The sequence below is a fragment of the Periplaneta americana genome, chromosome 6 (assembly GCF_040183065.1).
Source record: "Periplaneta americana isolate PAMFEO1 chromosome 6, P.americana_PAMFEO1_priV1, whole genome shotgun sequence".
NCBI lineage: Eukaryota > Metazoa > Arthropoda > Insecta > Blattodea > Blattidae > Periplaneta > Periplaneta americana.
This window is the reverse complement of record NC_091122.1, coordinates 102,453,995-102,598,173: the sequence shown is the minus strand read 5'-3', so window position 1 is coordinate 102,598,173 and position 144,179 is coordinate 102,453,995. Positions and strand designations below refer to the sequence as shown.

General features: G+C 36.5%; 2 protein-coding genes and 1 non-coding gene across 5 annotated transcripts; 1 reads left to right on the top strand and 2 right to left on the bottom strand.

Moving 5' to 3' along the window:
- Positions 1-42,153: 42,153 nt before the first annotated feature.
- On the bottom strand, positions 42,154-106,875 carry LOC138701583 (uncharacterized). Of its 3 annotated transcripts, none has more exons than XM_069828618.1 (17): positions 106,627-106,875; positions 101,618-101,838; positions 99,397-99,584; positions 97,450-97,721; positions 94,149-94,346; positions 92,481-93,410; positions 88,574-88,667; positions 88,281-88,453; positions 88,065-88,190; positions 75,539-75,829; positions 75,344-75,462; positions 65,093-65,288; positions 63,860-64,077; positions 62,301-62,417; positions 48,467-48,612; positions 47,666-47,809; positions 42,154-46,944 (listed from the first exon to the last, which is right to left on the bottom strand). In XM_069828618.1, exons 2-17 carry the CDS (start codon positions 101,815-101,817, stop codon positions 46,799-46,801), a joined length of 3,558 nt encoding a protein of 1,185 aa, XP_069684719.1. In that variant the 5' UTR covers positions 101,818-101,838; positions 106,627-106,875; the 3' UTR covers positions 42,154-46,798. The 3 variants fall into 3 exon arrangements, with proteins under 3 accessions (XP_069684719.1, XP_069684720.1, XP_069684721.1); XM_069828619.1 differs by having other exon boundaries at positions 106,542-106,645; XM_069828620.1 differs by lacking the exons at positions 42,154-46,944; positions 47,666-47,809; positions 48,467-48,612 and adding an exon at positions 58,418-58,595.
- On the bottom strand, positions 55,306-55,377 carry TRNAY-AUA (transfer RNA tyrosine (anticodon AUA)). The gene has a single exon. It is a non-coding gene; the product is annotated as a tRNA-Tyr (tRNA).
- A 430-nt stretch (positions 106,876-107,305) lies between the features above and the next one.
- On the top strand, positions 107,306-129,397 carry LOC138701576 (uncharacterized). Its single transcript, XM_069828606.1, has 2 exons — positions 107,306-107,431; positions 126,004-129,397. Exon 2 carries the CDS (start codon positions 126,007-126,009, stop codon positions 128,584-128,586), a length of 2,580 nt encoding a protein of 859 aa, XP_069684707.1. The 5' UTR covers positions 107,306-107,431; positions 126,004-126,006; the 3' UTR covers positions 128,587-129,397.
- The last annotated feature ends 14,782 nt before the right edge of the window (positions 129,398-144,179 follow it).

Here is a 144,179-nt window from a genome sequence, read left to right as displayed (position 1 = left end):
GGCTAACACAGCTCTCAGACATAGCGGTAAACTCTGCTACAAGTTTTCCAACATTTGTTATGTTTTTTTTCTTCCGACACTATCTTCATAAAGCGCTACACGTTGCTCATGGCTTCTTGCGACTGCGAATGCAGTACCCGACCTTTCAGTTTGCTTCTAACAGGCAGCATTTTCACAAACAGAACATAGCATAAATACTACATGCTAAACAATACAAAACAGAAGCACTACAACTATTTAAGTAACTAAATGAAATGCACTTAACAAACACACTAAATTGCAATATACTGTACAAGACAGTGGTGGTGTAGTACGTCCTTAGCGTGACTGTACGCCACACTAACACTCCCGAGATGTGACTGCTAAGGCAGGGGAAGACTAAAATGAACACCCCTTTGAACAAACAGTGAACTCGCCCAAACCACTGCGTCGCCAGGCCAGAGCTGTCACCATAAAGTAACTGGCCTGTACAATGTATGATAATGATACAAATAGCAAAGAAATAATTCATCTTCCAGTATGGGTGCTTACTATTCCACACATGCCAGAAATGACACAAAAATTGAAGTTCTTGACTGGCATTGAACACATTAAAATATCAATTCAAAGCTACAAAAGTAACAATTCATTACTTCAATGCTTCAAGTGCCAAGGCCTCGGTCATAAGGCACAACTGTGCGCCTTACCACCTAAATGTGTTAAATGTGGAGTGGGTCATAATACCAGAGACTGCAAGAAACCTAATGAAATTCCGGCTACATGTGCAAATTGTGGAGGAGAGCATCCAGCAAATTTTAGAAACTGCCCAAAAATTTGAAATATGAAAAAAGGCAAGAGAATCGACAGCCTGCACAAAAATCTGTACCACCAACAACTTCATTTCCTAAATTGCGGCCAACAACCTCGTCATAGCAACAATGAAGAAACCACTGCTACAGATTTTGAAGACATTAAACATATCATCCAATATCTTAGAACAGATAAGTTTAAAAATAGTATCAAAAGTTTCAGGACACTAATTACAGATGTTAGATTCCAACCAGATAAGATGTCTAAGATATTTACCTTCTGTGCAGGTTTTATTAATATTGTAGCTATGTAACTAAAATGCCTAGTAATTCGTTTAATATAATTACATATAATACTAATGGCATTTATAGTGATTATCTCCTCTTTACAAACTTGCTTCAACACTATGACATTGATATTGCATTAGTATGTGAAACTCGTCTCCCTCAACAATTTAATTGGTGTATTCCAGGGTATCGCTTATACCACACACCAGACCAACACAAGGTTTTTGGCGATAGTTATCAAATTCACTTTATCTCATATAGAAGTTACTCCTCCAAAATTAAAAAATCTTCAGGCTACAACTATTACTACTACAATCAACAAACAGGAATTTCTTATTGCTGCCATATACCAACCAGCAAGCAAAAAATTACTGTCAGAAGACTTGGACACACTAACATCATTAAAACCTTCGTTCCTTGTAGGAGGGGACAGGAATTCAAAACACAATCAGTGGAAATCACGGATTATAACACCCAATGGCAGAATTTTGCAGAGGCACTCTGATAAATTTCATTATGTGGTTACAGGACCAGACACTCCAACGCATTTCCCTACAAATAGTCATCATGCACCAGATATTATTGATTTTTTCATTCATTCTCCTAAATTAACTGTAAAAGAAATCCAAACTCTTGATGAATTGAATTCAGATCATATTCCAGTACTTCTCCAATTAGATTTTATATTAGAAAAATAAATCATTCGAGCAAGAATTAGGCATGTCATCCGGTGGGATTATTCCCGAAAATATTTATCTGACATCCACATACCAAGACCAAACATTACTACTACAGGGGAACTAGATTTTCACGTGGAATGCCTGACTGAAACATTACAGTCGGCAAAATTTCAAGCTCTTCAACCAATTAAACATAACATGAACAGTACATCACTAGATATTGATGCACTAATCCTATAGAAGAAACAACTTCGAAAAAAAATGGCAACTGTATAGTGATCCTGCAGATAAAACAAAAGTAAATCAAGTTACAAGAACAATTCAAAAACAACTTTTACATATGAGGGCAACAAAGTTTGAAGATGATTTTGATAAATTAACACGGGAGTCCAATATGCTCTGGAAAATAAGTCATAGACTTACTAAACCCGAGGAGTATACTAATTTCCCAATTTCAAGCAGTACCGGCCTTTTATATTCTGATGATGAAAAAGCAGGTGTTATAGCAGATGAACTTGGCAATGTCTTCAAGCCTCATCAGTCTTACCATCACTGTAAAATATACCATCGCTCAATACAAAGATTAGTAAATTATTTCAAACACAAACAGCATGTTATACCGATACAGCCTGCCACTGTTTCAGAAGTTCGTAGATATATTAAGAAATCCAATTCTAACAAGGCTCCTGGCCCAGATGGTATCATGAATCACATGTTACAGAATCTTTCTGGCAATGTAATTGCACATTTAACCATCCTTATAAATACTGCTCTACAATTTCTCTATTTCCCACAAATATGAAAGGAAACAACTAGTATTACTTTTCCTAAGCCTGGAAAATCACCACAACTTGTTACCAATCATCGACCGATTAGCCTACTAAATACCATGGAGAAAATATATGAAAGAATTATATTTAACAGACTCTCTGAACACATCTTATCTCGACACATTATCCCTGATGAACAATTTGGATTTATGCCGAACAGGTGTACAGTACATGAACTGATACGAATAACAGAATATATCACCAGAGGTTTTCACTATCGATATAGTACAATTGCTGCATTTTTAGACATCGAGAAAGTGTACGATACAGTCTAGCACAATGGCCTCATAGCAAAGCTCATCCTTCTACAAATTCCGGACAATCTCATATCCATAATTTCTTCTTTTCTCTCTAATCGTAAATTCAGAGTCAGAGTACTCTACGTAAGGCATACTTTCCAATTAAACATATTTCAGCAGGTGTTCCTCAAGGTTCAGTGATGGCTCCCATGCTCTACAATTTATATACATCAGATATTCCTCATCATAATGCCACACAATTGGCAATGTATGCTGACGACACTGTCATCTTCAGCCGAAAAATAAACATATTATCTGCATACAGAGCTGTACAGCAATATCTTCAATTAATAGGTAAGTGGGCAAAAACCTGGAAGATTAAAATAAACAACATGAAATCAAATGCTATTATCTTTACTAAATGTCGACCAGTGCCACCACCACAGCTAATGCTCCATAAATTTAGAATAGCGTATGTACAGAAAACTAAATATTTGGGCATTCTACTTCACCCACGTCTAAATTGGAAAGATCACATATTAAAAAATAAGTATACAGCACTAAATCGCCTGAAACAACTTATGCCACTTCTATTAAAGTAAATTTATCTTTGAAATGTAAAATGACATTATACAAAGTGTAGCCTACATACATAGCCAAGTGACATTATGCAGCTCCTGCTCCCTGAACTATTATGCATCACTTGCAGGTTGTTCAAAATAAGGCATTACGAATTATCGGTGGATATGATATTTATACAACTCAAGTTCAAATGCATGATGACCTTGAAATATCAACTATACCTGAATATATCAAAATAGTTTCAAAAAAATTTTACCATACTGCTAAGGAAAATGAAAACAAATATATTTCAAATCTTGGAAATTATAATCCAGCAAAGTACCACAAACACAGGACTCCAAAACATATTTTAATGTAAAATAGTACAGCAGTAACTTATATTTGAGTTGCTGTTCATGATGAATGATTATATTATAAGTTACTGCTGTACTATATATTCTGAAAAAAGAATTGTCAAGGCTTAACTTACATGAAGCTGGAACAATAAGAATACTACAAATGAAGGTCGTCGTTATATGAGGCTATCAAATGCAAAACTCGCCTTATCCAGGTAAAGTGATTTGTCAGAAAACAGAAAAAACCTTTATGGATATGGACAGTTTTGCATTTGATAGTAGTTTTCTGAGCTCTATGGAAGAGGAATTAGACAAGATTTGTACAAACCGAATATATCAGTAGATAGAGAGCTGCAAGAAATACAACATCCCATATGTAACTCATTTCTTTTTAATTTTGGATAAGGCGAGTTTTGCACTTGATAGCCTCATATATTTATCCATGGGTGTAGCCTTGTTGCCATGGTAACCATAGCTGAGTGAAACACTAACAGGAGAAAATCGAGCTCACTTCACTAGTGCAGAACTTAAACGTATCGGAGTTTTGTTGGTATGATAACCATAGCAAGTGAAATAGAAATTCGCAATGCAAGAAGTGGATTCACCGGCGCTATGTTCGTTAATTCTTCAGCACGGCGCGATTTGTGTACATTAAACATAAATGTAATAAAATCATTTGCATTGTGATGTACCGTATGGTAAAAGTAAAGTGAATTCTTTAAAATTCTATGGTGAAGTTGTGCTTCACTTGGTTCACATGAAAAGCCGCCTCTGAATCCTAGATCATATTGATCTAGGCCGTAACTAAGAAAGTATAGTATACTACATAAGTCAACATAGCACCTACACACAGCGAAATGAAAACTGTATAATTATCTTTATAACAAAATACAGTTGGCCTACATGGCACAGAAGTCAGTGTAGAAGTTTAAAATGCCATTAACTGACAGTTATGTACAGCAATTACACAATTTTAATTTACAAAATAGTTTTATCTTATTATATTAGGCCATAGACTACACGCAATATATATAGGCCTATAGATTTACGGAATGATTGACCCTCCAGCACTTAAACAACAATTTAATGAACATGTTTTCTTCTTATATGTTGAGCCAGAGTTTTTTAAATTTTAAATCATCATTAACATTCTTTACAAAATGATTAGCCTAATCAATATGTTACTAGCTGTGTGAAGAATATTTCTTTGAATGAGATCTGTTGTATGACTGCGACAATTGCATCCCATAAACATGTCATTTGGCAGAGAGGCCTATTTCATACTTATGCGTAACAGTACATTCAACTGATTGCAAAGCTGTAAAGATTGCATTTAAATTCTGCATCAATTTATTCATGATTATGAAACAGTATGATACGCACTGGATTTGGCGTATACTGGTTAAAGGGTTTGGGCTACCACTGACCCTATTATGACACAAAATATATTTTAAAATCCCTATAATAAAATTCCTTACATATTTATGCGAATTCCAGACGTCTAGATTGGGACGAAAATACATTGATGACTTCGTCATTGAAATTACAGTTGGGCCACTTGCAAAGTTTCTGTAGAAATGACTTTTCAATGGATATTAGTGCCAAGCCGAATAAACGTTCTTGCGTATGAGTTGATCTACAGTAGGAAAATGTTCTTTCTACCGATGCTGACATAGCTGGTATTGTCACAATTAATGTTGCCAATTTAAGGACTTCAGGAATAACTTGGTTCAGCTGGTTTTCATATATGGCAGATAATATTTCATGGATAGGTTTGTTCGAAAAATCAAAGACTTCTGCTCAATATATATTACACTTAATTCATTTTTCAAACGTACTTGATCAAAGTGACTGTTATAGGACTGAAATAATTTGTTTAGTGCCTCATTCGGGAAGTTTTCTCTATAAGCAGAAAATTTTTGAGAATCTAGAAGATGTGTGAACTGAAGCTTTCCATAATCAGAAAATCTGTCAGTAATTTCCATGTGGATACGATCTAGTATGCTGTAGTACAGCTGCCTGTATTTCAATTCATCATCTCCTTTTCTTCGCTTTAATGGTGGTTCCATTGTATTGGCTGAAGAATTTTCATTTTCCATATTACTCCATATGGACGGAAACCCACTACGTCTGAACTCGGATATAGTATTTTTTTAACTTTGATACCTCTTGAAAGTAGTATGCTATGTCTTGACTTTTTGTCTGAAGAATATTGTAGAGCACATCTGTATGTGCGAACACTCTAGCATAGACTTCAAGAAGAAATTTATTCTGAAACTGTGTGAAAAAATTCAAATATCCTTGAGCCTGCACAATTACAGCATCATCCCAGTTTTCTTCAGAGTCATTACAAATGATATTTTTAAAGAAAGCAGTCCGTTTTTCTCTGTATTCCTTTACTGTATTTACAAGCCAAGATGTAAAATTCAATCTACTTGGTGCTACGTTTGGGAGTTTCTTGTTCATATATTTCTTGAGTTTTCTGATCTTTTAGGAGATGATGATAAAAATGCAGCTAAACCCGACATGTTTTGAAAAAAAATGCGGCATTCTGGAATGGATGAAGTAGTTTGTTGCAAAACTAAATTGAGAACATGGCTGTAACAATGGGCAAATAGTGCTTGGGATACTTTTCTTGAACTTTTGTTTTTAAGCCATTAATATTTCCCGCCATAACTGAAGCACCATCGTATGTCTGTGCAATTAACTTATTGCCAACATTGTATTCTGCTATAACACCTTCCACATGCTGAAACCAAGCAGCAGCAGTTTTGCCCGAACTGACATTTGTGAATCCTATAAACCGTTCTTGAACATTCGCAGTACTATCGACGTATCTTAAAACAGTGGACAATTGACTCTGATTAGAGCAGTCACTTGTTTCATCAACAACAATGGCCGCTAAAGGTGCTTCTTTTTCAGATTTTATGTTCTTTATCATAACCCCACTTATAGCAAATATTAAGTCATTCTGAATTGCGGGAGAAGTACCACGAAATACTGTTGAACTCTCAAGATGATTTGCCAGTAAATGGTCAAATTCACTTAAGGAACTTAAATATTCAATATAATTTCCTCTATTGTCTGATTCCACACACTCATTATGATCCCGAAAAGCCAATTCTTGTTTTCCTAGAAAGCAGACTGCGTTAATAAGACGCAGTAAAATCTCCCGATTTTTTTTTTTTCACAAGAGCATTGTGTTGGTTGATGTGTAGAGCTTTTTGCTTATCTAGCTGTAAATCAATTCTTGTCTTCCCAAAGTTTGCAAAGTTCATGCTACTACAAATATGAGCTTTTGATTTGTCGTATTCTAGGACTGCCGTTCGAAGGGAGTTCATATTAAGAAAACCCCTCTTTTGATCACACATTAGTTTCGCGGCTAAATAACAAACATGGCCAGCAAAATAGTTTAGACAGTTTAGAACTACCACACAACCAATTCCACTTACCATATGATGTTGAAGTGAAATGGCGTGTGTAGTCACGCTGTTTTTCTTTTACGTCCATGGACAAATTTAACTCGGGAGTTGGTCTTTCCATTTTCACAATTTCAACTTTCTCGTTATGTACGACGGTTAAAAGACACTTTTAATAAACCTTCTATTACACAGTCATTTTCAACACAAACCTCTCCAGAAACTTGTTCTGCATATTTTTCACAATATTACTTAATTGGGAAATTAAAAACTTAATAATTCACAATTAATATAACTTTTAGACACTCGAACAAATCACAGATTTAAAATAATGCACTGCAAGAATACAATCACGTTCATGAGCTAGCGTACTAAGCGTATTGTTGCTTCGCGCTAGCGAAGAAACCGATCACGAGAGCGGCAACTCGCCCGGTCTACACTGCACGATGGAAACAGAAGGGAGCGGGGGACGTTGTGCGACAGGATAGCGTGCGCGGAACGGTCACAGGCTACCTCACGTAGCAAGCGGTTTCTCCAGCGATGCCGCCTTGACAACTTGTTTCTTTTCGAGAGCAGAGAGCGCATATAAATCTAACAATTACTTTAATTTTAATTACTATGGTAAAACTAATGATACAAAATTATTACATTATGTTATATTATAAACTTTTTCTTTTGTAATTTCCTTGGGCTACCGCCGGTAGCCCCGGTAGTCCGCAAAATACGCCCCTGACTGGAACGTGAATGACCAATGAATGAAGAGGTTATGTTACGTTTGCAAATTATGGTATCCTCATTTTCGGTCCATTTAAGTAGGCCTACCTAATTAGCTCTACAATTCGGCACACTGCACTTTTGAGGCATTATGCCTTCTAATGTGATAGTATTGTACCATTTCAATGCAATTTTACATGCACATTTACTTAAAACATAAAATAATCTCAACTTGAAACACGTGAAAAATGCCAGCTTCCCGCCTGATCTTTAAAAACTATGAACGTATTCCGAATCTCACCGGTGAGCAATCCGATGGCATCACCAGCGAATAGGGATTATAAAGAATGGACACAGCGAATTTTCCTGTGTTTTGTTTCTCTGTGCGCCAGCGGCTAGTTCCACTTTCAAGCGCTAGAGGTAGTGTAATCGAGCATACGCTAAGATAATAATTGAGAATAGAATTAAGATACAGGATCCAAACATCGCCAACCTTATTGCATAAGCCAGTAACGCTTTGCTTCAAATAAATTCAAGTTAACAGCTTTTCCTTATTTCTCAGTGACAAACTAGTTGTAATAATAATATTTTATATTTCAGATATCATAAATTATATTATAAAATAATATAATACATTATAAAATCAAGTATCGAATTCGTTTAATATTTGTATATAATATAATATAGGTATATGGTTTTACTTCTCGTAAGAGTTTTGTTTTTCCATTTTCAGCGCTATCAAATCATTACATATTTTAATTGTTGTTGGGAGTCAACGTCTGAACTCTCATTATAAAGGAACTCTAGAGTCCAGACATTACAGTTAATGAGGATTTATTATTTTATGGATCCAATTTATTTTATTTGAGTACATAATGTACCTAGATGTATTAATTGTATGTGTTATATTTCCGCTGTGTCGACTGCTAGCTGGTGTGATGTCAGCGCCAACTCTAGGGAGAAAGCAGAATCTGACGCTCTAGCTGGCTTGAAGGTCATTGAAATCGGTCCGGCTACATCAAAGGTACCGACGCGAAGTGTCCATTCTTTATAATCCCTATTCGCTGCTTCGCGTCGGTACCTTTGATGTAGCCGGACCGATTTCAATGACCTTCAAGCCAGCTAGAGCGTCAGATTCTGCTTTCTCCCTAGAGTTGGCGCTGACATCACACCAGCTAGCAGTCGACACAGCGGAAATATAACACATACAATTAATACATCTAGGTACATTATGTACTGAAATAAAATAAATTGGATCCATAAAATAATAAATTCTTCATTAACTGTAATGTCTAGACTCTAGAGTTCCTTTATAATGAGAGTTCAGACGTTGACCCCAACAACAATTAAAATATGTAATGATTTGATAGCGCTGAAAATGGAAAAACAAAACTCTTACGAGAAATAAAACCATATACCTATATTATATTATATACATATATTAAACGAATTCGATACTTAATTTTATAATGTATTATATTATTTTATAATATAATTTATGATATCTGAAATATAAAATATTATTATTACAACTAGTTTGTCACTGAGAAATAAGGAAAAGCTGTTAACTTGAATTTATTTGAAGCAAAGCGTTACTGGATTATGCAATAAGGTAGGCGATGTTTGGATCCTGTGCCTTAATTCTATTCTCAATTATTATCTTAGCGTATGCTCGATTACACTACCTCTAGCGCTTGAAAGTGGAACTAGCCGCTGGCGCAAAGAGAAACAAAACACAGGAAAATTCGCTCAGTGTCCATTCTTTATAATCCCTATTCGCTGGCATCACGGTGTTCCGAATTCCACCGATGACGTCATTGATGCTCCACCGGTGTCGCACCGGTGCCATCAACTTGCAGAGGTGGTGGCAGTCTCCATCAGTGAATCTGATTGGTTCTTGTATAGGGCGGGAATTAGCAGACGAATAACATCGTGCACTGTTGTGTCATGGCGGTGTGTTCTGATCATAGACTTACTAAATAACCGCTAGACTGCTCACTGGCGCTAGTGTTATGCTCCCAAATTGAACAGCCGACTGGCGGCCATTTGCTTGGTTGAGATGAATAAGTACAAGTTTAGTTCGTGTGCTATTTTTAATTGCAGCAATGCACACAGATGTAAAGATAAAGAAGGAAGGAATGTTACATTTCACTGATTAGTTAATCTTTAATTTCTACAATATTTTTGGCCCTATTATGTTACAGAAGACAAACTATTGTATTTATACGGTTGTTTGTGCTTCAGATTTCCTCTGAGTAAAGATTCCCTTAACCGAAAATGGATAGGTGCAATCCGCAGAGAGAATTTCTACCCTACAATGAATCATTCAGTGTTTCAACTCATTTCGAAGATAGTTGTTACCTCTCAAACTACGTTATTACCGTAGACATTGTTATTGTCCTTCATCCACTCCATATCCTTCCCTTTCTTCAAACAGCTGTTGCTTCAGTGCATACATGAATAATAAAATTATTCGCCGAATTCGAAGATACAGAATTAATAATAATAATAATAATAATAATAATAATAATAATAATAATAATAATAATAATAATAATAATAATAATCCGTGGTGCTACAGTCCGTAAAGGCCCCTAGACCGACCAGCCGGCTGCTGGCCTCACGCCCACATGCCGAAGCAGAGGTGGACGATCATCCAACCAGAATAGAGGTATCGTGTAGTTAGCACGATGATCCCCCCAGCCTTTACAGCTGGCTTTCGCAACCGGATTTTGCTACCTATCGTAGCTTCCCAAGTGCATCACGATTCTGGATGGGCACCGGTCCCATACACTGACCGAAATTTCATGACAAAATTCCTTCCCCATGAGGACTCGAACCAGCACGCATTTCGTAATGCGTGTCCTAGGCAGTATGCCTTAGACCACCACGCCACGGCGCGGGACGGTAGAAATAGATCTTGTTTAAAAAATATATATAAACAAATTTCAGAGCCTAAAAGCTGAAACATGTTCATTAATACTGCATACACTAACCACTCATTAAGTAATGGCATAACACATTTCAAATTCATCTCCCAGAACAAGTATTAGGCCACATAGCCTGTTAGAGGAAGGAATTTTCACACCATCGTTCCTTTGGACAACTCAACAGAAACTGTATCAACTACAAAAAGTTAATTTTTTAATATCCCTGATTGAAAGTAACTCTTGTCTTAGTTACGGATTAATGAAACAGTTTTTATACTACTGCTACAGCTGCTGCTGCTCCTGCTACTGCTACTACTACTACTACTACTACTACTACTACTACTACTACTACTACTACTACTACTACTACTAATAATAATAATAATAATAATAATAATAATAATAATAATAATAATAATAATAATAATAATAATAAATAATAATGCCTTTTGATTTTATACAACAGTTTAACCTATAGATTAAATTAAAAAGTAGGCATTATTAACCTTGGTTATGAATATTCACATTCGGAGTTCCTATGAAAATGATGCAAGTCTGACAGCCTGGTTGAATCCCGATAAAGCTGATCGAGATTGATAAAAATTCCGATTTGAGGGATAATAGCCTAGAACGCAATTTAAACAAGTTAGTCTGCATTTCCTATTATCCGATATTTTTATTTATATATTGACTCAGATGGTTACATTGTAAACATAGAGGTAACCCGCGGAAATTTAGTAAGTCTGTGAGGTAACCCAGCTGATTGCCGTAAGGTAACTCTACTCGCAAGATAATAGTTTCCCTAGTTCTACCACATTGTTGATTAATCCGTTTCGGTACCTAGTTGCAGTTCTCGCAAGTAATCAACATTGTGTATTTTAGGTGCGTTGAGTGCCAAAAAAAAAAAAAAAAAAAAAAAAGGAAGAGCGTTTTGATATCGTATTTTACACTAATAACAGACACACACAATTGCTGCGTTCTGTAGTGCAGTGAACTATGTTTAAACATGCACTCATCGTCGATGTACTGTTGCAGTACCGGTTCCGAAAAAGAAAAGTTGCAAAGTTAATTTAGTAGCGAATGGTTAAAACATATTCATGGTTAATAAAAGAAAAAACGATTAGCCTGTAGTATTCACTGTAGCCTACTGTGTGTCTTGCGTATTTTAGTGTTTCTCAGGGAGGTGAATATTACATTAAAAGCACGCGAATACTACTTTGCAGAAAACAACTATAAATCTCTTTGATAAAGTGATGATAAATATAATGTCTTAAGTTAGCTTCTGATATCCCGATTTCCCTCGCAGAAAACCTAGCAACTCTGCTGACAGGAGACACACGTTATTAAAGATATATCACAAAGGAAGCATTGTTCCTTTAAACAAAAACATTTAGCTTTCGGATACGCAATACAACACGTATTCAAATAGCGGTTTCGAAATCCCGCGCGTTTTCTAACAAACAAATAGCGGCTTTCTGCTGCTTCAATTTGGGAACATATTTCTCAGTTCTCCGTTACAGCGTGGTAGGGGCTCGGTTCTGCTGTATTGTTTGTAATGAGCACAACGTAAAAACAATATGTTAATGGCTTATGAGCGAACATGTCAACGGACCAGTTATTACTACCGGTTCAAGAAATAAATTGTTTATGCTCTCTTTTCTTTGAACGAGATGGGAGTACGAAAATTTCGCAAAATTTTTACTAGCGTAGCACAGACAACAACTTGTACAGTCGCCATGACAGCCATAGATCCTTCCAGCAGTTTTGTTCCTTATTTCGCTGCAACGTGACGTCATTGATGCCACCGGACCGGTGAGATTCGGAATACGCTGAATAGGCCCAAGCAACATGACGTCACATACTTGTTGCAGGGTAATGAGGCGATAATAGCGATCCTAGTGGTTAGCAACTATCTAGGGATGCATATTCCCTACGTATTGAGCTTCGTGATTGTATACATGTTTCAAATACACATGATTTGACCAATGAAATACAAGCAAATCTGGATAAACTTGGATTGGCAAATATTGAGTCCTCTGATCAAAAACTCCTACGATACAAAGAATTTGACTTCTGGGGCCCGTTTCACAATCCTTACAAATTACAAATTAACAATTTACAAATAACAAGTAAAAGATTACAAATGCTTGTAAATTGTGTTTCACAATGCTATTTTATTAGTTTGTAAAGTCTGACGAACTTTACAAAATCAACTAAAGAAATTTACAAATACGCATTATTGGTTACACAATATCGCCAACGACAGTTTACTAAAATCGCTAAGGAGCAGAGCTAAAATCGCTGTATTTTTACTACTGTCGATAAATAATGTTTATATTGTGTACTAAAATAGATTATTCTAAGCTTGCTGATTCATATTTCAACAACAGAAAATATAAAGTATTGTTAAAAATAATTAAAAGTATTTAGATTTTTATATATTGGCGACAAAGACAATGGAGTTTCATCTTTTTTGTGATTGGTCGAGAATACCAATACGTCTATAGTATTACTTAAATAAGCAAAATTAGCACAAGATTGAGTCAAATAAGTAAATAACAGATTTGGTCCACGTACAAATATGCAATTAATAAAATAATTACGATATCTAATCACAAAATCAGGTTAATTTTTTGTGTTGATCCATCAGTATTTATTAATGTTGCATCCATAACCTCACAAACACTAGTGATCCCATCAGCAGCATAAAAATTCTGTGCTATAGTAAATAACATTTTGGTGATCAAAAACCTGCCCCGAATTTAACTCTTTTAACAACATCAACTACCCTGTGGGCACTTCTGCACACTGATATCTAAGAAATTCCGTGCTTATCTGCTAACCCACGGAACTGACTGCTAGTATGCATCCAATGCAAAACAATACAATTCTCGCTTTGAGGTTAGGGGCTAGGGCATCACTTTTCTCTTTTGGGTGTTGGATATGATGTCCCATATCTTGTAGGAGAGATTCCAGCGAAACAGGACTCGAAACGACTTCAGAATACCGCGTAAGTAATGTCGCTATTGCATTATTGAATTATTTATTTTTGGTGCAGGGAACTTTTTTTATTAAGTGCGAGTATTTATTAAATACAGTCTTCGTATATAAGTATTTACGCGGTATTCTGAAGTATAGAGCGGAACTCATTCGAAACCTTTAATTAAATTTATACAATGATACGAACGTGATATTAATAATTCTTGCCCGGAGAATTTTACGTATACGTCTTCGCTTGATTAGGCCTAAATTCAATATCTTCATCTGAACTCCTTAATAACATCAAAACTGCTTTAGTTTAATTCTTAATATTATCCACTTACTCAAAAATCAATTTAATAAGTATTTATTTATTGTATTTATTATCAAAAACCTGTCTCGAATTTAACACTTTTAACAACATCAATTACCCTATGGGCACTTTTGCACACATAACTTAGAAATTCCGTGCTTATCTACTAACGCACGGAACTGACAGGACTGACAGCTAGTATATTAAACCAATGCAAAATAATAGTCTACAGTTCTCGCTTTGAGGTTAGGGCACCACTTTTCCATGTTGGATGTGATGTCCCATATCTTGGAGGAGAGATTCCAGCGAAACGGGACTCGAAACGACTTCAGTGTCGTAATTGTATTATTGAATGAATTTATTTTTGGTGCAGGGAACTTCTTTTTTAAGTGCGATTATTTATTAAACACAGTCTTCGTATATAAATACTCATGCGGTATTCTGAAGTATAGCGCGGGACTCATTCGAAACCTTTCATTAAATTCATACAATGATACGAACGTATTATTAATTCTTGACCGGGAAATTTTACGTATACGTCTTTGTTTGATTAGGCCTAAATTCAATATCTTCGTCTGAGTCATTAGAACTACTTAATAACATCAAAACTGCTCTAGTTTAATTCTTAATATTACCCAGTTACTCAAAAATTAATTTAGTAAATATATCTTTATTGTATTTATTCTGAATTTGTTACAATATCAAACTTTACACATCTCAGAGCTATTGTAGAAAAATATGCTAACTTTACAAGTAAAGTTGACACGTTTGTAAAATTACCCTTCATTGTGAAACAGAATGCTTGTAAAGTGAGCAAAATTTAATTTGTAAAGATTTGATTTCCTTTGTAAAGTTCAACATTACAAACAAAGATTGTGAAACAGAAGTTTACAGTCTACAAGCAAAGTTTACAAATTACAAAGCTTGTAAACATTGTGAAACAGGCCCCTGGTGTACGTTGTCTCGGAAAGGAAAGGGAGTCATTCTATACAAAGAATACATGCCTGGCTATCTAGACCAAATGGATTGACCAGCAGCGAATGGAAGGACTGCCAATGTATGCCCAGTATGTGCTAAGTCTCAGAATGGAACCCACTGCCGACATTGTTGGAGTGAGAAAGAAACACTTGCTCACATTCTGGGAGCCTGTCCTCATGGAAAACTAGGTACTGAGGAATAGTCGTCACCACAAGATTCGATCCCTCCTAGCATCGACCATATAAGGAAAAAATACCAAGTAGAAGAGGTCCATGGTTTGTCCATAAAATGGGTCTACAAGGCACATTGACATCATCGCTATTCTGACAAGATCAATAATTAATCCAACTGTAAGGATGGAAACACATGAAAATCAACCTACTGAGGTACATCAGGAAAAATGCGACATATACGACCCCACTATACCATATTATAAGGAAAAATATCATTTAATGTCGATCGAAGTTATTGGATTACTGATTGGGGCTAGAGGGTCCATCACAAAAAGATTCGCGCATTTTTGCAAGCAGTTTGGTCTAGGATAAACTCTTGTCACTGAAGTATCTCTGTCTGCAGTGAAGGGATCTAGAAAAATCCCAAGAAACCATCTCTACACTTAAATAGATTGATCTCTTTTCTATGGCGATCTGCTCACTTAAGTTGGGTCCTGCAACTAGTGCTAAATAGACGACTGTGATCACCTGATAGCAAATAGATTTTAGGAAATTTTATGTTTCTTCTGGAATTAATGATGTTTTGTTTAGTCGTCTTCAATTATTTATAATTGTGTTATTTCTTTTTCTTTTCCTTCTCCATTGTTTTTTTTCCATACCTACCATTTATTTAAAAAAAAACAATTTTACGGTAAGCTTTGTCTTGTAGGCAACCTTCACTTGGAGAAAGCTGAATAAAATTTATTTAAAATAAATAGGCTGTGCTATTATTTTGTAGCATTCGAGTTTTCAACATTGCTTTGGCGTATTCAGCAATCTTGTGACATCAAAATCACTCTCCTTTCCCCGTTGACCCCTCGCGAATAAGCTTGATACTAATGCAATCTATGAGAGTTTTAGAAGCCTTTATTTTGTGCCACACAATGATGAAAATTCTGCAATTCATTAATGTGAAGAGGAAAATTGCAGATATTTTCACAGATGTGATTTTGAAAATTCTCAGCAAATATAAATTACGGTAACTGATAAAGTTGTTGCTCTTTCTGCCGATAATACAAACATAAATTTTGACGGAGGTACTGGTAATCGAGGAGTCAGTAATGTTTTCAGCAAAATAACATTAAATTTAAATAGAAAAATTTTAGGTCTAAGTTGTACTGTGCACATTCTTCACAGCAGCATTCAGAGTGTGACTTGTTACCAGTTGACGTAGAATAATTGACTGAAAGATCTTTTTCATATTTTTTTATCTAGTGTAATATGTAGCTAATCGGCGATCTATGCATTGGAGGGGGAAAGGAACTGGCCACCCTACCCCATTATCTCCTGGCCTAGTTGCCTCATAAGTGGTGCCTTCTTGGTATCGTTTGTGAGATTCAGACCTGTCTTCGGACAGTTGACTAAACAACAAAACGACAGTTCACGTGGAGACTCTTAAGAATTCTGCAAATTTGCAGATGTTCAGTACCAATAAATTCTTGGACTTTTTTTCCCCTCTCTTTGTTATTTATAGTCGTTTTAACATCTTTGGTCATATCACGAGTTACTCTTCTGGGTGAAATCCGAAGGCCTGCGTACTATTGTTGAGACTGGTTCTATTGTTGTGAACTAGATGGTGACTGTATATGTACTGTATTACTGATTTGTTATGAATATGATTTCGATGATGAATGAGGCCGGTGATATTCAGGGATGTTGTGGCTCGAATTTCCTGGCATTTGGCTTATGGTTGAGGGAAAACCCTGAAAACCTCAACTAGGAAATTCAACCCGACTGGGAATCGAACCCGGGCCCTCGGCATAAGAGACCAGCATGCTGACCCCTACACCACAAAGGTAGTCTTTTGGATGTTTGAAAACAAGATGACTGTCGCTTTTTCTAGCTGTTGATGGGTTATTTCTATTTTTCCTGGTTTAAAGTCGTATTTCCTCTCCAAAAGTTATGTCCTCAAATCTTAAACTTTTTTTTTGAAAGCTCGACTTCGTTTTATGTCTTCAGCTTATAAGAAATGTTAAATGTTATGTTTTATTTAACGACGCTCGCAACTGCAGAGGTTATATCAGCGTCGCCGGATGTGCCGGAATTTTGTCCCGCAGGAGTTCTTTTACATGCCAATAAATCTACTGACATGAGCCTGTCGCATTTAAGCACACTTAAATGCCATCGACCTGGCCCGGAATCGAACCTGCAACCTTGGGCATAGAAGGCCAGCGCTATACCAACTCACCAACGAGGTCGACTTCAGCTCATAAGTCTCAACTAAAAATGTATAGTAATGTATTAAGAAAATTGAGAGTGAGAAGGTAAAAGGCTACTGAATTTCTTACAATTCTCAATTCACTCACAAATAAAATTCGAGATAGGAAGGCGGAGCACTTTTTAACTTCAGAAACTCAGTCCTTGGTTTATACATTGCAGGAAGAGGGGGGAAATCGATGAACAACAAAATGTTCACTGTCTGTGTGAAGAATTCTGTGATGCGTGTTTAAGATATACTCAAAAATCGGTCATTAATAATCACACTGAGGAAGCGATGTCTTTACATTTGGCATCAAAAGATGTATTTACGTGGACTGTTGCAAAGTCATTACTACTGTTTGTAAAACTTCAGTTACGCATACTGATGAGGAGCAATATTTCGAGCAATACAAGCTAGTTGAAAAGGTTTTAGTTTCAAAATGGTCGATGGCAGAGTGGGGTTCAGCTGAGAATGATAATTTGACAGTTGAGAATAAATGGGTACAAATTTTTAGAACATGTGTGCACTCATAGTTGGGTTCTGTCTTGTCAGTCCATTTGAGTTGTGTGAATATAAAGGGAAGAATTGTGACGGAGTCGTGTATATTTCCTGGGGTAGCTCAGTCGGTAGAGCATTCGTGCACTAAGCCAAGGGTCCTGGGATTGATAACCAGCCCCGGAAAAATTTTTCCCTTGAAATTATTTTTAAAGTGCTCTGTCTAGGCTACTGTTGTAATGATTTATTCATTATGTAAACATACTTATCTATACAACATATACATATGGAAAGGAAAATTTTGCGCAGCAACAAGACGCAAATTTCGGGAAAAAAATTTCCAGAGACAGAAGAAGTTCATGCAGACAGGTTCGGTAAATGATGAGAAACCGAAAATGGAACGCCGTGTTCTGTCGGAAGAGACAGTAGACGAGATTGGTGAAAGATTGGAACACATCCCTCAGACGTTTAGTGCAGTGTGTTGCAGTAAATGGAGAACATTTTGAGCAACGAATGTGAATTTGATAAGTACTGTAACTTTTAAGCATTGTAACAGTAAGTTTGTATAGGCCTAAAAGTGCCAGATATGAGCACGTGTCCCTTGTGGTAACCAACACATTGATAGCCAGGCCAGCTCCAGACGAAAACCCGATATTCAAGAATGGAGAACATTTTTTATATTAATAATGCTCCACACAATATTCTAAACCATCAAAGTATACAAGCCATGCCCCCCATTCGTTTTAGATGCTGGTCTTGTTATTCAGTATTTCCCTTCCCTTTGGTACCGTTAATGGACTTTAATCCTCCTGACAGCCACTTACAAATTAGCACGTGATTTAAAAGCTGCAATGTCCAGTCCTTGTGACTCAATTCTCTATTTTTACATTTCAGACTCTTGTGATTTAGACTTAAAAACCCTATTAATGGATACCACATCCATTTAACTACACTGATGTCATTCTTTGCTGAAGTTCCGGGCTTTTAACATTCCTGTTTCAGTTATCCTGTTGGAAGATGAAGTTCCCTCAATTCTCATGCAGTTGAGTAGTTCAACCTAACAGCATGTTGATGTCACAGATAGCCATCTTAGCTATTATGCTTGCACTAGCATAACAATCCCCGCAATAGTACAAACAGTATGTCTTATTGAAACTTCGAAACTTCTACAGTTCCCCAACCTAACAGCACACAGATTCCTCTTTTTCTGTCATCACAGAACAAACCATTGTAGTTTTATTTATAATCCAATGTTCTGTCCCTTTCTAAAAAAAAATGTATATTTCAGGTGCAAAGGTGCAATAGCTTTGCACATGCCTTGGGTTTAATTTGAGTAGTGTCTGATGAAAAGTTACTTGACACCGTCTGCAATTACAGAGAACATTCGAGAATAGCCTGCTTCTTCTACAAATTCACTGCTTATTCAGTCAGAAAGTAGTAGCCAAGGTGTATGGATGCTCCGAATTCCAGAATCATGCCAGAGAGTGTGTTGAGAACTTTTCGAAATAGATGTAGAGGGTCACATAGAAAAAGCTTATAAAGCTGGCAAGGGAAAATTTCGGCCAATTTTAGTTAAATTACAAAATATAAGGACGAAAGAAATGATTATGAAAAGAGTGAAAAATGCGAGGGGAACAAAATTGCATTTTAAAATGAGCTTAGTTACGAAGTAAAAAGAAGAAGAAAACTGTTGTTACCATATCTGAAAACAGCGAGAAGCAAAATTACATTTTGCAATCACGAATAAGGACAAAATGAAAATTAAAGATAACATTTATGATCTTGAGTACTTGAAAAGAATTGTCACAAATAAGAGTTTTGGATTGAAATCGAGAAAAAGTGAATCTAAGTAACCAGCGGAGAGGTAATGAATGTGAAAATATGCAAAGATCAGCAGAGGGAAGGCAGTATGTTAGGAAGAAAGAAATGCAGACGACTCTAAATTTCAAGCAACTGAGCGCATGTTCGAGAATAATGCAGAAATCAGCATGTAAGCAAAAGATAACAGAAGAATCAAGTAGAATCATTGATTTACCCCAACTACACAGCAACATATGGGCAAAGAGAACAGGTGATAAAAAAAAACTTAAGATCAAATAGCAAACGTGAAAATAAGGTAAGAGCTAAGAGTGAAAGTGAAAGTGATCTTATGAGTGGAAAGGCGTTAGACAAAGAGAAGAAAAAAAGAATGAGAAGATATAGCAGGGGTAGAGAATGGAGAAGATTAAAATCTAGCAACTGTTAAGGATTTTAAGGATGTTATAAGTATAATGAAAAAAAAAGATCCGAGGAGTTATTTAAAACATTAAATGAGTCATTAGGGAAGAGTAAAGGAAGCAAAAAGTATAGGGACAGAACACGTCAGATAGCAAATCACAGTACAAGGAAGACGAGTGAGTGAAAATGTGGAAGAATCCGATATAATAATGTACCTGTTTGTTAGTTGGTGGAACAATGACTAGTGATAAGTATTATTAATAAGCAAAGAGAGACAAATGTAATAAAAATATGAAGGTGACAAATCACAGATTAAAGAAAACAAGTGAGATAAATAAGTGAAAGAAACGAATCAGTGAAATTAGGAAACAGTGGTTTATTGTAAGAAATATATCTAACAAAGAATCTATTTGCACAGGGATAAAGCAATGATTATAGTGATTAGTAGTAAGTAAACTGAGATCGAGATACGCAAAAAAAAAAAAAAAAAAAAAAAAAAAAAAAAAAAAAAAAAAGGACCAAGAAAGGAATAGTGGTAATGACAATTTTGAATAGGTTTAAATAAGTCATTAGTGTTGAAAAAATTAGTTGGGGTTGGATGTAAGAGGTGTAGAAAATAGTGAAGAGAAAAATGAAACTGTTATAGTGCAAAGTAATTAATAATGGGAAGAATTATAGGCATAGATAGTATGAAAATAGTTAAAAATGGAAGAAATAAGTAGAGATATGAATAAGCAGTATAGTAAAATAAACACTAGATGATAATGAAAAATAGAATTGGAAAAATAAATATTACTTAGGAGAGAAATAGGAGATAAGTTCATGATGGGTATACAGCAGTGATTAGGCATAAAAACTATATTTGAAGGGCAGGAGGGAGAACATGAATGTGACGTTTGTGTAAGAAGAAGAATAAAATACAATAGTAGGTATGAAATTTAGGTATAATAGTGCGTCCACAAGGACGTATTTATGTAATGTAACTGTAGGACTGTATGCAAAATTGTGAGGTCCACATTACAATGAATGTAATTGCTGACATGAAATATACGTACATATGAAGAGTACAGAGGAAAACAATCAGTCATAATTCTCATGAAGATGATGTCATTATCTAATTCAGTACGTTACTGCAAAATTTAGTAGTGTTTATCAAAACTGGCAAAGAGAAGAATTATCACCACAGATAGTCACTCTTTCCTACTTTTTCATAAGGGACAGTACTAAATTTTGCAGTAATATACCGAATTACAAGATGACATCACCCTTAAGAGAAATGTGACTGATTGTTTTTCCCCTGTACTCTTTATAAACATACTCTGCTGATTTGTTGGCCACAAATGTCTATGAGGTCATGCTGGGTATGATGGGATGTGTATTTAGCAGTTTCTGATGAAGAAAGGTGTTGCTGTATCACTTCATTGTCAGCTTCAGTATGGAAATGAAACAGATTAGAATATACACCACTGACATTTTCCACGAAGCAGCAGGTGATATGTAGTACAGAATATGATTGTGTATGGCAATGATGTCAATGTAGGACATTATTGCACAGATGGCATGTCGCTACATGCAGTGTGTTGCTAACTATCTAGTAGGCATACTGTTGTCACTGATGTGAGAGCCGTGTTTTGACTGATCCTTTCTCCATGCTTACACTCTCAGTTTCTTCATTCGTTTTAATTTTACTATACCTTTGAAGTCAGGATGACTATTATTAGCAACTGATATACGCAAAATGTTTCTCAGATTATTGTCACTCATCCTCACTCTGTGTTGACTTTTTAGAAGTTTTATAACAGAAAATGCCTGCTCACAGACATACGTACTTCCAAACATGGCTATTATTCTTGCAGCATTTTGCTTCAGCTTTGCTAATTGTGAGTCCGGAAGTGCTCTGTAAAATTCTATTAGATCAGTACTTGAGATATTGATGAAATTTTCAGAAAGCCTATGGTAGCATCTTAGGTCAATCAATTCCATTTGCAATGGTGCGTCCTGAATACTCTTAAAATCTACTGTGAATGGGGTATCAAAACAGAGAACCAGATTCAACTTAGCTATATATTACTTACTTAGAAAATTGTTCTCTCAATCAATTCAGTAGATTAGTCCTTTCTTAATCCTCGACATGAGCATAATCTTTCTTATGCTTGGTATCATAAAGTTTTTGTACATTATATCTTTTTGCTTACAATGCTTGATTATGTAACAAACATTTACTATAGGTGTCAAAATTCTGACATAAGAAACGTTTTTCCCAAGCAGGACCTAAATTTTTAATACCACTTGACGAACATGTTGATGTAGATGCACAAGAAGTCATCGCTTCCACGTAACTAAGCACAGAGTCAACAGAACAAACTGCACATATAACACTCTTGCGCGCGCATACAAGTAGTTCATGTTCAGACCTCGAGTGGTGCTGATAGCTTCATGGCTTGCCATGGAGCCATAGGTGAAGCCACTGCCACAGGTAGAAGAAATTGACATTGCTGGTGTATGGCGATGTTTATTTGTTTTGTGATGATTACAGCCTCCCACTTTCTCGTATCTATGAAATTTTTGGCACACTTGATGTGACCCTTACACGAGATGTAGAAATCCTTGTATCTTGTTATATACTGTCCTTCAATTTCACTTCCTCCTCTCAAGCAGTCTCCATGCAAGACATGATTGTTTCGACTGTCTTATAACACTATTGTTAAATACAGTGTGTTTCTTTTATAAAAAAATTTGTTGCTATACTTTCCTTCTTGCCTTTACAAGGTAACATAATGTATAAACTAAAATATTTATTTAATACAAATATTTGCAAATAGCATCCATAAGAATGTACGAGAGCCATTCCTTTTATAGGTATAATTTGTGACTCACTGATAACGTCTTTTAGGTAATGAATAGAGAGAAAGATTTGTTAAATCACCAGTCCTATCACAAGGATCTGAATAGAGAACAGTTAGGTTTTTTAAGTCGTAAGTTAATTAAAATACCAAAATTTAGAATGTGGGATACAGTTGATGTCAACTGTCATATTGACAAAATTATCTTTCTTGAAAATATAAATGATATTGGATAATGTGTGAAATGAGAGTCCCTAAGAATTTGTAATACGATGTTTTGTATTTGAAAGGCACTGAATTTTAATTGCATTAATAGTTGATAGGTAAACTGTGGACGGGAACCTCTCACTCCAAATAACATACCTCTAATGACAGATAAATTATATTTAGAAGAGAGGAAAGGTAGGCATGGTTCATATATTTGTTTTTCTTTGTTGACTTCGTCTGCTTGTGAGAGAGAGGTTTCTCTCAAACCAGATGGTTGGATCCAATACCATGACCTTATCCCTAAACCTGTCGGTAACGCGATGTCTGCACACCTGTTGGAATCTGCAGTTGAAATACATTGCACCTCTTCATGAATGTCCCAACTAAGGTGCCTTAAGACTTCTGCAATACTTTTCCTCACTTTATGATGTCTGTCATTCCATAGCTGTTTGCTTTTCCTGCAGAATCATAATACGTGACCAACTGTACCTTACATCTTATACAATGCTTTTCAAAAGGATTTCATTAAATTCAACTTTATTTTACTTAAAAAATTGCAATAAATCTGAAACTGTAATTATACGAGAGCACTTACATGGAAGGAAGAGTTTTGACTGGTAATTCCTGATTGCTTCACAAATTTCCGCACTCTTTTATTTTTTTTCAAATTTAATTTATTTTAATTGAAATAGGAACAAGGTATGTATCAATCTCCTGCTGGGGGGTTCACAAACAAAGGGAATTATATTTAAAACCATGCATAAAATTGTACCTCAGCAAGCACATAAGTACCTCAATTACAGACTGACAGACCATCATCTTAGAGTATTGTATATATTCACCTAGCAGTGGCTTCTGCAGCATAGCCTCAGAATCGGTTGTTACAAACATGGTTATAAATTTTATCACAGAGACGTCTTTTCCTCCCAAAGCAATGCATTCTTGACAGCATGTAAATCCTGGCGAGCTTCACAGAAGTGTGTGCAACTCAACCTGTTGTTCATTACTATTTCCATTTCTCTAGACACATCGTCAAAATTTAGAATTTATAAACAAACCGTTATACAGCTATTGAATACAGGACCTTTATCTGAGCTACTCAGGAACTATACCAGAACCTGGCTTAATTATTCCTCTTATATCCACATACCTCAAGTGGGTTGACACGTCAGAGCCCAGTACTGAGTGCACACTTTCTGTGTGACTTAAATTTGTGGTTTTCTGTTAATGAACAGTACCGTGTATTAAATCACACAGAAAATGTACACTCAATAATGGGCTCTGACGTCAACCCACTTGAGGTATGTGGATATAAGGGGAATAATTAAGCCTGGATCTGGTATAGTTCCTGAAGAGCTCAGTCGATAGAGTGTTGGTGTGCTCAGTCAAAGGTCTCAGGTTCGGTAGCCGGCCCTGGAACAATTTTTATCTTGAAATTATTCAAATCAGCTTTACAGGGAGATATACCTGAAAGCCAGATTTATATAAACCGTAATACAATCAAATACAATTTAGTACAATCACTACCTATAAGAAATCAAAAGCATCTGATGAATTCTATGAAACTTTAGCAATGAAATTCTACTAAATAGCATATTTGTTGGATCATAGACTGGTCCATACCTAACAGATGACTAACAATTGCAAGACTTTGAACATCACTGATCACACAACTGACTGTTTCATTCATGTTACAAATTACGTAACTGGCTGTGAATCCTGAGGAATCACAGCTGAAAAAGTTCTATTATCAGTGAAGATTTTTTTATGTGGCTTCCAAAAAAATAATTGTTATGTTTTGTTAATTTAGTTAATGTAATTAAACTCAACACATGAATGAAGCATTCAAATTCTTTTCCAGAATTAGATGGAACTTCTGCAAAGAACTATCACTGTAAAATTTGAATAAATAATATGACTATCGTTTCAGTGCTCACTACAGTTTTCAGAAATGTATCAAAGTTGGAGGTTACAGTTACACAATTTGAATTTGAAGTACTGGTAAATATATTACAACTATTTCCTTTAATGGGTTAAAAAGTATGAAATAATAATGCAACATAATTTATGAACAAGTCTGAAACTAGCCATTTACTACTGCTCTCACAAGATACATTTTTTGGATGGCCAATTTTGATTGCTGCTTTAGATGAAGATAAATAAATTACGTAAAACTAAGTATAGCATAGCAAAATTACCCATACACTAATATTCCCAAGTAGCTGACAATGAAAAGTTGCTATTTGTTTTTTTTTTGGTATTATTTAACTTTCTCTTCTTTGTCAGATGACTATGGTGGCTCAGTGACTAGATGTGAAATCAGTAACAGAGAGTTTCCAAGTTTAAATCCAAATTACCTGTCCATTTTACTTTCTTAATACATAAAATAAAAAGAAAAAGGAACACATGCTGCAAAAATATTATTTCGAGATTTTAGCGAGATAATAATAATGAAAAAATGGTTATCTACTTCCTGGTGTATAACAATTTCCTAAACTACTGAACAAATTCTACAAATTTTGCTAATATTCAATATCTGAGTCAATTCAGCTGGAGAAGGTATACGGAAAACACAACAGGTTTACTAAAAAACTATGTAATATTTAGAAAATATGTGACACTTTATACAATATTGACATGTAACAATTTTTTCATAACTCTTTTCTTACATAAGATTAAATAATAAATAAGATAGTAAGCGCACTTCGTTTCCAAATTACACTGCATTGAAGAAATTATTTATATAATTACTCGTATTTTATCAAAACTCTTCAGAAAAAATGTAGACCTTAAAGATGTTTATATATGCACTGCTTTGCAAAAGTAACACAACCCTAGTTGTTATGGAATTTAATAGCCAATATAGTAGTAGTAGTAGTAGTAGTAGTATCTATTGCCCAAGTACTTGGAAGTTCTCCATTCGCCTTCTAGCTTCCCAGTATAATTTAGTGTCTGAATCCAAAAGATTTGATATCAAAGCTGGACATTTTCGTAAATGTTCTTGACTCATCAAAAAGTCTTTTAGGTTACACAGGATGCATTTTGGTGAACCAAAAATTCCAATTTTAAACAGGTGTTCTGCTAAACACACATGGTCAGTTAGCATCCGAAATTCTGCTACTGCATCGTGTCGAGGAGAATCAGGTACATATTCTTTTTCAGTAAGCAATACTGACCAAGATTTATTATTACCGTTTTCTTGAAATTTCTTTAAAATTCTAATTTGAAATTGTGTTTGTATGAACAATTTGGCACTGTGATAAGACATCTTTTTCAAGGGTACTTGTAATATTTTAGTTCCTTTCTTTGCCAAACAATCTGCAATCTCATTGCCCATAATAAAACAATGGGCAGGGATCCATTGGAGATACAGGTTTTTATTTTGCTATGTGTATGGATGATTGAATTTTTGCGATTTTGGAATTTGTAGGAGTATTGATTGAAGCTATGACTTGAGTTGCAGAAATTGAGTTGCTAAATATAAAAGCATTTTTGAACATATTAATTTGATAAATAAGTTGTGTTAATGCCCTGTTGATTGCTGCAATTTCTCCATCAAAGTAAGTAGAAGGAAACCCTGTAGACAAATAAAAACTGAATAATTTGGAATATATTCCAGCCCCAGCTGGTTTGATATTTGGAGCCGTCTATATAAATGTGTAACCAATCTGTGTCGGGGTACAATGTATTTATAGTTTCAAGAGCAATCTGTTTTAATTCAAGTGTAGATGATTCTTCTCTCTTCAAATCCTTAATTAAATTTGTATTATATTTTATATTGTTGTATTGTAATGGTGATTTAGGTAATAGGAACATTTCTGGTTTAAAATTAAGATTAAAATATCTCTTAGTTTCTGGATTGCCTGTAGAAACTCATTTTGCCTTTTCAGTTTTCTGCATCTGAATTGGTAGCTTGTCCAGTACGTATCATGTGGTAACCTTATCATTCTTTCATATTGCAACAGTGATCTTTTATGGGATAGTTCTTTGTTATTATTTGCATTACTGTTATTGGGTAGATTTGACAGCACCAGTGATTAATCTCATAGCATTATTTTGTGCCACTTCGAATTTGTCAATGGTTTTTGTTGATGCTGTATGTAAATTTTCACACCCATAAAGAATTTGTGGTTTTATGTATGTTTTATAAGTAGTAGGTATTCAATATTGATCTTGAACACTCCCACTTTGTTCTTGCACGTCTTTGCAGGACATTGCATCTTGAGTTGGCTTTATCTATTGTATTTTTAACATATTTTTCCCAATTAAGTTTTTGATCAAAGTATACTCCTAAATATTTTGGATTTTGCTGTTGAGAGACTTTATGTCCATCTCTTAGTAACTGAAAATTGGGCATTTATGATATAAGGAGAAAGTCTGATAAAAGGTTTTATTGATATTAATACTGGTAGTCACTTTATTAATTTCGCACTAAGTAGATAAGGATTTCTGATCATCATTCATATATTGTTAGTTTGTGTTGATTATGGGGACTTGAAATCCATATAACCAGATCAGCAGCATATAATACACATTTAACAAATCTATTTTTACTAGATAATTCATAAGGTAAATCATTAATCATTACATTAAATAATGTTGGGTTGAACAATGAACCCTGGGTAAACCTTTTCTGGACTGTCGAAATTTAGATATAGCTTCTCCATGCTATGTACAATATAATCTTTGATTAATAAAGTTATATATCCATCACAATAATTTACCACCTATACTCATCTTATTTAATTTTTCAAGTAATTTTATTCTCAAAACTGATCCACAAGCATCTTTGAAGTCGACAAAAACAGCTAATGTGGATGTGGGATCTTTGTTATCCATGTTGCTTTTTATATCTTGACTTAGCTTAAGTGTCTGTTGTATAGTAGTGTGATGGACTCGGGAGCTTGCCTGTGCTGATGTTATCAAGTTTTTATTTTCCAAATGCCAGTTAACTCTTGCATGTACCATAACATAACCAATATAACAAGAATAAAGAAGTAAAGAAAATCTCAATGGACAAATGTTCATGGACAGAAAATCTTGTGGGAGAGATGCAAAAAGAAACTTTCTACAATGATCTACAGTATATAAGATAACCAAATTGTTATCCAAGAAATCTTTCACCCAGATAGGTCAATGAGAGATAATTAAGGGAAGTTTAGGTAAATGAAAATGACCAAATGACAGATGGAGAGACCGTTTTAATGAAGTCTTCAACAGAATTACAAATGACTCAGGAAGAGAACAATAACCTGAAGAGCCTCAAAACATCAATGAGAGAAGCCAAATTAAACATTAGGATAGATCCTGTATGTAAACGGAAGTTATCAGAGCAATTATTAAAGAAATGAAAATGGGAGAAGCATTAGGATTTAATAATCCTGAAATGCTGAAAATAAATCTAAATATTGCTGCAGAAATCTTGCACTCATTGTTTAATAAGATATGCCCCAAAGAATGTAAGAGGGGATTATTACTTCAGATCTCTACGAAAGGTTGTCTGTCTGTGATAATTGGAGGAACATTATGCTTCTATCCATGCTAAGAAAGGTTTTCTTACGAATACTATTGCACTGAATGAAAGAGGAACATGAATATAGTTTCAGAAAAGAACAACACTGTTTCAGAACAGGAAGATCATATCAAGGGCATCATATTAGAAGGGCGTTATCAGCAAAACTGCAAGTTTACATTAGAGCCATTTAAATATGGAATGATTTTTCCTATCCTTGTCTACATAACAAGGTACTTTCTTTGATTCTTTCTCATGTCTATTATAAAAAAAATTCTGAAACAATTGTTTTCAAATATAAATAGGTGCCACTAAAATATTTCAATAACGCAAAATTTGTTTATAAGCCTTTGTGACTGATATGTATACCTATTATCAGGCAGTACATCTCACTTGATGTGTGTCAGAGGAAGAAAAATTGTTTTTGTACATCTGAAGTCTCATTAGTGTAATACAGTAAAACCTCGGTAAGATGCGCCCGCTTATTACGCTATCCCATGTAATACGCTTTTTTTGTCCGGTCCCTGCACATTTCATATATAATGCCTTTATAAAATACCCCATTTGTTGCCCTCAAGTCCCGCATAATACGCTGTTTTTGTGGAATATTTTCCAAGTAATTTTCAGCAATGTACTGTAACAGCAATGAAACATCTTGGTCATTGAACTCACTTGTGCCATTAACCTGAAAAGTATTGGTATTCGATCCTTTATCTGCGCATTTAAATCTTCATACTTCATACCTTAGTATACCCCACTCTCTTATTCGACTCCTTATCTGCGTGGTTAAAGCCCACATACAGTTACAATACCTCACCCTTTTGCTAACCCTCTCTCTCAAACAACATTCCTCACTTGACTGTAATAAAATTCTGGAAATTTTTGCTGGGCTATTTGTTGTCCTCTAGTGTATTGAAGTGTCTGTGAATGTGATTACAATGAGTGTTAAACGAAAAGCCCTTTCTATGTCGGAAAAATTGGAAATCTTACGAAAGAACGATGAGAACAGTACTCTTACTCAGAAACAACTCTCTGATTCATTAGAAATCCCATCATCGACATTAAGAACGATAATAAAAAATCGCGACTCAATCACTACAGCTGCGATGTTGGGAGGATGTAATCGCAGAAGCTGAAGTGTGGTAAACATGAGGACTTAGAGAACATGCACACGGCAAACAACTATAAATAGCTTTTTTTTTCTCGAAAGAATTAAGTACAGTACATATTGTAAATGTCTTTGACGTACAGTACAATAATTACATAATGGAATAATACTGTATTACCTTTCATGAATCATGTATTTCAATAAAGAAAAATGCTAATAGATACTCTGTATAAGTCAAAATTAGTATACCCACCTAATAGGCGGTCCCGGTTAATACGCGTTTTACATCCGGTCCCTTGAACAGCATCTTATCAGGGTTTTACTGTATGTTCACCATTGTGGCTGAGGGGTTAGCAAGTCTAACTCCGAACCCAATGGTCCCAGGTTCGATTTCCGGTCAGGACGAGTTGTTTGGGTGAGGTTTTTTCGGGGTTTTTCCCTCACTCCTATGGATGAATATCAGGTAACTTTATCAGGCAATTGGAACCCCACTTATCTTCACCACTTCCTTTCCTCCCCATCCCATTTCTGGTTTTTCAGATCACTCTACAGGCAGCCTCCCGAAGCTACTGGCACTCTCGACCAGCCTCCATGGAATGTCGTTAAGTGACGTTGGATGGCTTCTGCAATGAGCACCCGAGGCAGACCTACTCGGGAGAGGAGTTTCGCCTCGGACCGACAGGGGGACCTTGGGGGAAGTTGCCGAAGAAGGAATGGTATATGGATTTCTGTCGGCTGTAGGGACCGGTCGTTAAGGGAGTCATGTGGTTAGGTCAGTGCGCACAGGGGATCTGTGACACACAACTAATTCCATATCAAGGGTTAGCGCAATAGATCTCAACAGGTCGCAGTGCTGGGCCATCCGTGACCCCCTCAGTTAAATTCCATTCCAATATGTTACTAGTCAGCAATTATGCAATGAAGGGAGAAAGGAACTGGCCACCCTATCCCATTATCTCCTGGCTTAGTTGCCTCATGAGTGATGCCTTATTGATATTAATTACGAGGTTCAAATCTGACTTCGAACAGTGGACTAAACACCAAACCTTTCTGGTATGATATATTATTTCAATGTACCGAAGTACATATGATATTTCCATGCAGATATTCTGCGTCATCATACGATGAAAGAGTAATGGAACAGAGAAAAATTCTCTCCGGCGCCGGGATTTGAACCCAGGTTTTCAGCTCTACGTGCTGATGCTTTATCCACTAAGCCACACCGGATACAACCCCGACGTCGGACAGAATTGTCTCTGATTGAGTTCCAACTCTTGGGTTTCCTCTAGTGGCTGCCCTCTGCACTACATCATAGATGTCTATGAACATAGGACCGAAGTCCACACATGTGCTGAGGTGCACTTGTTATGAGTGACTAGTTGGCCGGGATCCGACAGAATAAGCGCTGTCTTAAATCACTTCGTGATTTACGCATATCATATATTATTTCAATGTACCGAAGTACATATATTTCCATGCAGATATTCTGCGTCATCATACAATGAAAGAGTAATGGAACGGAGAAAAAAGCATCAGCATGTAGAGCTGAAAACCCGGGTTCAAATCCCGGCGCCGGAGAGAATTTTTCTCCGTTCCATTACTCTTTCATCGTATGATGACGCAGAATATCTGCATGGAAATATCATATGTACTTCGGTACATTGAAATAATATATGATATGCGTAAATCACGAAGTGATTTAAGACGGCGCTTATTCCGTCGGATCCCGGCCAACTAGTCACTCATAACAAGTGCACCTCAGCACATGTGTGGACTTCGGTCCTATGTTCATAGACATCTATGACGTAGTGCAGAGGGCGGCCACTAGAGGGAACCCAAGAGTTGGAACTCAATCAGAGACAATTCTGTCCGATGTCGGGGTTGTATCCGGTGTGGCTTAGTGGATAAAGCATCAGCACATAGAGCTGAAAACCCGGGTTTAAATCCCGGCGCCGGAGAGAATTTTTCTCCGTTCCATTACTCTTTCATCATATTTCTGGTATGATGCCCTCGATATATAGAACTAATTGACTCTGTTTAATAATAGGGCAATCACCAAAGTGGAATAGTCCCTTATATTTAACTTCTATTGTTTTTACGAAAGCATTTCACTCATTGAGCTGGGAAATAGTACAGATTTGATTGACTAAGTTAACAGTACCGAAAATTGTAATACTTATCAAGAAGATGCATGAAATTTATATTATATTCTTCATAAAGAAAATACAGTCAACTCTGGATATAATGAACATTTGGCTATAGTGAACGTAAATCGCTGGTCCCAACCCACATATATTAAAAAGTACATTGATATTTCTGTTTATAGTGAATCCTCGCTTCGGTTATAATGAACCTTAAAAATTGAAGTTACAAGAGTTGTGTTCTGAGAACTTCTTATTTGAAGTCACACCTTCTTGTATAAAATTGAAAGAATGTGTTGAGAACAACATTCTAAGTTTCTTACTCCTTTAGTCAAAGGACAAAGGTAGGATTGCTGATTCCTAGACAATGAGCTGTACTGTAAATCCAGGCAATGTGTGATGATCTTGCCTCACTCCACCAGCGAAGGGTTACCATTCTGTTCTGAGGCACACTACTCTACTGTTATTTCTAATCTTCCACCGTCAAAGAGTTACTTTTTGTTCTCAGAAACATTTCCATTATGACGGATAGCGTCGAAACAACAGAAAATGAAATTGCCTTCTTTTATTAAAAGGGAATGGACATTATGTCCAGAGCATAAATGAAGATAAGATTCCTTTCAAACTTCATCAACCCCCTCCCAGTTTCCATTAAGTGACCCAGGAAATTTCATGGCTGAGTATGCAGTCACACCAAGACAGCATTTGTCATTTTTATCTGATCAGTTTGTTTCTAGTGTTTGGACAGTGAATGTACTGTATAAAAATGACGAAACGTAAAGTGTTTTCTTTGGAAGATAAGGCGAATATTGTAAGTGATATTGAATGTGGTCTTTTGCAAGCAGACTTGGGTCGACAGCATAGTTTAAGCAGGACGAATAGAAGAAATAATGTATATACTCTGTGAGTTTACACAGATCCGCCACAACGCGGCGCTGTTATTGCTAAGTGCGGACTCGGAAGGAATTCACAGTACTTATGCTGAATGTAGTCCTTTTTAAAAGCAAATTTCTTCCATTTAACCCGGCTATTTGTAACTTAAGAAATACCTTTATAGATTCTTATTCATAATTAATAGTCTTCTATCAGGTATTACTATTATGAATGTTCGTAACAGAAAATATAATGGCATCTGAAACATTGTGAAAGCAATTATACATTCAGTATTTAAATAATCTTCTCGTAACAAGTTGCGAATTCAGGGACAGAAAAACCTACGAAATGCTAGTAAATAAAGAGTTGAATAATGTTTTACGTGCCTATAAATGAATTAAATTACTCACCATGATTAGTTGCCTGCTACCTTTGAGAGTTTGCGAGGTGACTTGACGGATTTAAGAGCTTGTAAAAATCTTCGGATTTACTTTGTCCTGAAGAAGAATCGGCACTTTAAATAGCGGTAGACTAATTTCGGAATAATATCGATGATGTGTTCTCTGCAACAACCTGCTCCCAAAGACTGGATCGAAAGATCGTCAAGATAGATCTCATCCCACATTGCACTTGCTGAGCTAATCTTTTCTTTAATTTTCAATTCTGTTTGAATAAGTACGTCATATACAGCTTGGGAGGGATGGTTTAAAAAACTGACGTTCCTACCTGATCGGTAGTCTTTGATTTGGGTGAGAGCTGCATAATGTTTAGACCTATTACATTCCTGTTGAAGGGCAAAGAGGGTACACGCAATAAACTTAGAGGAATGATATACTACATAACTGGCCACATAATACACTAAATATGTCAATCAATGCACCAGGAGTGGTATTCACCAACTCGAGCACAGCACTTTCCCAGTATTGACCATGTATTTTTTCATGAATAACATTTTTTTCCCTTTTATACAGGTTTCTACAGACTTCCTAACTATCTTGTTGAGTAATTCCACATTTCACGCTAATGTTCGCATTTGGTTCACAAACGATGTGAGTTCATAATCACTTTTCGTTTCAGAGTTTCCAGCAATATTAAGAAGGATCTGCTTCGTAGTAAATGCATATGGAGGAAATCTATCGTCGAAGGATGGTTATCTGAACTGAGTGAAGACAAAATTCCGAAGTGATGTTCCAAGGGGTCTTGGGCGAGTTTCCCTATTAGGATATATTTGTATCCTTTGCTCAGGAGCCATTCGCTCATTTCTAAGGTACTCTGCAAGGTTACTACTAAACATTGTTGTAGCAGACGGAAATGTGTTGTAGCTGTAAGACACTGAAGAAAATCAGTAAGGAATTAGTGATTAGAAGTCTTTATAAAGAGCCTTAGCAGAAATGTGTGAATTTAATGCGGTGGCAATACAGTTTAAATGCCTTGTAAATTCTTCAGTGCTCTCACTGCCTTCGAAACCCGATGACCCTAATTCTCGATAAAATTTGAGGCCTTTGGCGACACTGTTGCTAAAGAGTTGGAACGTGAGTCTGGTGGCATCCATTCTCTTAAAGGACGAGAGATCTAAATGAGTGGTTGTCAAACTTGGGACAAACCCTACACATTCGCACATCCAGATAAGTCTTCCTTAAAAAGTCTCCTATAAAAACTAAAATTGATATTTTTCTTCTTGCAAAAGAGTTCGATTTTATCATGGAAATAATTTCTTATGCATTTCAGTATGTGCACAAAATCTGAGAATGCCCGTATCTTTCTCTTTGTCATCAAACGGATTAGGAATATAGTATTATGCTGGAAATTTTTTCCATTGATTTCTAAGACTTCCAGGCCTTTCAATTTGTTTGACTGCCATCACAAGTGAAACAGATTACTCTCGTGCCAACTGCTTCTAATTGTAGTATAACTTGTACAAGAATTTTAGCGAGAATGTCACCTGGAGTAGCGTTTCTGCTAGCGTTAATAGCAATTGGTTGAATCCAATCTTGCATAAATACTAATGCATGATTTGCTAATTGTTTCTTTTGGACATCAGACGTGAGATATCCGAAATCAACAAATATGTCCACTTTAAGCGAATAATTATTAAATTGAATTTCTTCTCTCAATTTGACCTCATCGAATGTTAGCACTCCGCAACATTTATTTTCATATATTTCATCATTTCGGTAAATTAGGGAAAATGTGAGGTACAACTCTTGGTTGTAATTTTCAACGCACTTGCGGTACTGCTGTCTTATGACGTTTTATATTAAAACAGTCTGATCAGTTATTTACCGAAAACTGCCTATCTTTCCGCGGAATCGCTCTGGCCCACTTTCCAAACTCATCTTTTTCTTTGGGAGATGAAAAGAAATGTCTTGTTACACTATTTCTACTGTATTCCGATCTACAACCCAGAACAAAACAGTACGGAATTTTTGTAATTATTTTGTAAACCACCACACAATATTCTTTTGTCACTGGTTAATTCAAAGCACAACAAATTGAAGACATCTACATAACCCTGAACAACAAAGCATATTAACAACCCCTAGCAACTTTCATCATTAAACGCGCGAGAAATATATTTTCGAGGTACCTGACTTCAGACAACAGATGGATCCTAGCGATCGAAGCGCCACTAGTTGTCAGGTCCGCCACCGACAATGGGAAAGCATAGAAGTGTGTACACTATTTCTTCTATTCGTCCTGGTTTAAGTAAATCGGCTGTATCCATTCCACAAAGATGAAATATTTTAACTACTGTGTAGTATTTTATTTTCTTGTTCACAATTTCATTCATTCCTGTCATTTAAGGTTAGGGGAGAAACACTTCGGATTTAATGAACCTTGGATATAGTGAACGAAATATGCAAGTCCACAGAGGTTCACTGTATCCGGCCAGAGTTGACTATGTCAAAGCCTTTCTAGTGTTCAAATGATGAAGATAGGGCTGTTTGTTGTTTCCACTATTATTTTAGTCTTAAATGAGATAACGGAAACAGTAACTCGAAATAGACGAAAATGAATGCAGTGGGGAATGAGTTTCTTGATGATGATATTCAGAGAGAACTATGGGATCTATGTGGATGTAAAATTGAGAATTATGAATGCCTTTTCTGTACTATCTCCTTGTGAAGCTCAAAACAAATATCCACCAAGTTGTTTAATACAATTATAAAATCCATATCACTGATGCAAGACACAGAAAGGAACTCAAGCTATAAATAATTAAATCCAAGTATTATAAACAGATGTTTAAGGCATATTTTAGGAATTTGATGGCCTGAAACAGTAACTAACCAGGAGTTGTGTTTTAGAAAAATCAAAACGAGGTCTAGAAAGAGATAAGAAAATGTATAGGGCATACTCAGAGGCAAGATTATTAAAATATAGAAGAAGAAGGAAAAAGCTCTAGATTGGAACCCAAAGGTGCAAGGATAGAGGAAGGCCCACAAATAAATGGAAAAACATGGTGAGGCAAGAAACAGGAGGACAAGGGAAGAATTGGGCAGAGGTCAAGCAGAAAATAGAATATGATGTGCATTCATACGTCGAGGTCCTATGCCCCTACAAGGAATGAAAGAGTAACGGAGAACTAGAGCAAAATAAATAATTTATCTTTATGCAAAAAAAAAAAAAAGTATATACAGAATTGTGCGTCAATTGGATACTTGAGATAATAATTTAGGATCTGAAGGTGCCTACGAGACAAATTAACTTTTGTGTCAACATAACCTAGTGATTACAGAAAGAGGGACAATGAAAAAAAAAAAAAGCAGTTTCCTGGAGGAATTTTATTCTGTGGGCTACAGCTATAATAATACTGTTGAAATCTCTGTTAGCTCGTTATAATTAATTTCAAAGACAGGTAGCAGCATTCACATAACAAAAGACTGAACTTTGAACAGGGGTGTATTTTGCGGACTACCGGGGCTACCGGTGGTAGCCCATGGAAATTACAAAAGAAAAAGTTTATAATATAACATAATGTAATAATTTTGTATTATTAGTTTTACCACAGTAATTAAAATTAAAGTAATTGTTAGATTTATATGTGCTCTCTGCTCTCGAAAAGAAACAAGTTGTCAAGGCAGCATCGCTGGAGAAACCGCTTGCTACATGAGGTAGCCTGTGACCGTACCACACACGCTTTCCTGTAGCACAACTGCCCATCCCCCCCGCTCTCTTCTGTTTCCATCGTGCACTGTAGGCCGGGTGAGTTGCCGCTCTCGTGATCGGTTTCTTCGCAGGCGAGAAGCAACAATACGCTTAGCACGCTAGCTCATGAATGTAATTGTGTTCTTGCAGTGCAGTATTTTAAATCTGTGATTTGTTCGAGTGTCTAAGAGTTATATTAATTGTGAATTATTAAGTTTTTAATTTCCCAATTAAGTGATATTGTGAAAAATATGGCAGAACAAGTTTCTGGAGAGGTTTGTGTTGAAAATGACTGTGTAATAGAAGGTTTATTAAAAGTGCCTTTTAACCGTCGTACATACAACGAGGAAGTTGAAATTGTGAAAATGGAAAGACCAACTCCTGAGTTAAATTTGTCCATGGACGTAAAAGAAAAACAGCGTGACTGCACACGCCATTTCACTTCAACATCATATGGTAAGCGGAATTGGTTGTGTGGTAGTTCTAAACTGTCTAAACTATTTTGCTGGCCATGTTTGTTATTTAGCCGCAAAACTAATATGTGGTCAAAAGAGGGTTTTCTAATATCAACTCCCTTCGAACGGCAGTCCTAAAACACGACAAATCAAAAGCTCATATTTGTAGTAGCATGAACTTTGCAAACTTTGGGAAGACAAGAATTGATTTACAGCTAGATAAGCAAAAAGCTCTACACATCAACCAACACAATGCTCTTGTGAAAAAAAAAATCGGGAGATTTTACTGCGTCTTATTAACGCAGTCTGCTTTCTAGGAAAACAAGAATTGGCTTTTCGGGATCATAATGAGTGTGTGGAATCAGACAATAGAGGAAATTATATTGAATATTTAAGTTCCTTAAGTGAATTTGACCATTTACTGGCAAATCATCTTGAGAGTTCAACAGTATTTCGTGGTACTTCTCCCGCAATTCAGAATGACTTAATATTTGCTATAAGTGGGGTTATGATAAAGAACATAAAATCTGAAATAGAAGAAGCACCTTTAGCGGCCATTGTTGTTGATGAAACAAGTGACTGCTCTAATCAGAGTCAATTGTCCACTGTCTTAAGATACGTCGATAGTACTGCGAATGTTCAAGAACGGTTTATAGGATTCACAAATGTCAGTTCGGGCAAAACTGCTGCTGCTTGGTTTCAGCATGTGGAAGGTGTTATAGCAGAATACAATGTTGGCAATAAGTTAATTGCACAGACATACGATGGTGCTTCAGTTATGGCGGGAAATATTAATGGCTTAAAAACAAAAGTTCAAGGAAAGTATCCTCAAGCACTATTTGTCCATTGTTACAGCCATGTTCTCAATTTAGTTTTGCAACAAACTACTTCATCCATTCCAGAATGCCGCATTTTTTTTCAAAACACTGTCGGGTTTAGCTGCATTTTTCTCATCATCTCCTAAAAGATCAGAAAAACTCAAGAATTTATGAAAAAGAAACTCCCAAAAGTAGCACCAACTAGATGCAATTTTACATCTCGGCTTGTAAATACAGTAAAGGAATACAGAGAACAACTGACTGCTTTCTTTGAAAATATCATTTGTAATGACTCGAAGGAAACTGGGTTGATGATGTAATTGTGCAGGCTCAAGGATATTTGTATTTTTTTTCACAGTTTCAGAATATATTTCTTCTTGAAGTCTATGCTAGACTTCGCACATACAGATGTGCTCTACAATATTCTTCAGACAAAAAGTCTAGATATAGCATACTGCTTGCAAGAGGTATCAAAGTTAAAAAATACTATATTCGAGTTCAGACGTAGTGGGTTTCCGTCCATATGGAGTAATATGGAAAATGAAAATTCTTCAGCCAATACAATGGAACCACCATTAAAGCGAAGAAAAGGAGATGATGAATTGAAATACAGGCAGCTGTACTACAGCATACTAGATCGTATGCACATGGAAATTATTGACAGATTTTCTGATTATGGAAAGCTTCAGTTCACATATCTTCTAGATTCTCAAACATTTTCTGCTTATAGAGAAAACTTCCCGAATGAGGCACTAAACAAATTATTTCAGTCCTATAACAGTCACTTTGATCAAGTACGTTTGAAAAATGAATTAAGTGTAATATATATTGAGCAGAAGTTTTTGATTTTTCGAACAAACCTATCCATGAAATATTATCTGCCATATATGAAAACCAGCTGAACCAAGTTATTCCTGAAGTCCTTAAATTGGCAACATTAATTGTGACAATACCAGCTACGTCAGCATCGGTAGAAAGAACATTTTCTTCGTTGAAGAGAATAAAATCCTACTGTAGATCAACTCATACACAAGAACGTTTATCTGGCTTGGCACTGATGTCCATTGAAAAGTCATTTCTACAGAAACTTTGCAAGTGGCCCAACTGTAATTTCAATGACGAAGTCATCAAAGTATTTTCGTCCCAATCAAGATGTCTGGAATTCATATATAAATAGGTAAGAAATTTTATTATAGGGACTTTAAAATATATTTTGTGTAATAATAGGGTCAGTGGTAGCCCAGGCCCTTAAACCAGTATATGCCACTGGCTTTGAACACACCACTAGTCAGTTGGATGCTAGAAGACGAATGTCCATAATACAATTTTCTTTGAATGGTTTTCTTTCACCATTACTGTATGACTGATTGTCTGTTATTCTCTCTCTCACCTCTATACAAGACTTGTACTCTATCTAGGTCAATAACATGTTGTCAAAAGCTTGCTGCATTAAATAAAGAATAAAGTGATTTGCTTTCATAGTATTGTGCTTGACAATGATATACTGCAAAAGTCTTCTTTATAAAGTCAATTCAATTTCTGAACAAGAAAACTCCAATATATGTGTTAGATCAGCAGTCTCAAACATGAGCTAATCAGGCAGACCTCACTCCTTCTGAAATAACGCTGCCCTCGTATGAGAGCAGCGTATGGGTATGTTCATGGCAGTGAAGTCAAACACCGCATAATATGAACAGATTGACTTGGTCACTTACAGCTACACATTACTTTCGTTAGCGTCTGTAGAGAAATGGTTCTGTCTAAAGTGGCGAGGAAATAAAAAAACTATGCATTACGAGAAAATTTGGAAAAAAAAAAAATTATTTGTTCACAGAGAGTGGAACTAATACGGTTGAGATTAAGGAATTTTTAGACAGTCTTTAAGCAGCCAGTACCAGAGCTTATTGATGAGAAATGGATGCAAGATTTAGCCTTTCTTAGTTATATCACTGCATCTTAGTCAAAAACCTAAAAGGGAAAGATGGCTTAATAACTGACATGTATGATAAAATCAAATCTTCTAACATGAGGCTCACGTTACTGGAAACTCAGGAACGTTAAAGGGTTATCTGGTTTAATACAACAGCAACATCTTAGATACAGTGAAATTTTGAAAGATCTTAGAATATCATTTGAGCATAGATTCAAGGAGTTTCATCTTTTTAAAAAGGATTTTGAATTGTTTACAACTTTATTTTCGGTTACCGTTAAATGGGCAAACTTGGAACAGTGTTTTAACTTGGAACATTATCATAGGGTATTTTCGTTTTGTCACAGTAACACCAAACTGTAATAGAACCAATGTGCTGCACAACAAAGTGAAGATTATGTTGTCACTGTGACAAAACGAAAATACCCTATGATAATGTTCCAAGTTAAAACACTGTTCCAAGTTTGCCCATTTGATGGTATGTGTAATGTGTATAGATTATGTACAGTGTGTATATCTGTGTGTGTGTTCATTTATACAATTTTGTATAGTTGATTAGTTTTTGTCATTTTTAATATTTTAAATTTTTAATTTTAATTTTGAGGTTCTTTAACATGAATGTTAGTATGTACAAGTAAGTTATTTTATCATTCCCAAATATGAATGAACATATATATGGAATATATCCATTCAGAAAGCTTACTTTCATTTTCCTTACGGGCAGAGACCACTCTCAGTGTCACATGCTTCAGATTATGTACATGCCTAACGTGAAATATAATATGTTAATAACATGTTATGAATCAAAGGTGATGTGGGTGTATGTCTTATCACAGAAGTGTTACAATCAGTGCTCTCAAGGTTACATCATTCTACGATCGGGTTCCTTTGATTTCGCAATGACGAACAATGCTTTGCCCAGTGCAGTTTTAACCTTGAGACCGCTGTGTTAGATACTCAACGTAGTGAAAGAAAGGAAGAAGAAAGAAAAGCACACTATTTGGAGCTCAAACTCGGCTCCCTTCTGTTACATCTTTCACCCACTCACGGAGTTTCTAAATGCTGTTTAAGGTAGGTATATTAACTCAAACCTCTACTTCTTTTTATATCATGAGCACCCATTAAATACAGCGCAATCAGAATATATGATCTCAAATGTGTATCACCTCCTTGTCAACAGATGTAATCTATTGCTTATTCTACCTGTAATATGAATGGAATTTCATCCCACAGAAGCAATACTGTTTCCAATTGTTAGCGCACTTATAAAGCAGACTACATTATACAAGGTATTCTTCAGCTGAGAAAATCAACCTGACACTCGCAAATTGACTTCAGTGGGATATCGGAGCCTATTTGCTAGAAGCCTAACAGGACATTTAACTAACGAAAATGGTTTCTTCCTCTAGAAAAGAAAAAGAGATGTGTTCACAGTTAGATAAGCCAGTCAATTTCATCAGTCAGGGAATTCCTTGTATTTAAGTGATGCACAATTCTAAAAATTATAAAGTATTCAGTCAACTGCATTTTCACTTTTTTTTTTTCATTTGTGATGATACTATGTCAGTAAATTTACAGCAATAGATGTATCATGATGTGAGACATAGTTAACAATGAATTACAAATGCCTAGTAATATTCTCAAATAATGCTTCACAGTATCAGGAAGAATCAATCTGTAAATGTACATATCACACAAACTTATTTACTAATACTCATCAGCATCTTATGATTTCTTACTATATCATAAACTAACTTCTAAACTTTGTACATTAGACTTATGGAAGAAATATTTTGCATAACTCCAGCAGTGGTCAACTCCGATCAATAAATGTATAGGATTAAAATCTTTCAAAATCTCTCAATTGTTAGACATTTTACAGCATTGCATGTACGCATCTGAGGCTGTGCTGCTCCACGCCACACAACCACAGCGTGTCGATTTGACACTGTACATTGAATACAGTAAGAAGAACAACTCCTATAAACAGTAACAAGTAAAGCTTTTCACTGGTTCCATACTTCCTACATAGAGAGCAGCAGCAGTCAAGCACATGAATGCAAAAAGGGAAGATGGGACTGGTAAGCATCACTTCACATGATACACCACTTTCTAGAAATGAGAAAATAGTCATCACCATTAGCAAAATAGTCCTCGATTATTGTATTTGGATGTGCCATGTAGAAATATCTCACTAAAATATGCTTCTAATAGTGCTAGCAGGAAAACTGTCTTCATGAAATGTAACTAATTTTTCGAACAAAGTTATGGTGGGAACATACAGTAAAATGTGAAAAGTTAGGTTTTTTTGTGTTTCACACGGAATCCCATAGCCCCACCATGACCCAAAGGAGTTAAAAGAGCCTCTTGTCATAGTAATCATCTATGTTGTCGTCATCATCATCATTACAAGCATCAATCATGAGGAAGTAAATGATTTTTATAGTATTTAATGCTTTACCTAGTAAATTTATGTATAAAATGTCAAATGTAATAAATATTAAGAACGAAAATATGTTCTGGTATGAATATATGAAAGCAATATCATGCAATGAATTCTGTCAAAGTACGTATGAAAACTAAATGACAATAATGTGAACTTTCGCCATTTAAGTTTATTAACGCTTGTAAATTATAGGTTATTAACAGATATAATACGATGAAACAATGATAGAATGATGACAAGGAATGCTGAAGCATTTAGTTAGAGAAAACTTGCACTCCATCTGCTTTATCAACTACAAATCTTAATGGACTTTGCAAGAATCGAACATGGATACATCAATGAGAGACCACCACCATGGCTGACCTAGAATAAACTGAATGGAGCATAATGCTGACTTACAACTCCTAACCATTAATAAAGGTACTAAAAAATTTCATATTGTTATTTTTAATCGATATGTATTAAGGTAACGAGAGTATTCTTAGAATGTGAAATGTACTGGAATTTTAACACACACAGATTCAAAATTTACTAATGAAATACAGTAATTATGAGGCACTGAAAATATTGTGGCAAGTTTAGACACAATACTGAATGTGTGTTCATGAGACTCTACAACTATCAGTGGTATGTCTAGTGAGGATCAGAACCGCATATGAAAGCCAATTCCTTTTTTATAATAGCTGAGAATTACACGCACAGGAATAAAATCTTGCAGTCATAATTGCTGAAACTTCGAAATATCCAATTACATATTAGAAAGTGGTACACAACTCTGCTATTCTAGCAAAAATAGAGATGTTACTAGCACCAAGCTTGCAAATTTGTATTCTTAATAGTTCATAGATTTCAGAAATTACAGTAGAAGCTATACGTCATGTGATTATTGTAGTAAGACTTCAAGCTACCTATAACTAACAATGATATACAATATGTACAATGTACCTGATTCCATCACTACCTCAAGACGATAGTTTCAGTCAAAAGAGTGGGCATTTCCAAGAGCATTATACTTTGTAACAAGGAAACTGAAACTTTATATAGGCAGTTTGACGTTCCAAAATGTATTAATATACTGTATGTTCTCTTAAAAATACAAAAAATGTCGTCATATCCTTCAAGTAATAAACTTCAATGGTCTGTTATGGTCTTCAGCCATCTTTTTAGAGGTCTTTCAAGGCTTCTATGACCTCTGAGTTTATGAGAATATAACAGCAGACAATGTTATACAGAGTGTTCATATAAATTATTTAGAAGATACAACAATCATCTTGTATTAATCATGTGAGGTGTCTTTATTACTTAAAGTGTCCCAGATCACATATGTGTATATTTTTGATTAACTGGAAGAAATTGTTATATTAATGGGAATTTGATGAATATTGTATCATATTTCCTGCATTTGATAGAGTACTATTTAACTGAGAGATGTTTCTGGTGGGGGAGGGGGAACAGTTTTTGTAGTATGCCATCGTTGGAAAGGAATATATAGATGCATTTCGTGCAGTTTTGGAATGTCGTCTTATGACTTTACAGCTTTGGATTGAATTTGTGTGCTTGATTTGAAAATTTATTAAAATGAGAAGAACAAATGAAGAAAATTCGCTCTGATCAAGTATCTCTTGGCATAAAAACGATATACACAAACAGAAATAGCAACGAGGTTAAGTATATCTCAAGCATCAGTAAGTACAGTGAAGAAATCTTTGGATAATGACAGTAAGTACATCTCTTCTCGAGTAAGAAAATGTGGTCGGAAGAGCAAATTCAGCCCAAGAACTGAAATATAACTGAAGAGAAAAATGGAAGAGCCACAGTAAAGACCTAAGGAAGAGTTTGGAACAGCTATAATTTCTATCAATTAGGTTTTAAAGTGGAGAAATATTAAGAAATATTCTTCTTAAATATTTACTATAATGCATCCTACTATTCTAATAATTTTTTTCACCTCTGTACTGTTCAGTTTCATTGTAAATAGCCAAGGTGACTTCTTATATCTTATTTTGATAACAGATTGAAAACAGATGTATTGAAAAATGGCGATTATCACACTTTTCATTATAAGTCAAAATAGGTCCAACACAATTTTCGATCTGATAATCACACCAATTCACCAGCCAAAATGTTAGTGTATATCCCGTACACACAATTTTAGTTTACTGGATCTTCATGCAAAGGGAAATCAACAGGTTATCTACCTCTCTCTATCTGATATAGTAAAAATATGTGTCATACTTTCAACGAAGACCTCAGAAACCTACTATGAGAGCCAAATGAGAATTTGGTATTCCTCAGCAAACAGTGTGGAAGAAAGTCTGTAATTATGTAAGCATGAAACTTCACTATTACAGTTGTTACCAAACACATCACAATTTCGGCATTAAAATACTGCAAGAGAAGACAGTTTTATAATAAACTGATATTCAGTGATGAGGAAATCTTTCACTTGAACAGCAAGAACAAATTCCAGAATGTGCGAATTGAGAAATGTGTAAATATGTTTCCTTTGAGCAAGAGTGTGATTCATTAAAACTCAATAAGTGAAAAGGTTTATGGGTCTTATTTCTTAATTTTCTTTGAACCAACTATGACTGGGATATTCTACCAGGATGTCGCAGTGGCTGATGCCACAACTGATGAAAATTATGACTTCATCTCCCAAAAGGACATTGCTCCATTTGTTTACGGCGAAATGCATCAATATCTCAGTGTTCATCTACAATGGCATCACATACGACATTCAGGAGAGAAATGTGGTCTGTTGGGATGAGTTTTCAGTTTTCTGAATCTGACATTTTACGACTTTTTTTCCGTGGAACTTCATCAAAGCAGCAATGTTTCATCCTGAACACATAATTTGCGTGTTGTGAAGCTGCAAATCAACACTATTGCAATAATGATGGCTGATGAGAAAATATGCAAATATCCAGAATACCATATTGATCAGTGCCAGTATTATTGAGCACCTGTAAAACTTCGAGTCTCTCGTCTATTCTTTTTAACAGATTACATAATTGTATGTGCAATAAAAACACTTAAATACTTTTTAAAAGTAGTGTAAGCCATTTGCAGTAACCCAGGATAATTGACAAAAACCAGACTAAGATTAAGAAACAATGGCAAAATAAGAAAACCAAAATATGTAGAAATTAGACAGTGGAGGAGAATCAAAGGAAGTACATTTTGGTTTCCTTCTCTTTAATAAGAAAATAATAGAAAGGGACAGAAACAGAAATAATACATTTCATACATTGGATAATCACACATTTTGAAATGCACTGCACTATATTTCGAAGTTTAAATAATGTTTAATAAATCTACTTCTTTTACATACTATTAACGAAATGATTTTCAAAGGAAAAGATGGCAGAAACATGAAGCATGACAGTGAATGAGATTTCTTTAATTATAAATTAAAATTCTGTAACTTTTACTATCTCGTTACTGGAAGTATCAGAATCTTGTCAAGTTTTATTACAACGTTCTGATCATACCTAATACAATGAAATTGTTTGATGCCAGGTTCGTGAGAACCAACCTGTAATCCATCAAGAGCCGAAATACAAGAGTGAAAATAAAAATCAATAATGCATTTTCTCAGATAAGAAGCTGTATTTACTTTTGTTTCTTAATGCAAAAATTTCCTTAATAAAGATCAATTATATTAACAGAGTCAACCACTTAAAATAATTTAACTGCTAAAAATTATTTTTAATGCTAGACATACGGTGATCTCTGTAAATAATTCCAAGTTCCAGAAGTAAAGAACAGCAGATATTCCTGCTTGGGTGGAAGTGGATAGCATGCTATTTTTAGAGTGGCAAAGAGGTAATTGGATGATGCAAAAGAAAAAGAAAACAAGTGTGAATTACATTACATGAAAAAACTCTCCCTTCAAGCTGATTCAGTGTCATTGTAAAAAAAGACACTTGAGTAGGAAATTTTAATCTGTGAATATTACAGGAATAAGGGGAGGTCCATGTCTGTTGCTGCCCTCTATAATATAAATGCTACCATTCCCTCGTATCACATGAAGATGAGGTATTCCAGTCATCCAACACTTGCACGCACCACTACAACACTCAAGCTAAATCTCTACTATGCTTCTCAGTGATCCTTAGCTAGCTGAACTGCGAGCCATGTTCTCTTCCTGCCAGTCTTGTTCCACTGACGAATCTAGATCCAAGATCAGCTGTTCAATATTTGGCTTTGGACTCCCTTCACCCATCAGCAACTTTGGGATGCTCAGATCAAATGATACTCCTACAAAATAGAGCATAAACGAAAGTCTTCTCCAGGTCTCTTATATATCTCTTAAATTTTAATTTTTCTGAATGACTAGTTGCCACTGAGACAACTCTCCGAAACAACTACATAGTATTTTTTTTTAAGTTGGTTATTTAAAGACGCTGTATCAACTACGAGGTTATTTAGCGTCGATAAGATTGGTGATAGCGAGATGAGACCGAGGATTCGCCATAGATTACCTGGCATTCACCTTACGGTTGGGAGAAAACCTCAGAAAAAACCCCAACCAGGTAATCAGCCCAAGCGGGGATCGAACCCGCGCCCGAGCGCAACTTCAAACCGGCAGCCAAGCGCCTTAACTGACTGAGCTGGTGGCTACTACACAGTATACTGTATCAGACAAGAAAAACCACTCTTCCTGTTATTGGTTAGCTATGAAGCCTCCATAAGCTGAAGAATTTTTTATTCTGGCTTACAACACCATATCCTCCCTCAAAAGTCCAGTGCAATCACCTTTATGTCCTTGACAAGTATGGGCCACATGGCCTGTTACAATATTATGATTCATCACTTGACAAATCAAGCTACTGATTTTTGAACTCATGTCTTGTAATACATGATTTGGTTTGGAGTCTTTCTCTATTCATTCGACATTATCTTTCCATTTCTATCTCTGTGTTCCTAGCTACAGTATTAAAAAAAAATCTTTATTATTATTTTTTTTTTAAATACTCACCTTGCTTCTGATAGAAAAGAATGTAAGCATTACTGTAATCTTCTTCCTGAGGCTTCTGCTTTGTCACTACATCATCATTAAAGTAATGCCATTCAGCTGTGCGGGGATTCTTTGCATATGAGGTGTAATGGCCTGCTGCAGAACCTAATCCAAAGCACAGTCAAGATCTTATATTTATGAATAATATCCTTAATGAGCAGATATCACATGACTTATTAGAACCAGGATATTTTGTACTATACACAGAATGTATTTAAAAATGCAATTTATATTATTTATGAGCAGTGTTTTCTTACAGTCTCCATGACCGATATTATTTATAAGTGAAGTAATATCAGTAAATTTATTCTTTTATTTTGAGAAGCAGTCCATCCCAGTTACACTGGAGGCCAATGACCTGCTGCCTACCCATATATTTTTTGTTTTCTGCTTTGTCCACCTAATACTTCTGTGATCTTACAAGATTATCTGCAGACATCTGCAGTTTCGATGAAGAAGGTACTCCAGAGACATTTGTCCATAAAGGAGAAAAATTGGCGAGACTAACCAGCAATTTTGCATTAAGTCCTCTCATTCAAGAACAGTTCTTTCACATTTGTAAATCTACTTTCCTTCTGTAGGAAGCCATGCGAAGGAATATTATTAACTCTTTAGTAGTCCACTGTTTGTGGGATTTGAATCAGTGAGCTTCAGATTCCGTGGCAAGAATGGTAATCATTAGACCACCAAGGACAATCAAATTTAATTTTCTGGTGTATAAATATAAGCGAATAGAAATGTGTAACTTGATGCATGACTCACCTCCATAGTGGCATACACATGCATAGAGGTTATATGGATGTGGTGTCCCATGCTGCAGGAGAGAAGGTGGCGTTACACTGAGGCCCATCAGTGGGAAGGTCACTTTATTGTCCAACTTCACGCTCACGCATTCATGGAAAATGAATCTGAAGCATACATAATATCAGGAATTTAACAATTCAATACGCAAGTTTTAAGTTATTCTCAGATAAGTTTCATTTGTTACACAAATTATAAATGAAGTGACATGCTCTGATATCAGGTTTCACAGATTGTTTCAAGACATATGACTGTGAAATCACTGTCCTTAATATAGTCATTGTTTTTGCAATATGACATAACTGTGCTACTGTTGAATGTGTACTGCAGAACTTCTAATATGTCACTGATCTATTCTCACATTGAATAAATTAACGGTAAAAACGTAATACGGCGAATGCTAAGCTCTGCCCATGACCCCTTTCCACTTTTCCCCTACAAGCTCACCACACATTCTACGTGATAGGCTAGTGTTGTGTCGAATGCACATTTCATGTGGGTGGGGATAACTTCCCCTACTGGCGTTCGCCGTATTATGTTTTTGCCAAATTAACAAATGATATAACTTCCTAATTTAACATGTAGGAAAGTAAAATTGTTAGATTCCTTTATTATTTTCACTGTTTCTTGGAGCCATTTCACATAAAATAAAACAGGCCATGATTGTTTGGCCAAACACCTGCATAGAATTGGAATATATCAGTCCCCTCAACTGCCCATTGTGCAACTCAAACCAAGAAATGAATTCGGAACACCTCAAAATCTGTGCTTCAGTGGCTAGCCATGATAATATCTTTGAAAAATATTGGAGTGCAAGAGGTCAAATGACTTTATTATCAAACGCCCGGCATTAGAAAACAACAACAACATAAAATAAAACTACACCAGCACTTGCGTACAGAGTGATTCAGGAGGAATAGTAAATATTTTATGGGCTGGCAGTGTGGATTACTCTGAGTAAAAAATTTCACATCAACAAGTATTCAATTTTCAATGATTGGCTTGAATGTTATGCGTAACAAGCATTACAAATGGCAAGAAAGAAATACAAATGGCTTAATGATTACATTTACTGCTTACTAGCCATACCTGTGCGCTTCACTGCACTTGTTAGAAATAAATATAAAGTAATTTCATAATTAAAGTAGGACATTTGGTTCAGGGAACCTCTGTGTTTGATAGAAGGATAAATCGTTTAATATTTTACTTAATTAAAATTGTATTTAAATAATTAAAATACGATCATTTTGGACCAGAAAGCACTCATTTGGTGCAAGGATAATTCCTTTAACATGTTTCTTAATTGCTAACATATGCAACTAATTAAAATAAGATCATTTGGTTCAAGGAACATCCGTTTTTTGGTGCAAGAATAATTCGTTTAACATTTTTCTACATAATGTTGAATGCATCCTTTAATAAGTCACTCCAAATTAATGTCAATATAACCCTCTGCGGTGGCTGAATGGTCAGACCTTCAAACTGTCACACAGGCGGCCCGGGTTTGATTCCTGGCCAGGTCTGGGATTTCATTGAAAAAATCCATAGCGACACTTGTGGCGGACATGTGTCGCAGGTGGGGTTTTTCCCGGGGTTCTCCCGTTTTTCCCCAAATTAGACATTTACATCATTCTGTCACCATTTCTCCATTTTGTTATCATTCCATAGCATTCCCTGAGCACCAGCTGGCAACACATGGAGAGTACTGGCCTAGGAACGAGTGGGGCTGCCTGCTCGAAACCTGGTCACACAGAGAACCTTAGTGTGGTCAGCTGGTGTGGTTTGGGAATGCGTCACCAGAGGGTCAGCGCAATAGATCTTAACAGGTCGCAGTGCTGGGCCATAGTGTCCCCCTCTGTTAAAATTCAATTCAATAATGTCAATATACAATGGATTGTGTATGAAGATAACTTTTTGTTGGGCTCACTGTGCATATTTTTTTTTTCTTTGTTAAGTTTATTTATACTCACTTTAACATCTGTGGTCATGTCGTGTGTTTAGAAGTGTGAGTATACCAGTAGGGATTTTACACTTGAGTTTCTATTTCTATTGTGTGTATAATGGCTTGTGTTCATGTAACTGATTATAGATTTTGATTAATGTTTATCATATTGGTAATTAAGGCAGTGATGAATCATGGCATATAAATTTTCAATCTGGTATTTGCCTTTATGACTAAGGGAAACCATGAAAAAACTCCAGTTAGATCAGTCTGCCACAGGGTTTGAACCCATGACCTCCCGAATGTAAGTCTCAAACTCTACCGTCTGAGCCAACTCTCCCAGTTGTGCATCATGAAAATGAATGTGGTACATAAATATTATTTTAAGAAACACAGGAAACGAATATGGGTAAATTAAGAGCGCAGAAACACCATTTTGTGACACTTTGTAGAATAACTCAGCTCAACGGTAAAAATACTAATTTTTACTCCATAATATGGATCGCAGAAGGGAGACTCTCTTTGTCCGAAATCCCTCTCGCCCTGTGCAGAAGAGTCGTTTCTGTGCCAGGTGGTGGTGGCTGCGTCCATTCAGATATAGATTGGTATGTGTAGGTTTCCTGTATACGCTGCGACCCAGTGTGCCATCTGGCTTCCTGGAGATGATAATGTCTAAGAAGGGGAGACATCCGTGAAAAAGAAGTGACAAAAGTCGGATGTCTCCCCATCACCTACATAGGACGTTCCAACAGAACAACTTTGGTAACAGGGAAATCGACTTGGCCCTCAAAAGGGCCTTTTCGGACAAACCACCTGCCGAGGAACAAGAGGAGACGAAGGGCATGGCATACATCTCGTTCTATTACCCCATCTCAGGCAAGATTGGCAGACTGCTAAGAAAACACGGGATTAAGACCATCCATAAGCCGCCCACAAAGATCCAGAACTTGCTGAGACCAGTTAAGGACGACCTTGGTCTTAGGACACTGGTGTCTACAAAATACCTTGAGTGTGGGAAATGCTACATCGGGCAGATGGGACGCACCATTATGGAACGCTGCAAGGATCATCAACACAGCAGAAGACTATATTATCTCGATAAATCTGCAGTAGCCCAACACAGCCTAGAAACTGGTCACGAGATAGATTTCGGCACCACCACCATCTTGGACAAGACATAAGGTTACTGGGACTTGGTTATCAAGGAAGCCATCGAAATCCAGCTAGATGGCAATAATTTCAACAGAGACGGGGGTCTACAGCTGAGTACAGCATGGAAACCTGCCATCAATACGCTTAGACCACCAGCACATGGCAGACAGTCAGGACCAGCAAGTAGCTCCTGATTGGCTACTGCTTCCATCAACCAGAATGCGCCTGGCGGTCGGGACTAGGAACTAGCTCCTGATTGGCCCGCAGCGGGAAGCCCTACTATTGCATATATACCGGCTAGACATGGTCCCACATCACTTCATTCCCTGAAGAAGATGGCAGAGCTAGCCGTCAAAAGCTTGGAAGCAAATCTCCAACTCACCTGGCTGAGAACCCAAGAAGAGTTATTTTATTTTTCACCTTAGATAGAGGATCAAAGCGAGAGAGATATTTAGAAAGAATGGAAATTACTTTTAAAAGTGGCTGCTATTCAAAATCTTTACTGTTTGCAAGTTACGGAGAGTTAAAGAAATACGAACTTACATATGCAGAGTGACAACTTAGTCTGTTAGAACTGCAGATTTTCATAGAAATCATCACTCTGATTTCAAATTTGTTTTCAAAATATTTTTATTGCTTAAGGTTTTCGAGTTAATCATGAGCTCTGAAATGTAATTAAAATCTTTCTAGTACATTACTCAGATTAAACACTAGCATGACATACTTTGAAATTGAGAAAAATCAAAAGAATGTCATAGTAGTCTTTAAATTTAACATGGATATTACCGTTACTATTATTATTATTATTATTATCATCATCATCATGACTATTTCATGGAATGAAGCTCTCTTGTTTCACTTTCGTGCCCTAGTAGAAGAGCTAATCCACTTCAAACAGATCAAGATCTGACATTGCTACGCCTGACTTCCTTTTTTAAGATACATTTAATACTTTACTTGGTTTACCGAGTCTTGAGTTCAGAAGAAAGGTAAAAATATATTTATTAATATGGGGATTTATATGCAATAAAAATACGGAAATATGAATACTTTTATTCAGCGACATTAAGAGCTTGTGGCCTTCTCTTCCACTCAACCAGGTGTACAATAAATATAGATACAAAGGTAATAGTAATAATAATAATAATAATAATAATAATAATAATAATAATAATAATAATAATAATGCTGCTAGATAAAATCAAATAAATTAAGTGCTTGTTGCCTTATCTTCCACCGAAACTATTACGGTATTATTATTATTATTATTACTTTTGTACTTCTATTTTTTATAGACCTGGTTGAATGGAAGAAGGCGACAAAGATTTAACGCTGATGAATAAATGCGTTCATATTTCCATATTTTTATTGCATATATATATATATTTTTTATTTTAGTAGGTTATTTTACGACACTTTATCAACATCTTAGGTTATTTAGCATCTGAATGAGATGAAGGTGACAATGCCGGTGAAATGAGTCCGGGGTCCAGCACCGAAAGTTATCCAGCATTTGCTCACATTGGGTTGAGGATAAACCCTGGAAAAAACCTCAACCAGGTAACTTGCCCCGACTGGGAATCTAACCTGGGCCACCTGGTTTCTCGGCCAGACACGCTAACCGTTACTCCACAGGTGTGGACTATATTGCATATAAATTCCCATATTAATAAATATATTTTTACCTTTCATCTAAGCCCAAGACTCAGTAAAATGTTAAACATATCCGAAAAAGTTAAAAAAGTCAGAGATAACAATGTCAACTCTTGATCAGTTTGAAGTGGGTTAGCTCTTATGCTAGGGAGGAATATGAAACAAGAGAACTTCATTCCATGAAATAATCATAATATTGATGGTGATAATGGTTATAATAATAATAATAATAATAATAATAATAATAATAATAATAATAATAATAATAGTGAGAGTAATACCATATAAGCGTCCAATTCCAAAACTGTCTAAATCCATTTTTTTTTAAATTGGGACAATGGCAGTTTTGTCATCTACCTAAATGCCTCTAGCAATTTTCTAATGAATGTTGTGCCTAAATTCCCTCTTTCCTTCCATAAATAAGCTTCAAATATGACGAACACTGCAAACAATTAGGAAAAAAGTTATCAGTTTTTGGCGTTTCCTGAAAATTGTTAAGAATGGATGTAGACAGTTTTGGAATTGGAGCATTAGACTACTAAGACATTCTTTTCATTTTTCTCAATTTCAAAGTACAGTAGCGTGCAAATTAATCCGAACACGACATATTTTTACATTTTCTGTCATTGTTGGCCTCACAGCTGCTCATACCGCTTTAATTGACATCTGTAGTACGTGTAATTCCATTGTTGAAGGTCTGTCGTCATTATTTTTTTTATAATATGTGACATTTTGCCTGTCGTTTTGTACTTATAAGCATTTCAGTTGTGTTGAAGACTTAATACTGCAATCCTGTGTACATTCTGTCGTCTTCACAAATGGATACAACTCCACGAAAACGGTCTAAAATTATAACATTAGCAGAGCATTCTTCTATGACACAGAGGCAAATTGCTGCAGAATGTCACATCGGTTTGGCTACTGTTAATTTGATCATAATACGATACAGGGAGACTGGATCCATCACACCCCAGAAAAAAGGAAACTGTGGCCGGAAAAGGAAGACTTCACCTGCAGATGATCGTTTAATTGTCAGGAAAAGTAAATTAAATCCTAGACTAACTGCTGTCGACTTAACCCGTGAGTTAATGGCTACCACTGAGGCGAATATTCACATCACAACAGTGCGGCGTAGGCTTTTGGAAGCTGGAAGAAGGGCTCGTAAGCCTATTAAGAAGCAACTGCTAACCCCTGTTATGTGCAAAAAACGCTTAATGTGGGCAAAATTACATCAACACTGGACAATGAATGACTGGAAGAATGTACTTTTTTCCGATGAGTCTCATTTCGAGGTCCACGGCCACCGTGTTTCTTACGTACGGAAAGGATCCGAAAAAGTAACAGCAGCTCATCTCCAACAAGCACCCAAATACCCCCCTAAAGTAATGTTTTGGGGTTGTTTTACACATGAAGGGCCTGGAGCATTAATACCTATCAAGGGAATGATGAATTCTGACAAATACAGTATATTCACTTATTGGAAACCAGAATCGTACCTCAGCTGCAAAAATCATTTCCGGATGGCAGAGGTGTGTTCCAACAAGACCTGGCACCATGCCATACGTCTCGAAAAACTACAGAATTCGTCAACAAGAAGAATATTCAGGTACTCCCCTGGCCAGGCAACTCACCTGACGTCAACCCCATTGAGAACTTGTGGTCAATTTGCAAAAGAAGAATGCAAAAAATGGATTGTTCTACAAAGGAGAAGATGATTTCTGCCCTCATTGGTGTATGGTTTCGCGATGAAGAAATGAAGAATATTTGTGGGAAATTAGTGGAATCCATGCCAAATCGTCTCAGAGCTGTTATTAGGAACAAGGGAGGCCACATAGATTACTGAGGTACGTCTTAGATCCTTTTTTTTATCCCGTTTGAGTGTTTTTGCATAAGTAATTACATTGTTCAGATTAATTTGCATGCTACTGTATGTCATGCTAGTGTTTAATCAGCATAGATGTTATTTATGTACTAGAAAGATTTTAATTACATTTCAAAACTCATGTTTAACTCAAAATCTTAATGAAAGAGCGATGGAACGGAGAAAAATTCTCTCCGGCGCCGGGATTTGAACCCGGGTTTTCAGCTCTATGTGCTGATGCTTTATCCACTAAGCCACGCCGGATACAACCCCGACGTCGGTCAGAATCGTCTCAGATTAAGCTCCATCTCTTGGGTTCCCTCTGGTGGCCGCCCTCTGCACTACGTCATAGATGTCTATGAACGCAGGACCGAAGTCCATACATGTGTTGAGGTGCACTCGGATGAGTGACTGATTGGCCGGGATCCGACGGTATGGGCGCCGTCTTAAATCACAAAGTGATTTATTACGCATATCATGTTTATATAAAAATAAATAAATAAATAAATAAATAAATCAAAATCTTAAGCAATGAAAATATTTTCGCACGCACGCACGCACGCACGCACGCACGCACGCACGCACGCACGCACGCACGCACGCACACACACACACACACACACACACACACACACACACAAAAATCATTTCTTTAACTTGCTGTAACTTGCAAACCAGTAAAGATTTTGAATAGCAGCCACTTTTAAAAGAAATATCCATTCTTTCTAAACATTTCTCTTGCTTTGACCCCCTATCTAACGCGAAAAATAAAAAAAATTTGTTGCTTATCATGTCAATGTCTATTTTGGACGGCTCATTTCGAAATTAATAATTTTTTTCTCACTTTCCAGAAAAGATTTTGATTTACAATTTTTTTCTATGCTTTCCTTAGACATTATCTATGAATCTAAAAGTTACAGCGCAATTGATTGACTTTCAAAGGAGCTATGACATGATAATGTTTACCGGTGCGGCAAATAGCATCCTCATGTGCTTTCTGCAAACGCCAATGAAAGAACCAAAATGGCGGACGTTTATATTCAGCCTTAGGAAGTGAATAACATCATTAGCAGTGAATGACATGATGCACATGTTTAAATGTAGCCGACCCGTGGCATGATTGGCTGCCGGAAATAAGAACGACACGACTATAGTATAGATTTACATAGTATCAATACATTTCAACAGTTCAATGAACTTTTCTGCTCTGATAAGAACAGTAAGTTTGCTCTTCTGAGGTTGTCTTGTCAGTCTTTGTAAGGGCAGCTCTTTTCATAATGCAAGCAAACAATTCATCCCTTGTGTTTACTTTGTAATTTTACATTTCGCCTTTCATCCATCCCTACAGACAAAAATAGACAGGAATAAGATCTGAAGACCTTGGTGGCCAATGTGCTTAATCACTAGTAGCTGAGCCATCACTCAGAGAATGTGAGATTTAGAGATTATGTGTCGCCTGACACCTCACATTCAAAAAACTACAACTTGCTCTGTTTCTCTACACCCACTTCGTACAGTGCTACCTTCAGATGATCTCAGAAGAGTAACACGTACAGCTTCTGCGAAAGATCTGAAAGCCACGCGACCATCGAGATTTAAAAGATAGGTACCAATTCTTGGTCAGGCATAAAGTCCATTTGCAAAAATTTGTCAGTCATTTGCTCGCTGATAGGTGTTTGTAGTTAATCTCTTTCGACTCTTCGTGTTACTTTGGAGAAGTTTTATAGATATTCAGTGGATGCATTTATAACTGTGTATGTATTTGAATTGTGTATATAGAGTTTGTTTAAGTGTTTGTAATTTGCAAAATTCTAGTAAGGGAAATGGCTCCAGCAGTTACAAAATTAAGTGGGAAGAAGCTTCATAGTGAAACCAAAGAAATTATAAACAATGTATCGGGTTTATATCTCAAGGAAATGAAATTCCTATACACAAAGTTCAAAAGTGAGCAGTAATGGCTAAAGGCGTGTCCTGCAGCAGTGTGAAAAATATTACAGAAACAAGGAAAATTGAGAGTGGCAACGGTACATCTTTCAAAACACTGTATAAGAAGAGAATAATAATTTAAAACGAGTATCTTCGAACCAGACGCATATGACGAAGGTTGGCTTTAATAGGCCAATATTAGTGTTAGAACTCTGCTAAAATCTGGGATATTGTTGGGAGAAACGAAAAACAAGTAGGTCGCTATTAATTGAAAATTACGATATTAGGCATATTATTACGATACATCACCTGATATTATTTCCAATTACTGAGCTGAAAAAAGAAATATTTTCTATATCACAGTGCCTACTACGAGTAATACAAGTCGGAGGTGAGCTGGGGTTTGATCCTAATGGTCTGCTAATTTCAAAATCTCAGGAGGTATGTATGTATTTATTAACACTGCAATTGGATATATACCTGGTGGCAGTGATCTATAATATACAATGACATTACAATAATTACAAATAATCACAGCAGTAAATAATATACATAAAATAAACACAAAATTAATTCTAATTATTAATAAATAAATGCAATAAACTTAAGACTATAAATGAAGACTATGCCATAAATAACCTCTACTATAAACAAAAGTATACCTAATTTACAGTATTTCTATAAAACCCAACTATTGTCAACTTAATTGCAAGTCACCTTAATTACATATCAACTTAATTAATTACATGTCACAACTTAGATAATTACACTGCATCTACAATTAAAATCTCAGTCTAATCTTTCCAACCTTTCCTTAAATGTGTTGATTTTGAGAGAACTACCCTGAAAGATTGCCGCAGGTAAGCTGTTCTAATCTACTATTGTGTGGTTAATAAAGGAAAATTTTGCTGTGTCTGTTCTTTTTCTGCATTTAAATTTCATAATATGATCAGCCCTGCTGATCCTCTGCTGGGGATTATCACTCTCAAATAATCCAAGTTAATTATGAGAAATGGATTCGAGAGAATTTTATTCCAAATTTGACCTCGAATTCTGTTGTATTTGATATCACTCCTTACCATAATGTTGCTTTAAAAAATTTAACAACTGTAATGAAGGGATGACTTGAAAAGGAGGTCATTGCTTACAGTGATGATTTGTTGACACCAACTCATACAAATGCACAAACCCTCGTCTGTTAAATATTTCGTAAACGCGAATCTTGAAAGTGCCGTCCTATTTGTGAAAATGTTACAACATTTAATATATATATATATATATATATATATATATATATATATATATATAATACAGAGCGCAAGTTATTGTTTGATAACATCACAGACCCCAGTTTCATAAGTCTCGGTGGTATCAGTGATGACGATAATGATGGTTCCAACTGTGATGGTGAAATGGACGGGATAGCAGAACTGGAGGACTTGTACTTGCAGCTCAATGTTTTCAATTCGATGTTTAGCGCGCGCTTATTGCCGTTTTCACTCTCTTCTTCCCACTCTCAAGTGACGTAGACCAGGCTTTCAGATCTTCCGCATGAGCTGTACATACATAGTTAATCATTTGTTGTTCCTTCTTGTTTGTTATACATAATATTTAAACAGCTATATCTTCACATACATTGAAAATTGGACACATGTTTATACGAACTTTTAACTCAGAATAATACAGCTTCCGTGAAAGATTGGAATGCCTCGCAACCATTAAGATTTAAAAGGCAGGTATTCATTCCTGGTCAGGCATAAGTCCACTTGCAAAACATTTCTCTCTTGTCAGTCAGTTGTTCACTCACTCCCTAATAGATCCTTGTAGTGAATCACTTTGTGTTACATTATGGAAGTTTTAAAAATATTCAATGGTAGAATTTAAAAGTGTGTATGCATGTGTATTTAAATTGTGTATACAGTAGCGTGCAAATTAATCTGAACACGACATATTTTTACATTTTCTGTCATTGTTGGCCTCACAGCTGCTCATACCACTTTAATTGACATCTATAATACGTGTAATTCCATTGTTGAAGGTCTGTCGTCATTATTTTTTTTATAATATGTGACATTTTGCCTGTCGTTTAGTACTTATAAGCATTTCAGTTGTGTTGAAGACTTAATACTGCAATCCTGTGTACATTCTGTCGTCTTCACAAATGGATACAACTCCACGAAAACGGTCTAAAATTATAACATTAGCAGAGCATTCTTCTATGACACAGAGGCAAATTGCTGCAGAATGTCACATCGGTTTGGCTACTGTTAATTTGATCATAATACGATACAGGGAGACTGGATCCATCACACCCCAGAAAAAAGGAAACTGTGGCCGGAAAAGGAAGACTTCACCTGCAGATGATCGTTTAATTGTCAGGAAAAGTAAATTAAATCCTAGACTAACTGCTGTCGACTTAACCCGCGAGTTAATGGCTACCACTGGGGCGAATATTCACGTCACAACAGTGCGGCGTAGGCTTTTGGAAGCTTAAGGAAGGGCTCGTAAGCCTATTAAGAAGCAACTGCTAACCCCTGTTATGTGCAAAAAACGCTTAATGTGGGCAAAATTACATCAACACTGGACAGTGAATGACTGGAAGAATGTACTTTTTTCCGATGAGTCTCATTTCGAGGTCCACGGCCACCGTGTTTCTTACATACGGAAAGGATCCAAAAAAGTAACAGCAGCTCATCTCCAACAAGCACCCAAATACCCCCCTAAAATAATGTTTTGGGGTTGTTTTACACATGAAGGGCCTGGAGCATTAATACCTATCAAGGGAATAATGAATTCTGACAAATACAGTATATTCACTTATTGGAAACCAGAATCGTACCCAAGCTGCAAAAATCATTTCCGGATGGCAGAGGTGTGTTCCAACAAGACCTGGCACCATGCCATACATCTCGAAAAACTACAGAATTCGTCAACAAGAAGAATATTCAGGTACTCCACTGGCCAGGCAACTCACCCGACATCAACCCCATTGAGAACTTGTGGTCAATTTGCAAAAGAAGAATGCAAAAAATGGATTGTTCTACAAAGGAGAAGATGATTTCTGCCCTCATTGGTGTATGGTTTCGCGATGAAGAAATGAAGAATATTTGTGGGAAATTAGTGGAATCCATGCCAAATCGTCTCAGAGCTGTTATTAGGAACAAGGGAGGCCACATAGATTACTGAGGTATGTCTTAGATCCTTTTTTTATCCTGTTTGAGTGTTTTACATAAGTAATTACGTTGTTCGGATTAATTGGCACGCTACTGTATATATTATGTAGAGTTAGTTTAAAAGTTTATAAATTACAATTGAAGACATTATTACAAAAACAGGCCTAGCCACTTTTGAGGAAATTGTATTAAGGACATTTTTGCTACTATTTCAAATGTTTATAGACTCCAAAAATGATACATGTGAAGTGCAATAGCCACAAGGATAAACACCAGTTGTACAGAAACAGCTGACATGTGTTCTTCTATTTATTTTTATTGTTCTCTTGAAAAATAGCAATTTTGACAAGGGTTGATTTTGTTATAATGTCTTTCAATTGTTAATGAAATAGCTCCAGTTATTTCAAAATTAAAAGGGAAGAAACTTCATAGTCAAACCAAAAGAAGTTATAAACAATGTATTGGCGTTTATGTCTAAAGATGTTTCTCAAGGAACTGAAATCCCTCTATAGAAAATTCGACAGCAAATGGCAATGGTTACAGGCGTGTCCTATGGTAGTGTCCATGACAAAAATGAGGAAACTAGAGTGTGGTAATGGTATTTCTTTTGAAATGTTGGGTAAGAGAAGAAAATAATTAAAAGGAGTGTCTTGAAACTAAACGCATTTGATGAGAGTGTAGTGGAAGGATAGTGTATGATTTTCATATCACCGAGAAACATGTTCCAACAGTCACTGCATTAAGAATGAAACTGAAAGACGAAATTGGCGTTGAGAGGGGTAATACCAATGGTAGAACTCTGCTAAAAGAACCTGGGATTTTCTTGGAAGAAAATGAAACCAATTAATAGGCCATTATTTGTTTAAAAATACGATATTAGACGAAGGAGGATAAACTCCCTGAGGTGAATTTCTAATTATCGAATGAGGGGAAGAAATATCGTGTATCTCAGTGAGTCACACATTGTCATCCCACCCACACAACAAGTCTTGGAGTGACAACTCAGCAGGACTTCTAGCAAGGAACTTCTAGAAATGATACACGCAGGAGGTGATTAAATGTTTGTCTCAAATGGTGTACTAATTTCGAAAGCTCAGCAGTGATATGGGAATTACTATTCTAAAATAAATCGAATTAGCATTCTCTTTGTGAAAATGTTAAAGAGAAATTGAAAATTATTATATGGAAAGCAAGTTATTTTCCAATGACGTCATAGACCTCATTATCATAAAACTCTGTGGTGTCAGTGACGATGACAATGATGATTTCAGCTGTGACAATGAAATGAACAGGATAACAGAACTGAGGACTCTGACTAGCACCCTATGATAAGAGGTTAATATTTTCAATTGGATGTTTAGAGTGTCCCTTTTGTCATTTTCACTCAGTTTTCTCTCCCATCCAAGTGACGTAATACAGACTTTCAGATCTTCTGCACGAGCTGTACCATCCCCTAAAATATTTACTATTACTCCTGAATCACCCTGTATAAAGGCTATCAGTGATAACTACCATTCAAGTGTCTAAACTATAATTCCTTGAGATCCATGCCTGGCCTGACATTCACAACATTACAGAAACAGTGGAAATGTGACTAACAATGCTCCACAAAATGTGATTTTTCTTTGTTCTGCATGATTGTACTGATGTACTGAAAGAATTTAGATAATAGAATTTAATGGTGGTAAATAGCATATATGGATTGTAAGGAACAATAGCCAAAGATGACTATAATCGAAACATTAAAATATTCACACAAATTTAAATACAATCTATACAAAGAATCATTGACCATCAATATCAGTGATGTATTCTCTACTATTTTAAGGTAGGGCATGAAGACCAAATCTAGCAATCAGTGGTTTTTCACCATATTTTGTATTTCAGTTCTTTGTAGACTAGAACATTTATCTAGAGAAGCAAAATTTTTGGTTAAATGGGTTATATGCTCCTACCCCTCAATATGTCCTTGATCAACAGTTTTCAGTAATTATGGACTGAGTGCCTACTATTTTGTGTTAATACAGTAGTCACATTGCACTTTAACACACATAATAATAAATTACATATTTTATTATTTTCATATACCTTTTAAGATAGACAATGAGGAAGTCCGGATATCTCCATACTGACAAAGTCTTGGTGGCGCATTGATTTTTTTGGCACATGGGACAGTACCAAGGATTATGCTCGTCCAGTTGTTCACTGCCACAAATAAATTCACTGTCAGTTTTATACTATTTCCTGATTGTATGTCATGTAACACCTGATTTATGGTTATAGGTAACGAAATGTTGTAAGATTATATGATAATGATAACCATAACTTCTTGAATATCATAAAGTAGAAGTATTAATGAAAATCTAAAAATTTCACTCTACCAATATAAAGTTCATTCTGCTTAACTAGAGTTGACAGCATTTCGGAAGGTGGTCAGCTGCTATATGCACTGTAGCATTTCTGGTATGTGATGTCACAAGCTTGTACAATAGAACCAATAGGAACCAGTCTGTAACAAGTGCTTTCCGACTTTCTTTGTTCACGTGTGAGTGTTTCAATACATCGAATAAGTAAAACTAACATAATACTGTGTATAAGATAAATAAATGGAAGGAGAGACTGCGCAGGCAGGCAGACACTGGAAATAGTGTTTACAGTGGATAATTATTTTAAAAACATTGACGAATAGAACACTGCTGGCCATCATGATACTGACTGCAATGTTGCCAATGCAGAAGAAACTACTGCAGAAGCTTATGGTGTAGGATTGAGGACCGTGCAAAGAATATTGTTACAGAAGGAAAGAAGGTTTGTTTGGTGTCTTGTTTACAGTAATCAACAGCTAAGTTCATTATTGTCATTTGATAATTTAAATTATCTCCTGCGTTATTTGTATTGCACATGTGTGTGAAGTACGATGTGGCAATGTTGTACGCTGCCTTGCTCTATCTGTCTCTCTTGGCACAAACGCTTGCAGACGACCCCCTTCCAAATTGCTGTCGATTCTAATTTCCAGAAAAAAGTAGGTCAGTAAGCACGTGCACATACCTATGTGTGTGTGTGTGTGTGTGTGTGTGTGTGTGTGTGTGCATGTATCTGTGTGCATCTTATGACTCCAATGTACTGTATGTAAGACAATTTTGGCCAAACCTGACACAAATACAATAGCAATTACGGAGTAAATCTCAATGACATTAAGTTTAGTTCTTTAAATTTAGAAATTAGGCATATGAGAAATTATTAAAGTTGGCTCTTAACAATTATTAAATAGAAGGAAAATATTAAACAATTTTCTCTGATTCAATGACTGAAATGTATAAAATTCTGCTTTAACTTAATTAAGATCAAAGGAAAAAGTCTCTGAATACTGCACTGGTCTTATCCAGTCACTATCAGTAAATGAGATATTTTGCATAATACCATTATCATTTATTGAAATAATGAACCACACTGTTATTCTGCTTTTTAAATTTATGGTTTAATGAATTAATATTTTTGATTATAGTCTCGTCAATCACAACAAATCAGTTATGTTTCTCAATTAAATACATATGTTCACTGGCAGGTGAAGAAGAATAAATATACAATTCAGTGCAATTCATACAGTCTTGATCTGTGATGTTCAGCAACCAACACCCAACACACACCTCTCACTAAATGCCTGCAGACAGTCATAGAGGGACAGAGGGTCTTGGCGCCGCATGAGCTTCATGCTGGGGTGCTCAATGGCAAGATCCATGTGGTCAATAGGCTCTGTGAACCTCACAGCCAGTGTGTCACCAGTCTGCAACAGCAGTTCTCCCTCTGGTGCAACATGGCAGCCTCGGCAATGCACAGTGTACATGCAGCGAGAGCAATGGTAGCCCTGCACATCATTTACAAACATCTTTATCATAACAATCAGTTAAAGCTATAACCCTTGAATCAATAAGGATTACATTTAGTATCCAAAGCTGTGGCCTGTGATAGTTATATCAACTGTCATCTTCAGCCCCAAGCACTTCTTTATAGTATTCTGACTCTTACAGCTTCACAAGTATTCATCTGTGGAGCATCCCTTTCCTTTATTATCCAATATATAAAACACAATTTGGAATCATTAAAGTATTGAAACTCCCAATCTACATACATATTTTGAAAGGCAATCATGTTCAGTTACAAGTCTAAAGGTGAAAACAGTGGCTCTGTAATAAAATTATTAAGGTTTCAATATGTATCATGTAGAAGTTCGTTCCATTCTTGTATATTAGCAGATTTAATTGCAATGTAATTTTCTATTCTGATTGTTGACTTTTGCTCTCTCCCCTGCAAATGTCTCTGGAACCTCTTTTCTATACAATTCACTTCCATAAAAATATGTTACAAACTGTACCAATTTTATAACTTTGCTCTAAGTCACCTGCGTACATATAGAGTAAATTCATTTACAAATTTTGTACATGGTATTCTAAAGAAAACACCATTAGTTATAACAGAAGAAATATATTTTTAGTAACATTTTCATCAGACGTAAATTACAGTATACTCAATATGTTCTGAATGTATTATCATCATTCATTCTTATACCTAATATCTTCTTTGTACTTTTCTATAGTTTTGCAATATCAAGTTTAGAGTCTTTTATGGTGATATACTCGATTAGAAACAGTTAAATGAAATCACTTTGTCTATCGAATAGCTTTAGAAATTACTGTTTATGGTAAAGCTTTAAAGAGTTAAAGAGAATACATATAGCAAAATAAGATATACAAATTACATTAACATTGCTGATCTAGGTAATATAACCTAAGTTTTTCCCTCCATAAAGCCTTTCCCAACTCATCTATAGCACAGTAATCTATCTATTCTATTCACATCATCAAGATTTGTCTGTGAGGTACCTGTCCATCGACCAGCAGGATTGAGTAGGGCACTGAATATGGGACTAGACGGTCCACTGCTGTGTAGAGATCCTGTCCTTGTATGCGATTTGGTAGACGCACCAGGTTTGGATGTCCAAAGAGCTTCATTACTTTCTTATTGTTGTTGCCATCACCTTCACTATCCAATCGGAACACAATAGGAACATTCAGCAACCTGTAACACAAATTTTTCTTGTATCTTTCAACTGTAATACTTGCCTGCAACATTATATTATTCTAAAATATATCATAACTATGGCCCCTTAGAACCTCTGCCACTCAAAAGACGCATTAATCGAGAGCTGATGTTGAAAATCACAGTTGTTGCCAACATAAATTAACGAACATTCGATATACTCCTAATACAAAATTAAAACTAATAAAATATAATATGTCATATTAACTGTGTATTTCAGTAGTCCACTGCTAGTTAGTATGTGTGACTGCGAAATTCGCGGGCCTGGGATCGAATCCTGGTTGGGATAATTTACCTGGTTGAGGTTTTTTCTGGAGCTTCTCCTTTGAGTAAATGCTGGGTAACTTTCGGCATTTGGTCTTTGGGCTCACTTCGTTGGCATTATTGTTATCCAGCAGATATGTAAAGCAACAGTAAACTGCTGTGTGTATCATCCATTTCCCTAATAATCTGGTAGTTGCCAGGTCAACAATACAATTGTTTCGGTCAGGCACAGTCTGGTAGCTATCTGATAGTCAATGATCATTCCGGTCAGGCATTTAAAGAAAAAGTGGTACTCCATTGCAAAATCTATTTTGTGACCTTATTCTTAACCGCCACCTTGGTTGCTTACAATTTTTATCGTTTAACATTTTTTGGTCAGCCCGTTTCTAGCACTCCCAAATGTCATCTAATAAGCTAGTACCGGTATGAGTTCTGTTCCTGAGATAAGATTATATACAAAGTGGAATTTCTTACTCCTGATAAAAGAATGATAGGCAAGGATGATACCTAACAGTGTTCAAGTTTGAGAAATGGCCAATCCCTTATTGCTTTCTTATTCCAGGATACACTTATTTTCTACATGGAGCTCCCAGCTTCTAAAAGATAAATGTACAAATCACCCTTGGACAAGTAAGATACAATGAATATCGAATCTAATGGCAAAGAAGGAAACATATTGATCAATGTACAAGATACTTAAAAGTAATATTATATTTTCTCGTTAATGCATACTCTGTTTTATAAAATAATACAGTATATACGTGGTGTGTCTAAAAAGTTCGGTGAATGGTGTCATATCTGAACGGCAACTTGGCACATGTGCTTGCGCATGCGCATGGTTCTTCAGAGACTTGGGGAGAATCGATACACAGCATGCAATGCATGTGACTGGCAGTGTAAACAGACTGCGACCAGTTGAACGTAGTCAGTGTGAGAGGAAGTGTCACAGCGCAATGGAGCAACGTGTAAACGTCAAGTTTTGCTACAAATTGGGGAAGACTGCAACGGAGACACATGGAATGTTGGTGCAGGTGTATGGAAGGGAAGCCATGAGCAGAAAATGTGTTTACAAATGGTTTAAACGCTTCCATGAAGGGAAGGATGAGTCACGTTCAGGTCGGCCATCGACAAGCAGAACCCCAAAAATGATCGAGAAAGTGCGACAAATGCTGGCACAAGATCGGTGACTGACTCTAAGATTGATTGCGGAGAAATTGGACATTAGCAAGGACACGGTGCACACCATCGTCCGCGATAATTTGGGTAAGCGGAAGATCTGCTCCCGATTTGTGCCGCACAAGCTCACAGACGAGCAGAAAGCAAAACGGATGGAAGCTTCTGGTGATTTCATTTTCATGTGTGACCAGGATCCATTGCTTCTGAAAACCATCGTCACGGGAGATGAGACCTGGTGCTACCAATTCGATCCGGAATCAAAACAGCAATCGATGTCATGGTGTTCACCGACTTCCCCGCGACCAAAAAAAAGCCGTCTGCAAAAATCCAAGGTGAAAACACTGTTGATAGCCTTCTTCGACAACAACGGCATCGCCCACAAGGAATTTGTTCCTACAGGTCAAACCATTAATGCTGCATTTTACCAGTCCGTTTTGAACCGATTGCTACAGCCTATCCGGCGGGTTCGGCTAGAGTTGCACAGGACTGGAAAATGGATGCTGCTCCATGACAATGCCCCTTCACAATGTGCGATCCGTGTGCGCCAATTCCTGGCTCAGAAGATGGTAACTGTTCTTGAACATCCTCCATACTCCCCTCATCTGGCTCCTGCAGACTTCTTCCTGTTTCCCCGCTTGAAGGCGGCCATGAAAGATGAACGTTTTGTGGACGTGAATGCCAACAAAGATCGTGTGACAGCCGTTCTGTGATCGATTCCATGGGAGACCTTTGCTGATAGTTTCCAGAAGCTGTACGAATGTTGTCAAAAGTGTGTTGTAGCGGGTGGCGACTATTTTGAAGGGCAATAAAGAAAATTTGTTTGTATCTTTGTTTTGTTTTCTGATAGCATTCACCGAACTTTTTAGTCTAAAAAAAAACACTTTTGACAACATTCGTACAGCTTCTGGAAACTATCAGCAAAGGCCTCCTGTGGAATCGATCGCAGAACTGCTGTCACACGATCTTTGATGGCATTCACGTCCGCAAAACGTTCATCTTTCATTGCTGCCTTCAAGCGGGGAAACAGGAAGAAGTCGCAGGAGCCAGATCAGGGGAGTATGGAGGATGTTCAAGAACAGTTACCATCTTCTGAGCCAGGAATTGGCGCACACGGATCGCACAGTGTGAAGAGGCATTGTCATGGAGCAGCATCCATTTTCCAGTCCTGTGCAACTCTGGCTGAACCCGCCGGATAGGCTGTAGCAATCGGTTCAAAACGGACTGGTAAAATGCAGCATTAATTGTTTGACCTGCAGGAACAAATTCCTTGTGGGCGATGCCGTTGTTGTCGAAGAAGGCGATCAACAGTGTTTTCACCTTGGATTTTTGCAGACGGCTTTTTTTTGGTCGCGGGGAAGTTGGTGAACACCATGACATCGATTGCTGTTTTGATTCCGGATCAAACTGGTAGCACAAGGTCTCAACTCCCGTGACGATGGTTTTCAGAAGCAATGGATCCTGGTCACACATGGAAATGAAATCACCAGAAGCTTCCATCCGTTTTGCTTTCTGCTCGTCTGTGAGCTTGTGCGGCACAAATCGGGAGCAGATCTTCCGCTTACCCAAATTATCGTGGACGACGGTGTGCACCGTGTCCTTGCTAATGTCCAATTCCTCCACAATCAATTTTAGTCAGTCGCCGATCTTGTGCCAGCATTTGTCGCACTTTCTCGATCATTTCAGGGGTTCTGCTTGTCGATGGCCGACCTGAACGTGGCTCATCCTTCCCTTCACGGAAGCGTTTAAACCATTCGTAAACACATTTTCTGCTCACGGGTTCCCTCCCGTACACCTGCACCAACATTCTATGTGTCTCCGTTGCAGTCTTCCCCAATTTGTAGCAAAACTTGACGTTTACACGTTGACACCATTCACCGAACTTTTTAGACACACCACATATAGCTCATTTATACTGTTCCAATTTTATTCTCATGCCTAATGGTATTTACATAGGTTTAATAACATACAGGTTATAGGCAGTGCTGTCATGGAAGCCTACAATTTTAAAAATGAATTGTATGGAGAAGAGAACATTTTTGCCCATATGGAGTCATATAGCACATGGTTGCGTAAGTTTTGTACCTGGAGTTCTATACTAATCTTAGATCAGCTCTTGCTTTTCCTAATATATATCTTCTTTAATATTCATAAACATAAATGGTTCACCTCTCCAGCTCTGGAATCCAGAACCATATATAAAATAATGATTGAAAAAACACTGTTGCAGATATACGCTCTGAGATTCATCAAGACAAGTGTGCATCAACTGTGAGAGATTTATGGGATGTTGCAAAATAATTTCTTTACCTTTTCTTTAACATAAAAACATCCATTAAGTAAGAGTGGGAGGGATAGAAGACAGTAAAATATTTATTTTATTTAATGCACAGGCACTTGACACATGATCATTCATCTATTCACTTCCCAATACAAATAACCTACTGTCTTAGACTGAAAGTTTTGTAAGACACAGCATTTTGGTATACGGTCCCAGTCCATAATACTACTCTCATCTTTTCACAGAATGCAAACTGACGATGACAGGATGGAAAGTCGATATAGATGAGCTGACAGAAAATCGTGACCAGTGGGAATACGGAATATTGCAACTGATTTGGGATAGCTTTGAATGTTGGTAGTGAATGCCACTTCTTTCCATCACAGACAGTTTTGTGATGCTAAAGAATTTCGTCTTTGAATTTTCTCTTGATGTAGAGCTTAGCCAAGTTAAACAATAGATGTTGTTACTAGTTAAGTTTCTTTTGTAGGCAAGGGATCAACTGCTTCAATTCCAGTAACTCCACAATGTAAAGGAATCCAGTGAAGGCATATTAAGCTTATGGTTATGCGTAATTCTCTCAGGAGACTGCACAGGTAGCTGCTATTCTTGAATCGAGGGGTTGAGATGAGACTATGGCTTGTAAAGTTGCTTGTGAGTCACTCAAGAAAAGTGGATTTTCTATGTATGTATGTATGTATGTATGTATGTATGTATGTATGTATCCAATGCCTACCCACTTCACTTTACGGTATTTTCAAAGTTGTTTAATCTCAAAATTATATGTTCTAGGGCTGAACATATAGTTTCCTTTTCTCCATCGAAGTTTGTATGGAAGTCTTTCAGTGGGCGAAAGAAGCTGAACAGATTGCTGTGTACTCCTACTCCGACTTTACTATTCCTCTCAAGTTGAGATCCATCTGTATATACTATATTTTCTCGAATACTCCACGCACTTTTTTTTTCCAAAATATGCAAATAAAAATACGGTATGCTGCTTATTCGAAATTAAATTAGCAACAATGTACGATTTTCTTCCTGCGCAACTGCTAAGGTTTTAGTGCATGCCATTACCTTCCCACCCACATATTTCAATTGTTAGCATTATAAAATGGCATCTGTATTTCTTTTTTTTTTAATTTATTGAGTATGCCCCAACCATTATAACTCATATGTAGGGGATATACAAGAACACATACTTATGTTATACAATGTAATTGTAAAAGTCATGAAACTATAGTCTGTGAAAAACAAACAATAACACAAGAATTTATGAAAGAAAGAAAGCAAAATAAGAACAAATAGTAAGATAACAAAGTTTTGGGCAGAAAGAAGAAAAGTTTGAAACCATGAAATAAATAAATAAATAAACTGAGAATTAAAATAAATAATCTTCCCAAAAACGTATTTTTTAACAATTTTTAAAACACCGACAATTTGGTAAAAGTCTGTATTCTAAAGGAAGTTGATTAAAAGTTGTTAAAAAACGGTTAAGTCCTTTCGTTCCATAAGTTACTGAGCTATGCTGAGAAAAATATATATTGTCTTTTTGTCTTGTTAAATAAGTATGTATATCTTTATTAAATGAAATGTAATATTACTATGTATTAAATTATTAATAACTTTGTACATGAAAATAGCAGTACCTAATTTGATAATTGATTCAACTGGTAGAACGAAAAAAAATTGATATAGATATTTAACTGGAGTCAAATAATGAAAACCCAATAAATTTCTTAAAGATCTATTTTGAATAATTTGTAAAGGTCTCAAAGCAGTTTTCTTATTATGTCTCCAAATAAATGACATATACATTAAATGAGAATGGATAAAAGCATAATATACATTCAAGAGACAAGATATAGGCAAAGATCTTTTAAGCCTTTTCAAAATACCAGACATTGTAGTAATTTTCTCACAGACAGCCAAAATATGCTTATCCCATGTTAAATGTTTATCAACAATCAAACCTAAAAATTTAACTGATGCAACTTTTTATATTACAAAATCATTAAACTTTAATTCTTTTGGAATAATATAATAAAATGAAGGTTTAGTGAAAATCGTATACATAGTTTTTTTCGAATTCAAAGAAAGCCTATTTGCACTTAACCAGTTTGCAAGAGTAATAATGTCTGCCTCAAACTTTTCAAACAGTTCAATGGAGTCAGTAATATAAAATACACTAGTGTCATCTGTCATAGTAGTACATAAAGTTCAATTGTGATAAGTACATAGTTTGTGCATCTTATATTTTCAGTTCTGAAAATGAATACCACTGAAGGAATGAATATGAGATTGCGATCCTTTACTTGCAGCGAAAAACTTAAAATTATCGAATATGCTGAGGAGCATGGAAATCGTGATGTGTGCTATTACTGTTGCAGAATATCGTGTAAACAGCCAATCAAGCAAGACAACTGACATAATTATGTGCAGTGCGTGTACACGGAATGAGTTTGAAATGCATCCTGTTCCAGGATAAAATTTAACTGAACTCTATTTGTATTTAATTGTTTTTAATTTATCGTGAATACATTTGTTGAAAGTCTTATTTTTATAATTTGTGTTTTTTTTTGGCCTCTAGAATGGGATGTGTGGCTTATTCAAGGACGCGGAGTATTAGAGAAAATAGTGTATGCAGCCAGTTGTCTGGAGGATAAAATTGATCTATAGCTTCTAATGCCAATTATTTGAAAAGAATTATATTACTGTCACTTTTCTTGGCCATTTCTGTGAGGATTAGTTTCAGATGAACATCAGGTTCCTGTAGTGGCAAAGTGGGTGTCAATAGGTTTTCTGCTATGGTTATGGGGAAATACTGTGGTTTTATGTTATCTATATATTGAACAAAACCTTTTTGCATTTTGAGTTGTCTATGTTGACTTTGATGATCAGACTACTAGGAGACAGATGGCAGTCTGATTAGCTTCTCATACTGTATTAATGCGAGTCTCTCTATTTGTATCTTGATTGCAATGTTATTCGTTGCTCTTTGTAGTGCAGGAATTGCACTTCACAGCACCTGTTATCAGTTCTGAAGCATCTGTCTTTGCTGTACCCCTGATCACATATAACAGATTGATCAGTCTTATGGACTTTCAAGGCAGCCACTTTTATCAATTTCACTATGCTGCAAACTAGCTGCTGCAAAAGAAGTCATGTTATAATCCTTATGGAACTACATGGAGCAACTGTACTTCCATCTAGCAGTCATTGTCAAAAAATGCCTTTTCGATGGGGGAGGCTCTGGTGGTTTTTCTCATTTTATGTTGCCTTTCATAACATGGGAATGGCCAATCTGATATATATGTATATTTTTAGTAGAGCCATCGATGTAGCTCAGTCGGCAGACTCGCTGGCCTGCTATCCGGAGCTGCGCTCGGGCTTGGGTTGAATTCCCCGTTTGGTCCCATTGGTTTCTTCCGAGGTTTTCCCCAGCTGTGGGACTGACGCTGGATGGTCTATGGCAAGTCCTCGGCACCACTTCACTTTACCCACTTTGATCTGATTACCTGGTTGGGTTTTTTCCGAGGTTTTCCCCAACCAAAAGGCAAATGCCAGGTAATCTTTTGGCGAATCCTTGGGCCTCATCTCATCTCACTGCATCTCGCCAAAACATTGTAATTGTAATCTTGTAAAATTCTGACTTGTTCCACATCTTAAAGCTTCATTGTTAATGTAAGATCTATGGAATATAATAAATGAAATGAAATGTGATCAGGGCTGTTACTAACAAGGGAACAGTACCTTAGTATACTAGATATCATTGTCACTGGTTGGAGAAATAATGAATGTGTATTGCAGAGAGGAGTATCAGAGATGTTGATCTACGAAATTTAAGGTGCAATGGTCAACAGGTAGACACACTACAGTCATATTCATGAGCACTATGATATTCCTTATACAGGGTCTGGCAGAATGATCTCTTCTCTTTGAATTGGCCATTGCACAGTTGATAGTTGTGCTTGATTGGTATATCTTTGAGCAGCACAAGCCATGCCATTTCAGTTACCATCATGGCATAAACAGGTGAACATCGTGAATTTTTTGTTGAATCAGATTTAAAAAATGGTGATTCTGTGATTGCAATGCAACAGCAATTTCGTACCCATTTTAGAGTAGGTCGACACGAAAAAATTGCTGATCAGAAAACAATACTGTTATGGGTGAGAAATTTCAGACAAAAGGTTCCACTTTCAAATAGAAGTCGTCTGGTAAATGTCACAATGTTCAGACTCTCGAGAATATCACAGCAGTCAGGCACAGTTACCACATCTCGACGACGTTCAGCCATTAAACATGTTCTGGTGCCGAGAATATCTAATCCGAGTGCCAGACGAATCTCACAACTAGACCTCAAGTTCCATCCCTACAAAATTATGGTAGTTCAGGAACTTCAGCAACGTGATTGGCTCAACCGCCAAGATGCTTGTGATCGTATTGGAAAATGTTCCAGGTGACACTGTTGTGCTCAGTAGTGACTAAGCTCATTTTCATTTGTCAGACTGCATCAACAAAAAAAAAACCTTCGATATTGGACCCCTGAAAATCCTCCAGAAAAACAATCAGCGACCTTTCCACAGAGAGTGTGTTACTATTTGTTGAGGTGTTGGACAATTTGGAATAATAGGACCACACTTTTTTTTAGAAAGGACGCACAGTCACTGTTTTAGGAGTGTATAGCTCGTGAGGGCAAGCATTTGGATGATATTATCTCTGAAACAAAGTGATGTCAAAATGGCAAGCATTTTTCTGTAAGATGCTAAAACAAAATTTTGAATGGGATCTATGTTGCTCTTTTTATTTAAGTTTCAAATCGAGGAGATCATTCTGCCAGACTATGTACATATACTATAAGTGTTACATGTCGGTTGTTTTCCTTATCTAGGAACTCGCTGACAAGTAAAAAAACGGTTGTTGACAGGCACAACTTATCTAGAAACGAATATGTATGATCCACACCCATCAGCAATTGAAACTATCACTCCAGCAATAGTAGTGAAACTATTGGCGAATTTCTTCGACCTATCACCACGTCAAATTTATCTTATAAAATTTGAAAAAAATCAACGAAGAATTGTTGGAGGAGGTCCATACACTCATCCATGATAATGCACTATCATCCAATGAGGACATAGACAGCGACCCCAACATATCACAAGGAACAATCGGCACATCACGAGAGGAGCAGTTCCTCCTATGCACAATTACCAAAGAGAGTGCACACCTAATTTCCAGATGGATACAGTGGACAAAGCAACTAAGGGTGAAAAATAGAAATATTGATCCTTCCCAACTGTGCCTTCCAGGCTTGATCATTGACTTATCTCCTCGAATGACCTTCAAGACGGTTATGATCCTAAAGTGAGGATAAAAAACAAAACAGTCTTTCAAAAGTTTGAAGGATTGAAGAGTCCTGCCACTGTGACTAAAACATATCTGATGCATCAGTTAAACAGAAGTGTTTGAATATTTTATGTAAATGCGTGCACAGCATGCTATTATCTATGACCAGACAATTAATCTCTAGAAAATGCAAATAAAGAAGTACATTATTTTCACAATCAATTGCAGTTTAAGGCATCCAAATCCTCGATCACAAAGTTCAAGAGGCGTACTAATAACGCAGAGTGTGGCAAAGCATTTTGCCAAGAATCCACGAAGGCATAAGACTACCAAATATAATTACAGTAAAATCCATTGTAACCAGCAATACTAAAACAACGACACTTTTGGCTGGGCCAAAAAAAAAAAAAAAAAAAAAAAAAAAAAATCAGTCTACCAGATTGCCAATCTGGGCTGTCAGTTTTGCCACATTAGAATGTTCGCACAAACTTTCATTTTCAGTGAATATTCGAACCTAGAATTAGTGTATTATTTGTGTTGTGTGATGTGTTTTAATAAGGAAACTCCACACGGTTTTTATGTTTATTCAGTTATGAGCAAGTGATAGAGAAATAAGCTGCAGTTTCAACATTTGGCACAATGAAATACGAACTTCTTTTTTTTTTTTTTCTTGACCCAGTTTGTGTCAAAAAATTATCTTTGTGTTTGGATATCTCCCTGAGCACGAGTTTTTTACTCCTTCAGGGAAGAACTAAGATTGTATTTTTGTCCATGTTATTTTATTAACAATAAACAATTATTACAAAAAAAGAAATTAGAATTAGAATATACTGGTATTTATTCAATTATCTGACAAAATCCTTTGGTGCCGGTTGAGAGGAATTCTACTGTATTATTATTATTATTATTAGGCCTTTATGTTCCAGAAGATGAAATGCTGGATATCCTGAATGGACAGCATACTCACCTGATAGTGGGCTTATAATCTCCTAATTTGTCAAGAGGGATAAACTCAGTCTCTGGTTTCACTATAATCCCGCATACAGGACATGCAAGCTTGTCTTCACCATAGTGTCTACAGGATGTCTGCAACAGATACATACAGATGAGACGAGATTTGTCTGTACAAATCTGAGCAGTGTTTCAGAATGTAGAAACTCACATCTATGCAGGACTCGCACAGCACACAACTGCAAGATGCATGTCTGCGCAGGTCTGTGTCCATTTCCTCCAGGCAGATGGCGCAGCTCCGCCACCCATCTCCCTTGGCTGAATTGCCTGTCAGTCTCTCATACTCACTTTCTGTGAGTGGACCAATCACTGGCTCCAGAGTCCTGCTGGTGGGATCTCCTGATCCATCATTGCTTGGAATGTCCATCAGGTCTCCTGGCGCCAGATCCAATGGTTCCCCACACTTCTTGCCAGAATCAGGAGAGTCCCCGTGTCCTGCACACTACCACAGCACATCACACATAAATATTCTCTTAATGCACGAAAGAAAAATCTCGTCAAACGAGAATGCATCTGTCAATAATGGCATTTATATACAACGTAGTTTTCTGCTTTCGTTAATGATCATGAAATGATTACTTATGGCAAAATATTTTAGAGATGTAAACTCTTCAAGTATTGTGGAATATGTTTCTAACACAGCAACACAAGATTATTGAAAATCTATTAAATTTTGCAAGTATCCAGAAATTGTAATAAAATTAAAGATACTAATATTTTTGGGATTAAAGCAAAACACACACAAGAGACCCTGAACATTCCTTTTCTCTTGCAGTTATTAATCCCCTTTTTCAACCTAACTTCATCTAATCTAAATACAACTTAGAAGAATCTTTAGCCATGATTTCTGCATCATTCACACTCAATTTGCAATACAAAATTTAGATTTTTATTTCTCTTAAGGGGTTAGGTACAGCTTACAGCAGTGAAATTTTTGGAAATATTTAACTTTTTTTTTTCCTCCCATTACTGTATCTTGTACAATAATGAAAACTGATAGGTGTAAAACACTGTTCTTCTGCCATATGAAAAAAATATTTTTACAAATAAAAAAAAAATTATTTACATATTTTTTTTTTTCAAAATTCAAAATGGTGGCAGTTCACTATGCAGTGATGAAGCGTTTCCCTCATAACTCATAAAATTGTTAACTTTTTCATGTTCTCTCTCTTTTATTTTATTCCTGAAACTCATGTTTACAATATCATGCTCGTTCAACTACATTCCTTCATAAATAATATTTTTTTTTATTTTGTGTTAGAAGAAAATACTGATATTTGACCATTTTTAAAAATGAATTTATTTTTTATCAGACAATCTATTAAAGGTAGAGAAGTGATTTTGCATCATATTGAGTCATTCCACGTCAAATCGCACAGCAATAAAACACGACCTTCTTGGAAATGGTCGAATTTTTTTTCATGAATTCCAGACATCAAATAAGGAGACCCGTATTTTTTTATTTTCACAATTATTAATTATTTGTGTAGTTATGAATATTTGAAGTTACGCAAATTATGCGCGCACTGTTACATAAACTCGCTTGGAACTCTGTGTCTACATATAATTGAGATTTGCGGTTTGGCGCATTTGAAAGACGAAATACAACACTTTTTATTACTTTAGGCCTATCACAAATAAATTTAAAATTTGGCCTATTTTTTTAATCGTTTCTTTTTCAAAGCAAAATTACTATATTAAATAGCCAAGTTAAAAATCTGAAAAAAAAAAAATATATATATATATATATATATATATATAGACTTGTTCGCTGATGTATTATCTGTAAACTACTGCATTTATAAATATGGGATCAGCACCCATACATTTGTAACAATTTATTTTCCGGAGGCATGCACGCGCTCGCGATTCCCAGCTAATGAACTGCTTGCAGCCATAGGCTAGAAGGCTGCCCGTGGAAATTCCCCGTTGCAACTGATGTCACCATACTAATCATCAAATGATTAATACCTTAAGGAACAGTAAATATCTTATCTAAAATTATTTTATTATTGTCAGCTCAGCTAAGAGGGAAAGCCCTTCACAGTGCTGTATGTTTATACAGTAATATAGCCAAGTGTTTGATGATAGCAAGGCTGGGTAAGGCAGTAAACTTTATGGCAGTAAACAGATGGCAGGAGAGAAAAATAATCAGTTTGGGTTTGAATTTCGCGCAGTAACGTGACTTCTATACAACATGAGTGATGGTAAAGATCGCGTAATATATAACAAGTGTTTAAGGGGAGACTGTAGGTGAGTTAGGGTCAAAATCATTGATTTTTTGTTTTTTTAATTTTCTGATAGTTTAGGGTCCGTTTTATCAAGATGTTATGTATTTTTGTCTGAAAATAGACCTAAAAGCACTTTAAAAGGCAATTTAAATTCCCTCTGCATGACATGCCACGCCCCCTTCAAGTTCTCCATCTCTATAGTATTACTTTTCCTGTTTCCTGAGGTTTTAGAAAGAAATTTTGTGTTGTTTTGTTGCTCAGTCTGTTTCACCATGCTCCTTTCAGCTGTTTCCCGCCAGTTTATTGTTAGTGATGTGTGTTTTTCTTGTAAGGGAAGAAAAATGCCTCGCCCTAGGAAAATTTTCTTGAAAAGGAAAGGAGGGTGTGGAAGGAAGAAAAAAAGTGATGTAAATAATGTTGTAAATAATGTAGATAATACTAGTAATATTGTAAATAGTGCAGTTATTGAAATTAATGAGAACAGTGGTGAGGTTAGAAACACCAGGTAGTTCCACTCCAAATTCACAATTCAGCTCTGTAAATAATTGTAGTGCATCACGGAAACAGCTTGTTAGTGATGATACAAGACAGAATGAAACCCCAACAAGTGAAATAGAAGAGACAAGTGATGCAAAAATTACAAATGGGAATGTGATAGTGGATATTGAACTGTTGTCAGCTGCTATTTCTAGTTTTATGAAATGTAAATATTGTAATGCTTGTGATGAAATACTTTGTTATGAAAACTCTGATGCAAGACTAGGACTAGCAAGTTATTTAGTGTTTGAATGTAAATGTTGTAAGAAGAAACTCTCATTTTATTCTAGTAAAAGAACTGACAATGGTTATGAACATAATTTGAGATTTGTATATGGGCTGAGAACAATAGGGAAAGGGGAAACAGCTGGGAAAAGTCTGTGTGCTGTAATGAATCTACCCCAAGGACCTACAAGATTTCAAAATTATAATAAGTGTATTGGTGATGTGGTTAAAACTTGTGCTCTGTCCTCTATGAAGAAGGCTGTGAAAGAATCTGTGAATGATAATGAAGGATGCACAGACATTGCTGTGGCCATTGATGGGAGCTGGCAGCGTAGAGGACATACAAGTCTAAATGGTGTGGTGTCTGCCACCAGTGTAGATAATGGGAAGGTGATAGACGTAGAAATTCTTTCAAAATACTGTCATAAATGTACCATTGAAACAAATGAAGAGAAACTGAAACAACACCAAGAAAGTGAGGAATGCAAAATGAATTACAAAGGTAGCAGTGGCGATATGGAGGTGAAAGGAGCAAATGCTATTTTTTCTCGTTCTTTGGCTCTTCATGGTGTTAGATATACTAAATACTTGGGGGATGGAGACAGCAAAGGGTTCCTTAGTGTTGTGCAATCTAAGCCCTATGGTGATGTTGTGCCAGAAAAACTTGAATGTATTGGGCACGTGCAGAAGAGAATGGGGACACGTCTTCGAAAACTAAGACAACTCAAGAAAGAGCCATTGGACGATGGTAAGCCCATTTCTGGTAGGGGAAGACTGACTGACAAAGAAATTGACAACATACAAAATTATTATGGGCAGGCAATAAGAAGAAACATAGATAGTGAAAAGAAAATGCAGCAAGACATCTGGGCAATATATTTCCACAAACTTTCCACAGACACTTCACCATTTCATCAACTCTGTCCATCGGGATCAACATCTTGGTGCAAATACAACCATGCTCTGGTAACAGGAGAACAGTATAAGCACCAACATTCACTACCAGAAGCAGTATGTTTCACCATCAAGCCAATTTTCCGATCTCTAGCAGACCCAAGTGTTCTTCGCAAATGTCTCCATGGACGAACACAAAATCCTAAAGAGTCCTTCAACAATGTGATATGGACCAAATTGCCAAAAAATGTATTTGTAGGTCATGAAACTTTGTCATTTGGAGTGTATGAGGCAGTCCTAGCTTTTAATGAAGGTAACACTGGAAAGCTAGAGGTTATTAGATTGTTAGGAATGAAGCCAGGAGTAAATGTGGTTAGAATCTGTTCAAAATTAGACAAACTGAGGGTGAAGAAGGCTGACTACGAGGTGGAATTGATTAGGAAAAAGATAAGACAACACTCCAGAGGTCTAAAAAGGGCAAGAGAAGAAGAAGAAAATGAGGATGACCCAGCATACGGAGCAGGAATGTTTTGAGGTCAGTCATAAGATGTTGAAAATTGAATCCAGTTTTTCCGCAAATTTACTTTTGTGACATTAAGGAACAATTTTCTCAGGAGCTATAGGTCATAGAGCCATGAAATATTTAGAGCATGTTTGTGTATCATCTGACAATGTTTTGTCATTTTTTGGAAGCCCTTGAACGCGTAACAGTCCTAACTCAATTTTGATTTTGGGTAAAAATGTTGAAAATATTTGTCTCTTGGAGAAAAATTAATAAAAAATACAATTTATGTTTAAATGAGTAAAAAAATGACAATATATTCAGGAAGGTTGTAAAATACATTGCAGATAATTTGGTTAACATATCACAAATAGTTTGAGAAAATTGTACCTAAACTATGCTGATTTAACATTGCTTGTATAGGACGTACAGTCTCCCCTTAAATCCATTTACCTTCCTAATCACGCTTTTAAAAAAGAAAAGTACACTAAGACGAGTAAGTCACGACTTATTGATAAAGCTCAATTTAAAGGAATCTTTGAGTGTGCAAATATGTGATTTGTTCCGTAAAAATCAATCAATTTCCGCATAGGTCAGGTGAAATTATATGTGAAGCCGGTAGTTCTTGTGATATTAACATGAATCAAATGAAAGTGCGGACAGAGAAAGTGATTATCCCAGTACTTCTTCTAGCAATTCTATGGATACAGTGCTAGAAATCAGTAATATTGAGGAATTAAACAAGAGTTTGATGTCAATAGAATCCCCTATCAAGAAAAGAAAGATACAACAAAACGATACCCCCGTGAAAAGTTTCAAAAGTAAAAGGCTCCCTAGCATGTTAAGTTTTTCATGTAGAAGATGCATCATCATCCATTCAAAAGTCAGCCATATTTTATTTTTGACGGAATGCAAAGAAAGGTACAACCCAGTAGCGGCCGGTGATCAAAATCCTCGGTGAGGCCAGATGCAACTAGTTTAAGTGCTTCCGATAGGAAATGTTTATGATATTAATTATTATTATTATTATATTATTAATATCATTATTACTGTATTATTATTATTATTATTATTATTATTGTTACTATTATTAGTCTATTCGTATTACTATCAATGAAAAATAATAATTTCACTCACCAAATAAACTGTTATGCTCTGAGTTTCAGTGTGATGAACAGACATCAGATTCTAGGGCAAATGCCTATTTTGTTTCTTTAGGAGAAAAGTAAAAATAATTATTAATATTTGTGTTTCATGGAAATTGAAAGGTATTCAAAGAGTTTTATAGTGGCCTAAAATGGTTATTAGAGCCTAATTTGTTAATATTCGCCTAAAAATGCCTAACTCACTGTAAAGTTTCGCATTTTACTCTTACTTTTTATAATTTATACATGCATTCACTGCGAAATTTAAGGCATTTAAAAACTGGAAAGTTTGCTTCACACCGGCCATGAAACCATTGATAAAGGAAACAAAATGTTTTGAATCTCACGACACTCGCAATAGATTTCACTGAATTTAACATGTTTGGAGGCATAAATGCCGACAAAGAACCAACCTTAGTTTTGAAGCAGGCAATAATCACAACATGTGCTGCTACCGATTCAGAGATATACTATACTATAAAAATGACTGTTTTCGGTCTGAAACCGATTAGCTGTACTGCCCTTCAGAGTCATAAAATCACAATTTTTGGAGAAAGAGTGTTTTTGAAATATTTATGAAAAGTCGTAAAACTGCGAATTAGTAGGGTAAACCATTATGTGTTGAGAAGTTTTGAGGGGTAGGACGTTTTCCTGTGAAGTTTAACGCGATAATGCCGAAAAATATAAGTGCAAAATCTACATTGATCCGGCAATGGCTAACAGAATATTCAGAATTCACTTATGATGAAAAAATTATATTCTGCAAGATTTGTAGCAAACAGGTATGTAACAATAGTTGAAATATATAAATTCTATTAATTTTAATGAGTAGGCCTATAATATTTATACATTGACTGAGCTATCCTGAGGTATAATTCTTTTTAAGACCACTACACTTTAATCTTTTAAATTCCGATAGTTAAAGTATTTGCAGGTCATTAAAATTTTGATTGTTCAAACCCACTAACTTTGTGATAGAAATACGGCAATACAACAATTAGGATTTTATTTTAATTCAGTTTACTTTACATTTTTAGATTTCGCAAGAAAAGAAGTGCCACCTAAAGCAGCATGTGCAAGGAGCGGCTCATAAGGCTAAAGCTCAGCAGAAAAATCAACTGCAACAAACTTTACTAACACAGCCAAAGTTACTTCATCCAATCTCAGCAGCAATTTCTATGCTGATTTAACCAGAGCGTTTGTTGCTGCTAACATTCCCTGGAATGCAATTGAAAATCCGGTTTTAAGACAGTTTTTACAAAAATACTACAAACAAAATATCCCATCTGAGTCGACCCTAAGAAAAAATTACTTAGACAGAATATACAATGAAACTTTAGCTTCCATTCGGGAGGATATAGGTGATTCTTACATATGGGTCTCTGTGGATGAAACCTCAGATCCTATGAATAGGTATATAGCAAATATGGTAGTAGGAAAACTTAGTCCTGATGGACCTTCGATTCCACACCTCGTATGTGTTAAGGAACTTTCGAAAGTGAATAGCCAAGCCATTGCTTATTTTGTAAATAAAGGCCTACAGTCTTTATACTCAGGTAATATAGACGATTCTAAAGTTCTGTTGTTTTGTACTGATGCTGCCTCATACATGGTTGCTGCAGCTCCACTTCTTAAAACATATTATCCTAACCTCACGCATGTAACCTGTCTAGCACATGGCCTTCACAGGGTTTCTGAAACAATCTGGAATGAATTTCCTCTTGTCATGCGTTTATTTCTAACACAAAAAAATGTTTTTGTAAAGCCCCATCCAGGATTTCAATATTCAGAGAGAACTTTCCAGATATCCCACTCCCACCTCAGCCGGTTGTTACACGATGGGGAATCTGGATTCAGTCAGTGGTGTATTATTCTAAGTATTTTAAAGAAGTGGTCACAGTTATTGATAAATTACCTGAAACTGATAGTGCAGCGTGTGTGAAAGCAGTGAAAGATTGTCTGAATGACTCACAAGTGAAAAACGATATTGCCTACATAACATCAAACTTTTCTTTCATACCTGCAAGCATTGAACAATTAGAACGTGAAAAACAATCTCTTTGTAGCCAAATAGCAATAGTAAAGGAAGCTCAAGTGAACATACATTCTGCTTTGGGCGAAACTGGGAAAAAAATTAAAAATAAGTGGGACAACATATTAAATAAGAATGTAGGATTTTCATTGTTGGAAAAAGTATCAAGAGTGATATCGGGGGAAAGTGTAAATGTTCCAGTAAGTACTGATGTTTCTATTGTACCTAATTTAAAATTTGCGCCTCTCACATCAGTTTCGGTTGAAAGAAGTTTTTCTGCTTTCAAAATGATTCTCAGTGACAAAAGGCAAAGGTTAACTGTGGAGAATTTAGAAAAAATTCTGGTGGTGTACTGTGCAGATAATTATAATAAAGTCTGAGCATGGAACTGAATTTCAATAACTTAAAATGAGTAATCTTGATATCAATAATCATTATTTCATTAGTTTCAATATATTAAATTTGTGCAGCTCTGTTTATAAATATAATATAGTATTCTTTTTTAATGTTTAAACATACTTTTTTGTGCGTATTTTAGTGTATAACTAAAAATTTCAGTGAAAGAAATAAGTATGATACCTTGATGTGCCTAAAATGCCTATTTTCATTAAAATAGAGCCTAATTTTACAAATTTTGAGCTTATTTTAGGCGCCTAAAACTGCAATTTTTAGTGCCTAAAAATCCGATGTCTAGTGATGAAGCATCCCATATTGTGTTGAAATTCCCCTTTCTTTCTTTTCTTTTTATTTTTTTCCTTTGACAGCAACAAACAAGGCCAAGAGAAGTTTATTTTGCATCACATTACCACATAACCATTTATGTTGCCCATACCAGGATGCAATAGAAACTCGCGTTTAAGATTGTGTCAGAAAAATTATCAGTGATGTCGTAGGTATCTCGGTAGTCTCTCTCTTTATTTAAAACTTCCTTTCCTTCAGTATTATTTCTTCTCGAAAAAGGACACTCTAACAATGAATTAACTGCACCAGCATTATTTCTCTCATTTGTTTCTGTTTACATTTTCCCAAAATACATAAAAACATTGACCCAGATTTACTACTGTACTACGAAGTACAATAGTACAACACCCTCGCTTATGTCATAAACTGAGACATAAGGGGAGAGAATCGAGTGGGTTTCTGCCTGCCAAAGAGCTGGAATTTTGTTATTTATGGCCTAGTTAGGAAGACAAGTCACCACTGCTATTCCCACCCCACTCTACCCTTGAGGCCGGCCCATGGATGGGACGAGTGAAACCTGACCAGGCCAGCCGAATTGTGCCTCAGCTACAACGTTTTAAGCGTAAACTCAAAGCCCGCGAAAGGACATGAAATGCATTAAGCCAGACCAGGTACGAACAATTCTGGCCTCAGGAACAAATTTTACTGCAAAACAGGTCTATAGACATCACAAGCCAGACCCAACACGAGCGATCCTGGCCTCAGGAACAAATTTTACTGCAAAACAGGTCTATATACATCAAAGTTTTCAAATACTTCTACAGCAATATATGCTTCATTCAAATAACTAATACATTATATAAAAAAAACAAAATTTGATTTCAGTTAAGCCAAGTGACTGAGGCCCGGCCTCACTTGCCTCAGTCAATCAGCCGCCACTGGTACAACCTGAAAATTACATAGTTATTGCAGACTTTTCTGAAAATTATTCATTTGTAATACAAGATTCAATACAAGGTGTGCATTGGAACATATGCCAAGCCACAATACAATACAATTTTAATTTTACTTCCTACTTTATTTTATTTTATATTCTCTTATAGGCCTATTAATATTATATCTGAACTGTGACTGAACACGAGCGCTGCTCATTCGGTCTCAAAGTTTGTTAATACTACTGCATCTCCTTTTTTATATTGATTGTATTATTTTATTTCTATTTCTCTTGTTTGTAATTATATTCTTTATTCTGTATATTTAAATAAATAAATAAATCCTTTCGTAGTATATTTCAAAGGAGATACAGAAATTCGTTACAAAAGTAATGTCATCTCAGAAACCATGAAACATGACACCGATCCCTTTCACTTTTTTCAATCCAAAGCAATCAATTTCTTAAAGCAAGAATTCAACGATATGAAAAAAATCATCTACTTTTCCAATGGATCAAGTTCAAAAAAATAAAAAAAAAAAATAAATAAAAAAAAATAAAAAAATAAATAAAAATAATTGCTTACATGAAGATGATTATGGAATTAGTGCTGAATGACACTTCTTTGCAATGTCGCATGGTAAAGGTCCATGTGTTGGCATTGGAGATACTGTTAAAAGACTTGCCACAAGAGTTAGCCTATACAAGATCCTATAACAACACCAAAAAAAAAACTGTTTGATTAGTCACAAAAAACATTTCTAACGTGTCATTTATATTTTGTCCATTCAATAAGCACAAAAACCACACTGAAAATTTGCAGGCCAGATACCATAATCTAAAACCAATAACTGGTACATTAAAATTATATTCTTTCATTCCGTTGTCAAAAACTGAAGATTTAGTAAAACAATTTTCTTTCAAGAAAGAAGGTAGGCGAATGAAAAGAAACATTTGGAAAGCATAATGTACAAATATTTGAAGATATCATAATAAGTAAATTAGCAGTGTTTCCTCGAGTAACTTGATCCGTACTGGGTGTAATGTTGCAACGTTCAGTCAATTATCCAGCGCCGATAAACCTCTTAGCGCGCTTTAACGCTTCCCGTCCACTGCTGCTGCGCCGACAACTACACATTGTCATAAGTAATTAAATTCCCATTAAACTATTGGAGATCCCATTCTGATTTTTTCTGGAATTATTAAGAATACTTCAGTGCACCTAGTAGGCATTTTTTTAGATTTTTAATAGGGCTATTCACATTGATGTATATGTTTTAAAAATTGAATTATAAAAAAATATTTGAAATAATTATATTATAATTAGTTAGTAAATATTTAATAAAAGACAGTACTTTAAGCTTTTAAATGCATTTTTTTTTTTAAATTTAACATCAATATCGTCAGAAATATGACGCTTTAAATGTTGCATTGTGCGACATTTTTAACGAATTTTAACATGTAATATTTTAAAAACATGTGGACTTAGGAAATAAACATACATTTGTTGGTTTATGAGACCCATAGAGTTGGTAAAAAAAAATATAAACGCAATCAGAAATATGAAGGTCAAAATTTGTATAATTTTGTGCGATTTGACGTGGAATGACTCTATTGTAGATATGACATGCATAAATACACACAAAAATTTCAGTACAGAATGTTGGATAGTTTTTTAGTTATGAGGGAAATGCTTCATCACTGCACAATGAACTGCTACCATTTTGAAAAAAAAAATCGTAAAAATATTTTTTCCTTATAGCAGAAGATACAGTAATGAAGGAAAAAAATGTTGACTATTTCCAAAATTTTACTGCTGTAAGCTGTACCTAACCCCTTAATGTGTTTCAAGTTTAATTAAATGATCAGATATTAGAGGGAGATCACGCAGTCTCTCAGCATTACAGTCTGGCAAGTGATCTTTTGCATAACTAATGAATTATTTATGTAAGGAAATGGAGAGAATCTTACCTGAATTTTAGAGCAGATGCTTAGGAGTCCTTCATTACATTCTATACACATGGTGCAGCAATATATGATGTTCTGGGACACTTGCTGGAGCTCATCCTCACTAATATTGAGTATTAGCTATGTACAATGTTTATTCTTATTGAGATCGGAACCTGTTTCTTGCGACTTATTAAATAATTTAACAACACAAAGTTTGAATGGTTGTGTAGTCTCTGGAAAGTGCTGCCAAAACTTGTATGAACATAATTCGTATGACTTCTTCAGTAGATACTGTATGTTTCAGTGACGAAAATGCATTTCTATGCAGTTTACCTAACCATGTTTAAAAATACGCATTTTTCAAAAGAATTTAGATAATTAAGTGCGAGCATGGTTCAATTGATAAGGAAAACCCACGCATTATGTTCTGGACTGTCTTTAAATCTAAGGTGCTGGTAATTTTACTGAGCTGCGAAATTGCTGTGTGGCAATTAGTGCATCGAGTTTCCCTGACTTCATGCATAGTGTGTCCCAGAACTTTATACGTTCCTGACATGGAGGACATTTTTAACAACTGCTCCGAAATTCAGATAGCATTCTCTCATTCCTATAAATAAATGATTCACTAGTTATGTGAAAGATCACTTGCCAGCCCTTAGTGTTGAGGTGGCAGGAATGCAGTCTCTCTCTCCAGACTTAAAAATCCACTTCCTTTTTTTTTATAATAGCACTCTGGAGAATTCATTATTCTATTCAAGTACTACTGTATATGGTTTTTGATAACACTATCAACAATTTTAGTAATTAAAATTACTGTTTTTAAGAAACCACGAGCTAATGACACTGGTACGAAATGAGACTTGTAATGCATGTGGTATTTCAAATGAACTGGGAAGTTTGGCTACACTGTCTCTGTGATCTTGTTACCAGATTCTCGTTAGCAGACGACATTTCCACGTAAGGTCCAATGAAAAGCTCTGTTCTCCTTCTCCCTTACATCTCCCACACTCAATGTGTTATCGCTGCACAGGCTACCCCTCTAACCCGCACTTTCCTCTCGCCCACCCAACTACTTCCTGTTTAGTTAGTTCACAACCTGACTTTTAGATAGCAATGCTAGACATTTCTTCATGCATTGATGGTATTGGAATATTGACGAAATAATGATAAAAGAAATTGTAGTTTCTCTTATGTCATGTTTGTCCACAAGAACTTCCAAGCTTCAGGATCTGAACCTGCATGTCCTCTGTGAAAGTGCAAACAGTCCACTATTATCTAAAATTAACTTTTACAGAATTTGCTTCCTTGTTCAAGTTGGGCTGTATTGAGACAGTACAAATTCCATAAGCTGTTGAAGGAATGCACATCAACCTAAACACGGACTGTGAAAACTCCAAATAAAAATAAATAAACACTAGAATCGTGAAAAATACAATGAATTTGTTTCTCTGCCTAGCTTTACAAATAATTTGACATTCTATGTCAGAGAACCAGGAAAGTCGTGAATGGAAGAATGTATACTCTTCAAGTGGTTAACTTGCTACATTACCTGAGGAAGTGAATTCTCATCTGGGTTCTTGTTTTTGATATCAAGTACAACTGGAGGTGGAAGCAATTCAAAGGCGTAAATACTGCGATTAGTGTCATTCACATAGCGCAAAAGAGAGTTCTCATCCTGAAACGAGAATTTAACACCATTAAGACGTTATGCACATTTTAGCTACAGAATTCCACCAGTGAAATACTATAAACACTGTCAACATACCAATATTCGTGCTATATGACTATCCAGAACTTCTGCCAAGGCTATATTTTTCGGTGCATCCTGTCCTATACATTTTATTAGTTGTTCCTTCAATTTTATGACTTTATCTTGTTTATTTAAAGTCACCAGATATCTTATAGGCTCCTTTGAACTGGCAGGTACAAATGTCACACCTAAAGAAGAAACATGTACTACAAACAGGAGGAAAGAACTTGTATATTGTACTGACATTTCAAACTCTTAGGTCATCTGTGTCATACATCTTCAAATGACTATTCATATACAGTACTTACAAATTTGTCTTTCCATAGCATGAGGTAGAGGCACCGAGAGATACATAAAAGGTTCATATGTAACAGAAACGTGTTTACAAGTAGAGCAAACAACCTGGGAAGCAGCAAAAAAAAAAAAAAAAAAAGAAAAAGAACACAATATATTAAAATCATTACAGATTATTAGTGAATTTGGTGACTGGGAAGAGGAAGGGTAAAATTATTGTGTCAAAAAAGTTTTAATTCCCATTTCAACATTTATGTCAATTGATATAAAATAGTATTCCCAAACCTTCACTTGTATACCACTTGGCAGCACATTTCCATAAATTGTACCCTACAAATTATCAAAATGTTTTTAATTAATATGCAGAGTCCGTCAAAAAAATATATACACTCCTTGTCAGACTGGATCGGGATATTGATACTGTCAATTGATTTGAATTATGAGTATGTTGTAGTATGGTCTTTTGCTCAACAGATGTCAGTATCATGATAGTGAGAAAACAAAATTGCTGGAGCACGCTTGACGTTTGAACAGTGAAAATACATTCTGAAGTGGTTTATGAGGTTTGATAATGCCGTTAAAGTGCAGAATCAGTGGAGACAGGAGTACGAAACAGAACCCCCAACCCGCCTAACGAACACATTATTGACAAAGTTTGAGGTGCATGGAAAAAGGTGATATTTACAAGGGAAGATTGCATACAGCTACAAATCCTGCTTCATCAGCTCTCGAGTTGGAAAGGTTTGTTACTTCTCCACAGAAATCTTCTATGTAATGTGCACGTGAAGTGGGGATTAGCTGTACAAGTGTATGACGAATTCTAAAAGCTGCTAATTGGAAAGTTTACATACATCCCATGATTACTGCACGTGATTAATGAAGACGATCCTGATCATCAAATGCAATTTTGCAAATGGTAACTGAAGGCGAACAATTTGTGACAAAGGTAAATGTGGTCTGATGAGGCCTCTTTTCAACTTAATGGAACAGTGAATTGGCATAACTGCGTCTACTGGGCACCTGAAAGTCCGCATGTTCATGTGGATAAGGCAGTCAATCTACCAGGGGTTCATGAGTGTGTGGGCTATCATCTAGGGGCTTAGTAGGACCCCTTTTTCTTTGATGGTACTGTCACTGGAGGTGTACCTCGAAATGTTACACACATCAATTTTACCAGGTGTACGTGCACTTCATGGAGCTGATGATGAGGTCTTCTACCAACAGGATGGGGTGCCACCACACTACCACCTAGCCGTATGAGCTGTCCTGGATGACAATCTGCAGACACATTGGATTGGACGAAGAGGGCCCATTGAGTTTCCCCCACGGTTGGCAGATCTAACCCCTATGAATTTTTATTTGTGGGGAACCTCGAAATATCAAGTCTATCGATATAAGCCATGCACAATGGAGGACCTTCGCCGGGAGATTACAGCAGCATGTGCAGCGATCTCCATTGAAACATTGACCGACGTAGCTGCGGCGACCGCTCGTTGTTGCATTGTGTGTCTAGCTGCCAACGACGAACATTTTGAACATCTAAAGTAACCATGTGCTTAACTGAAAACAGTACTACATGTGTGGTCAATATTTACATGTAAAACAAACACATAATAAATAGTTTTCGTCTAATGGACTAATGTTCATGCACGCATCTCAGGTTAGGAACCATTGGTAACAAAGAAATATTGTAACTTTTAAGAAGTGAATTTTTCATTAAGGATTTCATTCATTTTAAATACTATAGTTGTATTTTTAATTTAGTATTTATTTGATCTTTTAGTATCGGTATATTATGTAGAACTTAGGAAGCAATCAATGAATATGACAGTTCATTATTTTAATTAACCTAAGTTACATGATGGCGCAAGTCCAAACATTCACGCCATGAAGAAATAGTTACGGAAGGAAGGATTTTCATAGTTCTTAAGCTTGGCATCAGATGCAGGATAGTGGTTAGTCAACACACTTCAATCTATTAATGCTAAGGAAATATTAATATCCTTTGAATAGGAAAATGGTGGATCTATCAGCAATTCTAAAATTATTATGATGAGCACAATTCTTTTCCTTTAAACAGGAGCAAACTTTCAAGTTGATAATTATTAAATCAGCTATTTGGGTTGGGAACGGACATCAATAAGATTAATGGAATAATAATAGCTTATTTCCAAAGGTGAGTACTTCGCAATTAAACCACAGATCTTTGTCAACTGCCTTGGCTTAAATGATCTTCCATTTAGCAAGAGTATCAAAACTACGTGTGATAGAGATTGTAAATCAGCATGTTTCAGATCTCCCCACAATAAAAAGTTATCATGATTACACATGTTGCACAACTGATAATGAAATTGTGGCACATTTGGATACAGAATTTTGTTTTACGTGTTTCACAACATTCCACTTTTTTACTATATTGCAAATACTTTTATTTCTTAAACTACAACATCAAGTACATAACGAAATAATTTACTATGCATTCAAGAACATAAATTTTCGTTTTCTGTTCGCTTATGATCTTAAAAAATGGGGTGTTTGAATCAGTGTTTGGTTCAAGTAGATATATGCAATTAATTTTATATAAATTCATGTATATTGCAATCACTTTCACTATTATTCAGCTTTTTATGAAAATCGGCGATACAAATATTAAGAGGTATTTAGTGGTTTATAATGGGATACTAAATAATAATGATGTAGCTACTTGGCGATGTATGCAATGGAGGCGAAAAGGAACTAGCCATCCTACCCCATTATCTTATGACCTGGTTGCCTAATAAGTGGTGCCTAACTTATGAGGTTCAGACCTGTCTTCGGATAGTTGACTAAACAAATAATAGGTTACTAATTTGTGAAATAACCAGCACTACTGTGAATACTGATCATTGAAGAGAAAATTATAAAACTTCATACTTTTGTGGACACTTTCCTATGCTAATATTGTTGTCCTAATTGGTTTTTTAATCAAGTGTAATAACAGATTTTTGAGAATAAATGTTCGACTTAATTTACAGAAAACTAATAATTTGCAGAAAAATTGTATTGTTTTGTTCTATTTTCATAACAACTAGGTTACTTCAATTTTAAACAGTAATTTATACAGATACTTCTATGACCAAACATTTTTTCCCTGAAGAATTTGAAAATACAATTCTGCAGGTAATTTTTATAGAAAAATTAAGTCACTTTCTCCTGTAATGACAAATGATAAGTTAATTTTGAAAAGACATTCATATAGATGTCTTTAAATGTTACATTTTTTGTCTTTGAATGGTAGCATTAGGGTATATTATGTAATTAATCACTTCTCAGATAGAAACATTCTTGGAGACATACTGTCCATGCCATTTCAATAAAACAATTTAATGTAAGAAACAAAATTGTAGGGATGCAGGATATTCTGAGTCAATTTTGAGTATACTGCCATTCTGTGTTATTCTTTAAATAAAGATCCAGTCACTTATTAGTAAAGAAAAAAAAAAAAAAAAAAACATTATACTTCGTGTATATCATTTCCAGATGAATTGACCCATAAATACTGAATGTGAAAAATCTGTTCAATGTATTAAAACAAATCATTGTACACAGCCAACATACAGAAAATCACTCTTAGTATCAGGATGTTGAAAATGTGTATTTCCGTGAAAATTTTGAAATTTATTTTTTTTTTGCAGATCCACAATATATTCTTTTAATCTCTGTATAATGAGAAAGTGAAAAGAGATTTTTTACATATCATACAAATGCTTTACTTTCTAACACAATGGAAGCCACATACAGTTTTTGACTTAAAAATCTATCTTCCTTGGCTAGGTTTGAACATGCAACATTTGAATCCAAAGTAAACTGGAAGAATTTAAATAGTGGAATTTAAAACAGGTAATTAGTTAACATATTACATAAGTTAACAAGAAAACATACTGTGCTTTTGAACTGGCCCTGGAATGTATCAACAATGATGCTCTGGTTGGCGCTCAAATGTTTCTCCCAATGTTTGTCAGCTTCTATCTCTTCATTGAAATTGATGGGGAGGTGTGAGTGACAGGAAGAGGCTCCAGCACCAAGCAGCTCATCTGTTGAACTACTCTCCCCTACCACCGTAGGGTCCAGTCCCCTCAGCTTACGCTCACACTCCATGCGGAAGTTTTTTTCACGTTCCTCCAACTTCATACGCTTTATGTTATTGAAGCACTTGCTCGATTCCAGGTCTAGCTCCTCACTGCACTCTGGTGGTGAATCTAGTGTCTCGTGCAGGAGGTTTGTCTCTTTAATTCTCTTCACACTCACAGTCTTACCATCAAAGTTGTGAAACTCTGTCAAATTAGGCATTTCCAGTGGATCACGACGTCTTGCATTCTCATACTTTGGAAACTTCTCAGAGTCGAATCTGATCTCATTGTTGGCCTCCTGCTCTGTGACCAATACGTTGACATTGGACGTTTTGGCATCTTTGAGGATATCCTCAAAGCCTCGCAAGCACGGTGATACATTGTTCAGTTGATGTGCCACCTCATTTTTCTCCAGCACAGGTTCCACATTCAAGTCACTTTCTTTCCTTATAAATTTTTGAGCAATGAACTTATTGCTGTTAATTTCACTATTAGAAGTCTGATTACATATAAAGCGAACTTCCTCTTTATCCAATTCTGTCTGGTTCGCAGTCTGAATACTATTAACCTCTTGCTTGGCTGATACTTCTTGTTTATGGTCGGTAACATTCACATCCTTGAAAGATACTATGTCTTCTGGTATTGGTCGCAGACGAAACAAGTTGCGACTTTCTCCTGAGCTCTCAGAGCTGTGAGATGAAGATGAGTGACCACATCGCAGACCCTCGATTGAAATCCCTGTCTGGATAACAAAATGCAACACACATTCATTAACTCAGATATAAAACATTTAATGAAAGGCAATGATGGAAACAACTATAATAAAATCTTCATTATCAGGTATCTGCCCTTAATGGGACTGAAAGTGGATCAGATAATGGAAACAAATAATAAAGAACCATATTAGAAACTGTGCTTTCAAACTGATGAGTAATTTTTCCCACTAAAACTCACTTATTAACTATATATTATTTTAATGTACCGAAGTACATATGATGTTTCCATGCAGATATTCTGTATCATCGTACGATGAAAGAGTAGTGGAACAGAGAAAAATTCTCTCCGGCACCGGGATTTGAACCCGGGTTTTCAACTCTACGTGCTGATGCTTTATCCACTAAGCCACACCGGATTCCCATCCTAGTGTCGGATCGAATCCTCTCAGTTTAAGTTCCACCTCTTGGGTTTCCTCTGGTGGCCGCCCTCTGCACTACGTCATAAATTTCTATGAACGTAGGACTAATGTCCACACATGTGCAGAGGTGCACTCGTTATGAGTGACTGGTTGGCCGGGATCCGATGGAATAAGCGCCGTCTTAAATCACAAGTGATTTATGCATATCATATATATTATTTTAATGTACCGAAGTACATATGATGTTTCCATCCAGATATTCTGCTTCATCGTACGATGAAAGAGTAGTGGAACAGAGAAAAATCCTCTCCGGCACTTATTAATTTTTTGAACATGCAGTATTACCTGAGTGGATGACTCTTGGTCCATCCCATCAACTGTTAGCTTCCTTGTGGGAGGCTCTCTCTCATCTAGCATCTCACATTGACTGTGTGGTGTAGGTGGAGCAGTAGACACATCTGACAGAATACTCTTGCAGCTTGCTGTGTTCAACTGCTCATGGAGATTATCCAGTAGCAGAGCCAGAAACTCTTGGCAATCATGCTGCAACACACATACACAACAACTTCAACTCAGGTGAAATTAGTGATATAAAACTTCCTATACAATCATACAGGAAATAAAGATTGAGAAATTCAGCACGGAATTTTAATCTAACATGTAATATTTGTCATGTGGAGCAAGTAAGAAGTTCAAGTTAACTACATTGGTTTAGAGGGATTTATTCAAAACATCACATATGCTTAGAAAATTCCAACATCTTCAAAATTACTCTCACATTCTACTTATGACATAGGATTCTTAAATGTCACGTTATGTTTTATTTAATGATGCTCGCAACTGCCAAGGTTATATCAGCATCACCGATGTGCCGGAATTTTGTCCCACAGGAGTTCTTTTACATGTCAGTAAATCTATTGACATGAGTCTGCCACATTTAAGCACACCTGAATGCCATCGACCTGGCCCGGGATTGAACCCGCAACCTCGGGCATAGAAGGCCAGTGCTATACCAACTGCGCCAACCAGGCTGATGACATAGGACTGTGAAGCTGTAAAAATTTATTTCGAGATTTAGAAACGAACACATATTTTTGCATCCTTGATAATGAAAGAGACTTTGTACACCATGATGGTTTCTGTTAGTTCTCAGTCAGCAACTTTACATGGATTTGTAAGGATAAAATCTGTAATTCTTACACCAATAGTAAGAATGTTTTGTTTAAAGGCAAAGGAACATGAAATTTATTAAATTGATTGTAGGGATTTACTTTTAATTTTTTTGCACATAAATGAATTGTTCTCAATGTAAGTTCATAAACAGCATTTTCCAAGAAAAATCTTTGTTGCAAAAGTATGGCCAAAAAGAAAAAAACTCGAGTAAAGAAAATGAAAGTTAAGATCTATATATAATTCACTGAATAAAAACTGATGCAAAGTTAAAGTTACATTCAAAGTACTTTCAAACATTATCCTTTCATTTTCATAAAACAAGACCAACCCAGTAAGTGGATCAACTTCATTAAAGGACATTGTTTGTATATAATATTGTCTTTCTTCTTTAAAATGCCAAATTATTTGGTTCAAGTACTTTTATTGTGAAACTTTTCCTGTTATACTTCTCATATCCTATGTTAAAGAAATAGCATTTTAGTCTTTACTGTATATGTGTGTGTGTGTGTGTGTGTGTGTGTGCGCGCGCGCACGCAATTATGTATGTACGTACAATACCACTTCACTGTAGAACAGTGATAAATATTAGTTTTATAATAACCCCCACTTTTATTTATTGATTTATTTATTATCTCCAAGTACAGCTGTCAAAAGAAAAAGTGATTGCTCTCTAGAAAATAAGTTCCCTTCGAGCATCTCAGTTATAATTCAGAAACAGGTGATGTTACATATTGTTGGACTATTGGCCTGATATCTACAGTTATAATTGAAGTGTTCTGCAAGTTACTATTCTAGCATAGTGGTAGTGTTCTGGGCTGGTATTCATAAGGTGTGCGTTCGAATGCAACCTAGTCTTTTTTTTTTTTTTAAAGAGAGAGAAAATATAATTGCTCCTGTCTCTTTTATGATTGTTGTTTTAGTAGTTAATATCAGGTTCATAAATGTCTTATGCCATGACTTTAGCATTATTTATTATGACATTATGATTGCAAGGGGAAGGAAAAAAAGATTTTATTCTCAACAGAAATATCTTTTATGGCATAAACAAAACAAATTTACTGGCGTCTCCCTTAAAAAAATTCAAACAGTATTAAAAAAAAAGCCATGATTCAATATTCAGTCCATCTTCCTCCCTTCTCGATTACATCTTGCAGTCGAGTGCATATGGAATTGACTAGATTTTTGAAATAGCGATTCTTCTCAGTCACTACATCCCAGGCATCCTGGACGAGCTTTCACAAATCATCAGGACATCTTGGGAGGGAGATTGGACCAATTTTTCCGCACATGTTTCTTTACTTGTGCGCCCATACCTCAGTCAGAAGAACGTCGGAATTTAGATGTGAACATCTCAGGTTCAAATCCTCGTCACTCCTTTTGAATTTGTGTTACAGGATAATATAATGTAATAATACAAGAAGAAAAAACTAACACTTGCATTATGCAGCTGTAGGCCTATTGTTAAAAACCTAACATTAAATTTCTATTATTTGTATCGCTGAAGAATGATAACAGAATATAAATGATAACTTGAAATTATTTATATTGCTAAAGAACAATAAAGAATATAAATGATAACTTTAATACTATTTATATCGCTAAAGAACGATAACAGAATACAAATGATAACTTGAATATTATTTATATCACTAACGAATGATAATAAAATAAAATTGTAACATGAACAAGGCTCAAACTCACAACCTTCGAATCATTAAGTGAACACTCTACCACTTTTCTACGAGACTTAGATGCTGAATGACTCATGCTTAAACATCACAGTTCCGAAACTGCTTCTATAAGCACATGCATCATGTAACATCACTATAATCCGAAGCAGACTTAGAAAATATTCGCTGTTCATGAGTGCGGCCACTTTTTTTTTTTTTTTTTTTTGGGACAGCTGTACATATGAAAGAGTGAATTTTTTCTTTATCCAATGCCACCAGGTTGTCTTTTCGACATTTCTGGTCTTCTCTCCTGGCCGTGGCTTAGTTGTAACCCACTTCTGAGATTGGGGCGCCTGGAAGGCGGAGTTACATTACCCCGATGATGTGATAGGATGATTATGATAATGTGGTGCCAGGAGAGGTCTTAAATCTAAACTTAACCTAAATAAGAGTGAATTGTATGATAGGAGTAAATACTTGTTTTACAGTACTCCTAACTTTTGACTTAATGAATGAGCTATTTGTTTCATTTAATGATGCACTCAATTCCATAAATCATTCTGAACTGACTTACACTAATGCAAAAGAAATTCTGAAAACAGAGTTTATTTCCTACTTGAGAGCACTGTAACCATTTGCCTGGAAAAACTGAATAAAACATACACGCAAAACTTGAATTAGGATGGTCAATTTGTAGACAAAGTGATTTTACACAGTGCTATAACCTTCTTCCAACAAGGGATAAAGTTACAAGCAAATTTTGGTAAACTTTGGAAAGTGTCATACAGCAAAGTAACATTTACTTGTCGGAAGTCTTTGAACTGAGGGTAGTTGATGCCCAGTGCTTGTTTGAACTCAACAGGACGCAGAACACAGTAGTTGCCACTCCACATCTTCTGCAGCAATGATGCAAACTGGTCTGTGAGAGAGTGTGTGTTATCCTTCTCGGTGGAGGGACGCGTGAGAAAGTACTGCATGAGAGAGGGTGTAGCAGCCAGGCACTGTAGCCCTGAGGCCATGAAACAAGTGTTGCCCAGATTCCGCAGACCACATACTCCAGGACATGCTGCTGAATCTGCATCAAAAAGGTAACCTATAACACTGTATCCTTCATCTCTATCTCTTATTGTGCAGGCTTCCTAAAATTAATACAAACTAACTAAAATTAAATAAATATACTTAAAACAAGAACTCTGTTACTGTATAAAATACAACATTCATTGCCAATTATTTTGTCAAATAAAGATTTTGTAAGCACTTTGCTGCCACTGTAGCCATGAATGCATACCACTAATTATATAATTGTAGAATTAAAGAAATATGCAAGACTCAGATAATCCAAATATTACAAGGCTATCATTATAAGAGGCAAGATACAGGAATTTTTCACCTCAGAAAATATATTGCTTTAGCTCATATAGCAGAATGTGATTTCAATCTGGTAGTAAAACTTAAGCCAAGTTATTGAATTTCTCAGGTGAGGAATTCTCTGTATTACCACAAAGCTCAATTGCATCACTGGAGCACATACAATGTAATCTCTGAAGAAGTAGGAGCGAAATAAATAAAAAGAGGGAAGAGGAAAAAGAAAACAGAAAAAAATGGGAATAAAAAGAAAGAACGGGAAACGATAGTAAGAGAAGGAAGAAAGGTTATTAATGAGTATGACTTTCTATATTTGTCTAAAGTATTATTTTTAAATTTCCTCGTTTCCAAGCTTTTGTTGTATATACCGGTATGTTATTTTTAGCCTATCTGTTATTGGTGCTGAAAAAGTAGTTTACTTTCTAGATCTATGCACTTCAAATACCGTTTGTCACAGAATTTGCTGATGCAAACTTTTAAACCCCATTAACTAACTACCTCTCTCTGCATCTGTCTGCTTGTCTTGGGTACCTTTCTACAATGAGAAACATCAGGCAGTGAATGTCTTCACAGTGGCCACTACATCCAAGGTCTTGTACTTGGTAGAAGCGATATTAATGTTCAGCAGCCATCAGAGTAATTAGGTTTACATTTTCTGTTTTCAGTGCAGTGCAGCATTATTTGATCAAATTATTTTACCTGATATACAATGCATCATTTACAAAACTCGAGATATTAATTCGAAATTTTATATGCATGTGAGGTTTCTTTATACAAACATGTCTGTACCTACACGATGTCAAAGATAAAGAGAGAAATTTCGAAATCAGATATAATCTTCTAATCAACTGGGTCTTCAGAAAATCTTGTTAACTTTGCTCATCTTCCTCAAAGACACAAATTGTATGCAAATTGAATTGGTATGTTATGCAGTGGAAGCATGATGTTAACAAAAATTGTTAAATCGCTTCATCATATAAAAAATATATTTTCGGATGAACACTTATAATGAGAAATGTATTGAATTTTACTAAATGTTTGCTATAATGAGAATCAACTCTATTTTAATAATTCATCTTTAAAGTGAAACTAGTTAAGTCGAAAAACTTCTATAACAAATTCATAAATATCATTAATATCACATTTTCATCTTGTCAATGATCTTCCTTATACATTAAGTAAGTATATTGTTCTTTTGAACAGAACGATGCTTTTCTGGGACAGGAGTGCTAGACATTTCTGTAGCTGAAGAGCCTTTTAATTTAGGTACTACAAGTTATAAGCAATAAATGTGACATATGTTTCACATTCTAAAACTGAACAATGAAAACTTAAAGGAAATTTGTAGAATAATGAAAAGTATAAGGAAATTTGTAGCTACTTACCCCTTACATCCTCTTGAGCATCAGACTCACTTGAAAAAAGAGTACCCAAGTCAGGATCTGGAAATGGGCCTTGCTCGGGAGCTGGTGTATCTGTATCCAAGCATGCTATGTCATCAAATCCGCCAGGAGGTGGTAAAGGTATTGGGAAATCTCCAGATGGAGGAGTGACAAAAGCATTTTCTTCAGTCCTGCAATGTAGAAAAATCCTAAATTTTTGTTTAACGCTAGGTTACGTATTTTGTCACCTGCCAATATTTTAGTTGCTGTGTTATGTTTAGGAACATTAATGCAATGAAGATACATGTTTCATGAATGTAACTGGTGATTAAACAATTATTTTGTTGCTAACATTTTATACCGATAGAAATCTTACCCATTTCAACTGAAACACATCTGTAAACAGAATAGTGCACAATGACTATGATAATAAACATTTGTATTCAAAGATGAATATATCTGCAACACTGATCACTAGCAGAACTACTAGAAATGACTGCAGTGATTTAGAGCGGACTCTATTACATGCACGCCTATATACTGCTTTTCTTCTCCGTCAACATTCCTAATTTAATAGGAGACAAGTAATGCTCCGTAACTATTTGACACGTGTTACAGAAACTCAGCATGCTAATACTGTATATCACTGGTAATTTTTTATTACGAGGCGTGTTCTTAAAGTAAGTTCCAAAAGGGTGTAGTAAGTAAACGGGAAGATATTTACAAACCATTTTTGTTGCATTGTATTCCCCACACTTCAATTACTTCTCAACATAATCTCCACCATTATTGAGGCATTTATCGAGTCGTGGCACAAGTCTTTTTATCCCCTCATTATAGAATTCGCCCGCCTGCAATGCGAACCACTCCCACACTGCTGTTTTCACTTCATCATCGCCATAAAAACATTGACCACCGAGGAACTTCTTTGAGGTGCAGGAAGAGATGAAAGTCACTCGGAGTCAAATGCGGGCTGTAAGGGGGATGGTCAATTTGTTCCCAGCCAAATTTCGAGATGAGATTTTGGGTGTCACGAGCTGTGTGTGGCTGAGCAGTGTCATGAAGCAACACAACTCCGTCGGTCAGCATCCCACGTCTCTTGTTCTGAATTGTGCGACGGAGCTTCAAGGTCTGACAATAGGTTTCTCTAGTAATGGTTTCATTCCAAGGCAAGAATTCGATGAGTAGGACTCCTTTTCTGTCCCAAAAAAACAGTGCACATGATCTTGCGTGTTGACATGGTTTGTTTGAATTTCTTTTTCCTTGGCGATGCAGTGAGCCTCCATTCCATGGACTGCTGCTTCAATTCAGGTGTCATGTGAGACACCCAAGTCTCGTCACCTGTCACGATATGGTCAAGAAACTCATCGCCTTGCTCACTATAACGTGTGGGAAAGCTCAATGCACAATGCACTGGAAGTTCGTTTGGTTTTGTGTTCCTCGGTGAGCATCTTGGGTACCCATCGTGAGCACAATTTTCGATATCATAATCGATGTCACAATTTTGTAGAGAACACTCCGCGACATTTGTGAAAAATTCAAGGAAAGCGAAGAAATTGTGAACCTCCTGTCCTCATGAATTTTTTTTCATCGACAGCACGCACCAAATCGTCATTGATCAAAGATGGCCAACCGGTATGCTGCTCGTCATGCACAGAGAAGTGGTCCTCGAGCTTCCTAACCCATCTCCTGACCATTCCATCACTAATGGCATTATCATCATACACCTCACAAAGTTGACGATGAATGTCAGCTGGTTTGATGTTTCTCGCATTCAAGAAACGGATAACAGACCGCATCTTACAGTCAGCAGGGTGCTCGATCACTTTAAACATTTCAACTGATCATAACTAACCACACACACGGACTGAAGCTCTGAAACTGCATGCACAGCTTGCCTGAGGACTGAAGAAGAAAACACGCATGCGCAAAATAACGAGTGCAGCGATGCGACGGCTATAATTAAAACGGAACTTACTTTAAGAACACGCCTTGTATAATAGTATTGTTTTCGTGGTGTCATTATTACAATGAAGAAAAATATAAAATTCATTTTGATAAAGCAGTATTATACACATTGTTGTGTCATAACACTTGGAATTTTATCATAAACTCAATGATCTCTCTGATTAATATATTTCTACAGTTCCTCTAGACAGTATTCATTTTAACACGTTAAGATATGCGGTGATTTGTTCATAAATGCTTCTTTCATTGTACTTACCATGTATTTTCAATGCCCATGACTTCCAGAGGTCTGTCTGTAGACTCTGCTACATGGGACAACAGCCCCTTCTTTGCGAGTTCTTCTTCCAAGTCTTCGAATGAGTTATTCAACTTCGACAACTCGTAATAGTCATCAATGTTATCTGTCTCAGAATCAACTTGGTTCTCCTCGCACACCAGAGGAGGGTGTCTATCCATTCAAACCAATATAACGCGCACCTAAAACAAAATCAAGATATGCTTAAAAGCTTTTACATTAGCTTGCATAATTATCAATAGAAATTGCACAAATTACATACAATTTTCATACATCAAATGATAAGCCAGGTATATACAGGTCAGTAAGAACATTTCTCAATTACAAACGATTTGATGGCTAACAAATGAGAAAATATTATCTTAAATTATAATTTCACACCAGTTTGTCTGAAAACAATAGTTTTTTTTTTTTACCTTGCATTTCAGATTTTACGTTCAATTACAATTATAATACTGCAAACATATCAGATTGCATTTCCAATTTTAGGGAGAATAACTTAAAGTTGGCTCTTTTAAGTTTTCTTATAATTTCACCATTACTGCATGAACATATTAACACAAAATTTACAAAAAATTAGAATTTATTAAATCTACATACTTAGACTTCAACAAACAAAATTTTATAACACAATCCCAAGGGAAAAAAATGGAAATCTCTGCATCAAAATCCACAATTAATTCCCGATTTACCACGAAAATCGTCTGTAGCTGCATTTACATTGGCAACAGGCCATGATTGTTTGGCTAAACACCTACATAGAATTGGAATATATCAGTCCCCTAACTGCCCATTGTGCAACTCAAACCAAGAAATGGATTCGGAACACCTCAAAATCTGGGCTTCATTGGCTGGTCATGATAATATCTTTGAAAAATATTGGAGTGCAAGAGGTCATATGACTTTATTGTCAAACGCCTGGCATTAGAAAACAACAACAACAAAAAATTAAAATAGGCCTATCTGTGTATGCCAGTTTCACTTAACCACTGATGGGTATTAACAGCGAGAGCTTGACACTCTTGTATTATAATTTCGGCATTTATGTAAATGTGAATTGCATGCAATGGAATTATCGCCAATACTAATTAAAAACCTAATCTAACGCAACCTAGAACAATTAACTTGTTAGTTATGCTTGCAAATACGTAATGTTAATTGCACCAATCCATATGACTGACTAATGTAATAATTAGAGTCCGGATTTCTATATACCATAATATTGATTCTAAAAATACGTACATAAATATGTAATTAAAAATCTCAGAATATGTACTAAATATTATGTAACATCAAAATTGCATAAGGAGTTAACAATTGTCGTTTTCAAAAATTATCTTAAATAAAGACAAATAAGAAGATGAATTTCATACAAATTACACATTTATATATGCCACGATATAGTTTTTGGTGCAATTATAAAGTTAATCATGGCATGAAGCACAATGTTCCACAATATATTTCTCCGTATTTTCAGAGGTTACATTTCGTTTGCAATCAGATAGAATGTTCTTATACATCATAATGATCTCACAACATCGCATGAGATTATTGGTGCATGGATTTGGCTGACAGCAATGTCTTCTGAAGAGTTCAATATTTCTCAGCTGAGGATCAGGATCAGGCGATGGAGTGATATGAGGTCATTACATAGCGAGACCTGTCAATCACCCAGGTATTTTTTGAGAACAAAATGCAAGATGGCAGGATTAGCAGGGAAGTATCAGATTATACCTGAATGGTTGTCCGATCTTGAATGCTGAAATATGTATCTCTTTTTGTACTGACAACTTTGAGTTTAAAATTGTATAAATATTTGGTGATTCGGTAGAAAACGTTGGTCAATGTGACAGACTTCAGTGACATCGAGGATCAGTGAACAGGTTAGGTTTGATTTGTTGAGGTTTTCGGTATGCCTCGCATATATACGTTTTTTGGTAGACTTCAAAAACCTGAACAAACCAAACCTAACCTGTCACTGATCCTCGATTATGTCCGCCATATTGACCAATGTTTTCTACCGAATTACCAAATTTTTTACAATTTCGCTTTAGTTTATGCAGAAATATTGATAATTTTCTTTACAAGGCATTTAATTAAACGATATTTGGCATGAATGTTAATTTTATGTAAAAATATGTAATTACCGGTACCTTAAAAATCTGTACTGGTATTAATTTGTGCCAAATATGTAAATATATGTACTATTAAAATTACATAGGCTATATTGATCTTAGTAGCCTAATTCGCCAACATTTTGACTTTCAAACAGATAAATACCAAGGAAAAAATATGTAATTACATAAAAATCTGGACTCTAGTAATAATGATCGCATACTGTAACAGCAGGTACAGTAGTGGTGTTAGTTCGGACAGCAGTAAGATCGGAACATGCGTGAAAAAGAAAGCAGTAATTTCTTCTCTTTTTCAAATATTTCAGTGTTTTGAAGATCATGCTATGCCTTTTATACTGAGGCCTACACTTCAATCCTTAAAATTAACGTACTTCATACCTATTACTGGAGAAAAATTCGTTGGTAGGTAATATAATATTAGACTACTCTGGGACCTACATTCATTGATAGGTATCTACATGTTGACTACATATTATAGTCTTGATTATTCAATGAGGATGGCGAGGCCTCATATATGTGCGTGTGTACATGTATATAAAACGTAGGTACTTCGTTCAAGAGCAATGCTTTCCGATACCCAGTATACACTTGCTTGAATACCATTACCTATCGTGATATAATTAGATTTAAGAGGGTCAGGTGCCAAAATAACCTAACGAAAATCGATATCCCTTTCACAATTCAGGCTTATCACTTTATCACGTCTATAGCTAAATGTAGTATTTGTAGAGAAAAATTTACAAAACAGCAAAAGCTTGCTCAATCAATCTAAACATTCACTCCCCTTGCCGAAAGGAATTTAAAGGATGTTATCAGTTGTTAGGGTACATTACCGTTGTTAGCACTTACCATAGTCTAATATAATATTAGACTGCTGTGGGACCGACATTCATTGATATGCATAGATATTATGATAAAGCGGAAAACTTCTACTTCTTACATGAAACATATTTAGACTATAGCAACAAACTCTTATTTATAAATAATCTATAATACAATGAACAGTATCTATTCACCACAAAAATGACAGTTATTATCATGTTCTTCAAACTGTCAGATAATATCCTGTGTAATTTCTACAAAATAAACAAAGAAGAAATACCAATCTATATCACAGACACACTGAGTGCTAAAACTCCGGTTGTGAACGAAATTCCTCCATGGAAATGGGTAATTCCAGAACATAGCATACAAATTCCAGAAAATCATTCCAAAAATGATCCTCCATACATTCTTAAGTTAGATGCCATGGAACTAATCTACATCACATATAAGGATCGCCTTCAAATTTATACAGATGGATCTCTAACCTCTGATGATGGAACATCAGGAGCAGGGTATTATATTCCAAAATATCAAGAAAGTTACTTCATACCATGTTCATCCTCCTCCAGTTTAGACACTGAATTGCTAGCTATTGATGCTGCTCTTCAGTGTGTTATTCAAATTTCTGAAAAATCTATTTGCATACTTACCGATTCCAATATAATCAAATATATACCAAACCTATACGCACATAGAATTATTCCAATTCAGAAACAACTAAGTAAATTAAAAAAAAAAAAACTCCAAAGGAAATAACATTTCAATGGATTCCTAGTCATTGTGGTATACCTGGAAACGAGAAAGTTGATAATATTGCAAAACAGGCAACATATTTGCAACCAAGACCTCTTCAAGTGATATCTCTATCCAGTGCCTTTGCTTCAGTAAGGTCTCATTTTATAAACCTATGGATCAACAAATGGCTCTCTTCTGACAAAGGATAAATTTTACAGTCCATTCAAAATAAACCAAATGACCTGGAAATATACACAAATTTGCCCAGACATTTTTAACAAGAGCCAGAACAGGTCACAATGTCACACAATTGTACCTACACAGATTTCACCTTTCTGATACTCCTACTTGTCTGTGGTGTAATAATCATGATGAAGATCTGGAACACATTCTTCTACTGTATACTGTCCATCCATTAAACCACAAAAGAAGTGAATTAAAATCATCAGTACCAGCTGCAGAAGACACAGCTCTGCAGTACTTATATATTGACTACACCCCAACTCTGGCTACTAGCAACAGACATCTATAATGAACACCGATCAAAATACCCCTCATTTCTCATGGAAAACAAGAACTGAAAGACTACAATGGACTATAGTGGACCTTATGTTGTCAGCAAACAACTGGATACATTAAGAAAATTGATTGATTGATTGATTGATTCTGTAAGCAGCAAAATTCCCTTCATTCATTCCAAACACCAGTTTCAAACTGCATTATATGAGAAATAATAGAACCCAATTTTTAACCTATGACTTATTCGGTTACATATTAATATAATTCATATTATGGAATAGTTTAAGTAAGGCGAAATATATGGTTACCTAGTTACCATGAAACTTGTGATATTATTTTGTTCTGCTTTTATTTTCCCCAGCATTGCATTATTATATACGAAAAATGACTTCCATTCCATTTATCATGTTATAAACTTTACACTGTGTACGTTCGTGGGCTTAGGATAACTGCACTTCAAATGAATTCGTTAGCAGATGATGGCAGACCATTAATTACAATACTTCTTTGTGAATTAATACAACCTAAAGCCAACCGCTTTTCCCTTCCATGTCCTTAATTTACACTGAATTACACTACACTTTCACCAAACACATGCCACCGGAAAAATGACAATTGATAGAACAGAGTTATATTTCAGATTTCAGACTATATAATATATTACCACGAACCTGTTTTCGTACGCGAAAACATAAACCCAGAGGTACATGACAACAGCATCAGATACAGATTTAATTATATTATAAATCGACTTACTGAAATAAGTTGATCCGACACTTTCCGTTTTTTGAGGCCCGTAGTACAACTACATGTCCTTTACGTAATACCAAATTAAGAAACCTCCAGTTATAATAACTTTCGGAACAGACTTTGAAATAACTATAAATAAATGCAATAGAAGAACTATTTCGTTTTACTTTAAAATTAGTAAATCACATGAACTCCAGTATCAATGTAATGAAACGATTCACATGGTGACAGAGTACGTTCTGTCACTACTTTTCATATCACTGACCGGCAATGACCGTTCATGGCCTACATCACATAGACGTTATGTATGTACATGTGACACAGAAAAGCGCTCCAACCAGTTCCTAAAATGATTTAGGGAATTTCTAATCTTCTACATAATGTTGGTATTTTGTGTGAGTCGATTTCATGCATAGCTCTCGCAGCACTTGTTTGTTTCATTGAGTGCCTGAGTGGCGCTTTCAAATTTTAAATCAGTTTGGTACATCACTTGTACGAATGAGAGGGAAACTGGTAAAAGGTATGTAGGAACCAGAATGTGGGGAAAATGTGTGTTCATCAACCTTGAAAGAAGTGAAAGATAACTACAAGTGACTATAATATAAAATCGCTACGTTTTGAATATTCTGTATGTACGCACGTAGCATTACTATTGTTTACTAATTTCTGTTAATATTTCAGATGCCGATCAACAATAGCAAATCTTGTCAACTGGTCTGGGTGTGATAATGCAATCATGTGCCTGAATGTGACATTTTTGTGTCGCGTTTGAAATTTACTGGACAACAAGTAGCACATCATTTTAAAGACGGTAAGCGGTTACATTGTAGTAAACTTGATACATATGTATTTTAATATTACTCATCACAACATATTATCACAGTCACGAAGCTTGAGTTGTCGAGGGTACTAGGAACAATAGACTGTGCCGGTACTATTTCGCATTGTCTTTGATGAGGCGGTAGTAGCGATCCTAGTGGTTAGCAACTATCTATGGATGCATATTTACTACGTATTGAGCTTCGTGATTGTATATACTAGTCTGTCATATCATGCAGTCGATCGCAGTAATGTACATTACGTGGAGATAGGTGAAAAGTACAATATTATATTCACAATGACAAGTTGATTTATTTAATTGTTCCCATTCACTACATTGAACATTCAAGGATTTTAGCGGCAACCATATCAGTTTCAAAATAATGGTCACTATAAAATGATAATGTACAGAGTGGAAGTGAAATAACCTTGCACATTGAAAGGGACGATAGGGCACACGAATAGAAAACCTGCTATATATTAAGTTTTGTGATTAAATGCACGGTTAATTAGAAAATTAAGTTGGAAGTTTCAGCAGTCTGGCAATATCGCCGCTAACACGCTGTTCTCGTAATACAGATGTAAGAGGTCAATGAACTCGGTCTGTCTCGTTATACTTGTTTTTTTTTTTTTTGAAAGATGGATCATGACAGGAGCGCTGCGATCGGAAAAACAACTGAATGTCACATAGCGTGGTAGGCCTGTTGCTATGGTAACAACGGTTGAGTTACCAAACTTACTGTTCCCACGTGGCGAGTGCTTAATAGCTCTCTTGGTGACATTAATTACTGTGAACACTATGTTAGCATTGGTACATTTCGTCTTTGATTCCTTGTCGATTTTTTTTTTATTGTTTTCTTACCTTCGCGTCAATTGAGAGTGGATGTTTTAACGTCAGCCATCTTAACGTCAATTGCAGTGGCGGCTTCTCAAGGAGGTTGCAGGTTTGTACACCCCCCAGTAATGTTCCTAATCTACCGGCTTTGTTTCTATTAAAAAAAAAATATATATGTTTTGTCCATGTATTGTGGGTCCCTATCACCACGGCATGGCGCGTCCTCAGGTTGCGGATAGAGGAGACGGCCTCCAGATATGGAGGGTAGCTGCGAATATATTGAATAAGCAGTCGTGGACAGCCGATAAGGGGTGGTCCTCCAGCTTGGGGGTTGGGCGAAGGGCTAACAACCCATCACCGTAAAAAACAGCTTGTTACGTATCCCTATAATAAGCCTCGGAATAGGACTGATTCTCTGGCACGACAACAGCAAAGGAATAAGGATTTGAGATTTGGCACTTGGAACGTAACTAGTCTTTATAGAACAGGAGGGGTGACATTAGTAGCTAAAGAACTAGCTAGATATAGAATAGACTTCGTAGGAGTACAAGAGGTTAGGTTAGATGGGAATGGCATATCACAAGTAGGAGATTACTTGTTGTATTATGAGGAAGGAAACAATAATCACCAATTAGGAACAGGATTCTTTGTTCATAAAAGAATAAAATCAGCAGTAAAAAAGGTCGAATTTATCAGTGACAGGTTATCATATTTAGTACTTAAGGGTAGATGGTGCGACATCATAGTTATAAATGCTCACGCCCCTACAGAAGAGAAAGACGACCATATAAAGAATAGCTTCTATGAGGAATTGGAACATACTTTTGATCAGTTCCCTAGATATCACATGAAAATTTTATTGGGGGATTTCAATGCTAAAGTAGGACGGGAGGATATTTTTAGACCAACTATTGGAAAAGAGAGCCTACACGCAATTAGTAGTGACAATGGAGTTAGATTAGTCAACTTTGCCACATCGAAAAATTTAATTGTCAAAAGTACAACATTCCCCCATAAGGATATACATAAATATACTTGGACTTCTCCAGATGGATTGACACACAACCAAATAGATCACATCTTGATAGATAAACGGAGACATACTAGTATAGTAGATATTCGAACTTTCAGGGGTGCAGACTGTAATTCTGACCATTATTTGGTGATTGGAGAATTAAGAGAAAGATTATCAGTAGCCAAGCAAGTAGAGCAACAAGTTAATATTAGAAGATTCAATATTCCGAAATTAAAGGACGAGGAAGCTAAGCAAAATTATCAGGTCGAAATTTCGAATAGGTTTGCCACTTTAGAAAGTTCCGACGAAGTTGAGAAAGAATTAGATGTTAATAGCGTGTGGGAAAATATCAGAGATAGTATCAAAATTGCAGCTGAGCAGAGCATAGGTTATTATGAAACTAAGAAAAAGAAACCGTGGTTTGATGAAGATTGTTGCATGGTAGTAGAAAGAAGGAAACAGGCAAAATTGAAATTCTTACAGGATCCAGTTGAGGAGAAGAGAGATAATTATTTCAATGAAAGACGGGAAGCAAGTCGTACACTTAGGAATAAAAAGAGAGGTTACTTGAAGGAAAAACTGAATGAGGTAGAAACAAATAGTAAGAATAAAAACATTCGAGATTTATATAAGGGTATAAAGGAATTTAAGAACGGATATCAGCCAAGGGTAAACGTGATCAAGGATGAGAATGGTGACTTGCTTGCAGACTCTCCATCAATCCTAAACAGATGGAAAAACTATTTTGCGCAACTACTAAATGTACATAGGCCAAATAGAAATGATCGGGACGAAATTGAAATACAAACTGCTGAGCCATTTATACCCGAACCCACGCTTTCAGAAGTCGAAATTGCGATAGAAAATCTGAAAAAGTACAAGTCTCCAGGTATCGATCAAATTCCAGCAGAATTAATACAAGAGGGTGGGAGTGCATTATATAGCGAAATTTATAAACTTGTACTTGCTATTTGGGAAAAGGAAATTGTACCAGAACAATGGAAGGAGTCCATAATTGTACCTATTTTTAAAAAGGGGGACAAAACCAACTGTGGTAACTTTCGAGGAATATCACTTTTGTTGACGTCGTACAAAATTTTGTCCAATATTCTTTTGAGAAGATTAACTCCGTACGTAGATGAAATTATTGGGGATCATCAGTGCGGTTTTCGGCGTAATAGATCGACTATTGATCAGATTTTTTGTATTCGACAGATAATGGAGAAAAAATGGGAGTATAAGGGTACAGTACATCAGTTATTCATAGATTTCAAAAAGGCTTATGACTCGGTTAAGAGGGAAGTATTATATGATATTCTTATTGAATTTGGTATTCCCAAGAAACTAGTTCGATTAATTAAAATGTGTCTCAGTGAAACATACAGCAGAGTCCGTATAGGTCAGTTTCTATCTGATGCTTTTCCAATTCACTGCGGGCTAAAGCAAGGAGATGCACTATCACCTTTCCTTTTTAACTTTGCTCTAGAATATGCCATTAGGAAAGTTCAGGATAACAGGCAGGGTTTGGAATTGAACGGGTTACATCAGCTTCTTGTCTATGCGGATGACGTGAATATGTTAGGAGAAAATACACAAACGATTAGGGAAAACACGGAAATTTTACTTGAAGCAAGTAGAGCGATCGGTTTGGAAGTAAATCCCGAAAAGACAAAGTATATGATTATGTCTCGTGACCAGAATATTGTACGAAATGGAAATATAAAAATTGGAGATTTATCCTTCGAAGAGGTGGAAAAATTCAAATATCTTGGAGCAACAGTAACAAATATAAATGACACTCGGGAGGAAATTAAACGCAGAATAAATATGGGAAATGCGTGTTATTATTCGGTTGAGAAGCTCTTATCATCCAGTCTGCTGTCGAAAAATCTGAAAGTTAGAATTTATAAAACAGGTATATTACCGGTTCTTCTGTATGGTTGTGAAACTTGGACTCTCACTCTGAGAGAGGAACGTAGGTTCAGGGTGTTTGAGAATAAGGTGCTAAGGAAAATATTTGGGGCTAAGCGGGATGAAGTTACAGGAGAATGGAGAAAGTTACACAACACAGAACTGCACGCATTGTATTCTTCACCTGACATAATTAGGAACATTAAATCCAGACGTTTGAGATGGGCAGGGCATGTAGCACGTATGGGCGAATCCAGAAATGCATATAGAGTGTTAGTTGGGAGACCGGAGGGAAAAAGACCTTTAGGGAGGCCGAGACGTAGATGGGAGGATAATATTAAAATGGATTTGAGGGAGGTGGGGTATGATGATAGAGACTGGATTAATCTTGCACAGGATAGGGACCGATGGCGGGCTTATGTGAGGGCGGCAATGAACCTTCGGGTTCCTTAAAAGCCATTTGTAAGTAAGTATATATATGTTTTGTACGTCTACAGGAGCCTTCGAGCCTCTTGGTTTGCAAAGATGTTGAAAACCTATGAAAGGTAGTTTATTGAGATGTTCGGCTAATGGCGGGGACAGGGGATTAGAGGCGTGGTCTACTGCTTTCCTCATTGAGAACGGTTTGTCGCACTCCCTGAGATGGACACCAACGTCAGTGCAGAAGAAACTAAATTCACTGAAAGTATCTGTTTCAACTAGACATTTGTCCAAAGTAATAAGCATGAAAAATGTATTCATTCGACTTGTGCAATGAGCAGTCGCATATTTCGCACATTACTTTCTGAATCTGCATGCACACAAACGGCACAATACATAAAGGAGCTTGTATTTTGATTTAAAGTTGTAAGAGTTGTCGTTCTGACAATAAGTGCTGCTATCTCCCGACGGCCTACGAAAGCTGCATTTGAATTTTATGAACGAAAACGTTCCACTTGGTACTTGGTAGCATTCTGATGACGATTCTGTGCTCAAATGTTTTTCATGGGGGTAAATCGCAATATAGAGAGCTCCGCCCACGACACCTTCCACTTTTGGACTTTCTGAATAAATACAGTAGGTATGCTTGTATTTAGTCATTTTATTTATTAATTGCACATAAATAAGCCTTATATGTATACCCCCTCAGGTATACACGGGTTTAAACTTCAAAGTAAAGTATGTTTAACTCCTCTTCGATATCCATTGTGCACCACCATATTTTCAAACCACCAGCCGCCACTGGTCAATTGCTAGCTTCCATCAGCTGGCAGCGTGGTAGTCCATAATGGCAACATAGCACTGTAGTTCCAAGTTCGGCCACTTAACTGTCATGTCCCATTTTTATAAAAAAACAGGTATAGGGGTAGCTCAGTTGGTAGAGCAACTGGCTACGGACTGGAAGATCCGGGGTTCGATCCCGAGTGGTGACGGAATTTTTCTCGTTGCCAAAATTTCAGAACGGCCCCGAGGTTCACTCAGCCTCCTATAAAATTGAGTACCGCGTCTTTCCCGGGGGTAAAAGGCGGTCAGAGCGTGGTGCCGACCACACCACCTCATTCTAGTGCCGAAGTCATGGAAAACATGGGGCTCTACCTCCATGCCCCCAAGTGCCTTCATGGCATGTGACGGAGCTACTCTCTGGCTACGACATCGTGCAGTGGCTTGAAATTAGTGATTTTAAAATTAAATTTACACGAAAACGCTATTGAAATCATGGAACCCAGAAATGTGTTAATAGTTATGTTTTTATCATAATTATTCTTTAAAATCCGCTTAGACCTTGAAGGTCTTACAGTTGGACGAAAAGAAAGTTAAAAATAATAACATTTCCGTGCACTGAATAGTAATCATCTCCCTGTCCACTATAATATGTTCTATACAGAGTTCCACCACCTTTTTCTCCAGAAGAAAAGTACTGACTGTAAGTAACTATAATATGTTGAAATTGTACACAACTGATTGTAAACTCCACTAACATCCGCGCTTCACCGGAACGAATGGAATGGAATGAAATTTTCGGGAGGGGGCACTGCGACCTATTACTATCTATTGCGCTAACCCTCAAGCTAGGTTGACTATACTAAGGTTCGTTGCGTACCCAGCTTTCGAGTAGCAACACCCTTCGTCCCTAGGCCAACTCCATCCGTGCGTCGCCAGCCGGCGATCGGGGACTGCTATGGAATAATGACGAAATGAAGGAAAGGTAACGGAATGATGAACAGAGCCTTCGCCTAGCCGTCCACTGGCACCGTGATTAGGCCGTATACTGGACGACCGGCAGAAGAGCCGATCGATCGTCCACTGGAGCCGACGCTTCGGCCTCAATTACCAGTTGTATGTCCTCGTGCTACATGCTTATACTTAATACATACATACATACATACATACATACATACATACATACATACATACATACATACATCGGCGTGGCTTAGTCGGTTAAGGCGCTTGCCTGCAGGTCTGAAGTTGCGCTCGGGCGCGGGTTCGATCCTCGCTTGGGCTGATTACCTGGTTGGGTTTTTCCGAGGTTTTCCCCAACCGTAAGTTGAATGCCAGGTAATCTATGGTGAATCTTCGGCTTATTTCACCAAATACCATCTCGCTATCACCAATCTCATCGACGCTAAATAACCTCGTAGTTGATACAGCGTCATGAAATAACCAACTAAAAAATACATACATACATACATACATACATACATACATACATACATACATACATACATACATACATACATACATACATACATACATACATACATACATACATACAAATTGCTTTTAAGGAACGCGCAGGTTCATTGTCGCTATCACATAAGCCCGCCATCGGTCCCTATCCTGTGCAAGATTAATTCAGTCTCTATCATCATATCCCACCTCTCTGAAATCCATTTTAATATTATTCTCCCATTTACGTCTCGGCCTCCCCAAAGGTCTTTTTCCCTCCGGCCTCCCAATTAACACTCTATATGCATTTCTGGATTCGCCCATACGTGCTACATGCTCTGCCCATCTCAAACGTCTGGATTTAATGATCCTAATTATGTCAGATGAAGAAGCTGATGTAACCCGTTCAATTCCAAACCCTCTCTGTTATCCTGAACTTTCGTAATGGCCTATTCTAGAGCGAAGTTAAAAAGTAAAGGTGATAGTGCATCTCCTTGCTTTAGCCCGCAGTGAATTGGGAAAAGCATCCGACAGAAAATGGCCAATACGGACTCTGCTATACGCTTCACTGAGACACATTTTAATTAATCGAAGTAGTATCTTTGGATTACCAACTTGTACTGTATAAGAATGGTTTGTTATATAAAACTTCCCTCTTAACAGAGTCATATGCCTTTTTGAAATCTATGAATAACTGATGTACTGTACTCTTATACTCTCATTTTTTCCCAATATCTATCGAATACAAAAAATCTGATCAATAGTCGATCTATTACACCTAAAACCACATTGATGATCTCCAATAAGTTAATTTAGATACGGAGTTAATCTTTTCAAAGAATATTGGACAAAATTTTGTACGACATTCCTCGAAAGTTACTACAGTTAGTCGTGTCTCCCTTCTTACAAATAGGTACAATTATGGACTCCTTCCATTGTTCTGGTACAATTTCCTTTTCCCAAATAGCATTTAGCCTACAAGCTTATAAATTTCGCTAGATAATGGGATTTCACTCTTTTATATTAATTCTGCTGGAATTAGATCGATCTCTGGAGACTTGTACTTTTTCAGATTTTCTATCGCAATTTCGACTTGAGAGAGTGTGGGTTCGGATATAAACGGCTCAGCAGTTTGTTTTCCATCTGTTCAGGACTGAATGAGTGTCCGCAAGCAAGTCACCATTCTCATCCTTGATCACGTTTACACTTGTCTGGTATCCGTTCTTAAATTCCTTTATGCCCTTATATAAATCTCTAATGTTTTTATTCTTACTATGTGTTTCTACCTCATTCAGTTTTTCTTTCAAGTAATCTCTCTTTTTATTCGTAAGTGTACGACTTGCTTCCCGTCTTTAATTGAAATAGGAGTCATTATCTCCATTGGCCTCATCTGGATCCTGTAAGAATTTCAGATTCGTTCCAACCATTGCTTACGGGATTACACAAGCTGGCGCATAGCACGATCGAGAGTAGGTCTCTGTGAGTCATGACAATTTCTGCCGCTAGGTTCGCCTCTCTGCCCTATGAAATGATGAATAGTACCATTACAAAGCATTGTGCATCGTGAAAATAGTTCGATTAATTGTGCATTACTGATTGAGTACAATATTATAAATATGCCAAGCATATTACAGTGTTATTTGAAGTTTGTTCAGCTAAGTTATATTCGAAAATTGTCTGTGTTTTGCTATGTGAAGAACTCGGTACCAACAGGTCGTATCTTTATAGGTTAAGGTAAATGTCAAAGTTCTCTCATATAACAAGCAATGCTATGTTAAAAGTGGCGAATTGCATTTTCCGACTCTCGAATGATGTGACCCGAAATGTAAAATAATTTCATGCATTGTTTCACTTACCAAGCATTACTGATATAGGCCTAATGAAAATGTGAATGACGTGATGTAAACATTGAAGATAATGTTGTTACTGTTTTCCCTTTCTCTTTTAGAAAATACCGACAAAAGTAATGAATTATCTTCATGCTGTACTTATTAGGTAATTAATGTGTATTTGTCTGTATTTTAGACCTGTGTATTGTTACGTAATTATCAGTGAATTAGGTTAGAGAACTTAACAAGGTTAGTATGAGATTAGGTAATGCACCTCAAACTGTAACTAATAATGGCTGCTGCCGAAATAGGCTGAGGTGGTTATCGTGTGAAACAAATTATATCTGGAATACCGGTATCTAGTTTTATTATATACGGATACGTAAAGTTTTTTTTTTTTTAGCATGTGTTTGTAATTTTGTGAGGTTATGTCTAGCCTAATTTCTTTTTATTCTTGTATCATTACCAATACATTAATTTATTTTATATTCATTTCAAGTGTTACATCTATGGTGGCAACTCTACTTATGTTAGGATATGAAGTAACAATATATATTCAACTTCATCATTTGCTAAAAATGACGTATGTGTTCGACTCATTCCATCGTCATTTCTTCTTATGTATGTGAACCACGTTCGTTCTAAAAGTGCTACAATAAATGAACACTATAGACAACGTGATGGAACAATTTACAAGTTACTGTTAAAATGCTCAACATTTTCAAGTGGTGCTATACCCATTGTTTCAAAATGTACATACATATTTTTACATTTCTATAAGAGGTGTCATAAATTATTTCAGCATATTTGTAAATTCTTCAAAATTAATCCTTCTAATTAATACCATAAAGTAATGAAATAATATAGCCTAGGCCTATATGTGATTTTATACTACCGGTATTGATGTTGATCTTGGTAAATTAATCCAATTTCACAGTGTTGTCTTTTGTATTATGGTTCATAACAATTATCACAGCATGTACGTGGAAATGTTTTTAAAATAATAAATTCTAGCTCATGATTTTAAGCGGTCGTTTCAATGGGAGGTTATATTGGAAAGATGATCACAAATGGATAATTTACTGCAAGATACAAGAACACTCAATAGATTAATCAGTAGGCCTATAGAAATGTTTTCACCACTGCAAGAAAAAATCGCGCAATAATTATACTTCTCAGTTATTGTGACGTCCGTATTTTTTTTAAAAAGAGAGGGAAAAGTTAGGCCTTCTTGCAAATGCGTAATTATGAATTCAAGGAAATTAAAGATAATGCAGTACCTTAATTAGTTGCAATATCTTATTTAATAACAATATTAATAATATTAGGTGAAAAGGGTAGGCTATAGTGCGTATATGTAAGATGTCAAGTTAATTTATTTCCGGAAATGTTTGGTGTATGAACTGAAGTACAGAGCAGACAGTCCCTCAGTTTATATGTAATATGCAGGGAAAGGATTTATATGTAAATATATATTTACTTATAAAGCTAATATAATTTATATTTTGCATTATCTTTATGTTTCACAATGTGTAGGGTTGAAAAATCCTACTTTTATTTTCCATATTTTTCCATATTTTAGAGTTTAGTACATATTTTCGTTAATTTCCATATATTTTCCATATTTCATATAAAACAGTCCATATTATATTAGGTTTAACAATAAAACAAAACAAAATTCCATTAACTTTTAAAAATACATTTCAACAATAGAGATTTAAACACATGTTCAGTAATCCCTTTAACATCAGAGTTATTTGAAAATTAGCAGTCCTATCAACAATGGGAAAGTAAGTTACAAAACTGTATTAATTTAATTTAAAATTTTTAACAGACTTCAGTTGTGCAGCTCAACAGTTAAATGCCAGTCAGAGTACACATAGGTTCAGTTTTGTAAATCATACTATAAAGACGGTAAATATGCCAAAAGTACGTCATTCAGTCAATTTAAAATCAAAACTAACAAGTTACATTTCAGAATTTAAAGAAGATGGTTTATCAACTGACAATAAAATATTATTTTGTAATTTGTGTCAGTGTGCAGTATCATCTACACAAAAGTTCCTGGTGCAACAACACATTACAACTAGTAAACATCAGGCCAACAAACAACTAAATTCCAAGCAGAGACAATTGTTTTTAACACAACCAACAACATCGAATGTAAGATCTGAGTTTAACATCGACCTGTGCCGTTCTCTCATCTCTGCTGATATTTGTCTCTACAAACTAAAGAATAAGGTCTTCAGGGAATTCCTTGAAAAATATACTCAACATACAATCCCGGATGAGTCAACACTTAGGAAGACGTATGCTCCATCCATCTACGATGAGACAATACAGAAGATAAGAGATGAAATTAAAGATAGTTCAATTTGGGTTTCCATTGATGAGACTCCCGACAAAGAAGGTAGACTTGTTGGTAATGTAGTTATCGGTTTGTTAAGTGAACAATATTCTGAACGAATTCTTTTACATTGTGATGTTCTAGAAAAGTGCAATAACAAAACTATAGTTAAACTGTTCAACGAAGCTATGGGTATCCTGTGGCCAAAGGGTATTATGTACGATAATGTGTTATTCTTTATTAGCGATGCTGCCCCTTATATGGTCAAAGCTGGACAAGCATTATCTGTTGTATATCCTAAATTGACTCATTTTACTTGTGTGGCGCATGCATTTCATCGTGTGGCAGAAGTGGTCAGAGACAATTTCCCTAAAGTAGATTTGTTGATTTCATCAGTGAAAAAAGTATTTCTCAAAGCTCCCAGTAGAGTTAACGTGTTGAAAGAAATGTACCCTGAAATTCCATTGCCACCAAAGCCAATTTTAACTAGATGGGGTACATGGCTAGAAGCAGTTGAATATTATGCCGAACATATAGACTCTATTAACAATGTTCTCCTTGCATTGGACTCTGAAGATGCAGTCTCAATTGCTACTGCGAAAACAGTTACCTGTGACATAAGTGTGAAGAATGACTTAGCTCACATTCAGCATACATTTTCATGCATCATAAAAACGCTCAAAAGTCTCCAAAATAGGCACCTTTCACTATCTGAAAGTTTTGAAATTATAAATAGTACTGTGGAACAACTGAATCGTGGTAGAGGTAAAGTTGCAGATGCAGTAAGAGCTAAGGTGGACACTGTACTTTCAAAAAACCCTGGATATGAAGAACTACAAAAGGTTGTTGCTGTGATGAGTGGTGAATCAACAGTGAAGATTAACTTGGACTTATCCCCAGCAGACATTGTGAAATTGAATTATGTACCAGTTACTTCTTGTGACGTCGAACGCTCTTTTAGTCAGTATAAATCTATCCTCAGAGACAATAGAAGAAGATTCACTTTTCAGCACTTGAAAGAAATGTTTGTAACCTATTGTTATGGTAACAGACAATAAAAATTGTGTTTTGTTGAAACTACATTGGAAGATAAGGTACGTCCATTATATTTTTTGTTTAGTTTGATTAAAATGTACCAATATTTAACGTACATAGTCATTTTTTTATAATTTTAAGTCCATATTTAATTCCATATTTTGGTAAAAATCCATATTTAATTTCATATTTTGGTAAAAATAACTACATATATATTTACATATTTCATATATTTTTAGTCCATATAAATCCGTTCCCTGGTAATATGTTTTAATATCAAGAATGACAGCCTTTTATTGTAATATAATTGAGGAGTAGACGTTTGCAAATTACGTCTATTGTCCATAAAATATTGTACGAAGCATTTAATAAGCAATGATGAGTCCTTTAAATGTCCCAAATGTCAATGTCTTTTAAGTGTTCTGCTATGAATATATAGGGCAGAACAGCGCTCCGAGCGGCGGAATTGGCATTACGAGGGAACCACTTCAGACTCGTTTTTCAAGCTCTATGCGCCAGCTTGTATAATCTCGTAAGCAACGGTTCCAACAAGTGGTTCATGTAACAGTTCATATACGAATCATGGATCATCTTATGCGCAGGGGCTAGTTCAGATCGAAGGCCACGGCCTGGGCAGTGGACTGATCAAGCACAGAGCTGTCAGCCATGGGCGATTGTGAAATGTCAAAAGTATAAAAGTAGTTTGCGTAGTGAAGGGAATGTAATTTTGAAACATGAATGATAAAACCAAACCAGGATTATCCCTGGTTTTCGAGTCAGAGGAACAGTTACAGAAATCACTGGAAAACAATGTTGCCATTATCCATCGCCAGTGTCAAGAGATAGAGGATATTTAAAACATGAATTGGATGCTGTTGCTACAGAGCCTGATATGTTGTTATGTGAAGTTAGTAAATTAAAAAAAAAGTTGGGTATCTGCCCTATGTGATACGGGATTGAAACCAACGAGTTAGAAAGAGAAGAATACTAGAAAGAGAAAGATATAGAGTGGCCATTCCGCCGCCATGTTTCAAGAAAATTGAACGACTGTCCGCCATTAACTTATGCGCCCAAAATAAAGTGGGCGTGGCGATAAGTAACATTGGAATCGCCAGCTGTCAAAATTTCGTTTGCATAAATCAGTTAAACTGAAGTAGAAAAACCTGGTATTTCGTCAAATATGTGCTAGTAACTAATCTAAAAGAAAGACCTTATGTACGCTAAATTCAAAACACTTGAGCTATTCTTAGAAGGAAAGCTTAAAAGAATAACCTAAGCAAAATTTTCATGCACGTATGACATGAAGTCCTAGCAAATATACTGAAGAAAATGTTAATATTCTAGGTTCTTTTAAATGCGACCCGCAAGATTGCCTATAAAATGAACTAGTATGATTAGGATGATTTTATTGAATTGTTTTCCCAATCTCTACACGTTGCAAAACTATTTATTATACCAGAAGATATAGACTGGAAGTAGGCAATAACTGTAGTAAACAACCTTTACCTCCAAGCTTATAACTTGGGTAAAACATGACCAAACACGCTTTCAGTATTTTTTTTTTGTTACAGTAGAGTATAATTATCGAAATATGAACGTGAGGCCAACAGCCGACTGGTCTGTCTGAACCTTTCAAGGGCTGTGATACCACGGATTATTATTACTGTATAATTGAGCACCCACGTGCAATAATGGGGTAAGTAGTTACGAAATATTATATTCATACTTACCCCATTATTGTATGCAGGTCCTTATTTATGTTCTTAAATGTCCTTCCAGTCAAAATACTAACAACAATACGGCCTACCACAGAGTTTTGCATTATATTGGATGCGAGTGTCGAAATACTATTTTAATATTTTATTGCTATTACTGGGTTTGAAACGGAATTGTTGCGGTTTTATCCGTATTTAGTTTAACTTTATTACTAGTGAACCATTTATTTGATTAATAGTTTTTCTTTGAAATAGGCCTACTTTTTTATAAGCTACAGCTCATCGTCTTCTTCTATAAGCAGTAAGGACACAAGGAGCAGAAATAAAGGATGCCGGTGTCGAAATACAATTTTAATATTTTATTGCTATTTTTTTTTTCACTGGGTCTGAAACGGAATTGTAGTGGTCTTATCCGTATTTAGTTTAAGTACATTACTAGTGAACCATTTATTTGATTTATCGTTTGTCTTCGAAATAGGCCTACTTTTTATAAGCTACAGCTCATCGTCTTCTCTGTAAGCAGGACGGACACAAGCTGTAAAGAATATTACTTAATTTTGTTCATTAAGAAAGCACTCAACACTTAAAGATTTTTTCTTCAGAAAATATATTAATTATGGGTACATATTAAATGTAAGAGAAAAACACTTTTCAATAATTTCAAATATAATAATAAAAATAATACATTGCAATTACTTACGCATTAGGTATACAACAGAGAAACCTACATTTTACCTTTAGAAAACAAAGATTTGTTAAATCAGCGGGTAAAAAACACGACAAGGGTTAAATGGCATCCCATGAAACACAGCTTCCTATGCTCTCCACATTCAGAAGACAAATAAAAAGCGGCAAAAAGAATGGGCCGACTCTTGGTCGATAGAAATGCTAAGTTCTATCGCGCGGTTCACTCGTGTAAACGTAACCCGCTGCAAGGCATTGCTGTGGTGTCTTTTCATTGAAAGTCGTCCTCGTCCGTCGAAAGTCTATAATGTAGTAAACGTTACGAGCAGTGTGTGGCCCAGTGGTAGAGTAAACGCAAGAAGAGCTTGTCACGGTAAGCTGCGCGAACTTTCGGAAACGTTCGGCTGCACTCGCCCTCGCTTTGATTTGATTGGCAAACTGTCGTCAGTTCTCAGTCGTCTGCTGGCTTCATGTTTCAAGTGAGATTTATCACAGCGCATGTAACGTAACCTAAATCTTGTTGCAGAGTAACTAATAACGTAACATTGTTGAACATACAGAAGCACGATTTTTTTTACATATAAAATCACTGAATGAAATGACAAAGGTGTTATAAGAAATATGTAATAATTGATATTTGACTTTGTAATAAAACACTAATAACTAATACTATGTGATTTTATTCAAATGTTCCGATAACTAGTGTACTATGGTCGGTTTATTTTAATCTGTATATACTCCTTATGTTACGAGCGGAGACTGTTTCGTTTTTCATAAATTTATGAACGTTATAAATAATTCCCTAGTTTGACTGTGTAACGTTTTATTAGCACTTCCTAATTTAGAGCAAAACTGGGGGCATTGTTAAGTACACAGAATGTTATACAGAACTCTGTTATTTAACAAACACACTTTGAACTCTTTAAAACTCCTGATATCAGGGATCAAACGCAAAATATATGTAACGCAAACGCTGGCTTCTACCCGCTCTGCACAGCAACATTCCACGACACGAACAGTTCAAGACCGTGCTTTCGAATGCGCCCTGTAATCAGCATTAGGTGATTCATAGCAGCCCTGTAACGAGCATGGCGGCACGAGGACCGAATATCGTTCTCTGCGCATCAGTCAAATGGGCAAGCTTTCTTTGCGCTTCCTCTAAGAAGTCTAACATCGTACCAGAGGTAGTGAGTTCGCCTCCCGGTACGGTAAAATTATTATTATTTTTATTTTAACTTTTACTTAATTTATTAGTTTAAATGTAAAATGGCATATTTGTTAACAAACTTCGTTATGCCTGCCTTGTAAAAATATTATTGCCCATCACCTGTGGGCTATTAATAGGTGAGACCTGGCCTGTATAAACAAAAATACTTGTTTCACATCCTAAAAAGCCGGACGCATATCAAACACAAATACATAATTAAATTAACAAAAACAAACAATTTTTTAATATATTAACAAAACAAGGCCTGTGATGGGGACTAGTATCTCGTCCACAAACCACCTGCGTCAACAACTGCCCTCATTCTGCGCGGCATGAAGTCCACAAGATTACGGAACATGTCTAAATTCTTGGCCATCTCCTCCCACGCATCTAGAACTCTGTCCCACAATTCCTCAGGTGTCCTAACGGGTGGTCGTTCTGCCCAATTAGAGCGTAGGATCCTTTTGACTGCAGCACACAAATTCTGAATCGGATTCATATCTGGTGAATTTGGAGGCCAGTCGACTGGGTCGACATCAAGCCTCCTCGTAAACCATCTTTGAATCCGGTTGGCGGTGTGTATCGGATGATTATCCTGCTGGAAGAAAAAAGTGTTCCTTCTGGATATCGTTTTCGGGCGGAAGGGATCATTACGTTTGCCAAAATGTGTTCGTAGACTTCTGCCGTAAACCGCCCGTGGATGCGTTCCAGAAGTCCTGCCCCATCGTATGACATCCGCCCCCAACACGCGACCCTCACGCAACCCGACTTGTTAATAATTCGTCTCACGAAGCGTTCATCGTATCGGTGGCCATTCATACAATAAACTAGGGCAGTACTATCGTTGCTATTGGAGACAATTACCTTGTGGGAGAAAATGACATTTCTCCAATCGAAGTCCTGTCGGAGAGTAGCATACGCAGAATAACCTATGCGAACCAGGGCAATGAGTCATTGTTTCTGTGCCATCTTAAAGCGTAATGACGAGACAGAACGTTGTATTAACCGATAGCAGTATTGCTTGAAAGAAAGAGGGAGGTTTATTATTTGAGTTTGGGCATATTCTAAGAGATATCGCCACATAATTTTAGCTTTGCGAGACACATATGATGGCAAATTTGTAATTAAAAAAATAGATTGGGGGAGATTCGAACCTTGAGCTACTACTATGAACTTGTCCAATAGACCAATGCCGTAACGACTTACGCTACTGTGACTGTTACTATCATTTCGGCATAATACGTGGTTTTCCTGTTCATATTCGCTCCGGTTGATTTTGCATTTGTCAATTTTATTATTATTTCACTCTTTCAAGGGCCCTGATGTGTCTAGAATCAACCCGCCATTCGATTTTATTACATATTTTAGACTCTTAAACAAAATACAGCAAATTTAAATGGTTTAATTATGTGTTACCTAGTGAACTATGGGTTTGACGAGACAAGGATGCGCAATGTTATGTCTCTGGAACTTATAAATTGTTGGCCGGTCCATTCTTTTTTGCCGCTAAGTGTACATGACAAGGAGTAGGAGGCAGTTGTTGACAAGGCAGTACAAACAATTGCTGGTTTTCCTGCACATTTACAGAACAATATGAACTCCAGATCCTCACCTACGAAACGTAAAGCTTATGATATAATGAAGACAGTGTTAATTTCAATTTTTTTTTTCAAGAAAATGCAATTGACCAAAACTACAGTAAATAATTTAGGGACTTGAACAATAGGTTGTGTGAAACTGCATCATCAATTATAAACAAGTGTTTTGATGGAGTACTGAAAGAACTTCTAGAAATTAACAGCTCGGAGAGACACCATTTGTCTCGTTTCATATTTATTATCCACTGTTTCAACAGTCCTTTTTTTTTTCAAAGGGAAACTGTAAGAAAAGAAAAATACTGTACACACCGCATGGTATGCCAGGCGTTGTTACACATTTATGCATGAAAAAAAAATGCTGCTAATTAACAAAACTATGGACTTAACTTCATAAAATTTACATTAAAAATGATATATCAGTTGTCTTTTTCCTTTTGACATTGCCGTTATATGCAGAACACACAACAGACATGTTTTTTCTTTGTTTTTTCGTAGTTCTTACCTCCGTATACACAATGTTGTAAGCAGTCGAATTTTTACAACGGTGGGCGCCGTGTTTCGCGGTGGTACCGCAAAGAGCGCTGTACAGGACAACATGGCCACTCTATATTCTTCTCTTTCTATTTCTAACTCGTTGATTGAAACAGAACTGGATGATGTAGGCACCAAGCTCCTACAGTCTCGGCTGCGCGGAACGAGGAAACCGGGGCAAATTGAACGCTGCGCTTGCCGCCATGATGTAGGAGAGCAGACGCATAATAGCAGTACGTAAATCACAATTTAACGCTGTGACGATCTAAAATTGACAGATTATGTCCATTTTCGACGTTTAACGTAAAATTAGGACGAAATAAATATATTCAAAGTTTCATCGATATGGGTCAGAGCATTAAAGGAAAGAAAATACGTACGCAGCAATTGATAGAAAACATGCTCATATATCCATAAATAGGCCTACACGATACACATTATAGAATGTATAATTTTACGTTAATCAGCATATTGTTAGGTTTCAGAGAATGGAAAATTATATTAACATACATTACTCTTAGATCACAAGACGTAAATACATGCACCTTGATTGCACAAGTTCTTATTATAATCAAATTCTTAAGTGAAATAAATATGTGATAATCAGTATAGACCTGTTGTTAAGTTTTAGAGAATCGAAAATTATATTACCGGTACTTTTAGACCACAGGACAAAAGTAACCACGCAAAATATAATGCGCAAAGTTAGCAGAATTACATTGCATTTATAAGTCATTCTTCAATTAATAAAGGGAATGCTATCAATTATAAAAAGTAGTCTACCGGTACCTAATACATTGCAAATAATAGGTAACATGAAGACCTAAAAACTAAACATAATCACATTATGTGGATTTCTTTACATAATATATTGTTATTTTAAATAAATAAATATATGTCATTGCTTGCTGATTGATAGTACGTAATTTTATGCACATATGTTATATCAATAAAATGACATTCCTTGCTTTTTTAATAATATATATCCGGCAAAATATAAACGGGTTATTTGTATGTGAACTATATGCATTTATAACCCCCCAGTTGAAAATTCTAAATTCATTTTTTTAGCATTAGAATAGCCCATTTTCTCTTTACGCTCGAATAATAGAAAAGTAAAAGAAAAGCTTAATCAAATTAATTGTTATTAAATCTCTTCGAACAGGAGCTATGCACGGAGCCTCGTTGGACCTGCTGCTTTGTTGTAGATAATGGAGATGGTGCATATCTTCTTGGGTGAGGACAGTGTCGAAGGCGGCTCGGATGCTACGTCATTCAATTTCCCGTGGGACAGTAACAGGCAGCCCGAATGTGACAATGTGCAGCACAGCCTCTTCTGTGATACAGATGGAACGTCCTGGGGTGGAACATCTTTTGAAGCGAGAATGATCAACAAACCACAAGAGTGGCAAAAATGTTATGGAAATAGCTATGTTGAGACTCCAATAAATGACAGTTCAATCGGCTATGAAACATCGTGGATTAAGAATGTGGACGATCCATCTCAGATTACCACATTGCAAGAGAACCATAGGAATAATAGGTCTCGGTGTGAAACTCGCGAATTACCAAATAATTTGAACACACAAATTTTAGATTCCACGTGTGGAGCAGAGTCAACATTTCACACAAACGAGTTCCATAATACTAATTTAAGATATGGACAGTTAACAAATCTAGACCACGCTCATAAGGATACAATATTTCAGCATCAAGAAGCATACAAATATGACGTCCATCAATACCATACGCATAGTACGAATTTCACTTATGGAGAATTAAATAGTGTGGTACAAGAATATAGCGATATAGAATGTCAACGAAATGAATTCAAATCTGGAAGCAATGTAGAAAAGTCTTATGATTTTCATAATTGTTCTTTAAGTCATGCACAGTTAAACAGCTTGGAGCACGAATATAGGATCACAGGATTTCAACATAACAAAGAGTACAAGTATGAAAGCCATGAAGCTCGAACGTGTGACGTCCATCTTGCGACTGTAGATCACGAACACTTAAAAAGTCCGGAACAACCTTATGGGAGTGCAGTATTTCAACATAACAAAGAGTACAATTCTCAAGGCCATGAAGCTCAAACGTATGACGTTCATCTTGCGACTGTAGGTCACGGATACATAAAAAGCCCGGAACAACCTTATGGAAAAGCAGTATTTCAACATAACAAAGAGTACAAGTCTCAAAGCCATGAAGCTCAGACGTATGACTTTCATCTTGCGACTGCAGATCACGAACACTTAGAAAGCCTGGAACAACCTTATGGGAATGCAGTATTTCAACGTCACGAAGAATACAAGTCTGAAAGCCATGAAACTAAGACGTGTGACGTTCATGTTACGACTGTAGGTCACAGATACTTACAAAGCCTGGAACAACCTTATGGCAATACTGTATTTGAACGTAACGAATACAAGCCTGAAAGCCATGAAGCTCAGACATGTGACGTTCATCTTGCGACAGTAGGTAATGGACACTTAAAAAACCTGGAAAAATCGTATGAGAATGCAGTATTTCAACATGACGAAGAATACAATTCTGAAAGCCATGAAGCTCAGAGATGTGACGTTCATCTTGCGACTGTAGATCACGGACACTTAAAATCCCTGGAACAACCTTATGAGAATGCAGTATTTCAACATAACGAAGAATACACGTCTGAAAACCATGAAACTCAGACATGTGACGTTCATCTTACGACAGTAGGTCGTAGACACTTGAAAAGCTTGGAACAACCTTATGACAATACAATATTTCATCATAACGAATACAAGCCTGAAAGTCATGAAGCTCAGACGTGTGACATTCATCTTGCGATAGTAGGTCATGGACACTTAAAAAGCCTGGAAAAATCTTATGAGAATGCAGTATTTCAACGTGACGGAGAATACAAGTCTGAAAGCCATGAAGCTCAGAGATGTGATGTTCATCTTGCGACAGTAGGTCACGGACACTTAAAAAGTCTGGAACAAGCTTATGGAAATGCAGTATTTGAACGTAACGGTAAATATGAGCCTCAAAATCATAAGTATCAAATATGTGATGTTCACAATGTTAATTTCAGTGATATACAGATAAACAACATGGAAAAAGAGTATAGAGACATAGGATTTCAACGTAATGAAGGAAAGAAGTATAATTGTAATAAGAATGCGACAAATGACTCTCATAATTATGATTTAAGTAATGGACAAGTTAGCCCTATGAAACGCGGATATATAAGCGTAGAATTTCAGCACAATGCAGAAGACAAACTTGTAGACAATGAAAATCGAACGTGTGTTTATAAACGGAAGCATCTAGTTACGAAGAAAGTGGTGGAAACTATTACATCTGCATCTTATGAAGAAACAAATTTAAATGATTTAGAAAAAGTAACGCAAAGCAATGGCTGTGGAAAGATTTCTGGAAAGAAATGTGTATTTGGCAGAATATCTGATAAGCGAAGAATGTTCGCTACAAAGCCTCAGAAGAAAGAAGCTCTTGTATCATCTAAAGATGTGAACAGTGAGACCGACTGTTTGGTTAAGAAGCGGCAGAGGGCTTTCACGGCGCACGACAATCGGGATCTGCTTTTTCGCGCATCGAGATGGCGAAACGTAACTGACACGGACACAGCCTCTCCGGTCAAGAGATGCAAGACCCGCGCTCAAACCTTTACTAATCTCCTGGACGACAAGACTATTCGGCCCATTAAGACGCCGGAAGGAAAAGTCATCATGGAGAAGCCCTCTCAAACCTTCGTTCGACTCCTCGCCAGGAAGTTTCAGAATTGAGAAGATTCATTTACTGACTGATGCGAACATCACTTTCGGTTTAGTAGTGAGACCGTCATGGATCAAAAGTGAATGATTTTACAGTATTAGTACAATTATTCTGTATCTTCATTTTATAAGAACCTTGATTTGTATAGTCTTTATTATTGGAACAACAATAACAGGCCTAATAATAAATTAATAATTATGTTGGTAATAATAATAGTAGACTCTAATAATCAATATTAATCGTCATATCGCATCACCACTACCGCTATTACTGCTAGGTGATTAACGCAGTATTACTTTTTCAATATTTGAAGACTGATTTAGTAGTCTCTTTGAATTGTGAAATATTCAAAGTATGGTAGTATTCTTAGGTTATTAATCTTGGCTACTGTTACAGTCTTTAATAAGTTCATTTGGCTGGTTAAAATTTTAAATTTTGAGATTCCATTTAATCGGATAATTTGTTGTTTAGAATTTCCTGTATATAAGAAAACAGTGTAACATTTGCACGTAGTGTTATGCCATTTCATTACTTTATTTCGAGAGAAAGGAAGGTTTTCTTCTCTTCTCCCTATCCCAAAAGCTTTGGTTATATAAGAGTTGAAAAAGTTAGATGTGTGCTTCAAGGATTTTTGCTTAGCATTTGGCTGAGTGGGAAAAAGAATGGATATCAGTTATTGAATAGTCAGAAGATAAACAGAATATTCTCTGTAAGAAATGTTAATATTATGGAAATAAGATGTGCTATGTGGAGCGGTGTGAAATACAATTCTGTATGTTTATGTGTTTTAAAATAAAGCTGAGGAAATTATAATTGATAGAATTGTTTTCTTTCAGAGTGCCAATCCATTTCAGTGTTTCTTTCACGCACCTCTCGGAGGTGGCTCCCCGGAGCACACTCACTGCACCTCGGAGAAAATCAGAGCAATATTAATGTGAAACTGAAAGTAATTATTTATAACTATTATGGTATAACATTTTAAAACTGTAACTACTATATTCAATTCTGAGTTGGTGACACTAATAAAATTGAAGGCGTTCCGCTGGTCTAATTAGGCACTTATTACTTTGTTTACTGTTTTCATGTGCGTAAAGTTTTGCCGTGACAAAGAGACTGTTCTGTTTGTTGTCTCGACATGTAAAGAAACTGTTCTGGTAAGTAAACTAAACGGGTTCGATGAATAATTTGATTCCCACCCGTAACTATTGCTGTTGTTCATTTATTCCCTTGTAGGTATTGTTTATCTAACCTAGATTTCATCTGAAAGTATTGTTACAGCCCTCGTACTACACTACCACTATCAGCGCGACCGCACACTTCAAAGAGTACATTGACGACTTGATATAAACAAGGATATTGTGCTGAGCGCGTACTATGTCGCACTTACGAGAATTTTTTTAGGCTTGATGTAATGTTAAGTGCATAAAGTGCCACCACTTCTCCACGAGGCGCATTGTGGGTTGATTTGTGATACGAATTAGTACGATATTGAGATATAATATAGTGCATTCCCAGTGAGTGAATAACGGACACTGAGAGCTTTGTGTCTTGAATATTGTTGATTTAAGGGATCATACAGCAGCTTCCTCCGAAGTCATTTGAGAAAGAAAAAAACGTCACTACAATCAACGATGAAAACAGTTGCCTATCATACAGTGAAGTAAAAGGAGGCGAATTTTATAAACTATAACAAAATTTAATGAAAAGTTATATACAAGTTCTGAAAGAGATGGGTTCTTAACTATTATATTCACAGCTTTAAAAAACGCTAAACAAATGGGAAAGCATGAACACACTTCACTTCACACTGTTAAGTGTAGAAATAGGAACTTCAGGCAGTAGATTATGAAGAAACCAATTCAAACTCAATTCTTCAACAGAGTGAAAGTGAAAGAAATTTAAATACAAAAGGCTTAAATATTCTTTTGGAAGGCTTATATTGTTTTTGGTAAAGGAAGAAGTCGTTCACAGTATTAAATAAGAGAGTTTTGATTGAAAGTATTCTTGTCAAATTGAATGATGATTTTAAAATATGAAGATAAGCTCAGAGTGGTAGACCTAATTACAACAGCAAGAATACTGCCTTTGAACTATTGATGTGTATGAGTCAAGTTTTGAGAGCTAAGTTCAAGAAATCATTGAAAATCAGGAAGTTCTCCGTTTCGGCAGCTGAAAATATTTCTTTGAAAAATAAATTGGAGCTGAGTATAATATTCAGAGTTGTGGAGGATAAAGTCCTTTTGGAAAATTTATTTGCAACAGTCAAAATCCCCAGTGGAAAGGTAGAATCTATTGCAGATGCTTATGAGAAGAAGCTGATTGCTATTGAATTATATTATGATAATATCATTGACTTTGGATTTGGTAGTGCTTTGCAATATAGTTGGAAATATTGGAAGTGTGAGAAACAAGCTTTCAGAAAGGGTAAACGAAGAAGTTCTCTACATACACTGTGACACATCTTGTCCCTGGTAGAAATTTTTTCTTGTTTTGAAAGACGTATTTTACGATCTGTTTAGCAATTTACCTAAGAAAGAAAATACAGTATTTTGCATTACATTTAAGCAGTAATCAGTGATCCAATTTTCAAGATTCCAAAATGTATTGAATCGAGATGGCTGTCTTACTAGAGGACAGTGAATGCTGTCTTCAGGAGCTTGAAGTCAATTTTAACGGATTGTGAGAACATCTACAAGGAAGGGGCAGAACTTGCATCACTCACAGAGCGCATGTTGCTGGAAGTCAGAAATGGGAGTTTCTTCAGTACTTGCCATGTGATGAACGAACACTCCTCACTTTCTTACCTCAGCAGTGCTTTGGAAAAGAAGGGTTTGAGTCTGGCTAAAGTCACCCTCCTAATTACTACAACAAAATTGCGCTTGGGGATATTGTAAATCAGTGTGGAAACAATAGTGACTTCCAAAAATGATCGGTGCAAAATAATGAAGTTCGGATCTGAAATGCCCCTGATTGCTGATGAAGACGCGAAGAAAGCATTCAAAGTCATTAAGGATACTGTGAAAGCGTAATCGAAGAAATTGAAGACAGGTTCAACACAGATTAATTGATAAGATATTTGTAAGTCACTTTAAGACCTTTCAGCCATTAAGAGATTTTTACAAGACACAGACGTGAGAATATTTTGTGGAAACTTTCCAATGCTTAATACGGAAAGTGTGCTCGCAGACCTGAAACCCTTCAAATTTGTTTATCAAGGTCATGCTTAATAACTGAACATATAAAACAGATGAAAGTCCATTGGAAAAAATCTTGGAAGCTGACGTGGGGAACTGCGACTTAGGAAAGTTCTGCGAAATCCTTCTTGCCAATTCCGTAAAGACTACCATGGTGGAGAAGTCTTTCAGTACGATGAACAAATTGCTAAGACAAGAAATAGATTACTACCTAGGAACTTTAATACGCATTGAGGGACTTGAGATTCCAACTGAGAAGCTTCTAATGAAAACAGTAGACTCGTATGCGATGAAGAAAACACGTCGGATACTATGACTAAAAATATCAAATTCGTTCGAAGATTTGATTTCATTTGAGTTTTTTTTTATTTTTGTATATAAAACATTGTCACTTTCTAGGCCTATATGTAATAATAATAATAATAATAATAATAATAATAATAATAATAATAATAATAATAATAATAATAATTTTCGTGAACTTACAAAGAATATTATTTTTCTTTGACTTCACGTACCCAATCCCTCCGAACCTCTGAAATGCTCCCCTCCCAGAGAAAATTGTCTGAAAGAAACACTGATCCATTTTATAGGTATTGGTCTATCCGAATGACGTCCAACAAAATTTAAACATAGTTGACGATATCCTATACAGCCATGCAGGCCTACATGATGTAGATTTAACAAAATGTTTGGTTCCTTGTGAAATGTCTAGCGATCTTCTGTAAGTGCATGACAGGAACGATCGTTGGCTGTCTGATAGCTATTAGATTGTGCCTGACAGTAACGCTAGTATTAGCGATCCGGCAGCTACCAGATTGTACTGGGAAAATGGATTGTAGACATGATACTGTAGTCTCCCGTTGCTTTCTATACCTGATGATGATGATGATGATGATGATGATGATGGTGTTGATGATGCTAGCGAAATGAGCCTGAGGACCAAACTCCAGCTTATACTCTGTCTAAGGGTTAAGGAAAACCCACGGAAAAACTTAAACCAGGTAACTTCTCCCAACCAGGATTCGATCCCGAGCCCGCGAATTTTTCAGTCAGGAGTGCCGATCACTACTCAACCTTAAATAACAGTTTTACTCAGTGACAGTCCGTGACATCTAGTGTAAGGGAAGCAGTTTTGTAAGATTACTAGATCGCAGGTACCCTGCCACCCCTTCCCCTATCATCGAGCTCAGAATCGTTATAAGTGCCTTTCTCGTTAGAAAATAAAATATAAGACGAACAGAATAATTTTATACTTTTCTCTATGCACATAACCAGTTTATTTATTTCATATTGTTCTTTTTTAAAGTGGCACACACCGTTTTGTTTTAGTTTGGATATGATCAACCAGATCAGGTGTAGGTCCATCGTGCAAAATAATTTATTCGCTTCAAAATTCCTCAGACTGAATGACTGGGATGTTAAACATTTTAACACTCAGACGCAGTCCCTGCCCAACACTCCCGTACTATCTGCCATCGTTTCAAACGGAGAGGAATGAATCCGAGCAATGCATTCCCTTCACAATAATCAACAGCACGCAGTAGTACAGATCTGTACATACCTGAAAAATAAAGAAAGTAAAAGTACGAATTCGAAACGAGGCAGTAGAACAAGTGGACAGCTTCAAATACTTGGGGTGTACTATAAACAGTAACATGAACTGCTGCCAAGAAGTCAAAAGGAGGATAACAATGACAATGGAAGCTTTTAATAGAAAAAGGAGCATCTTCTGCGAACCTCTGGAAAAATAACTAAGGAAGAGACTAGGAAGTGCTTTGTGTAGAGTGTGGCATTGTATGGGGCAGAAACATGGACATTACGACGAAGTGAAGAGAAGAGATATGAAGCATTTGAAATGTGAGTATGGAGAAGATTGGAGTGTGTGAAATGGACAGACAGAGTAAGAAACGAAGCTGTGTTGGAAAGAGTGGTTTAATTTCTTGTATAACAACGAAGAGAACGTTTGTTACGTTCACGTTGCAGCAGTATTTTAATTAGAAAATTCACATATTTCGAATTAATCGATTGAAGAAACATTGAAAACATTGATTGTCGAGTCACGTACAGAAGGTCTAAAAATCTGGCATCGCTGTCGAGACGGCAGACGGTTTGCGTAGTACTCGCAACTGATCAGTACGGCGTATTTTAAACAATATTAGTAAAATTCGTGCTCGAAATGTCGGCATAAAAGTATTATTTCTTCAAAAAACGAGCAAAATGATATTAGATTTTTTTTGTTCGTTATATTTTAAGGAATCACATCCTACAATTAATGTACTACCTTACCTTCCACTCTTTATATATATATATATATATATATATATATATATATATATATATATAAACTTTATTTCGGGGAGGTCTTCATTAGTATGTTAACAGAATAAGAAGTAAGCATCTAAAAATTTTAAACTGTATTCAGTTATCTGTGCGTTGTTCAGATCTCTTTTAGAAATATTATCAGTAAAACGAGTGGCGGTCACTCAATGGAACTCACCTGGTTCTAAGAGAAGAAAAGTTTTCATTTAACACATACTTATATTTATACTAGGCCTATATATAGGCCTATTATACGAAATAGCAGTATATGAGTTTTTCGGAATTTAATTTATACTGTATTTGCGTCATTGGAGACTGTGTCTTTGCTAGGGTTTTCACACTAGTAACATAACATTCAGGACATTTTGACGCGACAAGTCTACATAATATCTTTTCATATCTCCCATTGTACATACTAATAATAAAATGACAGTGTTTGGGTGTAGTTTCCCAATAGCATAACAAAATAACATTAAACTGGATTTATTTTGTGCAGTTATACATTGTTTACATTTATATAAATGTGTCTGTGCCAATTATACTTATCAGATTGGGAAGTTATTTTTAATAGAACATTCATAAGGAAATCATGAATTGCAATATATGTCGTGTCTTTAAAATTGTATTGTAAATTAAAATTTATTTCCAAAGATCACTTTAAGCCTCAGTCCATTGACTAGTCACTGAGGAGAGAATAATTCTTTCTACACTGGTTTTATGCCCAGGTAAACAAAAACAAAATTGAGGCAATTTCAGTAATTCTGAATAGTGCTCAGAATTCTTACAAGTTTTAAAAATTTAATCCACTTATCGAATACTAAAGAAGAGCTGAAGCTTTAATTTTCTTCAGCTCTCGGGAGACAAATTTGCTTAATAAAAGTGATTGCATGATTGCCAGTGTGTCATCCACTTTACACCCCCTTTCCAGCAAATATTTCACTCCTACTTTTATGTCACTTTTCAGGCAGTTAATAAAGAAGTTACTGAATCTGAATGTTACTTAACCTCAAAAGAAATTGTATGCACAGAGAGGAGCTCTAATTTTTTTAGTAATATTGAACAGTTCAGGACATTTGTAAGAAATTAAAAATTCCGGTGGGACATCTTTCTTGAAGCTAAAATTCAGGACTTTTTTCTCCCTCCCCCCAGGATGTATGGCAACCCTAGTCTTTGCTGATACTATAATATTCGAACGAGGGGTTGTTAGTTTACTATTCCACTAAAGCGCAACTGGGAATGAGAGATCGTTGATGTTCATGTATTTCCGTGATCTTTCGGTAGCTGCTGGGAGTAGTGGCACATTTCTTTGAATTCGTTCCCTATTGCTAAAAAGGGTAGATTTTAGTATATTAAAATGACAAAATTCGCGTTTAAAAATGAGATAAAGAAAAATGTGTCATTTTGTAGCATTTTAATGTTAGGATTTAGTTTTTTTTTAACTTTATTGACAAAACTTGTCTCATTTGAAAGGATAATATTGTGTGGTGAAAAATTAGCTTTGAACATTATTGATTTCTCAGCTTAATATTTTTTATTACAAGCAAATAAATATAAGTTATATTTATGAAACCACATAGGACAATCACTTTGAAAGCATTCACATCACATATCTACCGACAAATTTCAGGGGGTGATTCCTGACTGAAAATGGAGCACAAAAGTTCATATCACCTTGTGTCCGGAAATGCATAGTGATGATGATAGTGAAATTTGAAGGGCGCGTCAGCATCTATGGCTATTTGCACCCATGCCTAAAGTTTTTTTTTTCTTGTTGTGTGCTGAAATTAAATTATTGTATAACTAAAATTCACACTGATTAAAAACATTGACACATTAAAACACACTAATATTGGACGAACAAGGTGACTCCTGATATAAAATAATATTAGAACGAACATAGATAGTGTGAGACAATCATAAAATATAAAACAAGCATTGCTACAAGAAATATGTGACAGAGTTATATAACAACAATCAGCAAAAATCGGATGTATAAGGTCCGATTAATAAAGTGTAATTAAAAGATAGGTAACTAAAATAATCTCCAGATGTAAAGAGTCTGGAGAGGAAATAACAATTGGCTAGAAGCACATTAAAACTTAGATCACCTTGTCGAGTTCTGTGCTACGTAAATACCTTAACACTGCGTTGACACAATTAAAATCATTGCCAAGAGCGTCGCGTAACGTTGGACGTATTGCATACTGACGTCGAGGCAAATCATATTTACGACAGTGGAGTAAAAAATGTTCTACCTGTAAGAAGGGCATGGCAAGTGTCACATTCCGGTGGAGGTTCGCCAGACAATAAGTGACCATGTGTCAAACGACAGTGACCAATCCTCAAGCGAATAAGTATAACTTCATCTCGCCGTGACATTCTGGATGACGAATCCCATTCTCGAATTGTATTTTTAATTGGTCGTAGTTTGTTACCCGCTTGTGCAGACCATTTTTCTTCCCAATCTCTCCGAATACTATTCCTTATGTAAGTCACTACATCTTGCCACCTCTCTCGCCAGTATACCAGTGTGCCATTAAGAGCAGCGTCTCTGGCTCCAGCATCTGCTGTCTCATTACCAGGAATTCCAACATGGCCTGGGACCCACACCACTCCAACATCGGAGCCCGACGATAGGAGTGAGTGAAAGAGAACCTGGGTTTGGACAATGAGAGCATCGTCGCAATAATATGATTGCAGAGACTGGACAGCACTCAAAGAATCGGAGCAGATAAGAAATCTGCCCCGAGGTTGTTGAATTAAAAATAACAAAGCTCTGTAAATAGCATAGAGTTCGGCAGTAAAAACGCTGGTATACAAGCTTAGTTTATATTTATAAACCTGTCCGTCTACGACGAAGGAGCAACCTACACAATCATGTACCCGGGATCCGTCAGTATAAATTATACTATCATAAGGAAATTGAGATAAAATTTTGTAAAAGCGTTGTCTATAAATAAAATTGGGTGTAGAATTCTCAAACTTAAGTCGAATTTTGGACGATTCATAATCCATGGTGGTATAGGCGAGTATTCGGCAGCCGAATGTCCAGCTCTGAGAGTTCCTCCTGGAAACGGACGCCAGCTGGACGAGATCGCCGTGGATCCTGTCTGTATCGGAAATCTAGAGTGAAGGAATGAAAATGTTTGTATGTGTTGTGCTCAGGTTGGGCTCGGAGCTTCACCCCATAGGAACACAACAAAATATTACGTCTTCGATACAGTGATGGTTCCCCAGACTCGCAGTAGAGGCTCTCTAACCGACTAGTTCGGAAGGCCCCTGTTGCAAGCCTTAGACCCTGGTGATGGATGGGATCTAACATTTTCAATTTCGACTTATTTGCCGAGCCATAGATAAAACAACCATAATCCAATTTTGAGCGTACAACAGCACGATAGATTCGTAAAAGAGTTTTGCGGTCTGCACTCCAATGTACCCCTGACAGAATGCGTAAGATATTCAAAGATTTTTCACAGCGCCGCCTTAGATCCCGTATGTGTGCCTCCCAACTTAATTTAGAATCAAATATTAAGCCCAGAAATTATGCAGTGTCTGTATAGTGTAACTCTACTCCGTTGAGACGTAACTCCGGTTGTGGGTGAAGTCCACGGGAGTGAACAAAGTGGATGCATTGCGTCTTTGCAGTAGAGAATTTGAACCCATTGCATATGGCCCATTCAGACAAAGTGTTAATGGCTAGCTGCAGTTGTCTCCCAATGGATGGGAGATAGCGTGAGCTGTAATACAAACTAAAGTCGTCAACATAGAGAAGAGGTGTTACGTGAGGACATATGTTAGCAGCCATACCATTAATCGCAATGGAGAACAAGAGAACACTCAGTACAGACCCCTGCGGAACGCCATTTTCCTGTAAATGTTCACTGGAAAGTGTGGTACCTATTCGTACTTGGAAATACCTCTCTGCCAAGAAATTAGCAAGAAAAGTCGGAAGACTTCCCCTTAGACCCCAGTTGTGGATGGTACGTAGAATCCCATAACGCCATGTTGTGTCGTAAGCTTTCTTAAGGTCAAAGAAGATTGCTACCAAGTGCTCCTTCTTGAGGAAGGCGTCTTTAATGGCTCCTTCCAGCCGAACGAGGTGATCTGCGGTTGATCGGCGCTTACGAAAACCACACTGGATCTTAGACAAAAGGTTTTCTGATTCTAGGAACCACATTAGGTGATTACTAACCATTCTCTCCATAACTTTACACATGCAGCTGGTGAGACAGATAGGCCTGTAACTATTAGGTAAGGATGGGTCCTTTCCTGGTTTCTGCACAGGAACTACAATGGCTTTACGCCATTGAGATGGAAAGGATTTTTCTGTCCAGATTCTATTATATAAAGAGAGAAGATATATCTTCCCAGCTGGTGGTAAATTTCGGAGCATTTGATTATGAATATTATCTGGGCCGGGAGATGTGTCAGGGGAATTGTCTAGTGCTAACTGTAATTCCTGTAAAGTGAACGGAGTGTTATAGTTTTCTGTGTTATCAGATATAAAAGAGATGGCATTTCGTTCTGCAGCCTCTTTAATTCTTAAAAATCTAGGTTCATAATGGACTGAGCTACTGATATGTGCGAATGGTGTAACAAGGAGCTCAGCCATATCCAAATGATTGGTTATCATATTGCCATTATGTACTAGGCCCGGAATAGCAGAATTACGTCTCCCCATTATCCTACGGACTTTTCCCCATACGGTTGTGGCTGGGACATTCTTTTTCAGTGAGGAGACATATTTCGTCCAGGACTCCTTCTTAGCTTCGCAGATGGTGCGGCGAGCTTTGGCACGGAAGCGTTTGAATTGGATAAAGTTCTCTTCCGTTGGATGCCTTTGGAAGAGTCGTAGAGCTCGTTTACGGGCCAGGATAGCGTCTTTACATGCCTCTGTCCACCAAGGTACAGGGACACGTCTTGGTGTTGATGAGGAACGAGGAACATGTAGTTCTGCTGCCCGTATGATGTTTGTACAGAAGTGTTCCACGATTAAGTCACATCGTCATTTTCATTGTTATTAAACGAAAGTGACTCGGCAAATCCAATCCAATCCGCCTTTTTTATAACCCAGTTAGGCCAGCGCGATTCCGTGGGACATGATACAGAGAGACGAAGTCGGATAGGAAAATGGTCACTTCCATGGAGATCATCGATGACTGACCACTCCATGTGCGCCGACAGAACTGGGCTACAAATGGAGAGATCTATTATGGAGTAGATGCCGTGGGCGAGAAATGGATGTGTGGCTGCTCCTGTATTAAGAGTAATGAGATTCAAGCGAGTACAAATCTCCACTATTACATGTCCTCTGTCATTGTCATTCATTGAACCCCAGCGGTGATGGGAGGCATTAAAATCTCCCACCAAAAGAAATGGGGCGGGGAGCTGATCTACAAAAAACTGTAATTCACGTATCGTTAATTCAAAGTCGGGTGGTATATATATGCAAGCTATTGTAAATTCTATGGTAGGCAGGTGTATTCGGATTACTATATTCTGAATGATGCTTTGAATGTTAATTGCAGAGGACATGATACTATTTTTCACCAAGATAGCACATCCTCCATTGGCCCTGACACCAGCCAGGTGATCGTGCAAGTGAACCCTGTAACCACGAATGGATAGGGAATGTTCAGGCCGAAGGTGTGTTTTATGGAGACATAGAATAGCGGGTTCTTCATCATAGATTAGCTGCTGTAATTCTGCATATCGGCTGCGAACTCCGTTCACATTCCACTGAATTATGTCGTTACGCATAAAAAATCTTTAGGTCATGATGGTGGTTTCACGGGAGATTTTCTCTTTTTCTTATCACCAGAGCTGCGTTGTCTTGATTGCTTATTTCGCTGCTGTGGGGATTCACTTTCTGACCGTCGTTCTCCCGACCTGGAGCGAGAGCGGGGCGTCTCGGCTGATCCGGGACTTCGACGACGTGGTTTTCTCTCCGCCGTGAAACCGGTAGATTTAGTCGTCGACACACAGGTCTTTGGACTGTATGGTCTGATAGTAAGCCCACAGATATCATCATCAGACTCTGCTGTTTGAGTTGCAGCATCGACATAAGTTTGAGTAGATGTCTCTACTCTCTGACGGGTGTCGTCCAGAGGTGGCGTTTGCGTGGAGGCATCACATCCCTTATGACCTTTATGGACTATTGACGCATATGTTGTGGTCGTCTTTTTCTTCTGGTCGTCATAGTACCGCTTACGTGCTTCGAAAAATGCTATGTTATCTCTGACACGAAGCTCTTGGATATCCTTCTCTTCTATGTATCTCGGACATTCTTTAGAACTAGAAGCATGGTCCCCATTGGAATTTATACAGTGCTCACTGTGAGGACACGGGGAATCCCCATGATCACCCTCACCGCACTTTGCACACACGATGTTATTTGTACATCTCTGTTGTGTATGACCGAATTGCTGGCACCGGAAGCACCGTATAGGATTCGGTACATATGCACGAACAGGGACACGCTCGTAGCCTATGAGAATGAACTCCGGGAGAGATGGGACTTCGAAGGTCAAGAATATGGTTCGAAGTGGAACAGTCTGTCCGTCCCGCTTACCTAAAAGACGGTAGGCCTTGGAAACAGACTGCTCCGCCAGCTCCAGTTGGATTTCTTCATCGGATAGGCCTTCTAAAGAGCTCGTAGTAATCACTCCTCTCGTGGTGTTGAGAGAGAGGTGACGCTCAACTTTAATGGGATAAGAACCAAGTAACTTCGCTTTCAGAAGGGTCTTACTTTGCTTTGGACTTAAAGTTTCAACCAGAAGACTTCCATTTCGAAGGCGAGTAGCATTTCTAACCTTACCAACCATCGCGTCGAGAACGCGTTTGATATAGAAGGGAATGATATCTTTCATTGTCTTTTCATTCCCGTCGATATTTAGACTCACAAATCTCGGAGGCGGCATTTTTACTTTAATTTTGTCCGGGTCCAAATCCATGTTGTCATCTGATTGTACTTTTTGTTTCTTCGGTAATGAAGAGGGAGGAGGAGAGCGCGAGGACATTTTGAACTGGCCCCCCCCCCCTACGGAACCGTCGGCGTCAGCCTGTCACCGGGGGGGGGGGGGCGAGAGAAAAAGACACCAAGATATTCTTCGCGGTCTGTGCCGGCCGTGGGGACCCCCCAGAGCCCGATCCCAAGCAACCCACTTCACGCAAGTTACCCTTCAAACCGGACATTACATACCTAACGGTAAGTTCTGCACCAGAGGTGTGTTGCAGCTTTATGCCCCTACCACGGGAATAACCGCCCGTGGCTCCCCGCTCTACACTGAATACAAGTGCCAGACCACTCGGCTAACTCCGACCCACCTCCCAAAGCCGGAGCAATCCGAGACCGCACGCAGCTTCAGGGGACTTATGGTTGATTACACTGCGACACCCATAAGTCAGCGGTAACACGTCGGTGCGATATATTCGCCCCGGCGAGCAGAGTCGGTCATCGGGACGTTTAAATCGCCCCGGACCCCCATAGGGGCTCTACGTGAGTGTACTTGACATCTGGTCCGGGCTCGGCACCTAAACTTGCATATAGGGGCAGTATGAAGGGTCCACTATTGCTTCGTTGCTGGGCGCCCTGTCGGGCTGCACAAGTTGGAAGTCGCGCTCGAAACCGTGGGACAGGACTACGGAGATAGGAAATATCCCCGCTGGTGAGACGGGAGTGGTAAGCCTAAGGTACTTAGCCTAATAATGTACATAAAAACTAGAAGAGGAAGAAAAATGTAACCTAGCAAGGCATCCATAACAAATCAATCCCGTCATGGTGGCGGACGTGGCAAAAGAAACAGCGAGGATGGAGAGGTGAAAATGGCTGTGATGATGTGGTGGGCGTTCCGCATGCAATGGTGGCCTGCGAGGAGAAATACAGCGATGAAAAAGATGAGAGAATGAAAAGGGCTGGGAGGCGATAAGGCGATTAATGTCCGAAAAGAAAAGCACCAGAGCCACCATTGCATCCCCCGGTCACCAACTTGGCGGAACCCACCTCGACCGGGAAATGCATAGTTTCCGCGGTAGATGGTACTGAAGAACAACATCTAACAAAGAGCCCTGACACACAGTACATAGCCTGAATCCCATCCATGTCACAACAGATGTTCAAACTGGCCTCCATGGGATGCAGTGCACACGTTCACACGTCGCATCATGGATTGCCTCACTCGTTCGATTGTTCCGGCCTGTGTCCGAATACCGTCACAGGCTACATGGACACGCTGTTCAAGGGTCTCAACTTCAGGAAGAGGCTCGCCGTACACAATGCCTTTCAGATGCCCCCACAAGTAAATATCCAGGGGGTTTAAGTTTGGTGATCGAGCAGGCCATGCAACAGGACTTCCAAGTCCTATCTAACGTCCATGTTGGCGAGCCACTTGCCTGCAGCTTGTATCAGGGTTGTTCTCAAAATCATGGAGAACATGTTCCTCCACATCTGGTGTACGCAGTCTGCGGCCTCCCTGCACGTTCGTCTGTCTCAAAGGACCCATGCTCACAGAAGCGCTGAAAAATGGCTCCAAATGCTGTGTGATGTGGGTGGTGCTGTCTGCCAGGGTACGCGGCTCGATACATCCGTGCTGCCTCTCGACCGTTTTCATCTGCTTGGCCATACACGAACACCATCTCGGCTTGTTCCTGGAATGAATACCGGACCATTGCATTGTGCTTCTAAGTTGCTTAAATCGCATCAGTGCCATCTACCGTGGAAACTATGCGTTTCCGGACACAAGGTGGTATGAACTTTTGTGCTCCATTTTCAGTCAGGAATTACCCCCTGAAAAAGTTTGTCGGTGGACTTAAAACTCATCCTATATATATATATATATATATATATATATATATATATATATATATATCCTCTTTCAATTAATCTGAAATCACTGGAAGTTCAACTTAGAACAAATTACATTATCGTTGCCCTTTAATCTGTTTCGTCTGTCTGTGACAAATTATACATGCTAAAAAATCATTCTGCATTCACGCTATTTGTGGGTGCTCAGTTGAACTGAATAATTGCTACAGCGAAGTGTGAAAGCTTCAGTTTCAGTGCTAGTAACATTTGAGGGCAGTCTATTTTTTAATTATCTTTATCTTCAATAGCTACTCTAAGGCTTTTAGTGAAAATATTCATAAACTCATAAAAATTATCCGCATCTAGCTTATTAAAATAAGAAATCTTTGACTTGTAAGTTAGCACTTTCTGAGGATTTACATCACAACTGTGACCAGGCACCCCTGGATTGAAGAGCTCATTGAGAGCTTGGAAAAACATCTGTTTCATTTTCTACCTTTTTATATGATTAGTCAGTTTTACTTGACACCTTTTCGTACATACAATAAACGTTTCTGTAATTGTTTTCTTGGCTTTTCATTGGAGACATTTTTTAAGATTTCGTATTTGTCAGATGGCAATAACCCAGTAGCATATCTACCTAACGCTAAATTTAATTAATTAAGATCATCCCACAATTTGAGCAAAAGGATAGTTACATCTTTCAAGTTGTGTTATTAACTTGCTAATTTCCTCTGACACTTCACTGACAAATTTACATTGAATCTCTACTGTTATAGAACTAATTTCATTTTTCAAAATGTCTACAATGAACATTTTTTCCTCAAGTAATAAGAAGAAGTTTTTCAAAGCCAACAAGTATTTGTATAAACATATTACTCTTTGAAACCATGCATTCCAGCGTGTTATAACTGGGCTAGAAAAGAGAACAGGAGCTAGATCTGCCATTTTTCCCTAGTATGATTTAAATACGCTCTTTTAATTTTTCTAGAGTACAAAAAGACAAGCTTAATCTTGGACACAAAGGTATTCAATTCTGATATATCTTTCAAAATTATTCCTATCAAGTTTAGTTTACTTTGTGCGCAAAATATTGAAAATGGCCTCCAATAATCGTTCTTAAGGCCCGAAAACATGTTGTCATATATGAAACTGTATCCGAAACCAAACCCAGAACGTTATCGTACATTTAGATGCTTCAATTATGGTGGAAATATGACAGAGAGACTGCCAGAATTCATAACGAGTTTACTACGAAGTTTCCCGATGTACCGTTACCAATCGG

Bases quoted from the DNA above. Each gene is read 5' to 3' on its own strand.
- LOC138701576 (XM_069828606.1), top strand. From the start codon at position 126,007: ATGGAGATGGTGCATATCTTCTTGGGTGAGGACAGTGTCGAAGGCGGC.
- LOC138701583 (XM_069828618.1), bottom strand. From the start codon at position 101,817: ATGGATAGACACCCTCCTCTGGTGTGCGAGGAGAACCAAGTTGATTCT. The intron at 48,613-62,300 runs GTATATGAAAAT...TGTATGCTTCAG, and splicing joins CTCATTGTCTATCTTAAAAG to ATTCATTTTCCATGAATGCG. The intron at 47,810-48,466 runs GTGAGTCATGCA...GCTTTGGATTAG, and splicing joins ATGTGTATGCCACTATGGAG to GTTCTGCAGCAGGCCATTAC.